The following is a 144,179-nucleotide window of genomic DNA, read 5'->3' on the forward strand; positions in this document are numbered from 1 at the left end:
TTAGCATGCAAAACGGGACTCTGATTGCCCTCTTCCAGCCTCTTCCCACCAGCTCAAGCTACGAGTATACTACAGTTCCAGAGAGCAGACAAACGCCTAGCGAAGCTTGTTAAAATGCTGGTTCCAGGATCCACCCCCGGGGAATCTGGAGTATTGACAAACATCCTAAGTGATAATGATATAAATGGGGAAACACTGCCTTCAAGCAGATGAACCTGTTACCCGAGCGCCCAGGCGGAGGCCGGCTGCTCGGCGCCGAGAGCGGACAGATGCTGCCTCCCGGTGGCCGCGCCGGCGCAGTGCAACCCCAAGCCGCGGCTGCGCAGTGCCGCCCTCTGGCGGCCCCGCTCCTTCTTCCCATCGGCCTCGGCTTGCGGGCCTTTCAAACATGGAGGAGCGGGAGCGGGGGGCGAGGTCGGCTCGCGCCGGGAGCCCCGCGCGCCCGCCCAGCCCGCGGCTGGATGTCAGCTCTGACAGCTTCGACCCGCTGCTGGCCCTGTACGCGCCCCGCCTGCCGCCCATACCCTACCCAAACGCGCCCTGCTTCAACAACCTGGCCGAGTACGAGAGCTTCCTCAGGACCGGGGTCCGGGGCGGCGGGCGCGGGCGGGCGCGGGGCGCGGCCGCGGGCTCAGGGGTGCCCGCCGCCTCTGCCGGGCCCTCGGCTAGAACCCGTCGCCGCCTGGACGCCCCGGCCCCGGACCCCGAGCGCATCCAGCGCCTCCGTCGCCTCATGGTGGCCAAGGAGGAAGGGGACGGGGCCGCCGGGGCACGCCGGCGGGGTCCGGGTCGGAGCAGGAAGGCGCCGCGCAACGTGCTCACGCGAATGCCCTGTGAGTCCGGCGGGCGCGGGCGGGGCGGGGCGGGGGCCGAGGGCCAGGCCCGCTGCCCGGAAGGTGGCGGCCGAGGGGGCGTTTGCAGGGTGCTAGGGGCTTGGTGCGGGTCTGCGCGCCTGAGGGAGAGGGTCTTGATGAAGGTTGCAGAGATCATCCGCGGCCGTGAGGAGGTTCTCCTTGAATAATGTGGGGAAGGGGGGGCGTGGGGAAGGAAGGTCTTCTGGAGTACCGACGGGTGAGGGAGAGCGGTGGGGGCAGAGTGGGAAGGCTGTAGAGGTAACAAGGAGGGGCTCTAACGGGGTCCATGCAAGTGGCTGCAGAGGTGATGCGGGGCCCGCAACGAGGGGCTACGACCACGAGGGTGATGGGCGTCTGGAAAGGTGGTGGGGCCTGGAAAGCGGACATCACCGGGAGGAGCTGCACGCCACAGCCAGAGGGGAGGGGCACAGCCAATTTTAAGGAAAGGAGAGTGGTTAGTGGGACTGGCGATGACGGGATGGAGTGTGAGGCGATCTGTCCCTGCAGTTAGAACAGGGGACATAAATTCATAACGCCTGCACACTAAGTGACACTCCTCCTGGGGTCGTAGCAGAAGGGCTGTGCGGTCTTGAAACACGTATGTTCGCGTTCCCAAGTCACAAGTGCTGGAATGCAGCAGGCACCAGTGCCACTAAAATACAGACACTGTTTCACCGCCACCCTGCCGGGATGGGTGCAGGACTGGGTCTGTCAGGCTCCTGTTACCATATGCGCAAGTTATTTTAAGTTCTGAAGGTGTGAATGGCACAAGGGAATCTCTTGGAGCCTAATAGATCCTTGGAGATCTGTAAACAGCAAGGCTGCTAATGTGTGAGTTAGGTCTTCCACCAGTGGAATGAAAACAAGCCAGGGTTATGTCTTCTGTCATCTGGCAAGCAGTTCTCACATCTGCCAGGGAAGACAATGACCTAGTTAGCCATTCAAAGCATCTGTATCCTGATAGCTAAATTGTAACATTTATAAATCACTGGCTTTGGAGTGGAAGGTTGTGTTAAGCGAGTTGCTTCATTCCTAGAAATGTGTTTGTAAAGAGAGAAACATCCTGAAAAGCTGTGTGCTGTTAGCTGGGTCTTGGTCAGATCATTTCCTGTGACAGTGCTAGAGCATTCTTGGCCAAGCCAGGGTGCATCCCAGCCTGCTTCCCCAACGATAACACAAAGACAGAGTGTGCATGTAGCTAAAATAAGAGTAGCTGCGGACCTTGTTTTGCCACTATCAGATCTTTGAAATGCTCTCCAACTCTCAGATTGTAACATTTATTTCCGTTTTGCCAGTTGTGGCTTTGCTACTGATATTGTCAAAGAAAAGACATACTTCTGTATGGCGAGTGGTTTTGGCTTTACCTACGGAGTACTCTGTTATATTAGTATGACAGAGCATGAAAACCAGCTTTGTTGGCTTTCCACAATTAAATATGTGCCTGCAATCAAGATCTCAGAGTGTGCCGTAGGCACTGAAAATTTTTATCACTCCACTGGAAACGGTTGGGTGTACATGATAGAGATGGGTAGACGTGACAAAGAACTGATGAGCTTCAGAAAGCAAGAAAAGTACAGAAGCATGGGTAAGATTAAGTTTATTCAGACAGAGTTCCTATAAAAGGTTGTCTTCAGGTCTTCAAGTGAATTTAAAGAAGGGCATGGTTAGGGATGACAGTAATTATTTAAAAGTTAGGCTATTGAAGTATAATTTGTATGCGGCAAAATTCACCATTTTAAAGTGAGTTTTGACAAATGTGTAGTCATGAAATCACCATCACAATAAGGATACAGAACAAATCCATCATCCCAAACAGTCCCTTTTTAAGTCAGGAGATAATTTTATTGTTGCTAATTATGGCTACAGTTATTTAGTGGGCGAGTGCTGTGCAGTTTGCGAAGCCCTGTAGATGCTTCGTATCTTACTTTACCCTTAGATACTACTTTTTAAGTGAGGCTTGTTGAGCATCACTGCTTGCCCAAGATTACATAGCTAGTTAGCTTGCAACTCGGTGTGTCCAACTCCAGGGCCTACGTGCCAGGGCCATCATGCTAATCTCAAGTGAGGGAACAGGGGAGTACATTCTCATGTTTCTCTGCTTACTTCTTTTGGTGGGTGGAGAGTACCACATAAGTGAGGCAGACGGTGTGTGTCTAGAACAATGAGAATGGAATCTGGGTCCAGAGAAGGATGTATTAAAACATTTTGAAGACCAAAGGGTTTCTCTCTGACTTTGTTATGATAGATAGTGGGGACCATGGTGTATATTCTTAAGTAAACGGCAATGTTTCTCATAGTTTAATTTCTAGTAGTAAAATGTATTTGGTGGGGGACGGTGTATAGACCACAGATGCAGGGGTTCGACTGCTGGCTTTTTTAGTTTTGAACATGAACACTAGCTCCTCCACTTTCTCGCTGTTTTATGGAGGCAAGTCACTTAAACTCTTTGGGGCCTCAGTTAGCTAATCCATTCAAAGCATTTACCACGGTAGTACATGGGGAAATTCTCAGTGATTGTTAAATGTCCCTGTGATTGTTGTAGGTTGTTGTGGTGGTTATTATTGTTTTAGGCTGTCATAATTAAAAGCTCCAGGGCAGGATGTATGTATAACCTACCCGAATTGGGTGTTGACTCAGCTGTTTACTACATAAGTAACCTTGAAAAACTAATTCAAATGAACATTTCTGAGCCTCGTTTTTCTCATCTAGAAAGTAGGGCAAAATAATAGTACCTGCGTGTTAAAGTTGTGAGGATTAAATAACATACATAAAGTTAACCTTACCCCAGGGCCTGGCTCATAGGGAGTGCTCAGTAATTGGTGATGATGATGGCTAGGGAGGATGGGAGTGAGGGGACCTCGGAGGCTGTTGTAGTGAACCAACCATCCCATAAGACTCTGGGCTGTATTGGTTGTGGGAAAAGAAAGGAAAGGACAGGTCATACTTATTGAGAATCCATTGTCTGAGCCTAGTGTGGCCACAAGTAGGGAGAAGAATAGAGTTTAAAATGACTGGGATTTAGGGGCGCCTGGGTGGCTCAGTTGGTTAAGCGTCCAACTTCGCCTCAAGTCATGATCTCACAGCTTGTGGGTTCGAGCCCCTTGTCGGGCTCTGGGCTGACAGCTCAGAGCCTGGAACCTGCTTCGGATTTTATGTCTCCCTCTGTCTCTCTCTCTGCCTCTCCCTAGCTCTCACTGTCTCTCTCTCAAAAATAAGTAAACATTTAAAAAAAAAAACAAAAACTTAAAAAAAATGACTGGGACTTAGAAGGTTGAGGCCTAAGAATAGTAGCAGTGGAGAGGAGATCTGGAAGAATAACTTCAAAGATAAGGCATATATATCTTTTTGTTGTTGTATTAAATTTTAGAAGCTTGGTTCATATTTGGAGTTTGTTAGAGAGACTGCTGGAAAGAGATTCAGAGTGTGCGTTCCGATTCAGAATTTTTGCCTTGGTAGTTTGCTCTGATAGGTGGTGCTAGTAATGTATTTTTGATCACACAGGAGTGAAGTGCTCCCTGGAATTATACCTTATTAATAAATCTTTGGAAGAAAAATCAAGGGAAGAGTACAGATATGAGAGTTGAAAGACCTGAGTTTGTCATTTGTTTGGCTAGAATAAGAAACTGTTGTTAAGATATGTGCTTGTCTTTTTTCTCTCATGTGGGGGTTCAGGGGTAAAAGTCATACCTCTCTATTTTTTTACAAGTTAGGAAAAGAGTGGTCTTTCCACTGTTTGTGGAAACACATATGGGGACGGGGGAAGCAGTGAATGTGTATAGGCAAAGAAACTAATCCAGGTTTCTAAAATATTGAATTATAGAGACTTATTCTCAAATAAATCTAGAAGTTAACTAGTCTAACCTCATTTTACAAATGAGGAAAGTCAGACTTGTAGAGAAAAAGTTACTCAAACATTCAAGGAATTTTAAAATATTGCTACAGGTAAGGTAGATGATGAGGCCAGACCAAAACTCTCACATTCCTTTCCAGAGCCTCTGTCTCTGCCACATTGCCGTCAACTGTGCCTTCTTGCTGAATCTTCAATCTGACATAAGCTCCTACTTCTCATTGGCTAGGTCACTTTCTTCAGAGTATTTTCTTTTATTAATTTATCACTGCCATGATGTATAAGCTGACCCATGAGTGAGGGATAAAGAGGTCAGGAGGAACCAGCTTAGTTATCCAAACTGAAGGGCAGGACTCTTGTTCTCTTTCATACTACTAGAAACAAAACAGAGATTTTGTGTTTACTATTGATGGCAAGAATCAATCTCCAAAGAATTATGCCTTGCAAACTTGGGAGGGAAAGACAAAGACTATGTGTGAGTGTGAGTGTAAGTGTGTGATTGGACATGTGGTTTTCTTTTGGGAGGTTTTATATATATCGTATAGCCATCATATTGTGAAAGCTAAGTTAACATGAAGTAATAAAAATAAAATTCATCCCTCTTCACAAGCCCTGAGAAAGAGAATCCATCATCATAAAGGCTGCAATTTATAGTTCCAGCATTCTTCCCATGAATCGTCATTCTCTTTTTACGTGATGCTTATCTGCAATGTCCTATGAGCCTAATGCCCAGCAGGTGCCTTTCTGTCAACAGGCTTGGACTGAAACCAGGTCTCTTCCGTCTAGTGTAAAGATGGTGTCCATTGGAACACTAGTGGTTCCAGAGAGCTTGTCCATGGAGTATCTCAGATGGGGGCCAAAAGTCCATTCTCTCGTTAGAGGACTGCACGTGTTTAAGGGCAGATGTGTTACATGGTTTGTTTCCTTTAAACATATGAACAAGATTTTTAGTTTTTTGAAGAGTCAAGCTGGATATGTGGTTCATGAGAATTATCTTTTAAAAAGTTGTCTTAACCAGGCACAGAACTGAGAAGAATTTTGCTGCTGATGTGTACATTTAATGTGGGTCCCCCCCCAAATGTTTTTAAATAATGGTGCATCTTAGAATCAATGACATCATAGAACATGGGATATACAATTAGCGAAACATTCGGGTGACAGCCATATGTATGTTTGATCCTCATCCGGGTGGAATCTGGTCTTACTTCAGTGTGTTGCCCATACTAACCATGCTGCCCATTGGGCCTTCTCATTTCCATAGTGAGGTTGCCACTGCACCATGTTGCCTGGTGTTGCTGGAGATGGTTGGCTGGTCTTGGTTGCTAATTCTGAGAATGAAGGCAGATGTTTACATTATGCTGTCTGCTCTTGTCTTGTTTCAGTGCACGAAGGCAGCCCTCTGGGTGAGCTCCATCGTTGTATCCGGGAGGGGGTGAAGGTGAACGTTCACATTCGCACTTTCAAGGGTCTTCGTGGCGTCTGTACAGGCTTCCTCGTCGCATTTGACAAGTTCTGGAATATGGTAATTAAGCCTTTCTCAAAGGGCTGGAGAGCTCCTAAGGATTAAATCTTTTATATGTCTAAATGACCTGAGTAATTTTATTTAGGAAAACCTATAAAATGACTTCCTAGAGGAACTAGAATTTTTGCATTCTCTTGATCAACAATAAAAAAAGTTCTTTTTACTGCTTCCTTTTCTTTAAGGCATTGGCTTTCAGCCAAGGCAATTAAAAAACATTTTTTTTAATGCTTATTTATTTTTGAGAGAGAGATAGTGTGAGTGGGGGAGGGGCAGAGAGAGGGGTACAGAGACCTGAAGTGGGCTCTGTGCTGACAGCAGAGAGCCTGACACAGGGCTCAAACCCATAAACCATGAGATCATGACCTGAGCCGAAGTCAGATGCCTAACCGACTGAGCCACCGAGGCGCCCCTCAAGCAGGGCAGTTTTGCCCTTATTTCCCTCCTAGGGACATTTGGCACTGTCTGGGTACTTTTTTTAATTGTCACAACCATGGCATGGAGTATTACTGGTATCTAATGGGTAGCATCCAGAGGTGCTGCAGCACATCCTACAATACAAAAAATAGCCCCCCAGCAGCAAACCATTCTCTGGTCCCAAATGTCATTTGTGCTTACGGAATAAGGATTTATTTTATCTGTTTAGTAATTCTATGTCAATTTCCTACTAACCATTCTTTCATTCATTTCAAAATATTTATTGATTTTCCACTTTGGCTGGTACTTTACCACAGTGCTAGGTACAGAAATTTCAGAAAGGAACTTTCACTTTATAGCATTTGGGAAGATAGATAAAGATAGAGGGGAAGCAGACATACTAATAAGCAAGGCACTTTGCATGGTGTTTCCTTATGGAGTACATGCGCCCCCACACTCCTAGAGGCTTACTGTCTGTTTACCAGACATTCGTAGGAGGGAAGAGATAGATTATGGCACAATTATACTATGAGACAAGCAATTAAAATAGGAACCACCAGGCTTTTCATATGGTCTTCTACCTCTAACTTTTCTTTTTCCTGTGTTTTATCTTCCTCCATGCATTCTCCTGGATGAGTATAATAGTTGCTGACTATTTATTAAGTACTTCCTATTTGCTGTACAGTGTACTAAGGATTTATAATATAGTATCTCAGTGAACAAGGTCTGTTACTGTTCCATTTTACAAATGAAGAAATTGAGGCTAGAGATATTGAATGATTGGCCCAGATCACACTGTTAGTAAGTGGAAGTACTAGAACGTTGTCCCAGGTCTTTCTGACTCCTAACACCATCTTTTCAACCACTGTGGAATCAGAAGACCTGGATTTGAATCCTAGCTTTACCACTTGGTAGCTCTGTGACTCTGAGCAAGATGGTTTCTCTGAGGCCACTTTTCTTATCTCTAAAATGTAGGAAAAACTACTTTACTATTATAATTTCACCTTTGAAGGAAAAGTTTTTAAGAGAACATCTTTGATGACCGGCATGATAATAATACCGTCAGCTTATATTTGTAGGGTGAGTCACACTTTTCAAACTGAATTCTCATACCTGAGCTCATTTGGCCCTACATAGCTGTCCTCTGAGGTCCATCTTTCAAAGACAGGAATTCCCCAACAGTTCTGTATGGAACCCTGGTTAATACCTGTTCATTGTTGTCGTAAGACCTAAATCTGATGAGGGAAAAGAAGCAGTAGAATAGTGTTTCTCAAAGTATGATCTAAGGGCATCCTACATCAGAATCATGGAATTTCTGGTTAAAACAGAAAATTCCTTGGCTTCATCCCAGACCTACTAAATCAGAATATCTAGGAAGTGGCCTTGGATTTATATTTTAATAAGCCTCTTAGATACATATGCACACTGAAATTTAAAAACCTCTACCATGCATTTGTAAAGGCCCCTTACCATAGAAGAAACCTATCTTATATGGTGGTAGCAGCTTGGAAATCTTACTCGGAGGGCTCCAGGTATTACCGTTTTCTCCTGCCCAAGAGCTCAGTCACTTGTTAAGTTTAGTTCTGCTAAGTTAGATGTTTATTCTCCTTTTTATTTATTTTTTTAAAACTTATGTTCCACCCGTAGGAGGATTTTTTTTTTAATTTTTTCTTCTTAACGTTTATTTATTGTAGAGAGACAAAGAGAGACAGAGCATGAGCATGGGAGGGGCCACAGAATCTGAAGCAGGCTCCAGGCTCTGAGCTGTCAGCACAGGGCCCAATGCGGGCTTCAAACTCACAAACGGCGAGATCATGACCTGAGCCAAAGTCGGACGCTCAACCGACTGAGCCACCCAGGCACCCCAATGTTTATTCTCCCTTTTAAAATGTTTTTTCTAGAAGCTGTAAAAATAATATTTTTAATTCTGCCTTATCTTTTTTTCCCTTTGGGCTGTTTCTCTAGGCACTTACCGATGTGGATGAGACCTACCGAAAACCTGTTCTAGGCAAAGCGTATGAACGGGATTCTTCATTGACTCTTACTAGGGTAGGCAGTTTACCCTGGCTTCCTGAGTACCCAGCATGCTTTCAATCTTAGACATTGAGATCACTGAGTCCGGTGACCAGGTTTTCTTGGGGAGAGAGCTCAGTTGCTGTCTACTCTGTATGCCCGGACCAGGTTCTTCATTAGTCTCTTCTCACGCATTCAGCTAATCACAAATGAGTCTGTGCTTCTGGCCTGCACGTTATTTGAGCAGCAAGTTACCTCTTATAAGCCTTAAAAGTCTTTCCATTTTATACCAGAAAAAAGCAGGTGCCTTTTCTCTTGACGTATTTATTGATTTACCCGAATTACGGCTAAACACAGAAAAACTCACTGCTTTTTAAAAATTACAAAGTGAGAAGTCCATAAAACCTAATTCATGAATATGGTGTTTTTTCTGTATATTCAAAGAAGGATGTTGACGGCTGAAGAGAAGGCTGATATTTATCATTACTTTCCTTCTAGCTATTTGATCGCCTAAAACTTCAGGATTCCTCCAAAAAGGACGCAGATTCCAAGTCTGCAGTTGAAGATTCCACTCTGTCCAGATACTCCCAGACATCCACTTGGAAGGTAGCTTCGGTGTGGGGACGAGGAGACACTGACCGGGGCTCACGCAGGCGTTCCCGCTCCGTCCCTTCTTCCCTGCAGGCGTCTGCAAGGGAGGAGTCCAGGTCAGAGATGTCAGGGAGGACTACACGGACAGAAGGGTCAAGTGCAGGAGGTACCTTTTCCAGGGCTACCACCCTTTCCAGGGGTCAGCCCCGTAAGAAAAAGCGAAAGCCCAAAGTGGATTACCAGCAGGTATTCACTCGACACATAAATCAGATTTTCATTCGAGGCGAGAATGTCCTGCTGGTTCATCTTGCACAGTGACCAGCTCGGCATCTCTTGAGCTTTGGTTCTTAGAAATAAAATGCATGAACCGCTGCTATGCTGTATCCTAGTATCCCAGTGAAACTCTGAGTTGGAATGATTCCCTCTGGTCCTGCATGTGCAGAGCATAGAGCCAGGCTTGGGCCCTCTGGAAGATGAGCTCCCTCAAGCGGACACAGGCCTTAGGAAGGTGGGGGTTTGCGTTAATATCAAGGCAAAAGCTGTACAGAGGAAATATGCATCCAGTTTGGTGTCATGGTTGACTTTAGACACTCCAACCAAATATCAGATCTTCCATTTGAATTAGGAGTCATGGTATGAATTAAATTCATCCCACAGACACTATAAGGATGGGAATAAAAAAACACCTCAAAAAATGCTCTCATTTCTAAAAGCTAGTGCCCTGAGTACTCATGAATTTGATTCTAAGAGTAGTAACATAAATTGCCCTGTAGCCCTGCACCCACAACTTGTAACTGACCTTTGAATTTTGCTCTACACCATTCTCTCTCTTTATCAAGAAATGTAATTTATTACCTTTGAATATCTGCAAAACTAAGAAAGAAAGCCACTAACTTATGTAAACTTTGGATAGTTGGTATGCTTAGAGCAGCCAACAATGAATACTCTGTTGTTATCCCTCTCCTTAGTATGTAAAGGGATATGGGAATTCATCAGTCTTCCCCACTTACCAGAGGTAGCTTCTGAGAATGGCATGCCACATGGGACTATAAGATGCTCATGAGGTGGCTTCTTGGCCTTTTCTCTCACTTGTGTGGCATGGTGTAGTGCATGTACCCACTGTATTGCCCTTCTGTATGTAGTGTGAACTGTCCTGTGAGCTTTATGGCAGGAGATTGTGACCTACATATCTGGCTTCAAAGAGTTCTGCATGGACTCAGTAATACATATGCATCACATGGTTGGGAGCTTCCTTTCTGGGGAGGGCTGGCCCGTGTAGACTAACTTTCAGAATGGTTTTTCCACGAAGTAGGAGTGATAGTTTTATTTCCTCAAGTCACGCCAACGAGGTTCTCACAAAGTACAGTGGGTGGCATCTATAAGGAACACTTTACTTACTGCCTGGCTTGAGTAATGGGAGCACTGTAGTACTCTCTAATACTTCTACTTGAATCATATTATATGCTTTTTCAATCACCAGTACAGAATAGGCTACATCTTGACGCAGACTGTTAGGCAATATTGATTTTTTGTTTTGTTAGTTTATATTTGGTTTTATTTTATATAACTTACATTCAAAGTGAGAATAAGAAGTAGCTAACTAGTTAAAATGCTTGAAAAAAAATTCCCTGCTGCATTTTTTGTGTAACTTAGATAAGCCCTCTGAGAAGCAGGGTGAATAATGTTTAGGGAGTTAGGGCACCTGGTCCTTCTGCTAGCTGGGCCACTGGGCCAATGAAAGGAGAGCAGACTTAACCCCTCTGTGCCTCAGTTTTTCCCATCAGACACCTACCTCACCGGGGCACTGAGACAGAGAATTTTAGGAAGGCATTTTAAAGTCTCTAAACATGTTTAAGTGCCATGAGTAATTTTTACTAACTATATTTCATAGCTCGATAAGAGTTCTATGTCTTATGAGCAAGGTAGGTGCTACATAAGAAAGTCATCTCTGTGGCTGTTGCAATTTTGAACTTGTCATCAGAAGGCAGTGATATCTTCAGGAACTATTTTCCATATTCCATTCCTTCCTCCTAAAGGACAATGGAAATTCTCAGAAGAATATCCTCAGTAAAAGAAGAGTAACATTTCTTTGCTGCTTCCCCCACAAATGCCAGCCCCAATCCTTTTCTGATCATCAGAAAAAATTCCCCTGAACTTTTCAAGAGGTTTATGTGATAGTACCAAAGGGAGATGCACATCTAAAAATGACACATCCCCAAAGGGGAATCTGTGGAAGATGCTTCGTTTCGTTTACTTGTTTTTATTTTAAGATGCAGTTTAAATATACTCTTTAGAGCCAGATCAGATGCAGTAAGCATTTAGAGAGGTTCCATGTTACAAAGTCAAGCAATTGTCTTTGGAATCTGCTAATCTAAATTATCTTCTAAATAGTATGTCTAATAAAATCTCAGTTCCCCAATTAATAGTTATCTTGTTTAATCATCAGGCACCCCTGCCTCTGCATCTTTACCAGTCTCTCCTGTTAGATGTCCTCATCTGTCTACCCTTCTGTCCTCAGCTAGAAGCTGCAATAGATACCAGGTTTTCCCAGTAAAGTAAAAGTTTGGTATCAAAAGGAATATATCACTTTGCATTCATTCTAGTGCCTGACTAAATCTAACGTGATTTGTTTTAAACACATGCTGAGTTTTCATGTTTGTATATAATTTTCATATATCCAGATAAGGATTGGTTTACTGCTTTTCTGTCCAATATAATAATTCTGCCTCTGAAAATAATTTTAAATCCATGTGATCAGTCTAATGTGCCCATTGGCCCCCATTTATCGGTTCAGTTTTGGACAGTGATTCACATTTAGTAAATGTGCTGTATTGCATAAAGCATGCCAGTGTTTTATAGGGAAGTCATTTTTTTTTAATTACTGCCTTTTCTTTATTATTGTAGAAATATTTCAAAAGGAAAAAAAAATTGGTCCTAAGAATGTGTGTGCTGCTCAAAATATGTCATCATCTAGGACATTATAATAAGTTGCTATGAAAATAACTGAAGTCTTCCTCAGGACAAAGAAAGAAAAAGAGAAAGTAACAGCCAGAATGGTAGAGTTCTGGAGGCCCCCACGAGCTTACCTGAGGGGTCCCTATGTTGCAGAAATGCAGCAAAATCTGGTTTCTAGTATTCTCCAGGGATTTGGGCTTAGGACAGTTGGTAGGAATAGTACTTATTTTTGAACATCCAACTTAGGTTCTTCAAAGTAATCTCTAGACATGGGAATCCGTTCCGAAGACAGTTCATGGGACACACCTCTTCTCCAGAGCACCAGATTTGTTAGATAACAAGGCATCAAGCAATGGAACATGGGTTTCACACCCAGAACGATTTCATGTGCTGTTCTTCATACATAGAGGTGATTCTGTGGTTCTACAACCAGGAGAATGTGCATTTTAGGTTGTTGGTGCTAGTACTTGGGAAGCGTTTATGCTTCATTTCAGAGACTATCTTATGATGGTGGGTCATTTGTGTGATGGTTAGCCAGTGTTAGCAGTGTCTAAGACAGATGGCTTTAGACCATTTGGTACCTTGCTGTCTGTGCATGGTGCATATCAAGTTAGAAAGCCTAGAAACCATTAGCATTAAAGTCTAGGTGCATCAGAATCCTTGGTTTGAGCTGTTACTGGATCAGAAGGGACTTGATTTATCCTTGTGGTAAAAAGTCCAGGAGTACCTTAAGAGGTTGTGAAGACATGAACTATGGGCTCTCTTTACTCCTCAGAAGCCTCACAAAAATCTAGTTATACCACTTTACCCTTGAGAGAAAAACAGAAACCTAACTTGATGCAGAGGAGTTTTTTGGATTTCTTTTTGCACTATCCTCATAGCTGCTGACATGGGCAAAATCATGAAATAGAATTGATTCTGTAAATTTTCTCTAATTTTTGCCTTTAGGAATAATTAAAATTATTCAAAGACAGCTGTCTGTCACTGGTGCTGCCCCAAAACTTTCCCATCTTTTATGTATTTTTTATGAATGAAATAGTCGCTGTGGGAAGTCCAAGGTTCACGTAAGAGTATCATGGCATAAATATAATGGTTTAGCAACTGTTTTAATTTTTCTTTTCCTGTGCCAGATATAGAATACAGTCAATCCCTTTCCAGTAGCTTCTGTTCATCAGCCTATGTTTTCCTGGGCAGTAACTCCCAAAAGGCTTTTCTTAGTGATTATAAAGGAAGAAAATCTTATCTGGGCTTATGTTGCAAAGGTGGGTGGTCTGTCACTACTTTCTGGCAAATTGAGTTGATGGATTTTATATAAGCCTTTGGGATGCCTGTCACAGTTTCCTGGGCTCTGAGGAAGGGTTGCGCCTTTTTTACTTTCAGTGTTTTGAGTATTTTTCAAATGTTTGTAAGTTCTCTTGTGCCCCTCTAATAAAAATGAAAGTTATCTGTCAAGGAATGGCTTTGCATGGTTCAGAGATCTAGGGGAAAAGAAATAAGTACACCTGAGACCTTCAGTTGGTCTTTTATTTATTTAGAATAAAAAGTAGTTTGATAAGCTACCAGAGTTAGTGTTGCTTTAAAAACACTCTCTGAAAAGATGGCAACTGTCCCTCAGGAAAGCTATAAAAGCTATTCCCAATACATTGCAATTGCTTTTGATTTTTACTCCTTTGGAGCAAATGTCTGATGTTATGTCTGATGTTATGTTTTTAGATCTGTGGGGGAAAAATGTCTAAACAATTTTAGGGGGTATTATTTAAATGATTATCTGGCTAATTTGTGTGAGCTAGGTTCTAGGGCAGCTGTCCAGTTCTTTTTCTGTTGTCCTGACACTAACACAGATAGCAAGCGATGTCTTGAAAAGTGATCTGCTTATTTCATACTGACATCTAAAGACATTAGCCTTCTGTTTGGCAACCCTGGGTATACCCCTCTGCACCGTGACTTATTGTGTTTTTTAGGCAAGGCTAAACCTGGTGACCCTCTGTATTTATAGTTTCACTATTCATATATAAGCTGCTAAAAGAAAAACCATAACTTCTCATCTTGTCTTGAAATTACTCTTAATTGTGAAGTTCACCTAAATTCTTCATGTTTATGGAGGATTGCTGCTAGTAACGTCAGTTTGCAGTGTTCTGCTGTAGGTATGTGTCACATGGGAGTCTGGAAACTGTAATAAATATGATTGTGTTAATGTACTGACTGCTTTGTTTCTGCTGATTTTGAGGGGCGGTGGAGGGGAGGAGGCAGGGGAGTCTATTACCAGGTGACGATACTGACCTAGAAAGTGAAATCATCCCAAGCCATCTCAATGTTGTAACCTTGTGCCTTTTCTTCACCAAAGCACACATATCTACATCAACTATCCTTGAGGTAGCTTTGGTCTTCCATGTTTATTAGAAGTTTATGCTTAGAAAAGAAACTTGGCCCACATTGTGAATTGTCTCTTCTAAGCCCCAAGCACTGGTAATTTCCCTGTGAATTTATTCTACCTAATAGCTCACTGGCATTACCCCCTCTCTTCATGATCTGCTGAGATCACCCCTCACTCTGCTCCCTTGGGTTTTACCACATTTGATTAATTGATCCTTACATGGTTCCAGAAATATTTGAATTTGCCACCAGCAGCTTCCCTCTGTGCATGTACAGGAAGTTGAACTGCCCAAAGATTTGTGACATTGATTACTTGAGCTCTGTTTGCTTCAGAACTGAGTCGCCTGTAAGAGAGACAGACAAAAAATCACACGGATGCTTACAGAGGGAAACCTCAAGTTAACTGTTAAGACACGATTCCCCACTTTCAAAGAATATATTGAGCTGGGTTTAGCCAACATGCAAGAAATTTCTAACCACTTCAGTGGTGGAAAAGGTGAACTATGCTCCAGTTCAACCCCTTGCTTATTTGTTTTGTATCTCAGAGACTTCTGATTAAGCAATAATATCATCATTAATCAAAATAAAGGCAGAGGAGTCAGCTGGTCTGTACATTTAAAATGTACAGTGACTGTTACATATTAGCAGGGGGATGGAGGCCAGTGGAATGAGATATATCTATTATCTTTCCCTAAGCTTCCCGGATTCTAGTGGCAAGGACAAAAAAGTTTATTGCCCAACCACATTCTTCTCTGAGCAGAAGTGAAGCACTTTTCAGTCTGTTTAGTTGCCACTAGGTGGCAGTGGGTTAAAGAGAACTGCTTAACCAGAGGCCCTAGAAGGACTTGAGTCTCCGGATCTCCAGTCACTGCTACAATTCATTGTTAAATGCTCCAGTCTGAACAGAGATAATCAAGGAGAAACAAGCTATGATCAACCCAAGTGGCAATATAAACGTTTCTTCCCAATATCGAATGTGCCTAATTTGAAGCCTAGACAACCTGACTGATGGCAACCAGCCAGTGAATGTGCTTGGAGAGGAGTAGCAAACGGAGACATTGCCCAGCGTCTACTGTTTCAGGGACTCTATCACTGTTCTCACGTCATGGGTTTCCTTGTTTCTTCTCAGAGTGTGGTCAACCCCACCCAGACTCTTCCCAGCTGCTGGCTAAGGATTACCCCAGGGAAACTGTCCTGAGGCCCCTATTTCTCAGCACTTGTCTCACTTTTGGAAACAATTCTGTTCTACCCAGTGTTGATGCCTGAGAGCGCGCTTGTAAGAAAGGTTGCAGCTGTCTCGTGATTCCATGACCAGAATTGAGTCTCCATCCCAAGACCAAGCAAATTTGCTCCTGAGTCAAAGGAAAATTTATAATAAACACAGAAAAGTCTGTTGTTACAGGCTGGACTCTGGGGGCAGATGGGGTGGGTGGGCAGTGGTAGTCAGTCAAGGCCTTCCAAAGACCTTCTCCCCTCTACCTCAAGAAATAGTTTCTCAGCAGCCTATAGTGAAGAAGAATACAGAATGTGAAATAATAAATAAGTCCTCCAAATGAATAACTATAGATAAGATTATAATAAAAAGCTTTATCTCATGCCTTTTTGCACTATGGCAACTTGCACCACATTTCACTCAGTCATGCTATGTGAAGGGGCAGAGGACAGGTCAGGCAATAAAGAAATACTGTCATTTTTTAAGCATTTCAGCCCTATACTAAACATACATGCAATACTTTATTCGAATACAACCACCATGAGCGAAAGATTTTATCCCTCTTCCGTATGTGAGGGAACTAAAAGTAACTTGCCAATATCTCTCTGCTAATCAATGGCAAATTTGGGAAATTATCTAGATCTGACTGACTCTCAAGTTTATTATTAGCCAGTTATACCTCAAAAATACTAAATTTCTCAGGCATTGACCAGGAAACTGACCAGAAACCAGAGAGCTGAGTTAAAATGTGGTTTGGTTATCTGCTTCAGGCATCTCTAGTGCCTTCTGATTCATACAGTTCTTTAGCTGGAAGTGGACGTGCGCACAGGGTTTCATGGCTTCCAAAGAAGATAAAGGTGGTGAGCCCCCCAGGGCAGTAGGTCCACTGTGGCTCTGGGAATAGTGGCTGTCAAGTGAGCTCCAGGAAGTATTTCATCGACTAGTACGTTTGGCCCTGGAAGGGTTATTGATCCAATAGTCTTGTTAAAAAACGGATGGAGTGACTTAGTGGTCTTTCCCAGCTCTCCAGTATGCATTAGAACATCTGCTGTCCCTATCCTTCCAATTGTCTCCAACACTTGGGAAGAATGCTTTCTCTGGCCTTGACCGTAAATTCATCTTATTAAAGAAACTCTTGTCAAGGCTAAACTATGGATGTGCTAAAGCTACAGAAAAATAAAGATTACTTAAAGGCTTATAGTCTTTCTCCAGAGACCTGAAAAGGGGCACAAGCAGAAAGGTTTGGCAGGCTGTCTGTCCATCTTTTAGAATTTCCTTTCAACTTGATAATGTGTTAATTTCCAGAATATAGCCAATCCTCGGAGGAGCTTGCTGTCCTAGGCTCTTATTTATACTAGTTACTTCTGAGCCTCAATTTCCTGATCTCTAAGTAGGAATGATACCACCCACCTCATAGCGTTGGTGACAGAAAATGCTTGGCCTGGACAGTAAGCACTTAATGTCATTTACACTGTGATGAGCTTGCTATGTGATGCCCAGCAGCATTCTTCATTTCCCTGTGCTTGCTTTCTATGTCCTGAGACCAGGCCTAGAAAACAAATGCGCAGAGCAGAATGGTGTTGTCATTCTTTTTTCTAGCATACAGGTGTGTGAAATACTATTCTCCCTGAGTTCTCTGTGCTCTCTTATTTGGCTTTCCCTGGGTTAAAACTTCAGAATATCATCAACTTCTCCACTGCTGGGAGAGCTGTGTGCTCCCCCAGGAATGACATTAGGCTCCACGGGACATTCATTAGTTGGGGTTACGAGAGGACCACAGGGCACTGGAATGGTAATTTCCTACATGGGACCCCAGTGACCCAGAGCGAGCTAGCTCAGCTGGTCTGAGCATGTGGCTAATGAGGGAAGGGTCATGGTTTCACTCCTGTGTGGGCCAATTAGTGTCACGTGGAAAAGCACGCTCCTGGGGCATCAGGCAGCAGCCTTACCTGTGTGTGTGGCACTGGTCACCAGGATGGCTCAGTGTGGCCATCATCACTATCAGAAACTCAACCCAAAGCTTACATCCTCTTTCTTTTTATTAGATAGCCCATTGTTTCCAAAATGTGAGTCATTTGGAGAGCACTTTCATGATTTTTGCCTTATCCTAGGCAGACTACTGCTTATTGATTCAATATTTTTCTATAAATTGACTCACTTTTTAGCTTACACTTATCACTACCATCAATGGCAAGTTGGAATATTTGCCCTAAATTGAAAGTACACATTGAAAGAAATATACAACTATTGAAATTAAAATGTTTGTCTTCAGGGGCGCCTGGGTGGCTCAGTCAGTGTCCAACTTAGACTCAGGTCATGATCTCGCGGTTCGTGATTTCGAGCCCCACCTTGGGCTTTATGCTGACAGGTCGGAGCCTGGAGCCTACTTAGGATTCTGTGTCTCTCTCTCTCTCTCTCTCTCTCTCTCTCTCTCTCTCTGCTCCTCCCTGCTCCTCCCTGCTCCTCCCTGCTCACACACTCTCTCTCTCAAAAATAAACATTAAAAAAAAATTTTTTTAAATGTTAGTCTTCATACTATCTGCAAACACCTCCTGAGCCACAAGTGATCAAGAGTGTTAGTAAATGTTGCACTCTATAAGCTTTGTGTGTTTTATAATATACCCACTGTTCTGTAATAAAATGGTCACATCAGCAAAAACAATATTATATAAAGCAATTGCTTCAGTGGAAAGAGTTGTAATCAGTGACTGGGGAGTTTCACACTTGAAGTGATGAAATTATTCTTGCAGGAATTTCAACACCAAGGGTCTTTCTAAATGCCATAAATATATAGCTATAAAACCTCAACTCTGAACAAATCCAGGGTTTAATTTACATCTAGCCTTTGCTCAAAGTCATGGCTTTTGTTCGCACTCTCTACTGGCACTATCATTAACACTGTGCTTCTTACACATCCTTATCATTATCTCCTGTTTTATGATAAACAAAGCCCAAACATGCAAAGCAGATGTGTTGACTGCACAACATCTTTGTTCCCCTCCAGTCATGAGCCAGTTCACACTAATCTGCCTGGTTGGCCAGTCCCTTACAGAGATCAAAGTATAACCAATAGTGGTGTTGGTAATAAAAATGTATTCCCTAATTAATTGAGCATGTTACATCTAATCCAGTTATGAAAATGTGCACTGGAGGACAAATACACATAAAAAGATACACACACACACACACACACACACACACACACACAGGGCTCTTCAAGTTTGAGAGCGGGCCTGGCCACTTCCATTATTTGAGGCTCCCAATACATTTAAAAAAATGAAGAAATGTCAAAGCAAAGTTGTAAACTTTGTGATATATTTTTAAAGTTCTAGTTGAATGATAGACACCTTGATCAATCCTCTTTGCGTATCTGTGAGTGGCTGTGAAGCCTCATTTGGAAATGGAGCCACAAGTGTGTATGTGAGGTCTTGTGAATGTGAAGTCCAGAAGGTCTTCCCTCTCTGCCCCCAATGTCCAGAGATGGGCTCTGACAGAAAAATGGACTTATAAAGGGATATGGATTCAAATATACCATGAGGCAGAGTGTAACATTTTAGCAGTGTGGAAACACCAAGTCGCTCAGGGTATATTTTTGCTCCTGTCTCCCTTACCTTGTGGTCTCTTGCTAAAGCCACTCCTGTTATTCGGTGCTGCTTGGGTTTCACACTTTTATAGCTTCCTCAGAATCCTTGGAAAGCCATTGATTGATAGCAAGAGGGCCAGGCCATCTTATAAGTGCCAGAAGACTTACTTAAATCAGAAAATCAAAATATTAAGAAGCAGGAATGCAGTTATAGTTTTCTTCCGTTGCACATAGAGCAGATGAGTACTTTAACTGCAAGAACTACTTAATGACTGCACACACATGCACATGTACACATACCCACACACGGTACAGGGCAAGGAAATGGCTCCATGTCATTAGCATTTACAGAGTTCTCATCGCATGATTCTTGCTGTAATAGTTAAGACTGTGTAATGGGGAATGTTGTGTGTGTATTTATGGAAAACAGTGCAAAAATAGTATTTACTTAAGAGTATCTGTTAGAATTCTGTTAGTATGACCTTGTTCTAAGATTGATGCATACTTGTGATCTTTGCCCGAAAGCAATTAGTTCATTTGGTATTCTGCGTGAGAAATCTTAGGCCTGTGTACAGACTCCTCCCTGCCCTTGCCAGGTCCAATTATTCCTCAGTAAGTCCTCTTGCCCCTCCTTCTCCCCGGTCCCCAGAGTTCATCTGAGCACATCTGTTGCTCCATGAAAAGTGTTTTGGCAGAAAACTCCCCTCTCCTGTGCTGGGAGTCATCTGTCCTCACTGGCTTGGAATTGTTTTTGCTTACTTTGTTTAAAAATATATCTGTACACACACATTTATATACCCTTATGTATAAATATATGTCATTTCATTTATTTATTTACTTATTTTTTTTAACATTTATTTATCCTTGACAGACAGAAAGAGGCAGAGCACGAGCAGGGGACGGAGAGAGACACACACACACACACACACACACACACACACACACACACACACACAGAATCTGAAGCAGACCCAAGGCTCTGAGCTGTTTGTTAGCACAGAGCCTGACGCGGGGCCTGAACCCAAGAACTGCAAGACCATGACCCGAGCCAAAGTCGGACGGTCTACTGACTGAGCCACCCCGGTGCCCCTATATGTGTCATTTTAATAGAGAGACTAACATTAGGACATCAAACCAAAAGTAATTTAGATTCCAATTCCAAAATGGTTGGGAGAAACTGCTTTAATTAAAACCCTCACATGACAGAGGAAGAGCCTGGAAGGATTCAGCATGTTCCCTTCCAGCTCTCACTTCTACTTCAGTCCTTCCCAAATGTATCCCTCAGTGATCATACCTCAATCATACCAAATCTAGGTTCTTTTGCACTGAATGGGTATTCAAAATTTAATACTAACTCTTCAGGGGCACCTGAGTGGCTCAGTCAGTTAAGCGTCTGACTTCAGCTCAGGTCATGATCTCACAGTTAGTGAGTTCGAGCTCCGCATTGGGCTCTCTGCTGTCAGCACAGAGCCCACTTCAGGTCCTCTGTCTCCCTCTCTCTCTGCCCCTCTTCTGCTTGTTCTCTCTCTCTCTCTCTCAAAAATAAATAAAAATAAATTTAAAAATCCTAACCATTCATATTGAAAAGTATTGGCAAGGACCTAGTAGATCTATTTTAGGTCACAGAGATCTTCTTACCAGAAAGTAACGTACCCAGGAACACATCCTGCACAGGACTGCCCCAATGGTAAGCCATGACATCTTGAGTAATATAACTGATGCCTCAGTTCTTGGGGCAGCTGCAACCTCTGGGCCAGTCGCCTCCAGCCAGAAGCATCAACAGCTTCATCAGGGACCCTCGAGGGTGGCTGAATGGAACAAAGTATAAAGGTATGACCCATTGTCACGTGAACTTTGAACCCCATGAGCCTGAGGATATCCAGATTGTTATGCTCTGTGTTAAGAAGCTGAATACAGAAGCTAAAAAGTTGCTTCATAACTCAAAAGCCAGTGGTGACAAATGCCATTGCCACAAGGTAGCTACTATTGGAGGAGTTTGTGTTCCCGGTACCCCAGATGCCAACACCAGCTACATAATTTGCAGGGCCTAGTGCAAAATGAAAATGCAGGGCTACTTGCTCAAAACTCATTTCAAGATGCCAACAACAGAGCATTAAACCAAGAAAAGGCTCCTTCTAAGTGTGGGGTCCTGTATGACAGCACAGGTTGCACACCCATGAAGCTGGCCCTGCAGGAAGCACAGCACCAGGCCAAACTGGAGCCAGTCACAAGTTCAACAGGGGTGGGGAGAGGGGCAAGGAGGTTCTTGGCAGGCACAGCACTGAATCTGTCTTCACAGATATTGGATTCTTCCCTCTGTGACTGACATGCCCTTTCAGAGGTGTCCAAGCTGGCTGTGCTTAGTAACTACTATAACTATGCATGAGTGGCCTATGAATTAAAGCATTTTTATTATTTTGAAATAATTTTGTTTGAGAAAGCTCCCAAAGACTTGAAATCCAGTCACACAATCTCAAGGAATTTCAGTAGTGCAATTGTCAATGAAAGAAAAAGAACTGTTAGATCCGTTAAATAAGGCCCAAATGTTATAAAATTTGAAATGGCTTCAAAAAATGTTTTACTTTCTTGGTATTACTAATTTGTGTGAACAAAGTTTATCGTTAGTGATGATATCAAGAATTTGAAGAGACCATGATTAAAAAGTCTTGACTGTATTAAAAGTCTTCATCAGGAGTTGCTATTTGAAGCATAAAATCTGATATTAAAAAAGCTATATTTATAAAAAGCAAATGCTAATTTCACATTAAAAATTAAAGAAATTATTTTTTGGAAATTTTACACAAATTCAGTATGTAACATCTTTCCTAAATTTTGAATTTTATTTTCTTATAATTATATAATATTAAAGAAAGACTAATGGAGGTTTTTGCCAAGACCCATATATAGATGCCCCAAGTCCCTTCCAGTTTACTCCAGTGTGTATCTTAAAATATCATCATTTTCTATGTGTATTACAAAGGAAAAATGTTGAAAGCACCAATATAGCCAGCAGCTCTCTCAAGGAGTCAGAAGCAACTCACCTGTTTTCACCTACTAATCGTGGCAGAGGTTATCGGGCTTTGACTTGGGAAGTCAACGCACAACTGAAAGAATTCGACCATGATGACAATTAGTAGTATTTTACAGAGCTGTTGAAATTATTACATGAGATACTGCATGCAAAGTGCTTAGAGAAATGTCCGGAACATGGGAAGTACTCAATGGATGGCAATTCCTATCACCTGGCAACTTGGATAACTAATAAGTTGACACATTCTTCTGAATCTTGTCCACAATGCTTCAGCTCTGTTCTTTACTTTCCATTCCTCCTGTTCCATCCCATTATAACTTAGTGTTTTTCACTGCTCGTCTGGACAATTACACTAGCATTTTAATTTACCTTTCAATTTCCAGTGTCTTCATTTTTGACCTATCTGGTTCGATTAAGATGCTTTAGGTGGCAAGTAACAGAATATCCAACTGAAACTTATTCTTTCATATAGTAAGACACCCAAAATTTCCAGAGTTGGTTCAGAAACTCAACAATATCAGATCTTTCAGGTTTAGGGAGTGTGTGTGTGTGTGTGTGTGTGTGTGTGTGTGTGTGTGTAGTGTTTTGTTGGTTTTGCCTTCCCCCTCATGGTCTCAATATGGCTACTATAGTGCTAAGAATTACCTTCACTAATGATGATATACAAAAGAATGGAAGGAAAGAGTTCTTGTGTGTCTCTTTTTATCAGAGAGGAAGATTCTTCCAGAAATCCTCTTAGAGTTCCTCAGGACACATCCACCATAAACCAATACACAGGCAAAGGGCAATGGAATTACAATAATTGGTTTAGACTTTTCATCACTCATCCCTGGACCTGGGCCTACATTCCCTAAGCATAGTACTAGTTCTATAGCCAAAGAGAACTGGGATTCTGATAGCCAGGAAAGAACAAAGGCTCTTGGGTAAACAACCAACAATGTCAGTCAGTCCTACCTACACACTACTGGTGATTCATCAGGCATTTCTTGTTCCTGAGAACAAGAGTTCTCAGCCTGCTGGGTGAAGTCCCTGTCTCTTCACGTGGAAATAAATGCTTGGTCCCTAATCTAGTAGAGGAGTTCAGATTTCATGAGCAAAATCCTCTTGGAGCATCATACTTTTCCTTCATAGCCCGTTATCACCTTTTGTAATTATATATGAATTTAGGGAAGTGCATGACTAGTGTCTCTAGTCCCTAAATTCCATTAAGACCGTGTCTGTTTTGCTCACCATTATACTCAATACTTAATACAGTTCTTGGACACAGTGGGTATTCATAAATATTTGTTGAGTGAATGTCTATACTTGTCAAAGCGAGCAAGCAGAAATTTCAATAGTTAGATATTTAATCTGGCAAAAGCAGGTTTCTATGTAGCTATCAAAAGAGGTTGAAAGAATTTGGTACCTTAACATCACCAACATTTTGTTAAAGGACTAATTGCCAAGCCCCGTATGCACGTGGGACCATTAGTAATTCTGTAGCTATGCAAATTAAAACAGTGATGTATGATTTATAGCTTTAATAACATTCTGAAGGCTCTTAAATTTTAATCACTTGCAACATCCTTTTTAATATTCAATTACTTTATTAACTAATTAGGTCACTTGCTGAAAAAGCACATAAGGCTGGTGCTATTTTAATATCAGCTGAGCCTCACAAAATACCTTTGAAATGGTGCAAATGGTTTATTTATTTTAAACAGATCATTAAGATGCTATAATTAATAAACCAATTACCAAAAAAGGCCTGATAGTGATAGATGCACAAGTACAATAGCAGTGTCCGATGGATTAGTCATTTTTATACACATATATCAAGGGGAAAAACTTAAATGAAACCCCATTGTAAAAAGTGCTTGCCTAAATAATTAATTTGTGCAATGACTGATAACCCTATCACGGCAAACCTAACTTGAGGCTTGTTCATTACACAAACCTGTAATGTGTACTTTCATTTCATCTAATGACACTCCGGATGGAAAATCCACAGCATGCTAAACTTGGTGTTCCTTATTTAGTTACAAGGGCCTTAATTCACAGATGAAGCTGGACACTTCATGACTTATCAGTGCATTGGTGTGAGCCAAGCTTCCCAGAGGAGAATCAGAAGGAGACACAGGATCGGCAGCATCCCTGCTTATTGATTTCTCAGCACCGTGTTAAGGTCTTCAAAGCAAACAATGTGAACAAAGAAAGCTGAGGCCAAACCCGTGGGGATTTTTCACCCGATATTCTCAAAGGAGATCGCATCATAGCACTAAGCCTGCATGGCTAATACACAGATATGTTGGGACTGTGGCTGGGGGTGCAGCTCTCAGGCTCAGAATAGAATTTTATTTCTGGGATCAGGGTGAAGCAAGAGGAACCAAATTATTTTGCTGGGCTGGGAAAGAACACTGTCAGATCCTAGAGGCCTGGTAATTTTTTTTTTTTTTTTTTTTTTTTGGCTACCAACCAACAATTTAATAATAAACATAATAACCACCATTTACTAAGTGCTGACCATCTAGTGAGTAGACATGTATTGAATGCCTGTATCATCCTCCCGGATATTTCAGGGTATCTCTTTCATCAATACTTATTTACTGAGCACCTTCTAGAAGCAGGCACTGTTCTAGGCACCAGAGATACTGGGACGAACAAGGACAGACAAGTTTCCTGCTCTCATGGTGTTTACATTCTACTGGGGAAGCGAGACAAGACCCATGATTCCCAAGGAAACAAAATAGTAACAACTTCAGACAACGTAGAGTGCCATGAGAAAACTTAAACGGGAGACTGGGAGGGTGACAGCAAGGCGTTTCAGAGGAAAGCAGCATTTGCCAATGGACAGGAGGGTCTTGAACAACCTAAGAGTTTGTTCTTCCTCCAGCGTCACCAGTTGTTTTCTGTTTAGTGTCCTTTCTAAGGTAATGGGGGTGAGTGGGGAAGGCAATAAGGGAGGGGGGCAGTGGGGTGGGGGTAAGAGTGGCAGGTAGGAGAGATGGAAGAAAAACACAAGATGGCATTACTATGTTGCCAGCATTATCATTATCATTCTTTGCAAGGGCAGGCACTTTTCTGTAGCCTGCCTCCAATATGAACTTGTGTGGATCCTGCCGTTGGTTACGTGTGCTGGTAGGTGGTGAAAAACTGCAGAGAGAGCTGTTTCTCGTCCCTGTCTTCTTCCTGCCACTGTCATGCTCTGCAAGTGATTACGGCTCTAGTTTATGTACTACCACTCTGTTTTAGCACCTTCATGATGTGTTGATGGAACTTTAAAATATTCATACATTTCCACATTGTCCCAGGGATGTTAGGTTCTTTGGGAAGAGCAACCTAGCCCAAACAACAAATCTGATGTAGACTACTGCTCAAAACTGTGAGAAAAAATATCATTCTGCCTGGGTCGCTAAGGAAAAACATCAGAAAAGTTCCCCATAATCTCTGTCAATTGTGAACTAAATAGTATTCCATCAAAGTGTGCCCCTCTCCCTTCCAGGGCCCTTGGGACTTTTTATCACACCCATGCGGACCAATGTATATCCAATTCCCAGCACTAACTGAATGATCTCTGAGAGGTATGTTAAAAACATCCTTTTAGAATGAGATAAGAAAAGGTTAATTATAAGCAGACCCCTATATAATGAATAACTACTTTGGTGTATGAAGCTCTTCCCCCCTTCACTGACCCAAAATAGACCCTACTCCTGAGTGTATGCGAAAAGAGCATGCTAGTGATACTTTAGTATTGAAGAGGAGAAGAGCTGTGAGCTTCGTAGTGAACCTCGACAAGAAAAAGCTAGTTCTGTGCATCTTTCATGTCCTGGAAGCAGACTAGACTAGAGGACCTTTTCAAAGTGTTCACAAACGTCTCCATTTCTCACTCTTGTGGCTTTCCCAACAGTTCAACATAAACTATTCTTACCCAAATTTTGTTCTATTTATTCACTAGCATTGTAACAGCATTGTAATCTGTACATTGTCTTTGCAACTGTCTGTTTCTGACACACTGAGTATTAAATAAATCTTTGCTAAGAAAATGAATTACTGTAAACTGTTTTTACAGAAAAATAAATTCTGAGTTATAAATGAAGAGTAAGAAAATCTGGGAATATAGTCCATTTGTGGCCTGGGTCTTCTTTCCTTTTTTTAAATTTGAACTGGAAGAAGATGGTTGGGTTTTGAGATTTCCAAAGGGCTGTAAAAGTGATCCTTTCACATGTGAGGGTGACCTCTTGGACACACTTCTTTTCCTCCAGAGTGGGTTCTTCAGAGTCTCCTATCTTCCTCAGGGATAGAGTAAGAGAGAGCAAATGTGCCTAGCACAACAGACTGCAACCGAACTAATAGTGCTGGCATGGGGCTCTCAATTCTCTCCTCATATATGGTAGTGATCGAATTTTTCTGACTAAACATCCAATTTATAAAACAGTGTTTAGTGTCCAATCCCTTAAAGTATATACTTATAAAATAGATATCTGTTCTGTCAGTGTGCATTGATCATTAGTAAAACTTATTTTCCTATATTTTAGATAAAATCAATGCAAATAGATAGAAAATAGATATCCTTGTCATGCCATGGCAAATCCTCTGGCGTTCTCCCAGGGCGTGTGTAAACCTTCTCTTGATGACCACCACGCTGAGCAATTGAGGTAACTTAAGATAGCCGTGGCTTCTTGCAGAAACATGTCCCAGTTGATGGGGAACAGACCTACTACTAGGAGCATCTTAAGAGCATATTAAAAGTTAGAGTCTTACATATGAATATAAATGGAAAATGCATTAAACAGGGGCACCTGAGTGGCTCAGTTGGTTAAGTGACTGACGTTGGCTCAGGTCATGATCTCGCAGTCCGTGAGATCAAGCCCCACACTGGGCTCTGTGCTGACAGGGAGGAGCCCGCTTGGGATTATCTCTCTCTCTTTCTGTCCCCATCCTCACCCCCCTGTTCATGCTCTATGTCTCTCTCTCAAAATAAATAAATAAACAAAAAAAGGAAGAAAAAGAAAGCGCATTAAACAAAACATTCTGGCCTTTGACCTTCTGTGGATCTTCTCTGGAGATCACGGGTCAAAGCATTCAAAGAGAGGTTCAATCATGTCATATACAAGTGTTTCCCCAAGTTCTGCCCTTCCCATATTACTCTTAGCCTCATCATAGTACTGTAGTATTGTTACTTTAGAAATATTTTCTTTAAATTTTCTCATTTTCACTTAAATTATTATATTCAAAAGATTCTTTATAGCACTACCATAAATGGAATGTCAACTTCACTTGCCATAAATGGAAAGAAATAAAAAATTTATCTGTGTAATTATTTAAAAACCACAATGACATATCACCTCACACCTGTTAGAATGGCTGTCATCAAACAGACAAGAGATGAGCCTGAGCCTGAGCCTCAAGACCTTGAGGTGACAGTGACTGCACCAGCGACTCCAAGCAGGAGGAGGAAATGGGCAAGGGGAAGTCCAAGTGACGTCGATTTTCCTCTGAAATTGTCGCAGAAGGGAAAAGGAAAAAGCCTTCATCTTCTGAGTTCCATTAGATAACCAAGATGTTAAATGGAAAACCAGAGGTTGATCATGTTCAGTCACCACTGTCCAAACTCAGAAGGGACTTCCCTTTGCAAGGGGAAAATAAAAACTAATTTATTTTAATTAAAAACAAAAACAAAAACAAAAAAGACAAGAGGTAAATGTTGGTGGGAATATAAATTGGTACGGTCACTATGGAAAACAGTATGGAGATCCCTCAACAAATTAAAAATAGAATTATCATATGATCCAACAATTCCACTTCTGGGTATGCATCCATAAGAAATGAAGACAAGATATTGAAAAGATATCTTCACTCCCAGGTTCATTGCACCATTCTTCACAATAGCCAAGATTGGGAAACAACTTATGTGTCTGTCAATGGATGAATGGATAAAGAATATGGGGTGTATGTATATCCTATGGAATGTTATTCAACCACGACAGTGAAGGAAATAATTCTACTTGTGACAACATAGATGTAGCTTGAGAACTAAGTGAAATAAGCTAGACAGTGGAAGACAAATGCAGCATGTTATCACCTATATGTGGAATTTTTTAAAAAGTTAAACTGAGAAACAACGAGGAGAAAAGTGGTTGTCAGGAGGTTGGGGTGAGGGAAATAGGGAGAGATTGGTAAAAGAATACAAACTTTCAGTTATAAGATGAGTAAGGTCTGAGGATCTCATGTAAAACATGGTGACTGTAGTTGATGGATAACACTTGTATAATTTAAAGTTGCTAGGAGAGAACATAAATGGTCTCACAAAAAAAAAAAAAAGAAAGAAAGAAAAAAGAAAAAGAAAAAGAAAAAAAGAAAAGAAAGAGAAGATAAGTATGTGTGGGGATGGATGTGTTAATGAGCTAGATGGTGGGGGGGGGAATCTTTCGCAATATATATGAATATATCAAATGACCACAATGTACACTTTAAATATCTTACAATTTTATTTGTCAAATATACTTCAATAAAACTGAAAAATAGCCTTTAAAAATGTCCCCCCCCCAAATTCTACCATATGCTCCCCAAAATCACAAAATCAACCCAAACAAACAAAAAACCCAAAGCACCACACATTGGGAACTATTGCCTTAAGTTATTTAAAAATTAATACAATACTTGCTGGATCTTCCTTTCATGGTTTTCTCTGGCTGTCTTGACACCTGTAATCAAGCAACAGATTATATCATCAGCTCCATCACATACTTTCCTTTTCCATTGAGAGGCCATAAAATTTACGAAGTGCAGCCCTCTCTGCCAGGGCTCCTGGGCTTGGAGTCTAGCTCTCCCATTGATGGACCTGCTGAGTGAAGCAGGGCCTCTGTTTCCCCACCCCACCCCCCATCCATGGATCAGAATCACTGAGAAGTCAATATTATTCTTAGTTTTGTCAAATGCCCATGGTTCTTTTCCCATGTCACAGATATGTTTTGTGTTAAGAAAAATGACCCAATTTGGTGTTGGTGGCAGTAAATATTTGAGAAATTACTTTTATATTTTCTGGAAATATTCAGTTTCAGTTTTTCTCCTGATTCTCTCAACAAAGTTATAGGACTGCCATTTCTCGTTCTGGAATAGGAAGCTAACACACTGGCCTAGTGTAACTGAAGCATGGTGGACAGAAAGAGTCCTGAGTCCTGTACTTTTCTCTTCCTTCCTTCCTTCCTTCCTTGGAAAAAGTGTGCTGCATGATGAAAGACTAACCAATCTGTGTAACACCCAGACAGGCATGACTTCTGACAGCCAGTCCTAGTTCACCAGATGTGTCCCATGCACTGTGATGGGTCATGTCAGCAGGGCCTGTAGCTCCACAAGCTTTCTGTCAAGATTCGAGCACAATTCAAGGCAGCGTGTGGTAAGCGTGCCCTTGGAGCGCAGATGGAAGGGGCCACACTCCACGCCTTCAGCAGGTTGGTTAACAGCATGGAGTTAGAGGGACTGGATGCCTGTTCCTTCCACCCTGCAGAGCCCCATTTTGCTCCTAATGTGTAAAATGGGGCCTACACTGTGGCTTGTTATGCCATTTCAGTAACAGTCGAAATAATGTAGGCTCCTCTGTGGCCCCTTCTTCATTTTCATTTGTCCCAGAGGTGATGCTGGGGGACCTGAGTCTGCGGTTTCCTTGAGTGGGTTCAATTTCCACCTGCCTCTCAAAATGTGGACTTCAAGTGCATCCTGGTGTTTTCATATCCAGCGCCATGCAATTATACTCCAATTAGGTATATTTTATGTTGTACACAACTCTGTATGTATACATCTATGTTGTGTATGATTCTGTACATAACACCATATGCAATTTAAAAGATTTTCAAGAGCAATTCTGACCTTACCCCATATCTGCTATATTCCTGCTTCTACAAACCCCAAGGGAAGCTGTAACTTCACTGGAATACCAGCTCACAGATCATCATGAGACTTCGATGGGAGAATGTACATAAACTTCTTTAGCATAGTGCCTGGCACAGTGCTGATAATGAAAGTTAATATAACCATGATAATTAGGGTACTATTATTGTTTTCCATCTAGGGTGGAAACTATCAGCTGTAAGAGCCTACTCTATGGTTATTATGAATATAATTATCCTAGGAAAGAGAGACAGAGAGAGATCACTTCTCCTGGGGTTACTCTTCACAGAGAAGAATGGGCATTTCAGATAACAGCCCTGGGTCCAGGTGAAGGCCTCCAGGGTCCTGGTGCCAGGACTGGCCTGGCACAGTGTTAGGAGGAAAGAAACAGGAGCCGAGTATGCCAGCACTGGGAAGTGGTTTCCTTTTGTCGCCACATGAAAGAGGACCAAGCATAAAAGTCTGAAAGGGTAGCCCATGGTTAGATGGCCCTGAATACCTGGACTTGATTCAACCAGGAATGGGGAGCCATTGGTGGTATATGAACCAAGGAGAGATGAACAAGACATTTGAAGTGAAGAAGAGGCAAGGAACATGGAAACCAATTAGGAGGCTGTTACAAGACATTTGTGAGAAGTCGTTCTGAGCTCAAACAAAAGTGGTGGCCAAGGAATGGAAAAGACACTAGCTGATTTAGAGCAATGATAATCCTGTATGGTCTCAGAGCAGGTCTCGGATATTTTATTGTTCTTTTTTGCTACAGTTATTTATTCCATCTTTTTGAAAGTTTTTACCATTCAACAACAAATTTAAAAAATCCCTTTCAAGTATAAAACATGGAATTCTGAAGCTATAACTAATGGGAATTTCAATAATGACTTACCATTACTGAAGGATTTTATGAACCACAGCATTGATGGCTGAATCCTAAGAAAGCAACTGTTATGGGAAGCCCATGGAAAAATCCTCAATGTGGGGTCTGGGACCCACCCACACTTGTTTTAGAACAATCAAAATCTACACCCTTGACAGAGAAAAACACCATCACCTAAGACTGCACACCCGAATGAAATGAACTGAAGCTATCATCTGCCCCAAATAGCTTTGAACTGTGGTGAGGTGAAGGAAAAAAAGAAGAATTGAATAATAAAAGGAGACTGTCTTACAAATACGTTATGAGAGATGAATAAATACTACTATTTACATCACTTGAGTTTAAGCCATTTATTGGCTGGTAACTAAGATATGTATAACTATGTGTATACAGGATGCATCATGAGTTTTTAAAGGAATTTTTTTCTTAAGAAAAGTTTGTTTTGTTATTGTACTTGGACTGAAAATGTTACAGTATTGTATCTTCCTGATAGTATCTGCCTGAGTATGGCACTGGAATTCTTTCAAATATCTCCCCGCCTGCTCAGAGTTAGAGAATAATTACTGCATATCCAAATATGACTTCCTACTAGATATACTGTGGTATAGGATATTGTCATATTTACATGACCAATACAACCTGTCCTTCTCTACCAAACCACTTTCCTCTGTCACTGACCAAACCCATCGTTTGAAGCTTATGGTGTTTACTTGGCTTTCCACTTGTTATATGAACATATTAGATGGGTTGGTAGTTGTGGTGGTAATTTTTATATAGATTTGGGGGGAACTGGATCTTACATTCCCATGAATAAGGTGATAGTCTCTGTGTAGGAATTCAGGGTGACATTTTATTTAATAAAGGAGTCACTCCCACAACTGGGAGATAATAGGGTTTTACATATGTTTTTGATGCTATGGGATTAAAAAAAAAACACTGTAATTTGGGGCGCCTGGGTGGCTCGTTAGGTTGAGTGTTCAACTGTTCAACTTGGCTCAGGTTCAAGTGTTCAACTTGGCTCAGGTCATGATCTCACAGTTCGTGGGATCAAGCCCCGTGTTGGACTCTGTGCTGACAGCCCAGAGCCTGCTTGGGATTCTCTCTCTCCCTCTCTCTCTCTCTGCCTCTCTCAAGATAAATAAATAAGTAAACCTAAAAAAAACAAAAACAAAAAACCATAATTCTCAGCTTTTGATAGAACATCACATTTGTGATGTTATAGGGAATGGGTGGGGCTTAATTCACCCCCTCACCTTTTTTAAAAAACTTATTCCCATGGTGTGCATTTTCGTATATTTTCCAGGCTTGAAATTAGAAAACAAAATAATAAAAAAGAATAAACTTCAAGGTCGTATTGGTTTTTTTTCTTCAAAAGGGCCAAGGGGGAGAAAATGGAATCTGATCAAAGGCCTTGTGTCAAGGAAGAAAGCAGAAATCCAAAATGAGCCAAATGGCACTTCCTCAAAAATTAAACATAGAATCACCACATGATCCAGCTATTCCACTTCCAGATATATGCCCCAAAGACTTGAAAGCAGGGATTTGAATAGATATTTGTGCACTCATGTTTATAGCAGCATTATTTATAATGACCAAAAGGTGGAAACAGTGTAAGTGTCCAACAGATGGACGGATAAACCAAACGTGGTGTTGTATATACAAGGGAATATTTTTCAGCCTTAAAAGGAATGAAATTCTGACATATTCTATGACATAGACGAACCATGAGACGTACTAACTGGAATAAGCGAGACACTGTATCATGGCACTTTGTGAGGTATCTAGAGTAATCAAACTCATAGTAAAATGGTTGCTGCCAGGGGCTGAGGGGAGTGGGGAATGGGGGGGCGGTTAGTGTTCCATGGGTACAGAGTTTCAGGTAGGGAAGATGGAAAGTTCTAGAGATGGATAGTGATAATGGCTGCACAAAAATGTGATTTACATTATACCACTGAAAAATACACTTAAAATGTTTAAAATGGTAAATTTTTTATTCTACCACACTTATACACATAAATTTATATTATACACATAAAATAAAATCTGTATATTTTACCACAATTTAAAGAGATGATATAAAATAGAAAAGGTAGTTGAATTTATAAGAATTAAGCTTCCAGGGGTGCCTGGGTGGCTCAGTCAGTTGAGAGTCTGACTTCAGTTTAGGTCATGATCCACGGTTTATGAGCTCGAGCTCTGTGTCGGGCTCCTGCTATTAGTACAGAGCCTGCTTCGGATCTGCTGTCCCCCTCTCTCTCGGCCTTTCCATCTGGTTTTCTTTCTCTCTCTCTCTCTTCAAAAGAAATAAATAAAGTTTAAAAAAATAAAAATTTTGGGGCATCTGGGTGGCTTAGTCGGTTAGGTGTCTGACTTCAGCTCAGGGCACGATCTCGTGGTTTGTGAGTTTGAGCTCTGTGGCAGGCTCTGCGCTGACAGCTCAGGGCCGGGAACCTGCTTCGGATTCTGTGTCTCCCTCTCTCTCTCTGCGCCTCCCCCACTTGAACTCTGTCTCTCAAAAATAAACATTAAAGCAATTTAAAAAAAGAATTAAACTGCCAGCCTTTCTCCTTGCCCATTATTAATATTACCCCAAAACCTATACATGAGCACTTTGATGAGAATAGAGTGATGAGTATGTTTGGCTGTGAAAATGCTCTTCTAGGTATAATCTCTCCTTCACCTGGATAATAACCTCAATCAAGACTTCTATGAATATGTCCCTCAAGAAACCTCAGCCACTAAACTGGGCAAGTGTGGTCCTAATCACACAACTGTTAGGTTGGTGTACCACTTACTTTAGGGTCTCATTGAGACCAGTTATCAAGGCCTGAACTGTCGCCTGCACTGGGGTAAGGGGTTCCCTCAGGAGGACCCAACAGCTCCCAAGTTACATACAGATACATAGAAGTTTTGTTGTAAACATTTTCCAATTCACTGGAAGCCTGTCTTGCACCACTTTGATCCTGATATTAACTGCCTTTCTTACCTGGAGGTGACGCCTTTGTTTTAAAGTGTCTTGGCAAATGTGTGGTTTAGTTGAACAAAACGGAAGGGATTTTTGAAACACAGACGTTGTCAGCCTCAAACCAGGCAATCAGGAGTAAAAAGTTGTACATCAGAAACGTGGCCACCAGTTTGGGAAGAGTGTTAGCCCAAGTGTAGAGCTACAAAGACACAAGCAGCTAACAGTTGATTGTTAACCTCCCAAACTCGATTCAATGTGACAGTGACAGTTGACAGCACATTGCATCCAATCTCATTTGAAGCTGACAAAGATTGTTTCTGCTTTACATCTATTGGTTTATTAATGGTCTACAGCCTCTTAAGCAGATGCATATTCATTAGGTAGCCAGCTGTTAGGAGGTTCCCAGATGTCGAATGTAACTCTGTCTTGGAACGTTTTTTTTTTCCTTATCATGAAACAAAGTAATTGAGGCCTTATTAAAGAACCAGTTAATTACTAAAGCGGTACCTTATGGCACCCCTTTTATCATTCAAATCTGAGAACTCTTGGGACATCTAAAGAATTTGGTGAAGAGAGTATTTAAGAGCCAACCTTTATTATATATTTATATAGAGAGATAGTGTGTGTGTGGAGACATACATACACACGTTTCTCTGTTGGAGGAATTAAAAGCATGTGAAGAGTTCTTAAAAACTGAAAAATTTTCAGCTACAGTATCCTTTCTTTGGTTCATCACGGGCATTAGGTCCAAAAGACAGCACTGATAAAGCCAGTATGTTCATTGAAATTCAGGGCACTTTGATTTTCTTTTATTTAATTTTATCACTTTCCTATGAAAGATAACTTGAAAAATGTTTTTTCAACCACTCAACCATCTCAGCTTAGTGTAACTTATGTCTCAAACTTCATTTGATATTTTTCATTAAAGTTAGTATTTTGGGGGTAGCATCTGGGTTGGCTCAGTCGGTTAAGCGTCTGGCTTCAGCTCAGGTCATGATCTCCCGGTTCATGAATTTGAGGCTGCATTGGGCTCTGTGCTGACAGCTCGGAGCCTGGAGCCTGCTTCAGATTCTGCGTCTCCCTCTCTCTCTGCCCCTCTCCCACTCATGCTCTCTCTCTCTCAAAAACAAATAAACACTGAAAAAAAAAAGTATTTTTTCCATATCAAAAATAATTCAACTATTGGCAAACTAGTTTTCAAGTTGCCACATATTTCTAACTGCCCTTTAAAAAATGAAACCTAAAAAAAATAAACTTGAGAAATATAAAAAAGTAAATAAATAAAAACCTTATTCTAAAGATGTCAATTCAAATATTCCCTTAAGAACACCTTAAATCTAGAAATTCCATTTGTACTTTCATTTGATAGCTGGGCATCTCAATTCTATTTCTCAAACCCAAGAATCACAGGAGCAAATAAAAAATTGCAAAGAGCACACAATCTTTAAAAGGCATTGCTGTGCACTTTTTGAAATGGATTCCTTAAACAAGCAATCCAAGGCCATCCACCTTTCCGGCAGCTTGCTCTTAATATATCTTCTGAGCCCTTGAGGAGCCTTCGCATTATACTCCAAACCTGCTGGAATTTTCTGCTTCCGATGTGGCTAATGTCTTACGCTAAGTTACATCACCATTTCTACAAAACAAACAAAAGGTTCACTCTTCAGATGAGATCAGTTTTTATTTGCTCTGTGGCTCATCTCCTGCTGGCGACCTTTAGAAAATGCAACAAGATTTCATAAACATTCAGTGCTTACTTAAAAAAAAGTATCATTTAACAAGTATCTACTGGCTACTCTGTGTAGAGCGTGACAAGACACCTGGGACAATATGGTCAGAGATCAGGGATATGCAAGAAAAACCTGATAATTTATCTGAATGGCATGTACAATCTTTAAGAGGTCTGAAATATTATAGAGGAGAAATGAGGGATAGTGGAATAAAACTGGATTTGGATTCTGAGGATCTGTGCTAGGAGACATGGTTTCACTAACTATACTTGGCCTTCTGGGAGCTGGTTTCCTCATCTACAACAAGGGGCTAATAACTGTCTTACCTTCTCAGCTTAGGGTAATTGTGAACATCAGGGAGGAAATGAGTGTGAATCCACTCTGTAAACTATAATAGGCAAATGCGTTTTGTTACTTCTTGAAGTATTCGGTTTGTACTTATAAATGGCCCCTTTGTATCTTTCACATATGTGTCAACAATTGATATATTTCAAGTTCGACAGTAAACATTGCCACACAATTTTCCACTCAAGTGTTTTACAGCCCACGGCAAGTTTTTCCAAGTGAGCTCTGTGAAAACAATGGCAGTGAAAGCACATGGGACCTTCAGAATACACCATCCTTGGTGGTCATGATCCCCTGAGGAACTTTCGAGGAAAGTGGAGTAATTACGTACCTCAGCCTTCTAAACCTCAGTGATTACCATGTCCTTGCCGATCTCCTCAGCTTTCCTGTTTCATTGAGCTCCAGCCACACCCACTAAGCTTCCGATGGTTCTTTTTCCACTTGGAGGTTTTCCATGTGGGCTTCATCGTTCTTCTGATCTCTATATAAAAGCTCCCTTCTCAGAGAGGCCTTCCTGAGTTACCCTACCTAAATTAGGCCTCCCGTATTTTTTTTTAAAGTTTATTTATTTACTTTGAGAGTGAGAGAGAGGTCGCTGGGGAGGGACAGAGAGAGGGTGAGAGAAAGAGAATCCAAGCAGGCTCCACACTGCCAGCCTGGAGCCTGATGTGGGGCTCGATCATGAACGGTGAGATCATGACCTGAGCTGAAATCCAGAGTTGGACACTTAACTGACTGAGCCACCCAGGCTCTTCTCTCCTATTTTTGGCATAACAGCCACTTAACTATCTCTTTCAGAACACTTAAACATGCACACACTTCCATAGATTCCTAGCTACGAGGGTTTGGACTTTCTGCATTTTTATGATGACTGTTTTGGTATTGTTCCTCTTGATTTAATTGTTGATAATCGAGAAGTGAAAATATCATGAAAAATAGGAATGCTGGGGCCCAGTCTACTACCTAATGTTTGGGCTGCCTTTTAGAAAATAGGGTTTAATAAAAGGGGTATAAGTCACCAGACACAAAACATCACCTCTTCAACACTTCACTAACAGAAGCTGATTCTGTGCCCATTACACACCAATTTCCAAAATGAAGCTCTTCTGGGGTGAGAGGGAGTCCTGCTTAGGATTTCCTTCCTCTTTCCATGGCAAAAACTCTGACAGACTTACTAACTGAAGTCTGACCTTGCTGATCAGTTACTGAAAATTGACAGTCTCCATTTTGGGGACCCTGCATAACAATCTTTTTAAAGCTACTTTTGACCAGTTTCGGACGAACCTGTTCCATATCTACCAGAGGGAGGTCATTGTTCCATAGGTTGTGAGAATGAGGGGAGTTGATGTACATAGGGTGAAGGTGCCCAGCCCAGAACTTGCTCCTGCCATTCCGGGAATGGATGGAAACCTTGCCAGATTCCTCCAATTTCAGGGATCAAAATTCATCTAGGTTCATAAGGAATACCGTGAATGTGCATGCACTACCTCTATAGCCACATGCTTCCTTGAGATATTTGGTAGAGAACACAGTATATGAAGCTGCCAGGCTGCCTTGCAAACAAGTCATAGGTCTTCAGGTTTGAGCCATTTTGCTCTCTCTTCTCAAGGGACAGAAAGAGACGTTTGAAAGGTTCACAACTCATCACTCAGCACCCAGTCGCTCAGTGTAAGTTCTTTTAAAAAATCAAAATGGGGGGCGCCTGGGTGGCGCAGTCGGTTAAGCGTCCGACTTCAGCCAGGTCACGATCTCACGGTCCGTGAGTTCGAACCCCGCGTCAGGCTCTGGGCTGATGGCTCGGAGCCTGGAGCCTGTTTCCGATTCTGTGTCTCCCTCTCTCTCTGCCCCTCCCCCGTTCATGCTCTGTGTCTGTCTGTCCCATAAATAAATAAAAACGTGAAAAAAAAATTAAAAAAAAAAAATCAAAATGGATAAGAAACTTACTTCTTCATATTATAGAAGCTAGGAAATATGCACTAGGTATCAGAAAATAATCTCGAAAACTGAGCAAACATGATGCCACAAACTTCTAGTATTGGGTATCCAGAGAGTAATTTCATGTGGCAGTCATTTTGCTGGTGACTGAGTGAAAGGCAAAACTAAATGCTTTGTACCTCAAGCAGATCACCTTATAAACAGAATAAATCAAACAGAGTTACCATGAAGTAATCTTATTTGTTCTCAATACTATAGTGGGGAGGGGCTCTTGGGTGGCTCAGTCAGTCTGACTTCAGCTCAGGTCATGATCTCACAGCTCGTGTGTGCATTGGACCCTGCGTTGAGCTCTGGGCTGGCAGCTCACAGCCTGGAAACCTGTTTTGGATTCTGTCTCCATCTCTCTCTGCCCCTCCTCCGCTTGCACTCTCACTCTCAAAAATAAACATTAAAAACATTTTTTTAATAAGTAAAAAAAAAAATAAAATATTATAGCCGTGTGGCCTGTGGACCACTGGGGAGCCCTGAGACCTGTCCGGAGCATCTGCGGGTTCCTACCCTTTCCAACCTGGTATCCCTGAGGCCAGACCTTTTTCATGTACTTCCACCAAAACAACACTGCACAGTAGACTGAATGCAGAAGCGCATAAGAGAATCCAGCAATAAGCTAGGTAATAAAGAGATTTTCAAAAATGTAAAAACACTGCCACTCTTCTCACAAATTTTGATTTTGAATTTTTTTTATAAAATTATATTTTGACAGGTAATGGGGTTTACTATAAAATCTATTAATATTTTTTAAGTTGCTCAGTTTTTATTTCAAGTACAGCATATATCAACAGATATGACCCACATAAACACAAGCTCTTTGGGGTTCTCAATCATCTTTAGGGTGTAAAGGGGGTGCTGAGACCAAACTGTTCATACACAACTCTAAGCACTCTTTTCTCACCATGAAATGGCAGAGTGTGCCTGGGGCACTTACTTAAAGAACACAGCTGCAAGATGTATAGTTAAGAAAACTTAAATGGAAAAGAAATGCAGGGCTTGACAGCCCAGGAAGCAGTTATTTAAAGTAATGACATTTACTTTAAAGAATAACAAACAAAACCCATGTTTGCCCATCAGGACTTTCAAATCCCTCCCAAATCCCTGGGAAGCTAACCATCTGAATTGGCTGCACGCTGATTCCCTTACCCATTGGGGTGAGCAAGGGCAGTGTGAAGGGGTGCAGGAGATACTCATGACGTCTGCAAGGAACAATGCATTATTAGCAAGGCTGCCGTTATTAAGAAGGCACGCAAGAATTAAGGGCATAATGAGTAAGAGTTAAAAAAAACCTTCATGGATAGATTTTTTTTTTTTTTTTTTTTTTTTTTAGTCTTTATATCTGATTGTTTCTCTGGATATAAGAATATCAAGATCTTAGTCAACAAAACTGCAAGAAGTCAATAGAAAAATTGAGATCTTCTACTGCTTCTAAAAGCTGAGAACATTCTAATGAGGGTTATTTGTGCGGCAAATCCGATACCAAGCGCTCACTTTCACAGTTCTCTCCCTCCCATCTGCACTAATGTGGTAAGAAGTCAGTCAATACATTCACAAAATAGCTCACTTACAATCTCCTTGTCTAAGAACAAAGTGGAACTAAACTCAGGCAGAAAAATCGTCAGAAAACAACTTAGCAGAAGTCTCTAAGGCTTTCTTAACTACACACTGCTTTTAGGAATACACCAGAAGATAACTTTTGGGTTTGTTGTGTAAATGGCATGCATGCCAAGCATCTAGCAGTGACTGGCACATAGAAGGTCTTGTCATGTAGGCACATTTACATGAAATAAAAATGGGTGGCGGAGAAATATTTAGTGTACTTGTGTCAGTGCCGGTAGATCTCACTCGTTATTTATCTAATGCTTCCAGATTTAAGTTCATGTCAGAAAAAATGTATCAGGGCCCAGAGAAGTCAGGCAGGTTGATCAAGGTGTCACACAGGTAGTGCATGGTATAAATGGGATTAGATCTGCTTCCAAGTCCATGCTTTCCACAACGCTATGCTGTCTCCCGGGAGAGTTCAAACAACAAAGCCAGTTCATTTCAGAAATCTATTTACCGTAAGGTGTGCTCTGTGCTTAGGACAGTTAGCTTCATTTTACTAACGTGCTTCAAAAATATTTGAGAGAAAAAGCATTACCCCTTCCCTCCAAATAGAACTCTAGACCCCAACTTATTGACGACCCCACAACCAGCAGCATTATGGTTATCATTCAGGCAATTTGTTATAGACACCAGAGGAAACATCCCAAGTACCATACAAGCACGCTGTGTCCATGTGTGGTTCCTGAAGACTGTATTAGAGGTAGAAAAAAATTTTCAAACGGGAAGAAGATGAAATCCGGGTTGGCGGTGGAGATTCACTTGTAAATTTTGTGAACGGTTCCTACCTCCTCCTCTCCAGCAAAAAAAATACATTAAGCGGAAGCTCAAAAAGGTAAAGGGGTATAGGACAGGCAGAGGGAGTCCAACAGACTAAAGAAGAGTAGTTTCTTGTCAAGTCCAAATTACTTGGGGGTATTCAGACTTTTCTTTGAAGTATCATTTAGTGACCCCTTCAGTAACAAATTGTTAAACTGGATGGGCCCCTAGCAAGGCAATTCTCTCATGGGCTCTGAAACAAAACACACTAGTAAGACAGCAAACTGTACGTTGAGGTGCAGCAATACGTGTGACAGGCTCCCTTTGGTCTTCGGAGACATAGGAAGGAGGCATAGTACAGGAAATGCTTTAGAGATAAATCTTATTTTATTAGAAAAGCATCTTTAAACACAAAAGTTTGGAAACAGTATTTATTTGCTCCAAGAATCGTATGTATCTGAAAAGGCGATGCTACACCTCTCTGTTTAATGAGAACATTCATTGAAGATCACGGGTTTTAAGTATGAGTGAAGATCTCCTCCGTGCTGCCACCAGAGCCTGGCTTGACTGCTCTGAACTAACTACACTTGAAAGCTCCTATTCTTTGAAACCAATTTAAACACATTGAATTGTTGAAAGATTAAAAACCACAGTCAGCTAATTACACTCTCTCTCATCTCTTATTCAGCAAATGAATCACTTTTCATTACCACTTAGCTGAAGTACATGAATTTCTGCCTAATTAGAAATGTTGTAGATGGAACATTAGCAAGAATGGAGCGGGTCAGGATATCTTTGCTGCTTCATTTTTAATTCCTAACAGTAGAGTCTGAGAGGAAAGAAGAGAGAAGTCATTAAATAATTTTAAATTATTTATAAAAATTACTTTGCCCAAATTATAATTATTTTTTCCCCAAACGGTCTCAAATGTCTAACAGAATGAAAGAAAAAGCAGTTCAACATTGATTTTAATGAACATTTTAATGTTACGTAGAACAGAACATTATGAATACAATGGAAACAAAGTTTTATCAATAAAAAAAATTTCAACACAAAGTGGGGAGGTAATAATTTGATACCTATATTATAGTATTTATTTTTAAAAATATTCCCAGCTTGAGGGTGAAAACAATTAATTTTGCATTCCAAACTCTAGAATCATGATTTTCATGTGAGCTTAATGCAGAATTACAGCAGGAAAACAAAAACACTTTAATTAACTTCCTTTATTTGCCATTAAATCAATAAAATCTTTGACTGCTACAGGTCTCCTTTAATAATATATATTTAACTCCTCTCTATTGGAACCATATTGCTAATGCCATATTATATACACTCAAATCCAAAACAAAACAAATATTGTATAAAATCTAAAAGCCAACATCGTTGAATTCTAACATTTATATTTAACTTAAGGTTTTAAGAATTTTTACCTTTTCAATTTTTTGAAAAGACACCAAAAAAAATAAAAATAAATATTTTTCTCTTTTGACTGTTCCTGACTGATAAATGGTGGCTACAGGGATAAACACGGAAGGAAGCCTCGCCAAGTTAACCACTGCAAATTGTAAATAATGACTGCTAAAAACAAACAAAAACTCTGGAGGGTTTTTTTTTTTTTTTCTTTTAAAGGAAACCATAGAGCAGTCCTGAAAAAAATATTTTTCCTAGTTCTGCAAAGGATAATTATAGCAGAAGACATGGGAAAAGTCCCACAGCTATCACCAATCGCTTAAAGAGGTTTCGTTACAATAAAAATTTGGATAGTATAATAGTAATAGCAGTGTTGCTGGAACATTAGCAAAAGTATATACATTCCAGTTACCTTTGATTTAGCCATAATCACATATGTATGCCTTTTTTGGACAAAAATATATATTTTTATAAAAAACTGATCATCCAACTTTAATGATTTCATTTATGGACTCAAGAGTGGTAGTAAAAGGAACAGACCCAATTATGACAAGGCGATTCAGGGACAGAAAAATCAAGTTCCTCAGGAAAAGAAAAGTATAAAATTAGAGATTCAAACACATTTATTCAGCCCTATTCCAGACTTCCCACGAATCGATGTTAAAATGGGCTCTTCGATTTATAAAGACTTTCCAGGTCTCACTACCCCATGTGTGGTCTATTCTTACTGGGAAAAATGATTTTGACTGCCTCATCTGAAGTGCCCTTGCCTGTCCATCTGAAATACTAGATACTTCACTTTTATAAAACAGCCTTTTTTTGGTTATGTAGGTTTAAATCTTAATTAATTGATAAAAGAAAGGGGAGTTGATTAGCATTTTCCATCCCAACATCACCTATCTTCACCGCTAAAAATCCTTCATTCAATCTGCTCCTTTACAATCTCTCATTTGCTAAAGTTGGCGAAATTTGCAAAGGCATCTTGCTTGGGTTGCACAGTTCCAGAAGTCATGGCTAAGTTGGGCATGCCCATTCCCATTGTGCCTGTCAGGCCCATCCCAGCAGTTGACATCCCCATGTTCATGTTCATGCCCATCATACTCTGGTTCATCATTGGAGTATTTCCAAGAGGGGCCATTCCCATTGTGCCAGTCATCACACCAGGCATGCTCATAGGCATGGGTCCCCCCATCAAAGGGTTAGTTTGGGGCCGGACAGGAAGTATGTTTGATGGAGAACTGAGGTTCACAGCTCCAAAACTTTGAGTCATCACATTCAGAGGTTGTTGCATATCTACCAGAAGAAAAGAGACAAAAGAACTTCACATTAGATTCATCAAGCAGAAGAATAAAATAATCTTCTTGACCATCAACACTTGTAACTCCTAATAAAATTCTTTTATGGTGATTTTACAAGGTAAGTCAATTAACTTGCACTATTTGCTCTAGAAAAATACTCTGTGGCTGTTAACTCTGGTTTCCCAAAGATGCAGAAACAGTTAAGAGTGGGCTGGGGGAAAACACGAGGCACTTTGATATCATTCTGACAGAATTTAGTGTTGAATCCAACCTGACCTAACAAGTTGTCAGGAGCTGTTGTGTATCAAAAGCCTTAAAAAAGTTTATACCCTTTGACTTACTCTATTTTTAGAACATTACACTAAGGAAGAAAAACACAAGTACAAAGATTTATATAAAATCATGGAGTTATTTACAATAGCAAAAAGCCGGGAACAACAGAAATAACCAACAATAAAGAAATTCAACACTGGTATGACACATAACTATAAATATCTAAAAATCATTTTTTCTTAAAAATATTAAATACAGGAAAATGATAATTTAATGCTGAATGACAGCTGCAAGAAACAAAACAATATACATAGAGTGATCTCGAGTATTAAAAATATGGTTAGAAAAGATAGAAAATACGAATTAATAGCGATTATCCCTGGATTACGGAGGTGAGATGATTTTTGTTTCTGGTCATATTTAGTTATATTTAAAACATTTTCTACAACAAATATTTTTATTTTAGTGATCAGACTCCCAAAACTCACCATAATACATACACAATCATGTTATCATGCCAAGAGCAGGATACAAAGTAATCTGAATATGCCAGGGTGTACATCAATCAAGAACCGGGGGGGGGGGGGGGGGGGGGGGGGGGGGCGGCGGAATCCTAAGCGATACACAGTTGCCTTTAGTACAATCAATGTCATGTATTTTTATTTCATGGCTTACACTAGTCTTGGCACAAGGGTAAAGATTACAAGTGCACAAAGAAGCAAGGTGTCTCATGGTAACTTACTCTGCTGTTGAATCATTGTATTGAGTGATGGCTGCTGGGGTTTGGAAGGCTGCATACCCGGTAGTAAGTTGTCTAGGCTGATGTTCACACTGGGGTCAGACCAAGTAGAGGGCAGGGTTTTGCTGACTGACTTCTGGACCATATCTGTATTCTGATTATAGAGAGGATTAGGCTTCTGCAGCACTGTGCTAACATTTTGCAAAGGCTGGAAAATAAAAAAATGCTCTAAAAATTAAACATTTGCTCAATAAAGGTTATCAAATGGCAATTTAATCACAGTAACTCCAGATATACATGAGACTTAGTAATAAACTCTTGAAACCAAAAGAACCACAAATGTTCTAGGCTAAATTCTTCAAGCTGAATCACTAGCTTCCCCAGAATGTTCCTCTGAATCCCCAATCATGTTTGGGGTGAAAAAAAACCTAACATATTTACACGAACAATTACCCTCCCATCACCCAAAGTCTAGAAGCCACCATCCCAGGGCCATTGTCAACTTCAGGTTAGTACAGCTTTAAGGAAATATACAAGTGGAAATTTATTCTTACAAGATAGAATATAGGACATGATTTCTCATGTTATAAAAAGCAAAACCATCAAAGCAGCAAATTATATTGCACAAATCTTGACTGACATGTTCCTGCTCCATGTACACTTCTATCGCCTAAAGTGAGCAACACTAGCGGAACTTGATATATGTGGACCAGTTCAGGAGAAAGAAGCAGGGATGCCTGGTAGTTACTAAGGATAACTATGAAAAGGGCAGACGAAGGGAAATGAAAAGGAATAGGAAAAATAATTTAAAATGTACCAATGCAAAGAATTACAACACAGTTGCAATTAAGACTGCAAGTAAGTAGACTGGCTTTACACTTAGACCACATGAAAGACTCTCAAAGAATCAACTGGCTTGGGCTTATTTAGTGGTGCACCGTTCAATTTAATGGTACTGGTGTGCCCTTCATGTCCTTTTCTTAATATTAGGTTCAACTTGTTATGCACAACAGTCACCTTTCTGTTTCTTTCTTCTCTTCCTCCATCCCAACACCCAAAGAGGAGAATCTACATATTAAAATGACTAATTAGTATCATAAAAAATATTCAGAATTGCTCGAATCAAAAACAGCAAGCTCCTGGTATAACTCAGGCACATATATTCTAACCCTGTGTTTGTCTGAATTCCAAATTAATACTAGGTAATTTAGATTTAACTGTAAAAAAGTGAATTAAAAAATTCCCATTTAGTGGTTTTCCTGTATGAAAATGAGAGTTGAAAGAAGAGCCTATATAAAGATTACATAATGTAGAACAGGCCCAAAACAGGGAAGAGTATTCGTCATTTTAGAGACTGATTTTCTATATTAGTAACGATTGCCTATAACCATTGAGTGACACCTCTTTAAGGATCAGAGATTTTACTGAGTGAATATAGGCCACGGGTGAAGCAATAGCTCTATTCCTTCTTAAAAACAGTTTTTATTAAACTATTAAATACAAAATTATTTATTAATTCAATAAATTTTTATGAAGTGACTCCTCTGTGTAAGGCATCGCGCTTCGCTTTGCATGGCCTACAAGATGGGTGAGAGGCCTTGCCCTCTAGAACCTGAATGACTATAGTAGGGGAAAAAAATGTAAGGTAAATGCAATGTGCCAAAACAACCTATGTATGGCTTATTTTCCTATTTCATGTTAGTTTATCATTACATCAGTTACGGAATCTCAAAGATGAGGAATCTGCAAGGGACACAGACAACTTACCTGTGATCTTGACATGGGCAACCCCAGGCCTACAGTATTAGTGCTCATCATGGAGAAATTCATACTCTGGGAAGATGTCATGGTTGCCTGGGACGAGCCCATAAGATCAAACAGGTCTGAAGAATTTGAGGCAGCTGGAGGCGGACCTAAAGCTGATTGTGAGCCACTGACAAGTTCCACAGCTGGCTGTGAGGCATTGCCAAAGAGCTCACCGCTGGAGGCAACAGGACCTGATGGGGCTTGATTGAAGGCACTCCAGTCACCAAAGTCTCCATTCCCACTTGTTGCTGTAACTGAGAAAGAAAGGACAACAGGGGTAAGAAACTTTCTGAAATGCACAGAACAAATAGAACAGTCTACGAACTGAAACAAATTAGAGCCGATCTGTGTCCACCCAGATTAACATCTGCATATACCATCTCCATCTGGACATTATTTTTTCTCATGAATATTCCACAAATGTTAACAAGGTGGCAAAGGAAAAAAAAATCCACATATAAAGTAAAATTCGCCTCATAGCAGGTCTGGGGTGATACGTAGAAATTACAATCAAAAGTTTCTTCAACCTGAGTTTGCGTATTAAATATGCTGCCAGCTCAACAAATATGAAAAGGAAAAAGAAAACTTACCTGGTAAAAGTTTTTTTGGGGAGATCGAGAATCCTCATGTGAAGAGACACTCAACAAAATTAGAGAATTCAACTCATTTCACCCATTCATTACTTGGAAAGGTTCAAAGAGAAATCAAACTATGACTTACATGGTCTCAAGTAAATAAAAACCCAAATTCATGACATTAAATTTATAAAAAAAAGAAAAAAAAAAAGCACAGAGAAAAGGACTCAGTAAAATTAAGAGTAGGGTTAGTAAATTTCTGCAAGAAGTTCTCACTCTTTTGGCCATGCTTCCATTGACAACACAAGGGCTATAGATAGCCACGGTATAACCCTAGCACAGTGCTTGCTTCCAGTGGGACCATTCTCTCTCTCTCTCTCTTTCATCTACCTACCTATCTAATCTAATCTATCCATTTATTTAAACATTTTTTAAGTTTATTTATTTTGAGATAGAGCAAGCAGGGGAGGGGCAGAGAGAGAGGGAGAGAAAGAATCCCAAGCAGGTTCCATGCTATCAGAGTGGAGCCTGATGCGGGACTCAAACTCACCAACTGTGAGATCATGACCTGAGCTGAAACCAAAAGTCAGACGCTTAACCAGCTAAGCCATCCAGGCGCCCCTCAATTTATTTATTTAAATAAAAAGCAGGGTATAGTCTTAAGAGAGGAACTCAATGCTAATATTTAAAACAAAGGGAAGGGGCGTCTCGGTGGCTTAGGTGATTGGGAGTCTGACTTTGGCTCAGGTCATGATCTCACGATTCCTAAGTTCAAGCCCTGTGTTGGGCTCTGTGCTGACACCTCAGAGCCTGGAGCCTGTTTCGGATTCTGTGTCTCCCCCTCTCCCCTGCTCATGTTCTGTCTCTGTCTCTCAAAAATAAATAAACATTAAAAAAATTAAAAAAAAAAAAAAAGGGAAAAACCCTCAATACGACAAAGATAATTACAACAAGTTTAAGATTTAATGCATTCAATAATGTAAAAGTTGTTAAGAGGTTAATTGACGGATGGACTACAATGCTTAACAGCATGGATTTTGTACCTTACTAGCTAAGTGACCCTGGGCAAGTTACATAACCCTCTCTGTGTCTCACTTTGTAAAAAAAATCTAAGTTGTAAAGATTAAATCATATACAGTAAGTGCCACTTATAATTTGTTATTGTTACTATGGATTAATTGTGAAAACACAGGGGAGGACCAAAGGTACCGCCATCTCTTTCGTTTAGGTATGCCAGAAAAAAGTGTAAGTCACGCTTCTATAAATTCTGCAATACATCTACTATTTGGAACACAATAAATATAAAGGCAATTGATACTTAAAAATGTTCTTTTTTAAGTAGACTATGCATGATTCTAAGTAAATTAACCTTTCCTTAAGAAAGGGACAAGTAAATAAGAATTAATGGAAGTTGAAAAAGCAAAGGTGAAGACAGAGCTACACATAAACTGTCATCTGAAAGAGAACAGTATATACTGCCAAGTGAAAAACACCGTCACTCTGTACTCCATGTTCACTTACAACTTGGAAATACATTTTGTCTAGCCTAAAGGTAACCAGCCATTGCAATACTGTCTCTCACTATGCTAAATATCTAAAGAGAACAATAACATTAAGTCTTTAAAATTATTTTCTTCTATTACCATATTAAAATGTAAGCCCCTTCAAAAGAAAATAAGTCACTTAGAAAATCCACACTCTACCAACAATTTAATACAAGAACTGGGCTAATCTTCATTACCTCAGGGTTTTACTATAAAACATGTCTTTGATCTTCTTTACAAAAAAGAGACTGAATTAAGAGTTTTACAATTAGTTCTATATATTAAACAATTTAAACTAATTTAAGAAAGACTGCTGGATAAAGGTACTTTATGCTGACTTTCTATTTGCTTGATCTATAAAACAGAGTAAGAATGGAAACTGGGGCAAAATGTGTTGCCCCATCCGAAAACTTTATCTGAGATGATTAATCATAGGAAGAAGAGATTTCTAGTAGGGCATATATTGTTCAGAAATGATTAATCATTGTTGCAACAGTTTCAGCCCCTTGCGTAATGGTGATCAGGTTATATTAATCACATGCATACAGATGAAGAGATGTATCACTTAGCAACATTAACATATTCGAATTATTTGCATAGTAGGCAAGTTTATATACATAAAAACTTTTGAGAATTACACAGACAGTCTGTAAAATTAGGGCAATGTTTATCTTCCACTTGACTTGCCTAAAGTAAGTTATTAACCCTTAGAGGGCATAACCATGCTTTTGAAATGAAGTTAATTACTCCACAATTCTGGTTTCTGGGAAATACTCAGAATTTACACAAGTAGGCTATCAAAACCCCAGATGATTAAAACCTATGCATCTTTCTTCCTAAATCCTCACAAACCTCAATCAGGCATCAGTAAATATAAATTTTAATTCCATTAATCGAATGGTTACTGTACCTGAAATGAGTAAGGCTCATTCAGTTAAATTACATTTTTCTCCCTGCCTCACTTCATGTTTAAAAGTTATAACTAAATTTCCATACTCTCTCTCAAACTTCAGACTGATAAGATTTTATACAAAAAACCTTACAGCCAACTCCTTTATAACTTAAAGAAGAAAGGACACTTAATGAACTTAGTCCCTTTCTATACACTTTTATAGACATTACTCTGTCCTTATAAAGAACCATGTCAAGTGATGTTCCTGATTCTAAAGTTGGGAGGCTCAGAAGCTTTTCCAAAGTTAAACAGCTACCATAGTATATGGCAGGGACAGTAAGGTAAAAAATAGTAACGAAGAAAGGGAAAAAAAAGACAAGCGCTTCATTTCAATCCCTGATGTTTAAACCTACGTTGTTAATTACAGGTATACAACATAAAGATTTGATATCTGAATATACTGCAAAATGACCACTACGATAAGTCTAGGGCATTTTAAAAATTTCTAATCTGACATGAAGAGAAGTTTTGCCTGAGGTTCAATTGCTCACTATTTAAGGATGTGTCAAAATGAAGTTTATTTTTTTACAAAAATCCTCTTAATATATTTAAATCACAAAGAAATAAATTTTACTAAGATAGTCTGCCTAATCCCATCCTTGGGATCATAACATATAAGCTAAACATAAACCATAATATTCATCCCACTGAGATTATTTACACTTATTCACACTCCCCACCCAAACTGCCCTGCACCCCAAAACTAAACAAGAGTCACTTATGAATAAGGGCAATTTTATTTAGGTGTGCCTGCCTGAGTTGTTTACAACCACATTAATCCATTTGGCACATTAAGACATTGACCCAGTAAAATACTTTTGTGAATAAATCCTTTAGGATTTAGGAATGATAAATACTACAAGGAGTAAAATACCAAAATGAAGCTGATCTGGTGGGGAAGGGAATTATTTGGTTTTGATAACTCCTAGATTTCTGACCAAATTGTATCATACCTTGGGAGGGGAAACTGCCTGATGCAGCAGCTGAGCCAAAATCAGCAAATCCTCCAAATAAATCAGCTGATCCTCCTAGAAATTAAGCATGAAGAAAAGTTAAACTGATAAAACCACAGAACCACTGACAGCAATTTCAGGAAGCCATTTTAGCACCACACTTAAAAACTACCCAATATTAGAGGCTCCAGAGCCATTAGAAAAGCTAGTTTGTAGATCTAGGTTTTCATGTCACCATGTTCCTTTTAAACTACCACAAACTCTTACATTTCTCAGTTCTTTATCTTGTAAGTAATTGACACCACATTTGTGATTAAAGTTATCCCTCACTTACATTGCCTGAACATAGTGTGGACCTGTGGTTTATCCAGTCAATTATGCTCTTTGTAAGAATCTTCAGTGGATGCTAAAACCTGGGTAAAATGTTGCTAGGGAATAAGATACATAATCGCTAAACATCATCCCACAGACTACTCGGTAAATACAAAGGAATGAAACTACTTTTACACTGGACAAACTGAATGGATATCATCCTAAACAACTGATTAAATTTAATGTCATTAGTAATCAGATAAAATAGTATTCATGGGCTCTGTAATGCAAGGAACTCAAAAGGAGATCATCACCTGTGTTAAGAATTCCCACCAAAAATATTTAACCTGAATCTAATCATAAGGAATGAATCAGACAAATTACAAAGTGAGTGACATTTTGCAAAACAACTCTCCAGATTCTTCAGAAAATGTCAACATCATAAAAGACAAAAAAGGCTGGGACTACTAGAGATTAAAGGAGTCTAAGGAAACATGACAAGTACATGAAATGCATGATCCCTGATTGGATTATGGATTTTTAAAAAAGTGCTATCCTGAAGTGACATAATTGAGACATCAGGAAAATTTGAATATGGTCTGTATACTAGACAATACTGTTTAAATGTTAAACTTCCCAAGTATGATAACTGTATTGTAATTATTATAAAGAAGAATGTCCTTGTTGTAAGAAGTTATATGCTGAAGTATCCTGGGGGCAGAATGTCCTGGTATTTCCAATTTTCTCTCAAATGGTACACAATAAACAAATGGTATACAGCAAATTAAAAACAAAAGATCTAGAGAGAGATAAAGAAAATGTGGCAAATTTTCTGTAGGTTTGAAATGAGATCCAAAGGCTGCAAATCAATCTCTGTGTGCATAACATCACATTCTGATAAAAATTTTTATTTGTGGGGTGCCTGGGTGGCTCAAGTCAGTTGAGCGTCTGACTTCGACTCAGGTCATGATCTCGCAGTCCCTGAGTTCGAGCCCCGCGTCTGGCTCTGTGCTGACCACTCAGAGCCCGGAGCATGCTTCGGATTCTGTGTCTCCCTCTCTCTCTCTGCCCCTCCCCGACTCACACTCTGTCTCTCTCTCTCTCTCTCAAAACTGAATAAATGTTAAAAAAATTAAAAAAAATTTTTTTAATTTGTAAACACTATGTGGTTACAAATATTTACTTTCACTAACAAATTGAACGGTAATATTACACTCAATTTTAATATTCCATTTCTGTCAATTCAGTTATCAATGGAATAGCAACAGCCAAAGGATCTAAAACCTTAAATACCTGTCCTTATTTTTCTTTGTCCTTAAAGATTTCACCTCTTAAGAGTCACAACCTTAGAAGTTTAGAGCGGCAGTTCAATTATGGTGCTTTTAGTGTTATGCGAACATTATATAGGTTACATCACAGCTGCTTAGCCTGCAGTGCTTAGAAACTAGCCAGGTGGGACTGGAACATCTGGGCTGCACTCAAATACCACCGGGGACAGCTTCCAACATCTGGTGCCATTTCTGAATTGTCTTATCGCTGCAAGACATTCTGCCCCATCTGCTACACTCAACTGGGTTAATTAAACTAGAACCATCTCCCCTTCTTAATAAATGGCCAGCAGTAATACAAGGAACAAATCAGTTTCTTATACATGTGTACCTGGTATTTCTTTTTAATGCACATTTACTGTAGGCAACTATCAGCAGGCATAAACATTTCTCATTTTTTTACCTCATTACAGATGCACATATTCACATATATCCTTACTCACCATGAACTAACTCCTACCAAGGCCAAGTTTCTCCGCTCTTACCAACACTACAGCTCATCTAGCTACTTTTGCTTTATTCAAAGGATAATAATACAGTGATTTGTTTTTCTCTTCTTTGAAGATACATACATCATGATAAAATGAGGGGAGGGGCATAAAAAATCCATGAGCTATATTTTTAAGCTATATAAACAAGGACATATATTAATAAAAGCTAGCAGGGAAATGAATGTTGCAAACGGCTGCTGCTTTATATTCATAAATTTGTCTTCTGTATTGTTCCTTCATGTTAAAAATATTGATCAAAGTATACTGTTAGGTAACAGAATGACAGTTAATCATTTATGGTAACATTAAGGGATTTGAAAATTGGAGATTATTTTAATTTGCTTCATCTGACAGTGAATAAACATCAATATGTAATTTATTATGGTAAAACAGCTAGGGATTTTCAAATCTTTTCCAGTCTGGGCTACAAAGAAAATGCATGATGCAGAAAAAGGCATCTGAATACTACAGGATCCTAACTTCAGACTGGGTAAGATGTTTTATTTTTGTCATATCCTAATTTGATATATCAGATAATTACCTACTTTGGTTATTCCACTGTCCTACATTCTAACATCTAAACTGAAATTATACTGTACTTATAATTTATCTATAGCAAATATTCTACCTCTTCATACTATAGGGAGTCTGATTTCAACATAACCAATTTACAAACACTGCAAGTAAAGAATGGAAACACACATAAATATTTTACAAAAGGAAGTCACCTTTTCTTGAAAAGGGCTTAAAATTTTCTCTAATCTTTTGAAGTGCCACAAATTATGGTTCTACATAGGTTTTACACAATGTGACCTTCAACTCTGAAAACTATCTCAACAATTCAAAATCTCTTTATTTCTTTTAGGAAAAGTTTCTCTCTCTAGGGAGGACTGTCCCTACCTAGATGTATGATGTTATTCATATCAATATCTTAAATTCAACACAAATTTTCTATACTGAACCATTTTCCCAGATAATTTCTATCTAAGGGAATTTAAATAAAAGAGTGCACCAAAAACTGCTGCATGTGGAAGACTGCTAAATTTCACAACAAGAGCTATTCTTCAAGATTCCCACATGAGAGCTGTCATTATAAATGAACCATTTCCATCTGCCTTTTCAGGACAGCAAGGAGGTTATTTACAATCACCAGCTGGGAACATGTATTTTCCAAAGCAATACTGTGAACAGGAAAAATATAGCTGAACTAGACAGCGCTTAAGCTACAAATGGAAATTTTCTTCAACAAAGAACTTAATCCAGATTACAATATAAAAAACAAACTTCTGCAAGAAGAATTCTAGTTAAGTACAAAATTAAAATGACAAAATGCAAAAAATTATAAATCTATGACAAAGATTAATACATATACGTAAGAAGTTTAAACATAAAACAATAAGGATAAATACTCCTACTCAAAGACATGGACAAAGGAATATGAATACACAGGTTACAACTGGTCTATAAAAACATGGGAAGTTTTCAAACTCACCAAACAAATGCAAAATTAAATGAAATGTTATTTTCTCCTTACCAAACTGGATGGTTCTGAAAGATATGATTCCACTACTATAATAGAGAAAAATTTGGACAAAAACCCCCCAAAACCTAACACTCCCCAAATAAGAAACTGATTGGTTAAATAAATTACAGTATATCCATACAGGATTAAGATATAAGGCAGTTAAAAATCTGTAAAGGAATACCAACGATCATAGGGAAACAGTCATGAGATTTCAGGTGAAAAGCAGTTCACAGGGGAAAAAGAAAAACAACAACAAAAAAAAACCCTTATCCAAAAGCCTGAAAACATTTTGCCACATAATAAATGTTTAAACAAATATATTGACTGAATACATAGAAAGTATATTTAAAAAAAAGAGTATTCATCCAAATTATTAACAGTTTATGTATCCAAGTCATGGCGAATCACTTGTTTTCTATCAAATTTCTAAAATGAGCATGCATTACTTTCAATTAGTGAAGAGAATGTTAAACCTTTTTATTTTTAGTAAGCTTGGCTTAAACTACAGATAACTCCCATGGAAATTCTAATACATAAATTGGTGTACTGAATCTATAACAACATGGTTCATATTCAAGTGAATATCCTCAACTAATTTTTGTGATTACTAGGTACAAGGCAACAGGTTCAAATACAAATGTAATAAAAATTTTAAATTTGACATATTTCAATCTTTAAAAAAACTTTAAAACTAAAAAAAAAAGAATTCAAAACATACTGCAAGTCAGGTAATGTCTTTCTATTTGCACTGAGTATGGTGTATGTTCTCTTCAACCTTATTTATTAACTTACAGAATAGTACGTTAATCAAGACTTAAATTCCTTAATTAGAAAGGAACAAAGGAGACGATGCAGACTTTTAAAGAGAGGAGATATACTAAAAAATGAAATGGGATGTTTTTGGCATTCTAGTTGGTTTATTTTCTAAACACTTTGAATTATTCATTTTGAAAAATGTTTACTTAGAAATGTACTATATGTAAAAGTCACCAAAATATCCTTTCAGTGCAGATTTTATAAGAACATCACCATAGTGGGATATGTATCAAGACAGTCTCTCAAATCAATCTTGGCGAATGGGTTTCACATGTGTATTTTAAAACTTGGTAGATATTCTACAATCATTTTACCACACATGCTTTTGAAGATGTTAACAAAAAGGATGTAGTAACACATAAAAAAAAGAAAACCTGAGCATATTCTCAAAGGAGGTATTTATCTGGTGAGAGGTACAGATGCCACCATATCTGCTTAGGTTTACAGTTCATGCCCATATTACTTGCATGATAGTAATATCGTAAGTATAGGCACATCTGGTAAACGACACCCAAATGGCATGCCGAATAGCAATGCTAATATGGTTGATTCTTAGACTTTTTCGTGTGTAGGTACTAAAGATTTAATATCCAATATTTTTTCCACTGCTGAATTCAATTTAAAATATATGATTAAAGGGGCACTTGGGTGGTTAAGTAGGTGGCTCAGTGTCCAATTTTTGATATAGGGCTCAGGTCATGATCTCATGGTTCATGAGATTGAGCCCTGCATCAGGCCCTGTGCTGATGGTGCACAGCCTACTTGGGATTCTCTTTCTCCCTCTCTCCCTGCCCCTCCCCCACCTGCACACGCACGTATGCAAGCTCTCTCTCTCAAAATAAATAAACTTAAAAACAAAACAAAAATAAAATATATTACTAAAGTATTTAAATAGAGATTTGGAGTAACAAAATTTATGTGCTGATTTGGGGGGGGTCTACACAAACTGGTTAAACATACTATTTCAAATAACTTTAAAAAAATAATTCTGATGTCAACCCACATTCAGCTTGTTTTTAGAGAATGCTATGATAAAACAAACATTTAAGGCAAGAAGCCTTCCAGATTTCATTCAAGTTTTGTCTCAATTATTGTATTAATATTAATCGCTACTTCTATTTAATTAGTCAACCTACTGTTTGCACTGGAGAAGAAAAACCACTCAACAGTTTCTTGCCAAGCAAAGGAAGCATGTTGGTATTTAATAATTCTCTCTGTTCAAAGCAATCTTGGTATCACGGAGGAAAAAAGTTACATCACTTATCTGACCTTCCTAGTTAATTTTTCTCTGATTGCTCCATTAAAACTTTCCACAAATGCATGAAAAGGGGTCCTTAATATTTCATGCCAGGGAGTCCAAAATAGTTGATATTCTGTGACACTATGTCTGAATTATAGGACCACATGCTAACTAACAGTTAATACTACAGTTAAAATTTTAAACATACAGAAAGATAGCACATAAATTGTTAAACCACTGATGTAGTTGTTTGTAACCTTTGGCATGACAGTTCAATAGAGTTTACAGTATAATTTTAGAAAGAGTTAGAGTTATAGAAAAAAGGGAATAGGAACTGAAGAAGCTCAGAAACTTGGTTGAACCAGATGCCCCATGAAGTTCACTCTGAGTGCAAGAATTTTACAATAATGAACAAGGAGAAGATAACAGAAGATTTTCTATTAATTACATGTCTTTAACTATCAATGAAAAGTAATTTCCATCACAGACCTCCACTCAAACACTAATGTAAATTTCAAAACAATTCATTTTTGAAAAATCACTACACATATCAAGGAACAATAGATTTACTTTGCATTGCTTATACACCAATCTTGCCATTTACGTTTTAATGTGAAATAAACTTTAAACAGATTGGGAAAGATGGTCTTTGAACAAAAATTGTATTTCTTAAGCTGTTTTGACTTGCAGCATAGGACTTTGTTAGAACTACATAATCATTAAATGCAACCTAAAATATCAACTTTCTTGAAAACAATATGTAGGTAATAACTCAAAATCTGGCATTTACTGAAAATCTAATTGAAGAAATCACTAATCCCAACTATAAGAAAATCTTGGTAAAGAAAGTATTCTTTTGCTACAGCCCCCTTAAAATATGTCAGGTAGGTAGTTACCTACTTTCATAGAATGCCCCTTTCCTCCAAAGCTCTCAGCATGTTTATCACTAGATAACTATGTGTGACTCTTTGATTAATGATTACTTCCTCCACCTGACCTTCCCACGAGGGCAAGAACTTTGTTTCACTAAACATTATACCTCAAGCGCTGAGACCAGTGTCTGGTTCAATAAATACTTATTGCATAACTGAACGAAAGTTGAAATGAACTACCATAGCTGATGTTGAGAGCCAGAATTAAGATTTAAGGAAAGAGTAAAATGGGCAGAGCACAGTACATTTTGCTTATAGAGAAAGCAAAGGACCCCAAATACTCAGCACTAAGAAATTAAGGAGACAGATGTTACTGAATCATTGGTCAAATATTTAAGCACACTTCTCTATTGTAGGCAATAAACAATTTTCCCCAAACAATGCTCAAAGCTCACTAATCTCACATTAAAAATAAATCCAATGCAAAAAATTTTATTTTTCATTCTATCATTTATGTGGCATTTTGAAAAATTATTCTGAAATCGAGACTACTAAGAAGAAAGAAGCCAATGTGGAAGCTTACCTGTTGACTGGCTGGTGCCATCAAACAGATCAACAAGGTCACCAGATGACTTACTGCTAGGCACTGAAGTCTGAAAACACACACAGAACTTACTAAGTTCAGAAAATAATTTATACTATTTATCCTAAATCTGCTCTATTCATCTCTAATTCTGTAATACCTGTAATATCTTAATAAAGGTACATTTAGATTTCTGAAGAAAGAGATGTGACCTTGAATCCTTATGGAGAGATAGTTATTTTTAAGTAATTCTATCCACAGCAACGTAAAATCCCTAACCTCTACACTGTTTTCCCAAACTCACTTCTTTTCTTAACTGCATTTCACTATGGAAAATATACCTTCCAGATCCCACTGAAATCTTAATGCTATATATCAGAATCATTTAAGAAGCATTAGAAAATACTTATGCCCCAGCCCATCAGAACATATTGAGTCATAACTGCCCAGGGTGGGATCTTGGCCTATACAAGTCTGACAAAGCTCGCTTGAGAATTCTAAGGCATAAGAACCACTAGGCATGAGATCCACTAGATTAGAGACCAAGATCCTATCCAGCTTTAAAATTCTATGATTTTAGATTCGATGATTCTTTGATTACTGTTTGTATACCACACAAGTCATTCTATGTTGTTTAATATACCTTCACATCTAATTGCTTCACATTTAGTTCCCAAACTAAAATGTGGGGCTGGAGTTTATAATACTATTTTTCCTCTTCCCTATAGTCCTAAGCACCTTGATGTGTATGTCCTGTGTGTTCAATACGTATATGACAAATTAGAACAGAAACGCCAGGCAATAGGGAAACACTGTAAGTTTCTAGGTGTGTTAATTTGAGCCCTGAAGTACTATATGCTGGTTCAAAAAGGTTTTGAGATTAAAAGAGATCCAAGCAATTGAATAATTTTCCAAAAACTCTGGCCTCCTTGATGTTTTTTTTGTATTAAAAAAAAAATCACAAAGCTTACACTATAAATATAAAATATTTATGGCAGAGTGACATGTATTTAGTCTATACTACAAACTAATATTTAAAATCCTTTAAGATACAAAAGTCTTAATTTATCATTAAAAAAGTTATACAGTTTGGATGATTTTCCCCATGTAGGCTTACATGAATTTTCCTTATAACAGCCATTATGTATCAGGCTTTAATTATAACGATCTACCACATCCTGAATATGGCCATGAGTAAGCGAACTGTCTCCACAGCAGGGGAAAGGACCACAAAACACTAAAAGAGCCATTTCCTCTTTTTAACTACAACTAAAGTTGAGTTCTAATTCTGAGATTTTCATCAAAACTAAAAAGATGGGTGAAATTATACAAACAAGGTATTTGGCAAAAGTTGAGTTAACTACAATTTGCAGGATACATTAGAAAAATGTCTTCCCTAGTTTTTATCTGCTTCTGATGCAAAGCCAGGTAAACACTAGTGGGGGGGAGACAGACAAAACACTAGCTTGTGGCCAGGTATCTACTAAGTAGATTTCATTTTCTGTGGGTGAATAAAAAATAAATGAAGAAGGTAGAAGAAGGCAGTGCTGCCACTGATCAGTAGTGACCACCAGGCAAATAAGCCTCTCTTTATAGGCAACGACTGTATTAAATGGGACTGTCTCCTCTGTATATCTACTTGGTCCTCTTTTGTCATTTCTTACATCTTCTAAAATACTCCCATTTTCTTTAGTGAATCTTACTGTATTTGGCAACCAGTGATGTTCTTAGAAAGGAACAAATGCGCTACATTCTGATTCACCACCCTTCCCAAATGAACCAAAAGTGTCATTTCTACTTTCACAGAAAGTGCACAATCATTCAGCAATTGGACAGGTTTTTTTCCCCAAAGAGATTTCTTTTTATTAATGACTCTGAGTAATACAGGCCAAATGATCTATAATTAATATGACTGCCTACAAACGCCCAACCCTACTAACTCAGTAATTCTAAAAGTAATTCATAAGAATAAAACTGTGTTCAATGTGTAAACTCATGCCATTCCCACCTTCAGTGAAGACTGAGGTGTATGAGTTGAAGTATTCTGATCTGGACTTGCTTTGTCCCCTGTGTAATGTGCTGCTGCTCCAAGATCAATGGTTTTAGAAGGATTTGCTGTGCGCTTGTGTCTGGTTGTGGTGGTCTCTGTGGCCTGTGTGATATGGATATGCTTTGTCGTCACAGTCTCCTCTTCATCTTTGAATTCACCTTTGGGAGATCTGCCTCTTCTTGCTTTCTTTTCCTCATCACTGTCGCTAAAAGATATTAAAAATGAAACAAAATAATAAGATGAGGGATTATTTTAAAATGGAGCCCTCAGTGATTTGAGCTAAAGAATTTCAAATGCAGTGACTCCAAAATTCCATACTTTGACTATTTGACAGAGATCAATAGAATATTATCTAAGCTATCTGAATAATGTTATATATGTGTTGGGGAGGGGAAATGGGAACCCACTCAATTCCCTAGGTAAGTCTAAAACACTGCTAAAAAAACATATTTACATAAATGTGTACAAATAAAAAAAGCCTGAAATTATTCAAATGTTTATGCATTATAGATTTAAAGCTTAATTAAAAAATAAAATGGCAGGATTATTACCATATCCGAATCAACTGAGGAGACTGTGAGCTTAAACATCTGCATTTGACAACCACTTTCTTGAAATGGATTGTGTGCAAACTACCGTCCCACTTAAATAACAATTCTGTCACTGACTCTTATATACTAATACAAATACATAATAAATTATTACAATTCCAATGGATACCTTTTCAACCACTATCCTAACTATATTCAAATGACTAAATTCTCATCTGTAAATGTAAAAAAAAAAAAAAAAGGAGGTATTGCACAGTACAACAGTGCTCTATTTTACTATAGCATGAGGAAACAAACTTTTACATAACTATGAAAACTGCTTTAGAGGAAAAAAGTATATTTAAAATGCTTTGAAATAATTCCTTTTTAGGCATATTCAAAATGATTTTTTTATCTTAATAGGGCAAAAGAAAAACATACACAATATGAAAAAAAACTGGGTATTTTCATATGCCATGAATTACAAACATCAGCATTAATCTATTCTTCAGTAATAAAGCAATTGGGTTTTTTTTCCTAGTGCAAGCAGGACAGAGGAATTACCTAAAATATGTTCCATTATCTACATTACTTAATTTTGGAGTAGATGGTTTAATTTATGAATATTTTGAAATGAAACACTTAAAATTCTCCTTAAAACTATACTAATTTAACCCACACAAATCTAAAGCAATTACTACTTAAATATAAACCAATTTGGAACCCGTATAAATCAAGGATCAAGAACAGCTTCCCACAGAGTACAAACGTTAACTGTATTTTTATTTATAAGCATTTTCAGGAATCTACAAGTTCTGATTAAGTGTTCAAAAGCCCCTGTCCCTTACCAATTTCTCGCAGCAACAAATGACCTACAGACTGCCACTAAAATTTCTTACCTTTCTGATGTCCAATTTGATTTCAGTGGAAGGTATATGTTAAAAATATAAAACTGACTAGTACCCAATGAAATGGAAACTTAATATCTGATCAATGTTCATGAATTCCTGAATTTAATAATGAACTAGTAAGTCTGACATTCTGGTAACATGCCAGAGAGGTCACATGCAACTTTGACTCAAAATCTACTCTTCCCTCACAAATACTCAAAGATGTAAAGTCCCTGGTGTGCTCCTCAGTTACTATGATAAATAATACACACTATATTTTTACTCTTTTAAACCCAAATACTCTATATGAAAGATTTAGGGACTCTAGCAGATCTTGTCTTAGAGGCAACATAAAAAATAAAAAAAAAAAAAAGAAAATCAAGGGAGAAGAAAGGAAAAAAAAAAAAAAAAAAAGAAAGACAAAGCAAAGAAAGAAAAACTGAGGACAGAAGGGCAAAGGAGAGAAAGTAACAACATAAGAATACACAGTCAGATCTCTAACCAGCCTACCTACCTGATCTCCACATCTCTTTAGGAAATAGCAACTGAATATATGGCCACTATGTTTTCTAAACCAAGCTAAAAATGTAAATACAGAGGCCACAAGAACATTAATGAGAGAAAAAAGTAGAATATCCACAGAATACTTAAATAGACACAGCTTTCCAAGTTTAGTATTTACTATTATATGCATACTCTTCAGTATAACAGAGCCAGAAATGTAGTTGTAAAATGGATATACTTAAAGTACTAAAAGTAAATTCTGGCTCTTCAAAGATCATATTCCAGAAACAGTCTTGAAAAAGACAGGCATTTCAGAGATTTAATATATAAACATACCAAAGACACTACGTATTTCAAAACTGTTTCAAAATTATGCTTTTATACTTACTTCTTTTTAATGACCCCTAAATCTGAATTGGTAAGATTTTTTTTTTTTTAAAGGGAAAAAAAAGATGGTATTTAGTTATAGGTAATCACTTGAACAAACAGTTCCATCACAAACTTACGTAAGGCAAGTTCCATAGTCTGATTAGGCTTCAGGTTTTACTTCTAAAAAATAAAGGTAAAGTTCTTGATCTAGCCTATCTAACAGAAATACTGTAAGGCACAAATGACAAAGAACTAGTAAAAATTGCTTTACAAATGAAATGCTATATATATTACCTTTTTCACTTTTATAAAGTGAAACGGAGCCCTCATTTCCCTCAAAAACAAAAAACAAAAAGTGAATGTTGAAAAGTTCCAAATATTGTTCTACATAAAACTAAATACAAATACCCTAATACAGATCTGACTCAAAAACATTTTAGCTTAAAAAATCATTTAGATTTTTTTCCTGTATACACTGGCATGGAGTCCTAATAAAATGTCACAGAGTTATATTTCAAACACTTGAACTTTTGTTTAAACTTAATATGCTTCACTATCCCTCAGCAATAACTTAGATGGCTGGGTCATCTGATGCCCAAATGCAAAATAAGCTGTGAAAGCTCTCACTGGGGAAAAAAAATTTCAATAAATAGCCTGAAGAAAAACATACAGAAAATGTGATCAACTTTAGAAATAAATGGACACAGACAACAATACAGACAGTGTATTGATACTAATTACAAACAATGTTTGACCTAGCATCTGAAAAATAGTTGCACAGTGCTCTCACATTAGCAGCAAATGTAAAACTGAAACAATGCAGAGAAGATTATCATGGTCCCGATGCAGGAATGGCATGCAAATTCACGAATCATTCCGTGTTTCTACACAGGGCATTTTTAGGGCAGTGAAACTAGGCCTGTACGGTTCAATAACGGCGGATATAATGCATTTCTGAACTACACACCACAGTGAAGCCTAATGCAAACAATAGATTTTAGTTATTAACAGTATATCAATATTGGTTTTCAACTGTTATGATAAATGTACCACACTAATACAAGATGTTAATAACAAGAGAAATTGTGTGTGTGCATGTGCGTGTGCAACATGGGAGGTTAACATGGCAACCCTGTTACTTTGTGTACAATTTTTCTGTGAACCTAAAACTGCTCTAAAAACTAAAAATCTTTTAAGAGAAAAAAAAACAACAACAACAACTAAACTTCAGATAAACAAAAACCCAGCTACATAAGTTTAGCACCCTTTCCAAGAGACCCAGGAGACAAAGTGTTACTACCTGCATCTTTCTGGAGAGTCTTCTCTATCTTTCCTCCGGAACTTGCTGATGGTGTCATCAATTGTGCTTCCAATTTTATCACTCAGTTCACCTAATTTATCACTGAATGGAAAAGCACTCTTGTTTTTATCCCACTCTTCATCCCATTTTGATTTGGGTTCAGGATCATATCTTTCACCTATATAAAGCATTAAAAGGAAAGGCAACTCTAAGGGCATTAAATTCAAAAGGTGTCTATAGTCCTTATTTCTGAAGCTTTTCCTCATAATAAAATAGTTTTCAAAGGAAAACAGAAAGCTCCCACAGTGCTGAATCAACACAATTACAGCAAGGCACAGCATGTAGTGCCAGTCATTAAGTGGCAGGAATGCAGATTCAAAAGCTTTTGTTTATGAAAACTTACACAACCTTAATGCACAGCACAGCACATCAGGAAGTTCTTAAAAGAGTAGAGGAAAACACAAAAACCAACACAGGCTATATAAGCCAAAGAGAAATGGAAATCTTTTTGTTTTTACAAAAGTCACATAAGACATTATATTTCATTCCTGTCTCTTAATGGTTCTTCAATTATCAGAAAAAGTATTGAACAGCAATAGTCTCTTGAAAAATACCAACTCTAAGAGACACCAACACCACTCTGAATGCTACATGTCCCATATGCTGTAAATATGCTGAAAATAACTGTCGATCTTTAATGTCATACTAGAAAAATAACTCAATGGATTTCATAGCATATGAAAGCATCTTTTAATTACTGTAAAGAGAAAAGGATATTCTAACTATCTGAAAATACACAGACAAGAATCATGAAATATGCTCACGCAGTTCAGAACAGCGATGATCTATTCAAACACCAAGTCCAAACATATGCTGGGACTGGCAAAACCTGGGGAGACTCTGTGTGAATTTGAGAATAAAAAGAATAGATCATGGCAGTAAACAAAGACCCCAAAATGTCAAGATTTGTTTTAGTCCTTGACCATAGGGACCTAACACATGGAGAAAAACTGTAAGCACCAAATAGAACCTCTCCATTTCTGTGCCCAAACACAACTAAAAAGACAAGAGTAGAAGGTACAGAGAAATCACATGAGGTCAAAAAGAAGAAAACAATGAAAATTAAGACAGGCTGGAGAGAAAGGAGAAAGTGCAATGAAAAGTAACAAAATAATCAAAAAGTGCCTGAGCCTTTGTGTTGACCTTTGGTGAACAAATTCTGGTGGCAAAAAGCCCTTTGGAGACTGAACAAAACCATTTTGCAGAAATGCCTGCAAAAACTACAAAGCCAAAATTTTCTGTAAGAAGATTTCAAAATATGTCTACTAGACTTGAAAGTGACCACCAACTTAAAGAGAACATGACAAAATTTTAACCAGATGGCTTTATAAAAATGAGTGGTTTTCCAATAATGTGAATGTACATTTCAATAAAAGCATGATAAGACTCTGAAAAGACAAATTTATAGTAAAAAGTACAGTAGACGAAACTAAACTGATTAGTGTGATGGACATCCTGCTGAATGAATACCAAAAATACTGGTTTACTGGCAAGGCACCATCTAAGGTCAGAATGAAAAGACATAAAATAGTTAACGTTGGTCAGTTAAGTCTTTGAATAATATATATAACATTAAAACTAATTTTACAAGAATGTGATGCAAATACACAGGATGTTCAACTCTCTAATGCAGATGCTGCAATTAGTTCACAGTGACTGAGTCTGAGAACTTATTCAATTTTCTAAATTTATCTAATTACATATTGTGCTGGTAAAAAGAGGGTTACAAGCAATCGGAATGAGAAAATGAGCTGCAAATAGCAATTCCTTTTCAAAAACACATTAAATTGCTCTAGCTACTTTAAAAAAGCTAAAGAATAAAATAACTACGTAGGCAAATAATCCAAAAACTTCTTACTCCCCTAAACAAATAAAAACTCCAAAACATATTTAACATTGTTTAAGAGAAACATTTTTGCTTAATTCAAGAACTGACTTTTATGTGATGCTTAGACATAAAAGAAAGAAATTTTCCTGTTAAAAGCATCCTTTAATAGTTAATGAAGTACATACAGTATTTTTTCTTTGAGAGCAAGGAAGCAAAGAAGCAAAAAGGTGAAGATATTATTTTGTAATAATCACAAGGTAAGAAATAGAAAATCTTTACACGGTTCCAGTGCAGGAGTTCTGAGATCCCAGTATAATCCAAATATAAACAACCTCAGATATGGGTTGGGGGAACTGGGGAGCCCCCATATGTAGCTAAGTACACATAACACTAGCCTGTCTGTGTATACACAAAATGACCAGGGGACGGTCAGAGCTTAGAGAAGACAGAATGAGTCCAAAGGGACATGTCTGCAAAGGAGAGTTATTTTCTGTTCCTGTTTCAAGTACCTAATGATCTGTTTTAGGGAAACTATATTATTACATTAAAAATACACATGAGCGACAATGTTCTTATATGTGTTAGAAACAAAAAAGTGATAGGCCTAGGTGAAAAACTGACAGTTTTACCGGTCACCTTTTTTCTACGTCAAATTAATTATGGGAAGAGACTGAGGCAGGACTAACTTATAGGAAGCTTACCTATTTTTGGCCCAAAATAGAGCTAATTTAGTTTCGGATTGGGAAGATGAAGCTCTCTATCAAACTTTATATTTTTATGTTCTAAATGGTGAGGTAGAGAAATCTTTTTTTTTCTTTTAAATATTAATTCCAAGACGGAAGGGCATATACGTTTTATTCTCTGTCAACTCAAAGTTCGTAGTCACTTAATTAACAATTAATGGTTCAAATCATATAAACAGAAAAGATGATTCCTAATACCCATATAATAGGAGCCAAAATGAGTACTTCATATACTTTAGCATTCTATTTCTAGAAAAAAAAATGGTACTTTGTTCTTTCGTATTTCAGTGATTCTTAAAATACACCCAGGAAGCTAGACTGATGCTTAGGTGTCAGTCTGTCTTTGATACTCACTGTATCTGAATCCTCCAACACTGTCTGAGGAAACCCCAACATATTTGTCTTTGTTCTTCTTTGCTTTCTTTCGCTCCTCACGAAGCCTGTCGTCATCCTGGGCAAATTCAACCAATTCTTTCACCTTCTGGCGAATATTTATACCTTGATCCTTGCCATGCTCATCTGTGAGGATGGTAAGGGAGAAACAAAACCTTAAGAATTCAGTCAATCAAGCCCTTTAACACAAAAAACAGACATGAAAATTTCAATATAAAAAACCAACTTTAATATTTAAAATTAAAAAAAAAAAGACAAATAATGCTACTAAATTTTGTCATTTTCTCATCAGCAAATTCTAAGTCTTTAGATTCAATTCTGGCTTGTAAGAGCAAATAAAGATGAATTAACAAGGACCACAGATATTGGTGCCATGCAAGATCAATGAAAAATCTACTAAAAAGCATTACTAATGATGACTATACGAAAAAGACTTATATCCATAAATGTTTTCTTTTCCTATAGTATTTTAACAACAACAACAAAAAAATCCACTTTACCATTTTAATGACTACAATGCACCCAAATGCTTTGGTGTCCCCAATACAAGTTTGGAAACACTAATTACCAGGATTTAGTGTAGCTGAAAAACTGAATTTTTAAAGTGCTTTCAACTGGGGTACACTACAAAATGAAATGTGGTTTATTCTGTATCCTCGTTCACATTCAAAACACACTCTGGCCCTGCTGCCTTTGCACAGTAAATATTATTTGGTGGGAGGAAAAAAAAAAACCCAGCTTCAAACAGATGTGTGTGTTTTGGAGCTCTAACCTTTTCTTCCCATATGATTAAAGCTATTCCTTTATGGACACCACAGGGGACCAGTCTCCAGTGCATATTTTAATATAAACCCGAACACTCATGTTGTGTTGGTTCTGTTGTTATTAGCCAGTCTTTTCTGCAAGTTCTTGTCTTCACTAATTAATACTCTAGGGCCCCACGTCTTGGATTCTGCACTCGTCACACAACCAGCAATAGTCACATTCTAATTAGAGCGGAGAAGCTTCTAAGCTGGTTCAGGTGACTGACAACTCCAACTACTGTTTTAATTTGCTTATAAGGTTTTTCTATTGCTCACCTACAAAGTGGTAATTTTCCAGGGATCGCAAATCATAAATGTGTTCTCTGGCACTCGTAACCACACGCTCTGATCCATTCCTTATGAGGTAAGCTAGAAGCAGCAATGACTGTAAAAATACAAGGCACCAAATGATTTAACAAAATAAATTCTGGTAGAGCTTTGGTAAGTGGTTAAAAAAATAATTCCAACATTAGCAAATAAATAATCTTTGTGGGGGTAGGGGAGAGGCAGAGAGAGTCTCTTTACCTTATACTGGACTTTAAATACATAGTATAACTTATATTATCAATTTGAAATTCCTCTTATAACCAAGCATAGTAAGTAATTATAAACTGTCCATTGGACACCATGTGTCAAAAGATTAAAAAAAATAGTTCTGATGTTAAAAAATACCTGAATGTATGATACAAAAGAACGTTAAGCTTTTAGAAAGCTGGCTTGGTTTTCACTTTTAATTTGGGCAGTATGGAACTGTAAATTGTTAGAAACATCGGTTTAAACAGAGCAATTATTTGGTAATTATATGATCCCATAGTGTTTTCTGCATATGAAATTAAATTTGGAAGGATGTGACTTTTGTTTCAAAACCTTGCAGCTAACAAGTAAGAGAGAAAAAAAAAACATTTAAGGGATTTCTTTTTGAGGTGATGAAAACATTCTGGTATTAAGTAGTGGTGACTGACGTACATCTTTGTGAATATACTAAAAACCACTGAATTAATGCATTTTGAACTTACCTTTGCTTGGAACAAACCTCACATAAAGAAATACTGACTATTTCATCACAAATATTATATAAGCTGAGGGACTGACAGTGAATGTTTTCAGAAACAACATCAAAACCACAGAAATAAATACAGGACTGCTCTTCAATCCTGAAAGCTAAAATGATGCTTTCAAAGTTCCAGATATAAATACTATATGCCATTCTGAAAGCATAGAAAAACTTACTCCGATAGCAAAAAAATACGGTGGGTTTGGAAAACAGGACTACCTTGTTTTAGAATTCTACGTTATATGATGAAATCAGAACTAAATAAAAAGAATCTGGTAAAAAAGTACATATTTGGGAATTTAAAATGTTAGAATTTTAGTATGTTTTAGAATCTCTAACTATGTTTTAAAGTAACATTTTTGGTGCGGCGGTGTTAATACTATTATAAATTAAGCAAATTTTTATGTAGAGATGAGAAAACATATTAGACTGGTTTTCGTTTTAATCGCTCATACACTAAATATGCATCCAACTGCAGATTCATTACTTTGATATGCACAAATATATTTTAAGCAAGAAAAATTTTAATAATATTAAAATATTTAGAAGTATTATTTATATTAATTTTAAACATTTTAGATTCAGAATAGCTGTTTATGGTGACGAGAAAACAGAACGCAAGTAGCAAATCTACTTCTTCTATCTGTGTAAGAATATTCTATTCTGGGATTTAATGTTCTTCATAACCACTTATGTATGTATACGTTAAGCATTTGTTTCCAACATGTCAAATAATAAAAACTGATGCCCATACCTTATAAACTCTTCTCCAATTTTTTTTGTTGTCTTTTAACATTCGTGACCAAAGCATGTTCATAAGTTCGGGAAATTGTTCATACATAAATGTAGCCCTGAAAAAAGAATAATTTTCCTCAAGACTCTGTAATACATTAATTTTGACAGTAGATGGCATGCTTGTTCTAAGTTACTGTGCTTTGCCAAAAAGCTTAAAAAATATAAGCTTAATTCAAAACATTTAGATATGCTTCCATAAAAATATTTTTCTCATGGTCTGTGTAATATCTAGCACGTGTGTAAGCCCCACTAATTAATATCATCTTTTACAAGCCCTTTATTTACCAGCATACTGGTCGAGATGCTCATCAAAAAAAATTTTCCTAACTTTATTTCAAGTTATTTTATACACATTTGTCAAAATTCTATGATAAGCTACGTAAGTCTCTAAACTTCACTGAAAAATAGTTTTACTTTTTTGAACTAATTTTTAAGGGGAAATGGACTGTGTGTAGAACTTCCTCCACTAATATCTGAATGATTATGCAGAATTTCTGTCTGGCAGCTAAACTGTTTAAAACTGAAAGCAAATTTCATATTTCTATGTAAAGATAGTTGGATTCTTTCTGCACTGCTGAGTCAAATTATCACTTACTTGGCAATCTCTCCCATGAGTTGCCCAGAAGGTCCCCAAGGATCGTCATTCGTTGCTTCTCGAACCTTAGACTCGATCTCTGAATAATTCATAACCACATTGGTGCTGCAGAGGAAAAAAAACGCACGCACACACACAAAGATTAGCATCAAAACTGAGAAACACATGAAAACTTAATAATGACACTACTGGGTGTCCTAATGAGATACCTCTACAGGGTGGGAAAGAAAACATCTTTTGTGCATAAGCTACTTCGAGAGTACTATATAGCACATTTAAGTTATATTTAAGAAAACTTTACTATTTCATTAGCCTTCCAGAAAACAGATGAGAGACTGATTACATTAGATCTGGCCTAAGTCCAGCAAAAAAATGGCTTTGGGTCAAATTAAAAAGGAAATTGAACACACTAGAGTCTATTATAAAACTAAGTTGTCTGTTTCCTAACCAGATCTAGTTTACATGCACTCTTGTTTCCTTACAGAATTTCTGTAAATTAATCAGCAAAATTACAGAAGAGCTACACACTATTTATATTGCATTTTCAAGAAGCAGTGACAAGCAAAGGTAACATTAAAAATGTTTAGAATCACTATGAACATTTAAACTGTAATCCCTTGGTCTCTTTTCACTTATTACATCATATAGGTTTTCCGTGTCACTAGTCACCATAACCTTCACTCTTGATGGCTACATAATATTCCATCAGGAGTCTGTATAACATTTAACTTTCACTTAAGACTTCAACAGTGATGAAGAACATGGGTTCTAGGAATCAGAAAGATCTGACTTCAGTTACTTTGTGACTTTTAGCAAAATTATTCTAATTATCTTAATTTTAGTTTCCTCAAATGCAAAATGGGAGTAAGAAAGAATACTACCTAAAAGGGTGGCATCTCAAATGAAATCTATTAGTAGCATAGTGCCTGACACACAGAAATTGCTCAATACAGGCCAGCGGTCATTATTATTAAGAAAGATAATAAACACCTATTAGGAGTAATAAAAATATTACTTAATATTTTTGAAAAGAGTCCCTTAAGATAAAAGATAGCAAAATGTTTGGTTATTAAAATAGAATTTACATACTCATATGGATTTAAGAATTCAATGACATTCTGAGAAAGAAATACTGTGAAAAAGTGACAAACTATAGTAGTATCCATTTGACATCTAAAACTCCAATTATTACTGAGCAATTATTGTAACAGATGCCTATGAATACGATCATTCAAATCTTTCACTTAAAATCAAGCCTTAGAAATACAGAAAAATTAGAATTTGGTAACTATGACTTCCATACATCTCACTCTTGCTGTATGGTTTTTCAGTTATCAGAAAGTTCTATTTTTTAAAGGAAGGAAGGTATGGATATAATTTGTATTCAAATCTGTTTCTTCTCAAATATAAAGAAATACAAATTTCAAATTCATTGCAAACCTTTCTCTTTCTTTACTTAAAAAAAAAAGACTAATAAATGGTTTGGGGTAAAATTTGAAAGGGACCATTACACATATATAACTTGCCAAATCACAGAATAAATTTGGCTTCTAGATTTACATTCAGAATACTGTTCTACTGAGGAAGGACAGTGAAATCCTATCACTTTCTTTCAAATCTTGGCGAAAGCTGCCTCCTAAAGTATCAACTAGTTTGATAACATAAGTATAAATTGTTTCCCTGGGACATAGTTTCCAATGCCTCCTTTACCAACTGAGACGATTAATGAATGAATTTTCCTAAAAACCCAGTAATGATCCTCTTGACAATAATTTTATGTATAGATACAAAGGAGTAACATTTTTCCAATTTTTTTCAACAATGGAAACAAAATAAAATCAAGGCAGTCAATGACAGATTTGCAATTTAAGATGCCACAAAATGATGGATTTCAAAATGCTTTTGTTTATCCTACTGGCTGAGGAATGCGTAGCTTAGGCAGTTGTAAGTGTCAACATGCAGCAGCTGTGGGAATGAACAATAGCAATTAGGATTATAATTCACCCAAGCATTTCATTAGCAAGAATGCACTTAAAATCTGTTTGCATTGTTTAATTTCAAGAGAACAAGATGAAAGGAGTTAATCTCTAGTCCATGCACATGAAATATTTTTACTAGAGCCTTCATAAATGCTGTAGCTTTCAGAACACTACTTTCCTTGTTCAAGCTACAAAAGCCCATGGGTCAAATGAGAAAGGTCCTGTTTCTCTAACCCTTCACAAGATTCTTAGCTGAAGGCCTGTGTGTTTGAGTGCTGTGTGTTTACAGGAAGAGGTGGCAGACAGCCAATAATTTAAGAATCTCCTTATTTCCTTGGTTGAAAAACAATGGGAACTATATAAAATGACAACTTACCATTAAAACACACTTACAATATAGTTACAAAGTACACAAAGTACATCCACAAAATATGGCAACAATAACAAAAAATAATAAAGTTAGAACACTTCCATGAAGAGAATGGCTCTATTTTAAAGCCATTTTTCCAGTGAAACTGTTGCTTTCAGAAACTGCAAAGAACTCTGAAGATGAGATCCGCTGGCTATAAAGAATTCCAAAATAAAGTATTTTTAAGCTGCATCTAATTCAGAAACAAATGTAAACTAAAACAAAACAACACACTACTGTATAGTTTGGCCTTACTCCAGGTCATTTAAAAATAACTATTTCTAAAAAGGTAGAAATGGCATTTTGATCCTTCCTTTCCCATGTTTTCAGTTGCCCTCAATCCACACCCTACCCATAATTCCAGTGACCTTTTTTAAAAAGGAAAATAACCTCTTCCCAACCCCCACCAAAAAAAAAAAAAAAGTTAAAAAGAAATTACATCCAGATGTGAAAGGAAAAAATAGCTAGTTTAATTCTTAAAACTTCCTATGATTGACAAAAATGTTTTAAGAATGGATAATTCAGACACTAGAGGGGGCTCTCTCAACAGTTTTTTAAAGCACCAAATTCAGACAAAGGTCTAGGATGTGTTCTGCAAATAAAATTCTTGCAAGGAAATTACCATGAAATAACCAAAAAGTGAAGAATATTAAGAATCTGCTCATGTTCTGAAGATTTTACCTTAAAGCAGTATTGAACCACACTCATTATTGTTTGTTATCAGTAAGACTTCACTGCATCTACAGTCCTTTTCATGGTTTCACATTTGCCACTCACAACACCCTAACAGGCAGGACAGGACTAAGGGAGATCCAGTGAGAGTACTTAACCCTTGACAACCCAGCACCACTCACTCATTGGATCTTTAATGCCAAAGACTAAAAGTTACTGCCCTCAACTTCTGTACACATACTTCTGTGACTGTATTCACATGGCCAATGTTCAATTATTCAAGGGCTAACTATTCAATTTGTAAATTATTAGTGTTCATTTGGCTCTGTTCTTTATTCCTCATTTTCTGTTTATTGCACTGCTCACTACTGATAGAATACCAAATTATTTTGGTATTAGTAACAGTTTGGGAACAGGTTTTAGAGGCAAGATTGGTTGAAAGTGAGCTAACGTGGGATTTTTACTTATAGATGGCCAATGCTTCTTCTAATCTGCATTAAGAATAATCAGTAAAATAACTGACAAGAAAACATTTGAATAGTTCTTATTGATATATTTTCCTGTCAAAAGTTCAGGAATATGCTTTGTTAAAACAAAACTATATACCAAGAGAAAAGGTAAAGCTTAGGTACAATTCAGTTCTAACTACCAGCAAAGGAATAAGGAAACTGAAACAGACTGATGCAGTAGAAAGTATTTTTTCCCAGCTTGTCCTTTTAATTTTACCTCCTTTAAAAAAAAAAGTCATATTTTTCATGTTTTCTTCTTTTTGTCTTAAACTTACTATATAAAGCCTTCATTCACTCTGAGATCAGGAAAATATTTAGCAGTATTTTCTCTTAGACCTTTAAATTTGTATTTTATTCTATGCATGCACACATACATCCACACTTAGAGAGAGTCTCACTAACAGGAAAACAGGCAGCAAGAGACAGAGACACAACATTCAAAGTAATGGTTTTAAATAACAGTATTTCTTTCTTTATACTTTCCTGTATTTTCCAAATTTCCTCCCATGAACTTTAACCAAGGAAAAACTTTTAAGTGCCATTAAAAATAGAAATCAAGTACAGTATCATCATTAGCAACCTTTTAACTTTCATCAGCAAATAAGCATCATGGTAGCCCACATATGTATTATTTGTACTTCCAACATCTTGTTTTTATCAGGCTAATAAGTGCAGCAAACTAGTAACTAATGTATATGTATACATACTAAAATATGTATACCAAGTGCTATATGTGTAAAACTACAGGGATCAATTTAAGTACCTAATATTAAAATTAACATGTTTTTGGGGTGCCTGGGTGGCTCAGTCGGTTAAGCGTCCGACTTCGGCTCAGGTCATGATCTTGCAGTTCGTGAGTTCGAGCCCCGCGTTGGGCTCTGTGCTGACAGCTCAGAGTCTGGAGCCTGCTTCAGATTCTGTGTCTCCCTCTCTCTCTCTGACCCTCCCCCGTTCATGCCCTGTCTCTCTCTGTCTCAAAAATAAATAAAACGTAAACAAAAAAAAAAAAAAAAAAAAATTAACATGTTTTTAAGAAACTCTTTTAGGAAAGAATAATTCTTGAACATTAAAACTTACACTAAAAACTCACCTCTTAATCTTAATGCCACAAAGATTTCAGAAGATACTTTTATGACACAGGTAAAACTATTATGCTCCCATTAATAAAGTATCTATCTTTAAATAACTTTTTAAAAATAATAAAACACCCATAAAATAAACACTGAAAAAGAAAGTTTTCTCAGGTAAATTCCTTCTTTTAATGCTTGTTCTTTTTTTTTTTTTTTTTTTTAAGCTTCTGGCCAAAACATTAGGAAAATAGTTTTAAGAATACTTGCTCTAAAAGTGTGATATAGACCATTTGATATTCAGTTTTCATCAGGGGACCGCCTTTACCACATTACCCTTATTTGCAAGCTAAACATTTTATAGGTTCAATACTCATTTTAAAACCAAGTACATGGTAATTACAATCCTGTGAACAGAATCATATTTATGATCAACAACCAAGAAGTCTACCACTTCTAAATTCAACAAATACATAACTTTCATTGTCAGCAGAAAATCTGAGGCTGTACAGAAATGGTGTGGGGAGGTGGAAAAACTGATTCATCTACTTGGCTGGATATTTGCTACCCATGGAAAAAAAAAAGTATTTTCTTGACCTGAAAGTAAAATACAAAGCAATGAAAAATGTCTTTTTAAAATTTTTTTTAAGATTTATTTATTTTTGAGAGAGGGAGAGAGCCATAGCGTGAGCAGGAGAAGGGCATAGAGACAGGGAGGGCGACACAGACTCAGAAGCAGGCTGTAGGCTCCAGGCTCTGAGCTGTTAGCACAGAGCCCAATACGGGGCTCGAATTGATGAACCGTGAGATCATGACCTGAGCCGAAGTCAGACGCTTAAATGACTGAGCCACCCAGGTGTCCCGAAAAATGTCTTAACAAAAGGACTGGTTCAGTAGAATTAATATTGCTAAAGCAAATATTATCATATTTGATTATAAAGTATCTTAGTTATAAAATACCTACAGTGCTAATATAAGGAATACATTACAGTGTTCCCTCCACACCAGAAGAAAACTAATATAATAAATATTGGAAAGTAGAGAAAAAAACAAATACAACAAACCTACTGCTGGCCACTTTCTCTCTAGTGCTGCCATGCTGTCATTAGCAGCAGTGGCCCCTTCTACCAAACAGAAAGAAAATGAGTGAGTAGAGAGGAAAAGTATATTTAATATAATATATTTAATAGCAATATAATAGCAGTATTATAGCAATATTTAATAGAAATATAATAATATTTAATAGCAACCCCTTGGTAGAGAAATTAAATAAGCTCACTTGTATCATCACAAGACTAGTAAGCAGCTGATGTTTAAACTGCTGGGTTTCTAATTCTAAAGCCCATATTATACCACAATGCCCTAAAATCAGAGAATTAGTAATATCATCCGACCTAAAAGAAAAAGCTTCTTAGTTAATAAATTAAGATGACATCACAAACTGTGCTACTAAAAGAAATGCTGAATTAATCTTTAAAGAATATATTCCCAGTTATGGAAATTATATTTTCTTTGGTTTTACTAAATATTAAATAATGAACTATCCAAGTGGAAAGGAGGAAACCAATGTATTCCTCCCCCTCTTAAACACAAATACTCTTAAAAGCAAGGTAAAACAAAAAAATTTTGAATAGGGAAAAACTGAAATTGAAGACCTCTAAAATCTCAGGCTCTCTTATCCATTCTTCTGTAGTAACAAGACTTCAGAAGAATAACCTGGTTATTTAAAAAACATATACCCTATTTCAATCTATTTATATCATAAATATGTGGGATGCTCATGTGCATATTATTTATGACTTCACCTATTTACACAGAGGACTATGCCGGATTATGTACCTTCTGTTTTCCTCTTTACTTTTCAAGAGGGAACATTAAAATACTAAATGCTGAAACATGAGACTTTCTGCTTTTTAAAATAACCATCAATAATTTGCACTGAAATACTATACTTCATGCTTTAGCTATCACAGTAAAAAAAAATTAACACCAAATAAATATTAAAGAACAGTTTACTGCCAGGTTTTACTGAGGGAGGAGGGGACTCCCATAGTTCTTTTTAAAGCTTCTACTTTTAGAATATTCTGGATACTCAAAGATCAAGTTAGATACTATAACCGGATACCCAAAACATTTTGAAAACAGTACAGACAGAAAAACTGCTGAAGTCCAAACACAAGCTGCCTGCTTACGACATGAAAACCACAGAAAACGTATTAACGTTCAAAAACACCACTTCAGTTGTTCATTCCCCACATATGACAAGAGAAAAGCACCTCTAGCTGATGTAACTCTAACTGAAATTCTAATTGTTTTCAGATGTAAGAAAATTAAGGTGTATCTAGTCTTTTCTAAGGCAAAAGCTATTCTTCCACCATACTACTAGCAAATTCTTTGATCCATTCTGATTGATGTTGGCCTTCAATTCCAGTAATAGTTTAGTCCATGGGGATGGAGAATTGGGAGTCCAAAATTTAACCACCCCTGATGTTTTCCTATTACTGAACACTGTTGATTAATATGGCTTGATATTCTTGTAATCTTAACTCAAAACTTTAGGCTGTGTTTGTACTATTTACAGATATAGTAGAAAGATAAAAAGATATAAAAAGTATATTTTCAGTTTTTTTGCAGAGGACAATGGGGAACAAATTAAACACTGAACATATTCTGCACGTAGAAATGACTAAGAATAAACCTCTAACATTCATGAACGATTAACAGAAAACCTTTATCTTAAAAATTATGAAGACAAAAATGGTTGTACAGACTCCTGACAATCTCCCAGATTCAATCATTTAAAGTATCCTGTACTTATTATACTTGCCCAACACATGGTAAAAATAGAGTCATCAAGTTTTCTTTCTTAGGTAGGAAACTTATGCATGGCAGAACACTTTTCATAATTTTTTTTTTTTTTGTTAGTGATTCTGTATGATTTGATTGTGTCATTAATCCAAGGTACTACCAAACCCAATGTGCTCTTCTCTAAATACCCTTTGTAAAGCTACTATTTTCTGTTAATAATAATTTTCTCAGGCTCTGCCACATTCACTACCAGTACTGGAGGTTGGCTTTCTTGATTTGTTGATCACAAAGAAATTAAGTTACAACAGCCCCAGAGCTGTAACATAACAAAGCCAAGCTGCCCAGTGGATGCCAATGAAAGGCTTGGCTAAGTGACTTGTCCCCACAGCTGCAAATCAGATTTGGATCATAATAAAATTGTACATTATTTCCTGTTAACAAATCTAGATCTGTTTTACAAAGTCAAAACTGAACAAAAATCTACATTTTATTTATTTATTTATTTATTTATTTATTTATTTATTTATTTAATTTTTTTTTAACATTTATTTATTTTTGAGACAGAGAGAGACAGAGCATGAACGGGGGGGAGGGTCAGAGAGAGGGAGACACAGAATCTGAAACAGGCTCCAGGCTCTGAGCTGTGAGCACAGAGCCCGACGCAGGGCTCGAACTCACGAACTGTGAGATCGTGACCTGAGCCGAAGTCGGACGCTTAACTGACTGAGCCACCCAGGCACCCCAAAAATCTACTACATTTTAGAAAGGAGGATGGTTACACAGTAGGAAATGTAATACAAAAAAATATTTAAGAACTTTTATCAGTAACTGACATTAACCGATTTATCACATATTTTCTAATCTCTAAATATACCCATTACAGATTATTAGTACTCCAAATGATATCATTATCTAAAGATTTCAAGCTTAAAACCTAGCATTCCAAATCCATATAATTTCAAATTGTGCGTTAAATAAATAGTTGGTCCCTTGCTTAAGGAAGAGTTTACCTAACATTCCAGGAAAATTTCCAGTACTGACTCAGTATCAGTTTACATGAGCCCAAACTAACAACTTACATCTAAAATATCTGAGATTTCTAACAACTGATATGTTTACCACTTAAGTATAATAAAGCTGTTCTAAAATGCAACTAGCAGAAGTAATGTCTTATGAACTTTTTTCCAAAAAACAAAAAAAAACCCACAGAAAATCATTATTTTGCGGTTTATGTAGAATTCAGGGTTAGGAAAGGTTACATAAAATCAGTAAGCCTTAAAGAAGTCAATACTCCAAGTTTAGTTTCTCATGCCAAACTATGTGCCAGATTAGAATCTATACATAAATTGATCACTAAAAGATACAAACTTATGGAAGCAATGACTAAAATACTTTTCTATATAAAAGTTTATATGTTAAATGTTTATAGTCCAACATAAAGTCTTCAGGGAAAGATTAGAAGCCACACATAATTATTCCAACAACTCAAAAAATTAAGGAATTGATTGATCCAAAACAAAAAATACTTAAACCAGGATGGTAGCTGGATTTCTGCCCCTCGAAATCTGTCATTGAATTCTTTTTTCCAAAAGTTACCGACCTCTTGATCACTATTAAGTGTGACTTAAACTGGCAATTTTTCAAGGAAAGAGTTTTAGTAATTTATGTAACAGATGTGCAAAAAAAATTACATGAATGAGATAAGCCAAGAAAAACATCCTGATGTCCACAACTAAATTATGACCTGTGGGAGGAAGAAACTATAAAATTATTTCCCCTTCCTTACAACTTCAGTGGTTAGCAATACGAAATAAAATAACCTGTTTGATAGCAACCCATTTCCAAACATTTAAAATGGGCCTGGGCTCTAGGAACTGTTCCAAACACAAGCCCACCCTAAAGGAAAATACTGCAAATTTATGTATTTTCATAATCTCCTTCATCTTTTATGGCTATTTTGTAGGAAAGCAAGTAATATGTACATTAATTGACCAATAATTAGAGATTAATATGGCCTGAATTTTGTTGCGGACTCCTGGACAAATCAACCACTCTGTGTCTCAAGTTTCCTCATCTGAAAGACAGTTCCTATGTATAACAGAGATTAAATGAAATGGTTAAGGGTACCATTTAGCACACATGGTCATTTTTCTGCCAATATTTATTTTTAGTTTGAAGACATTCTTTATATGGTCCCTTAGAGTAAACTAATTCTTATTACTTACATCTCATTCATTGTTGCAGAACTTTACAGTCATGGTAACTAGCAGCCTATCTGACCCAAAGCATAGATATTGAAATGAAGATCTTGAAAATGTTAAGTATATAGGCAAGGCAAAAAAATTATTATTAAGAAGTGGCCAAAGACCTGGAAATGAGTATTACTAAGAAATTAGTAACACTAATAATACTAATAATATAATATTACAGTAGTAATACTATTAATGCAAGCCCTGGCAGAGAACAACTATTTTATGCTTAACAGAGTTTTTATTTTGAAGTTTATTCTTACTAATCTTGAGCTACAGTTTTATTTTACATAAAGTAGCAATTTCTTTTTTAGTGGTAACCTGACATCATCTGATCAAATAAATAAAAAGTCCTTTTGGATTCACTAAACTCATTCACATCTACTGATGGAGTTGCACATCCCAAAGCAAAACTAAAGCAAAAACAAAGACTTTTAAGCTATTATAAGAAGGGAAATTATCTAGCATTATCAGAAACTGCAGAATTCTGAGCTTTCAAAATGCCCAAAATAAGGTCATATAATTCATTCCATGAGGTGGCTGTCTGAAGAAAGCATTTTAGAAGGGCCACAATACCTGGTTTCTATATCCTGCTTCCTTTGCAAGAGCACAAATCATTAAATGAAGAAATGTCTAGATGTTCATGGATCTTGATGGTTTATGTAGAAACCCTTCTACTCTCCCTCTAGCATAGGTGCTGCTGCTACCATGAGCTGGGTAGCAGATGACAAGCTTAAAAAAAGCTGTCCCAACCACTGGCCAGTCCCATGATGCTAAAGAGTTATTTTTTTTCCAGAGAAATTTTCTGGTGCCAATTAAGATTTGGGGAAGGGATGTTCTATGGCTGGCAAAAGAAGGTATTTGTTATGTGGTTCAGGAAAGTAAGATAAGTTGTTTCTAAAACGTGGCAGCAATGGTACATGGGACAATATAGCAATCAAACAGGCAGAGGCTACACACTAGAAAATTCTTTCCCTTTCACTGCCATAGAAAAACAGCTCCCACAACACAAATCTGATGAACAGTAACTACTATCAACTATATAAAAACACATGTACATGTGGACAAAATCTAGAAGGAAAAAAAAACGTGAAAAACTGTATGTGGACGGGGACACATTAGTTTACAATTTTATTTATACGATGAAAAAAAATCGATCACTTTTAAAGAAAAGAAAAACAGCACTTGTGTATAAAACTTCTCTTCACTTGTTAGGGCAGTGTCCCATGGCTGAGCTGATTTACTTCTGCTGAGGATCAGTTTCCACTCTCTTGGCTCAGCAGCCTCTTTATGTTATATCAGTGCCCTATCCGCACAGATAAAAGCTTTCTGAAGACCCGCTTTGGATAAAGCACCAGAGGTAAAGGGTGTCAAGTTGCCTTCTTCTCTTGGCTAGCTGCAAAACAGTGTTGGAGACTATTCCGTAGGAATGCTAGCCCCAACCCAATTCTATTTTCTACTTTCAGCTGATTTTTTCTTTATCCTCTATCTCTGTAATTTTTAAGATTTCCATTTTTACTTTCTTCTAAAACAGTACTCTAGAATTTTGTGAAACATGGTAAGATTTTGGAGATGTTATGTAAAACTAAGGCAATTTTATTACCACAGCACTTCTCAGAGACTATATTCTAACATGCTTTGAGAATCTCAAAGAGGGGATCATATTAAACATGGCTAAAATTTTGGTGATAACATTCCTTCTCCCTGGAGCATTTTCTAAGTGTTCCAAAAAACCCACTTTGGGGTTTTTACACTATTTTTTAAAACTTCCCTTAATATTAGACTCACAAAAATGTCTATACCTTTCATCTTACCACTCTTGTTTTTAGTATCTGTTATTTCTTATTCTTTTTTAATGGATAGCTTTTCCTTTTAACCTTTTATGTTTTTAAATTCTTATCTGATGGCTGGTTTTAGGCCTTTTATCTTGCTTTACATCTCACTTATTTTTAACCTATTAAAAAAAAACCTTGATTGATCTTTACTGTTGATTTCAGTTTCCTATCTTGTTTATTTTAAGTTTCATCAGTATTACTTTTGGGCCCCCTTTTTCCACTGAGTTTTTAAAAACTTTTAAACTTTATTCCAACCTCTTCAAAGTTCTCTATTTTTAGCTTTAAGTTCTCAATCCTCATTTAATAACGTCTTTCCTTTTTTCTTGCATGTTTTACTTATTTTACATTTTATAACACATCACTGAATGAACAGAAACAGCACAAAGAGCTCAAGAAAAGAGAGGAATTGGCTCTTCTCACAGTCCCTAACTCTCACACTTACTGCTGTTTTTCTTGCCCTCCCGATGCAGGGGTAACATTTTTCACAAGGATCAATGAAACACGTATATGAGATACTCAAAATGAGATTAGCTTTATTAAGTCCCAAGAGGTGATAAAATTCTTCTTCTTCTAGATTAGAGATGCTTTTTAACAATTAAAATTATTAGTTTTCATGTATTTGAGAAGGAGCAACATTCAGGCGGCTTCACGATTTCTCAGGGTGAAACATGATCTGCAGGGTACATGGTAAGGCCAGGCAGGCTGCATGCAGGTGCTGGGTGTTTGGAGTCATCTTTGGGAGCCTTTTCCCTCAGAGACTACATCTCTAGTCTAGGCTCCAACATTTAACAATGTCTCCATTTGGGGTGTGTTCTCCACTTATCCTTCAAACCGTGACTAGATTCAGCTTCCTAATATATTTACCGTTGGCCATGTGGTCCACCACAAATTCATCACCACCTTCCCCAAGTATTTTCCTCTTTGTGTTATCAGTGGACAGTACCATCCAGAGTTACGGCTTCAACATCATAATTCATTACTTCCCTCCCCTCCTATTCAGCATTAAAAGTCCATTTTCCTGGACTTTTCTACCTACGGTGGTTCCTAAGTGTCTCTAATATGTCCATCTACTTCTCCCTACCCATGTTGCCACTACCTCAGCACAGGGTCACGACCATTTCCCACCCAGATTATTGCCAACAATCTTATAACTAGTGTCTCTGCTTTTCCTCTATCTCCCACCAGACCAGAGCCAAAGTGAACTCTTGCTGAAATACAAATCCTATGTAACTGAGCCCCCATTTTTTAAATCCAACAAAGGCTTCCGTTGGAAGCCTTCAAGATGAAGTCCAAATTCCTTAACATGACAAAAAGTCTTTCATGTGGGATATCAATTTATTCTTTCAGTCCCATCACCATCATTCTCACCTCAAGGCCTTTGCATGAATTGTTTCCTGTCTGTAAGTCCTCTACCCGCGCCCCCCAGCCCTGTCACCAGCCTCACTTCACCTTATCATCAGGGTTTAGTTTAAATGCCACTTCCTCCAAGAAACCTTCCTTTAACTCTGGGGATCTGCCTATATGCTCTTCATAGCACCCTGCTCTTTATCTTGAACTAAAACTAAAACTAGTGTACTATAACAGGCACATTTGTTTTCTTGTCTCCCCCTCTGGACTGAAAACATCCAGAGGACACAAGTTGTCTCTATCTTTATTTTTAATTTTTAGTTTATTTATTTTGAGAGAGAGAGAGCATGAGCAGCAGAGGGGCAGAGAGAGAGAGAGAGGGTGAGAGAGAAGGGGAGAGAGAGAGAGAGAGAGAGGGAGGGAGAGAGGGAGGGAGGGAAAGAAAGAAAGAAAGAAAGAAAGAAAGAAAGAAAGAAAGAAACAAACAAACAAACAAACAAACAAACAGACAGTATCCCAAGCAGTCTTGTGTTGTCAACACAGAGCCTGACGCGGAGCTCGATCTCACAAACTGTGAGATCATAATCTGAGCCGAAATCAAGAGTCAGACACTTAAACTGACTAAGCCAGCCAGGCACCCCTGTCTCTCACTTTAAAGATCCCCAGTGCCTGTGACAGACTTGGTGATAACAGATGTTCCATAATATTTATTAAGTAATTGAGCAAATAGGTTAAATAGCTTCTTCCCTTTGACTCAAAAAGTTCTGGTGTTCAGGACCTACCTGATCTGGCTTCAATCTACCTGCCTAGCCTTTCTTCCCACTGCTTCTGTTTTATTTCCTTTATGGGATAACAACTGAAATTTAAACATGCCCTTTCTTACCTCAGTAACTGTTCACTCCCAGAATTATCTCCTTTCAGTAAAACTCAAACCTAGTTTTTTTTTTCAACGTTTTTTTTTTTATTTATTTTTGGGACAGAGAGAGACAGAGCATGAACGGGGGAGGGGCAGAGAGAGAGAGGGAGACACAGAATCGGAAGCAGGCTCCGGGCTCCGAGCCATCAGCCCAGAGCCCGACGCGGGGCTCGAACTCACGGACCGCGAGATCGTGACCTGGATGAAGTCGGTCGCTTAACCGACTGCGCCACCCAGGCGCCCCAAACCTAGTTTTTAACAAAGATGCAAAAGTCAAGTCCTCCTGATTCCTGCCAACCCATAACCTCCCCTTCCTATGGTAAAATAAACATTACATTTGTAACTTTTATGAATTATATTGTACCCTATGTAATAGCTATGTATGAACATATCTTAATTCCCCCTTAAAACACTGTAAGTTTTTAAAAAACAAGTATAGTTGATCTTCCTTATTTGAGGATTCTGTATTTGTGAATGTGCTCACTAAAATGAGCACTACTAAAATTTTAGCATTACTAAAATTTTGTAAGACTAAAATCAATATTCACAGCACTTTCATGGTCATTTGTGAATATGTGCAGAGCAGTGAAAGATTTGACTCATCTGTTGGGCACATTCTCAGGTGAGGCCAAAAGGCGATGTTCTGCCTTTAGTTCTCATGCCATAAACAAGTGTCTGTTCCCTGGTTTATGCAATGCCATTATTTTTCACATCTTGGTGCTTTTTGTTGGTGATTTCGCTGTTTAATGATCTCTAAGCCTGGTGCTGAAGTGCTGTCTAGAGTTTCTATGTGTAAGTATGCTGTAATGTGCCTTACAGAAAAAATACCTGTCAGATAAGCTTTGTAACGTGTTGTTGGGCCCTGAGCTCAGTGTCACTGAAAACAGTATGTATATTGAGACATCTTCATACAGAAACAGACACAAAACATGGTTATGCACTGACTGGATGATGAAATGTGACTAGAGGCCCAGAGGAATCTAACCTGGGAACAATGGTTCGGCATTTGCTAATTCAGTTTTTGTGGTGACTCTGGTAGAACCTATGCACGTCAAATAACAAGAACTGACTATAGCATATACTATGCATTTTTATTCCCCTCTTAGTACCTAACCATGAATGTCTCATATAAAATGGGTATTTATTAACTGACCAGTGAATACACAAATGAAATCTATAATCTCTTGGTAAGAGAGAGGATGATGGAAGACAAAGACAAAAACAAACAAAGAAACAAACAAACAAACGGAGGTTAAGATACGAATAGAGGGGGCTAAAATAAACAATCTCTGACCAACAAATATACAAAGAGAATGACGTGAGAAATATCACTTTCTCAAAAAATTTTTAAAAAGGCCATCATGGTGGGGCACCTGGCTGTCTCAGTCAGTAGAGCTTGCGACTGGATCTCAAGAGTCGTGAGTTCAAGCCACATGTTGGGTGTGGAGCCTACTTAAAAAAAAAAGAAAAGAAAAGAAATGAGGCTATCCTGGAATAAAGTTTCAATCTCAGGTCTTCTGAAGGCATGGCCATAAAGACTTGTTAATTTGCTATATCCCCTAAAGTTAACTTAGTAACCCCTAGCAAAGACTTAAAATGTTAAGACATGTTGGCAGAATTCTATGTCCACAGAAACATGTGTAGAGCTAAAACATTGAAATCAAAGGCTAAAAAAATACTTCAAAAACTTTAAATCTCTTACTTATGCTCAGTGTCAACTATTGATTTAGGAGTCATCAAGGGTGACTACAGATGCTGTACTTCTCATATAAACAGCCCTCATTTTGCATGGCGCCCTGTTAACTGAAACTGGTACACACTGGAACCATGTCTTTGCTTTGCACAATCTGTTACTAAAGAAGAGCTGTGTAAAAGAGTTAGGCCTTACCTAACTCTATGGCCCAGGCAAGGTCCTAAGCCCTTTACAATTCATCTGATCTATCAACTTTATGAGGCAGTTAACATCACCATTCCCATTCACAGATAAGGAAACCGAGGCACAAAGAGGTTAAGTATCTTGCTTAATACAACTATTAAGTGGTATGCTTAGGATTTCAACACAGGTAGTATGAATCCAGAGATAAATGTGGTATGCTTAGGATTTCAACCTAGGTAGTCTGAATCCACAAATGAAGTTCAGAGATTCTGATCCTAACCTCTTATGATAAAATCACAATTTTAACCACTGCCTCTTTCTACTTGTCCCCCTCTGATCCATTATCCAACTCGGCACCAAGAGTAGCTACATAAGTGGAATCATTTCATGTTCTTGCTTATCAAAATTCCTCACCAGCTTTTTATTATACTTAAAATAAATCCAAATTCCATGCAATGGCCAAACATTCCCTGAGACTACCTTCTTCCATGTTCTTGCCACACTGTTCTCTTTCTCACCAGCTCTTTCTCCACTTTGCTTGCTCCACAACATCTTCTCTCTGGGATACTTTCCTTTACTCTCTGTGCTATACTTTAAAATCTTTTAAGTCTTAACATAAATGCCATGTCCTCAGAAAGGTCTCCTTCTCCAATCCTACTTAAAACAGTCCCTCCCATTCATCATTCTACTTCAGTCCCTTTCCTTCATAACACTTAAAAAATGTGATTATTTTATTTGTTTTTATTTGTCTCTCCCCACCAAAACTTGTTTATAACTACACTTCGAGTATCTTAAAGAGTTCCAAATAATCAATAAATATTCATGAAAAAAATAAACTAGGTCATCCTGTGGCTTCCTGCAATCCTTAGTACAACACCTCATCCTGTCATTTGGCCATCTCACATGAGAAGCATGCCTATAATTTCAGTCTTTTTATCAGAGATTATATAAACATTAAGAATACATTTTAGGGGCGCCTGGGTGGCGCAGTCGGTTAAGCGTCCGACTTCAGCCAGGTCACGATCTCGCGGTCCGTGAGTTCGAGCCCCGCGTCAGGCTCTGGGCTGATGGCTCAGAGCCTGGAGCCTGTTTCCGATTCTGTGTCTCCCTCTCTCTCTGCCCCTCCCCCGTTCATGCTCTGTCTCTCTCTGTCCCAAAAATAAATAAACGATGAAAAAAAAAATTAAAAAAAAAAAAAAAAGAATACATTTTAATTCATTCACTAAAAGAGGATTACCATCATATATTTAAAAAAAAAAACAAAACACCTCTATCTGGAAAAATGTTATCAGTATAAAAGGAGTGTGGGTATGTTATTTTCAAATTACTCCTCATAAATTCCAACATGGCCAAAGGGATACTACCTATGTTGAAATCAAACACCAATGTTGCATCTCCATTAATTTTCTCAAACTCTTCTACTCTCAATGTGCCAATTACTTGTATTTGTTTTAATTATTTAAACTTGTGTAATTTTGCTGCTTCTTCACACACACAATGTTTTTTGTAATTGTTGGAAAAATGCCACTCTCAACTATAGCCATTTTTTTCCAATTTAAGTCAAAAGGATTTCATATTCCAAATGAGTTATGTATTTGGTTTGCAGATAAAGTAAGCATAAGTCTATACTTACGATATACATCCTAAGATTATCTACAGAAAATTAATCCTCAATACTTATTTCTACAAATGTCACACACACATTTTACACTTGTTTGCTAAATTAAGTGCCAACATCCAGCATTCTAATTAGAATAGTGCTGCCATAATTGAGACTTAAATTACTCAGTAATCAGCATCTAGCATAAACAATTCAAAATCCAAACAAGTTATCACAGGAGAGAAGTATATGAATTACAGGTAGATGGCTGTAACAGGGAATACCACTGGAAGAATACATTCTACGGGAGCATTTTATTGACATAATCAGATTATCTACAATATATACACTTGTAAAGCACATGCTGCGATTTTTGTCTTTTCATACTTCATTGATTTATGGAAAGCAAATTACATTGCTGTAAGTGGGAAAAGCATGGAGAGAACAGCAATTCCGTTAAAGTTTCAATTTGAAAATAAAACCTTGATTATCCAAAAGAAAATCACCACCACACTTCAAAAAACCTCTTTGTCCCATGTGCCAACTCTTTGTACTATAGGTGTTTCTACATACTAAGAAATTCTAGCAACATCTTAATTACAACAAAAATCTCTATATATAATCTACGATATAATCTTCATTCTAAAAATCTGCCTCACCACTAAAAGTAATCAAAACCAAGGGTCCTTGGAGAAATGGCTCATTCCATGGATGAGGGAGTAAAAGTACAGAAAAAGGTTCACACATCTTGTGCCAGAAAGTGAGAAAATGCTTAAAAAAAGAAAAGTGCCAAAAGGACATAAGCCAACTTTACAAGGCTCCTGTTGACCAAATCTGTGACAATTTGAGTACTGAAATAAATAAGGACAGTAGGGATTACAAGGCACTGAATAAAATGAAAATCCACAAAGCAGGGATATACAGAGGGGGGAAAATGAGAGCTCTTCCTTACAGTAAACTGGTAATTATATATTGAAGGATGGATCGTGGGGGAAGGTGGTTGAAGAGGGAGGAGTCATCATTTTTAACTATCACATCAAGGAAGAAGAATCAGTAGATGCTAAATTGGGGGGGAGGGGGGAGGGGGGACGGAGTTTGATGAGGAGAGATATTAAAGTATCTTCCCACAGACTATTTATTAGTTGCAACGAGAAAAACAACTACATAATGGAGAAACCAGACAACGCCTTTAACTGAGTGCTCAAAATTAAAAGAGCATACACACTTTGTTTTCCTCCTGAAAAGGACATGTTATTACTTAATGTAATATCCCAGCTCAGAATACATACCTGAGGAAACACCAGCTAACCTTAAATTGAGGAATATTCTATAAAATAACTGGCCTATTATGTTCAAAAATACCAACATCATGAAAGGCAAAGAAAGATTAAAGAACTCTTCATTAAAGGAGACTTAAAGAGTCATGACAATTAAATACATGATTCTGGACAGAACTGTGCACTGGAATGAGACAACTGACACAATTAGAATATGGACTACAAAGAGATAAAATTACTGTTTCAATGTTAACTTTTCTGAATCTAATATCCATACTATGGCCACGTGAGAGAATCATCTTTGTTCTTAGGAAATGCACACTGAACTCTGGAGGCAAAGGGGGCATGTAACCTACTTTTAAAGGGATCAGGAAAGTGTGTGTGTGAGTGAGTGTGTGTGCATGCGCATGCAGAGTGGAAGAGGAAGAGCGAATGTCGAGCAAATATGGCAAAATCTTAAAAACTGGTGAATGTGGGTAAAGGATATACAGGTGTTTTCCTTACTATTGTTAAAATTTAAATTTCAGAATAAAAGTTTATTTAAAAATCTGCCTAATTGCACAATATTGTGAATATACTAAATGTCACTGAATTCAGCATTTTAAAATGGTTAATGTTGTGTGACTCTTACCTCAATCATTTTTTTTTTTTTTTAATTTATCTCTCTAGGTAACATACATAACTTGGAACGAAGTCAAACTTCATGAAAATCATTGGTTGGGCTTATTTCCTTTTCATTTTGAGCTATCATTTTCTTGATTCTACAATTTGGAGATCATATATTTCAGTCTTGAACTAGGCAAGAACTAGCTTTCTCAAGCCCAATCACTCTTCCATTAAAGCATCAAAGAGTTTAGATACAGAGTGTCCATTATGCTTTTAGATACAAAATGCATTAAGTTTAATTGTTAAAGTTTATCAGAGTTAAAACACATAATGAAATTGAGGCTTACCAGATCTTTATAATTAATGTCATTTTATATTTAAGTTATAGTGAAGGAACAATTAGTAATGTAACTTACACAAATTTTATCCTTTAGGTAAACCAAACACCACATCTCCTGTGTCAAACCATGTTAGCATGTCAAGCAGTCTTAAGTATTGATATGAGTAAAAAATCCTCACAGTGAAACATTTTACTCAACTAATAAATAGGACAAAAACACCCTCAATGAAACTCTCAGGACTGTTCTAATTCCAAACTTTCCATGTATCACAGTAACCTATTACCATATTTAATGGCAAGTTAATAAAAGCTAGCAAAATGTTATATTTAGATACAATAGTGATAGAATATTCATGACTCTAAATAACTAGGACGCCCATTCCCACTTGCTAGAAAAACTTTTAGTCAAATATTTAGCATAAAATGTTTATTGGAAAGTTGTGGAAATACCAGTGATTACAAATTCAATTGTATATCCTGTGGTACACATTATCAATTCAGGTACAAGTTCCTCAAGTGCAATTTCTAATGAATTTTAAAAATCTAAGCTTCCAAGGTAATAAAATTTAAAAGCCTAATCTCTCAAGGTCCTCTTTTTTTTTTTTTTTTAAAGTATGGAATATTATTCCTATTCAACAACCAAAACCACTCCTACTCTATTTAAAGAAGCTTTAGACTTGCATTGTTTTGTGTTAATGGTGAAACAAATCTTTCCCTATTGATGACAGTTGTTTAAGGCCTCTTACACAAGTTAGTTAGTAAATCAAAAATTTTTTTTATAAAGGAAGGACAATGTGATCTTTTTCTTGTCAGGAGCTATCATATGGTTTCACAAACAGATCAAATATCTAAGGTATTTAAAAATAAGTATAGTGTTAAGAATTTTATTTGTGTTCTAGCTTTTTACAGGTATGGATAGAATAGCCACTAAAATACTTTTAATAGTAAAATTTTACTGTTAAAGGGGTTTAAAAGTTTATTAAAAAATTTCTGCCAACTTCTAAATTTCTATTAACTGGAACTAATCTAAGGAATTGTTACTCTACTTAATTCTAATAGAACAGTCTTTGTTCATCTCTATCTTTTAATTTTGGGTTATCACTTTTTAAAGCTGTCTCACAATGACAAAACTAAATAAACAAAATGAAAGCAATAAACAAGAATGTATTGAGAACTCACTGTAACATTTCCACAATACATTAACGCATTTAATTCTCTTAACAGTCCTGGAAAGTTGACCTTATCCTGTTTTATACAGCAGAAGTGGACAAAATCTCTTAATTTATCAGGTCTCCCCTTCAATACCCCTTCCACCACTCATTGAAAAATAAAATTGAGGGGCACCTGCGTGACTCAGTCAGTTAAGTGTCCACCTTCACTTCGTATCATGATCTCATGGTTCGTGGGTTTGGGCTCTGAGTCGGGCTCTGTGCTGACAACTCGGAGCCTGGAGCCTGCTTCGGATTCTAGGTCTCCCTCTCTCTCTCTGCTCCTCCCCTGCTCATTCTCTCTCAAAAATAAATAAACATTAAAAGAATTTTTTAAATAAATAAAGTTGAAATCCAAAGCAATCTGCTCAACTTGGACACACTCAAGACCATTTATTTTTTCAAATATGTGGCACCCTACTTCTGCTTAAAATACCCTATTAAGATAATTTTATTAAACATATTGCCTAACTCCTTCAGGAAAAAAATCTAAAAGGAAGTACTGAAATAAGTTAACCTTAAAAAAAGAAAAAGCATAAAACTCTTCTGAGAGAATGATAAATTGATGAGATATTCTGCACTGGGACAACATGTGAAAATTACATCTTTGTAGACACAAATGCCTGATATTTACAGTGTGATTACATGACTAACATTTTTTTTTTCTATCTGATTAAGTTCGGAAACACTGCCAAATATCAAACACTAACCAAAAGTATGTAACTAAAAAATCCTATCAACAATGCTAAAACGAGAAATCCTGCACCTACCTCAACAATGATAGGTTTATAAAACTACCTCCATATGATGTCAAATACTTTGATATTTCATTTAAATTAATAGTTTTTCATTTTCATCCTTGATTGATTAAACATGGATTTATCCAAATGTACTTCCAAATCCTGAAAACTAGATTCAACTTTTCTGATATAAAGGAAATTACTTCTAGAACCTATCAAAATTTTGAGACCTTTATAATTTATTCCCCCTCAAGCTCTAAAAAAACCCAAGTAACTATACTTCAAATTATTTAATTTGGACTATTTGATTGGAATAGAAAGGGGACTTCCTTTTGCAATGGGACATCTTCTCAGAGTATTCACTGATGTCACCCTATGTTCACAACCATCTGGGTGCAGGTTCTTATCAGTGAATCTACATCATTATTTCACCTGTTTCAGATTTTGCACTTCATGTTTGATACCTTATTCAGCCATCTTCCTTTCAGGTAAATATGCTTTAAAAAAAAAAAACCGGGGGCAGGGGGCGCCTGGGTGGCTCAGTTGGTTAAGCGTCTGACTTCGGCTCAGGTCATGATCTTCCTAGTAGGTTGGAGCCCTGCCTAGGGTTCTGTGCCGACAACTCAGAGCCTGGAGCCTGCTTCAGATTCTGTGTCTCCCTCTCTCTGCTCCTCCCCTGCTCACTCTCTCTCTCTCTCTCTCTCTCTCAAAAATAAACACTTAAAAAAAAGTGTCTCAGGATGTATCTCTTTCATGAATTTTTGCTCAGTCCTGTTCTTTTTATTCTCTGAATTTCAAAAATATTTACATCCTGTACCCTAAATTCAGATATCATACCATCTTGTATTACTCTCTATTTCTTGTTCATGTGCTTTTCATGTGTTTTTCAAGTGCATCTGCTTGACAGAATCATAAATGCCACTGGAACCATAAGGTCTGTCTCTCATAGTACCCTACAGGGCTCATGGTAGATGTTAAATGAGCACTCATTGAAGGACCTTTATGAGGTATGGCCAAGATTAGTAAGGATATCAGTAATATATTTTCAGTTACTGCATAACATTTTAATACTTAACAATCTATGCCAAAAATACAGTACTTGGATAAGTATATAATGGACTAAGAAAAATTGTTTCTAAATGCTCAGTCTGAAGAAAAACTGAGAAAAGTTGGGCATAAATTACAGATTAATATGACACAGCACTAAGGGCACAGCAAAGACCACAATCAAAAAACTATCTGAAACTTTAATAGGTTGTGGAAGCTGGTTACAGAGGACTACTAATTCTGAAGCACATAATGTTTATAAATGTCACATTAAAAAAAATTATATATATATATGTATATATATATATACATATAATTTTTTTTTTTTTTTTTTTTTTTTGAGACAGAGAAAGCACAAGCAGGGGAGGAGCAGAGAGAGTGGGGGAAAGAGGATCCAAAGCAGGCTCAGTCAGTGAGCCCGATGCAGGGATGAAACTCACGAACTGCGAGGTCACGACCTATGTCAAAGTTGGATGTTCAACCAACTGAGCCACCCAGGCGCCCCATAAATGTCACAAATTTTAGGATTAAGTAGTGAATACCTTCATTACAATAGCTAAAGATTTTCTTTTGCACCTACATAAACATCTGTTTGCTTTCCTTCTGTTGAGGGGCATCTAACATATAGACATTATTCAGAGTACATCAAGAGTCCAGAAAATTTTTCTTTTATGACAGGTACATATGGGAAGAAAAAAAGAATAAACACTCAATGAATTTGGTGCAGAAATTTTAAATATTATGAATATTTCTCCAAGTAATTTTTAATTAGTATAAAGTATACACTGGCAACTCACCTTTATTATAGTAAAATATTTTTTTGATAATTATGTCTTGTAAAAGTTAGCAAAAACTGTTAAATATATGTTCTGAAAGTAAACATCTATATTTAAATCTAGACTCTATTTTCTATATGTGTTACTTTCAGCAAGTTCCTGGACTTCTCTGTGGCCTATTTGCTCATCAATAAATTGAAGATGATAACAATGTTGTCATAATTCTTATTGGCACATGGGAGATACTATATAACTATTAGCTTTTATTAGAAATACACGGACTTAGAAGATTTCTTCAGTAGTATAAATCAGCTTATCAAACTTAACATAGTCAAAGATATTTATTGAGCACCTACTATATAACATACACTGTTCTAAGAGTTAGTAATACAGCAGTAAACAAGACGAAGTCCCTGGCTTCAAGGAGTTCACATCCTAGAGGCAGCAGCAGAATACATGTAAATAAAAGAAGCAGAGGTGGAAATGAGTGACTTAGGTGGATGCATGCTATTTTAAACAGAAAGTGAACAGAGAATCAGAGAGTAATGGAAGATGGGGTCAGAGGGGGCAGCAGAGAGCCAGATCGAGTACAGGCTGAGAGGCAGGGAGATGAAAAGTGACTTGAAAAGCTGAGACAGATCTGATTTAGTATTTTTCAACAATCAATCATTGCTGTGTGGAGAGCAGACTGCAGCGTTAAAATTTTTATTTGGCTTCATGAGAAATGAGCCACACTTCAAAAGCCCATTCAGTACCAAACTTCTAAATATAAGGCAAACACATCAAACTAAGGATGTTACTTAACCATTGTGGTTTAGCTGCAAATAAAAACAGGTTTAACCAACAACCCTAAGCTGAAGAACAAATATGAGAAAAATCAATAGAAAAAAATCCTCAGTATATTTATTTGCATTGTTCTTTAATGATCTTCTAAAAATACATGAAAACAAAAGTCAAAAAAACCCAGGAAACTGAATTTTCAATGCATATATTTTTGCTATTTTAAAAATTTAAGGCTATCTGAATGAGAATTTTTGAGTGAAACATTTCAAAAGCATGCATACACATTTACCACATAATGGTGAATGGTGAATTTATGTGGAAATTGAAAAAAATTATTGATATTTGAATTATGTAGAACTTAAATACTTTCCTAAGAATTTTGAAACTAAACAAATTTGCATGTCAAAAGACATTCTAAAACAATTGACAAACTCACTTAAATACAAAACATGCCTATTGTTACGCATTAACAAAATTACTCCAACTAATAATTCATTAGCTAAATTTATCCACAAATCATAATTAGCTATAAATTTGTTCCAACATGGGAATACATTATGTTCTTTTACCTGTGTTTAATTTTCAGGCTAAAGAACTCTGGTAAGCCAAAAGAATTTCTTGCCAACTTGGGAGAATGGGCTGAATAATCGGAAAGCCCTTTCTGCAATGTGTGTTCCCTGTATGTATTGCTCATCTATTGTCAGAGATGGCAAATTTGATTACTTAGAGGGTTCTTTTTCTTGATACTGTTCAGTTTCTTTAAGAATTAGGGGATGTCTGGGTGGTTCAGTCAGTTAAGTGTCCAACTCTTGGTCTCGGTTCAGGTTATGATCTCGAGGTTCAAGAGATCAAGCCCCACATCGGGCTCCATGCTAACAGCATGAAGCCTGCTTGGGATTCTCTCCCTCTCTCTTGGTCTCTTCCCCCTCAATCCCTACCCCTGACCCCTGCATGCATGCTCTCTCTCAAAAAAATAAACTTAAAAAAAGAATTAACTGTCAAGTTCAAAAAATAAATCTTTTTACATTTTAGGAGAATGTTTTACATTAGTACTATCTTTAATATCTTTAGAAACTACAAAACAAACTGAACAAAGATTAGCAGATAGAAATTGCAATATGTCGGGGCGCCTGGGTGGCGCAGTCGGTTAAGCGTCCGACTTCAGTCAGGTCACGATCTCGCGGTCCGTGAGTTCGAGCCCCGCGTCAGGCTCTGGGCTGATGGCTCAGAGCCTGGAGCCTGTTTCCGATTCTGTGTCTCCCTCTCTCTCTGCCCCTCCCCCCGTTCATGCTCTGTCTCTCTCTGTCCCAAAAATAAATAAACGTTGAAAAAAAAAAAGAAATTGCAATATGTCTCCCCAAAGACTTTATTCCTCAACATATCTTTTTAAAGAATTACTTCTACTTCTGTAACATGTTTTCAATATTAAAGTAAAAGCATTTATGACTTGGTGAAAACAACACATGGCGTACACATTAGAGATATTTATATGAGTTTTCCTATATGTAGGTTAAGATGTCCATTCAGGTGAAGAGTTTTATGAAAGAGTGCTCACTGAAAATAATGATGCATGGATTAAGACACAGTCCTTACATACTTGTAAATAATCTAATCTAACAACAATATTTTCTTTATTCTTTTAAACACTATATTCCTTTGTTTTTTTCTATGTTATAAATGATTTTCTGCATTACATAATAACAATTGGTATTTCAAAGTTTATGTCAGGTAATATGCTAAGTGTTTCACATGAACTTAATCCTCACAAGAACCCTGTAAAATAAGTATCATCTCCATTTTCCAGACAGAAAAATTTAAGAGATATTGTTCCAATGCCCAAGACCACTGTTTCTTCATAGTAGACCTCAGATTTCAATTCAGTTCTGATCTCTGAACCAAACTGCTTCCTAGATCCATTAAATATCACCTGGAGGTATAGTAGAAGAATGTGTTTTGCTAGCAAATTACTATAAAAACATATAGATAAACATATGTAATTAGACCAAACAAGGAAAGCTCATGAAGTGACACCTTAAAAAAGCATAAAAGAGGGGCACCTGGGTGGCTCAGTCAGTTAAGCATCCGACTTCGGTTCAGGTCATGATCTCACAACTCGAGGGTTTGAGCCCCACATCAGGCTCTGTGCTGACAGCTCAGAGCCCGGAGTTTACTTTGGATTCTGTGTCTCCCCCTCTCTCTGCCCCTCCCCTGCTTGCACACGCTCTCTATCTCTCTCTCAAAAAACAAACAATAAAAAAAGGCATAAAAGAATAAACAGTTTAAATACATTGTCCAAGAATGTTAAGTAATGTCAGTTGAGGTTAAAAGGAGTTAACTTTTTGTACATAAGAGCTATTACAAATACTAAAAAAGTACTTTTTCACAGCTAGATATATCTTAATATGAAAGATAAAACAATACAATTTCTTCAAGATTAAAATGTTATTTAAACTGCCTATACTCTTGGGTCACTTGGGTAGCTTAGTCGGTTAAACATCTGACTTCAGCTCAGGTCATGATCTCACAGTCTGTGGGTTCGAGCCCCGCGTCAGGCTCTGTGCTGACAGCTTAGAGCCTGGAGCCTGCTTCGGATTCTATGTCTTTGTCTCTCTCTGACCCTCCCCTGTTTGCGCACGCTCTTTCTCCCTCTCTCAAAAATAAATAAACGTTAAAAAAAAATTAAGAAAAAAAAAAAGCTGCCTTTACTCTTTATTTTTTCTTAAAAGAATTATTAAGTAAACACTAGAAATAAGTAAGAGGGGCACCTGGGTGGCTCGGCTGAGCATCTAACTCTTGATTTCAGCTCAGGTCATGATCTCATGGTTCCTGGGATCAAGCCCCATGTCGGGGTCTGTGCTGACAGCACGGAGCCTCCTTGGGATTCTCTCTCTCCCTCTCTCGGCCCCTCCCCTGATGGCACTTTCTCTCTCTCTAAATAAATAAACATTAAAAACTAATTTGTTTAAAAAAAATGAAATAAAATAATTTAAAAGCACACAAAAAGGTTCAACTGTGGAGCCATACTGTAAAAACCAGAAGTATTAACTAAATAAGTGGTACTTAAAGTTAAATTAAAAAAAAACACACACACACACAAGTACTTTCAGTGGATATATCAGTAAACAAACGAAAAACTACTTGTAAACTAACACTACAGGGCACAGAAAAACATAAGAGACAACTAAGTGATTTTTAAAAGCATTTTGACAGTAGTACTAAATTGGCTAATTTAAACTACAGAAATATTGGCAGAAGATAAATTAAACTCTTCTGTCTTTGGAATTAAATTCTTAATATCTTCTTATATCCACTTACCATAAGAGAGGGCGGATAATTAATTATTTCACTAATAACAATGATCTATTATTGGTTCCCAAAAAAGTTGATAGGGGAAGACTAAAAAGCTGACAATCATGTCTGCTTTCAAATTCTAAGAAGCAAACGGAACAGAGATTTACTGGGAAGACAGGGAAAATAAGGGGGAAACCATCTGGTGACTAAAAAGCAAAACTGACAGTAAGTTCAAAATATAGTGTAATTGTAATGGCAAGTTTCTTGAAGGCAGGGTACCTGTATTGTACTTTTCAAGTTCAGAAAATACAGTACTACTCCAAAAAAAAAAAATGTATTATCTGTTGAAATAACTGAATGAAATATTTTCTGAAAAAGTAAAAGGTTCTCCTTCTGGAGTCTAGACTAGGCAAGAGTAGTTTCTATAGCTCTACAAACATTTAGGGGATAAAACCGCATGTTAACACCAACAAAAATCAACTTATAAGGGAAAACGCAAGCTATGCTTAAGAAAGTAAGAAAGGACTACCAATAGCAGTTGCCCACCAATAGTAGCTGGCCAGCACTATTTGAATCACTATCATAAAAAGAGTAAGGGCCACCGATGAAATAGATTTACCACTAGTACTACTCTGTGCAATGGAAGAGAAGGATTAACTGGGCTTGAATAAGTAGCCATTTTGATCTACCACTATCTGTCACGTTGACTACATTCCCAAAGTTTGGAGAAAAAACAGAACAGAACTGTAGCAACTTTTAATTTATACCATGTGTGGGATAACAAAATATCAAAGAATCCAACTTTATTACAAGAAGGCAGGTCACATGATGATAATGGTCAAGCTAGTCCTAGTTGGTGGGAGTGGTGCCACTTATCCCTTCCTGCCACAGCTGCCTTTCGTGCAACTTGAGTACAAGTGGGAGGAAACTGGTACTCTAAGCTCTGGCTGGCCTATGACTTTATCTGCTTTTCCTCAGTTCCACAGTATTCTGCACACCAAGCCATTTAATACTACCAGGAGGTCAACAATTGTGGAAAGTATCTCCTCACCCTCCATGTCTTCAAGCTCTCAAAAGCCAATATCTGAAATACATCGTTATACTTCAGAACTGCCACCATACTTGATCTAACTGCAGCTCTAGGGAACACATTTTGAAAGAAAACATTTTTCTTTCTCAAGTAAACCTCGCTGGGTAGGGATATATGCTAAATAAAAGTCCTAGTTTTCCTGAGTCATTGGTTGCATTTATTTACTGCATAAAGCATTTAAATATAACAATTATTGATTACCACTTTAAAAAAAAATCCTTTTTCAGCCAAAACTGTCGCTGGAGAATGACTTTCCAAAATCTGTGTGCCATTATGAAATACCAGTTCCATATCTCCCCCCTGCCCACGCAATGGAAATTCATGTCTCCAAATAGCCAGTAAAGTTGAAAACAGACTTTGTCTACCCTCATCCTCTCATTTTACTGATAAGGAATCTATCATTTGGATATTTATGTGATTCTCTGCAAAATTATACATATGGCTAGCTTAAAAGGAAGTATCAGAATCTGAACCCAGGTCTCTAAAACCCCTAACTTGTGCCCTTCCTAATACATAAGACCTCATTCTATTAATCCAAACTCTCCGAGCAGTCCTTAATCACTTCGTTTCTTCATTTCCAAGTTCCCTCAATACCTTATTCCTCTAATAATCAAAGCAGCCATTCTACAGATTGGTTTCTCCTCCATTATGGCATTTTAAGGTGAAGAATCTAACTGGACACTGTGCCACAGGTACTGGTTCTGTAAGATGCTTACATTTTGAGGGAAGAATTTTTTTCTCTCCTGCCAATGAAAGATGAAAATTAAATTCTAAGTATTCAGTAAAATAACTTCACATTCTAATCTTAATATCATGTGTCAGACACCCACAAAAACTTTAACAAGTCCTTGGTGGCAGAATTCTTACACGTTCCTGAACTTGGTTCAAGTCTCCATTTTAAAATGGGTAGTAAAAAGGAAGACAGAAGTTCTTTTTCAACAACAGTTCTTCCATTAGATGACTTGATAACTACTTATGTACCAAATTTCACCTGAACACTTGAAGATTGGTAACATGAGTGATAAAGACAAACAATAGCAAACGTACAACATCAGCAGGAACGTTGCCTTGATTTCTGTCTCCTGAAAAACGTATATAGCTTCTGCAAATTTGTGAGTACCACAAACTTAGTTCTCTAAGACAACAAGGTTTCTCTTAGATCTCTTTTGCTGCTCTCTGGCTTAGAAATAAAGAGTTTTGTAGAGACTTTTGGACTTTCAAAACTATTTAAGCTAGTATCCAAGTCTTTACACTTGGATAAACAACCAGTGATCCAATAAGGCATGCACAGTGTCCACTGGAAAAAAATTAAAAATATAAAAAACTAATGAACCTGTATCTGGAAAAGAACCATGATTTTATCTTTAGGAAGCAAAGGGCATATAAATAGCAAAACAAACCCAAAATAAATGTCTGAGGACTTAATGATCAAATGAACAGCTGATAAAGGAAAATTATTAAAGCAAACCATTTCTCAAACGTAGAGTTTCTCTTTTAATGTTTATCTCCCTCTCAATGCAGAACATCTGCTACAGTCATCCAAAGTATACTGATCTAAATATACTGTGGCAAGAGCTTTATATGTAAAGTCCTTAGTCCTTAAGCTTTACAACGTTGTAAGGTAGGTATCTATCATTATTTTCATACTGCACCTAAGAAAACTGGGGCACCTAAAGTTACTTAACTTGCCAAGGTTACAGAGCTTGAACCCAGCTCTGAAGCCTCTAAAACCCATGTCCCTTTGGTGCTCTACTGCCTTCTTGGTAGCACAGCAAACTGGAAAATATGGTCAAATTCTAAGTTCCATCTGATGATTATCCAAGCCACTATAAATTGTGTTTTTTGGTTTTTGGTGTGGTTTTTTTTTTTTTTTTTGGTGTCAAGAAAAACTCAAAAGTTTGCCATCAACACTTCCTGATTTTAGGTTGGGTCGGTATCACCAATGTTTCTGTCACCACACGTATTGCACAATCACTAGAAGCCAAAGGAAGAGGACTGACTGGTTAAATTCTTAAACTTTATTTCCTGCTGGCCTAGAAGTCCTTAATGTTACGTCTGTTAAGTGTGAAGGTTTTTCTGGTGTGAGACACTAAAGTTATAACCTAACTCTTATAGGAAATCATCTATGCATTAGTCATTTTACCTGTCAGGGAAGCTAAAAGCAGATCAACGGGATATAAACCCGGGTTGTTTCCTTCTTCAGGGTAAATTTCTTAATGACTTGTTAACTAAGCCCAATGGAACGAGTGACCCTCCAAAAATGAAATGTAGTGGAAAAGGAAACAAGAGGAAAAGAAGAATCACAGTAAGTAATGTGGTGATCTACTTTCACTAGTGTTAGAAAAGCAAAGGATGAATCTCCTCTTGAGTAACTTCAGCCTGACCACAATGGCCACTTGTTACACCTACCACCCACTCCAACACTTCAGGTTCATTAGGAATTAAAAGAAACCTAGTAAGCAACCCGACCAGGCCTAAGTCTCCGCACCACACCCTGAGAACACAGAGGGTCAGTGCATTGCGTCCCCCACCTCCAAGCCTTCCCCGCTGCCCCGGAGGCAAAACCCACAGTCTGGGGCCAAGACAGTCCTCCAACCAGGGCAGTGACCCAGCTCTGGACAACCCCCCCCCCCTCCCCTGACCAAAGGGTCTGTGCCTAGAGGGATGGGGGTGGGGGCAAGGTGAGGAAGGCCTGCACAGGAGAGGAGGGGGCTAACAGGATGTTTTGAAACGAGGAAGGGTCCCTTCTCACCCTCGCGGGTCGGGACCTGCTCCGGGTCGGAGAGAGAGCCGGTCGCCGCCATGATGGGACTGGCCAAGCCGGGGGGCGTGACGCGGGCAGCCCCGGGCGCAGGGCCAGCTCCCCTTCCCCCTTCCTCCCCTCCTCTGCGTGGGCCTTGGCCACAACTGACCCCCGATACTCACGCTTTGTCCACCAGCTCCCGCACCTTCCACATGTTCAACATCGTGCCCCGCGCGGGCCGAGCCGCCGGCTCCCTCCCCTGCTCCCCACAGACCCCGGAACACTTCCGCGCCGGGGCAGATCCTGGCCGGGGTCACCGCCGCCGCCCGCCGCCTCGAACTCCCCCAGTTAGGTCCTCCTCTTGCCACAGCCGCGGCGCCGCCGGTGACACGTCGAGACGCGGGGGCAGAGGCGCTGCGTGGAGCGGAAGTGCCCGACTTTCCGCCCTCTGCGCGCGGGGCACGCCGGGACTTGTAGTTCTCCCCCGGCCTAGCGGACAGGTTAAGCTGAGAGAGTTAGTGTAATAAACTTGGTAGTATTTCTGTTAGACTCTCCGGTCCTACGCACCCTTCCCCATGCCTCTGACCTTCAAAACCAGAAACTCTGGGGTGGGACCAGGAATCTGTGCTTTACGGAGTCCTCCGTGCTCAAGTGTCAGAAGCACTGGTATAGGATCAAGCAGCCCTCAGACACATTTTCCAAATAGTAAGTATTGTTTCTCCCTAGAAACAGTCCTGAATATGTAACAAATACCACAGCGTGCTATGATTTTGAGTCTTCGAATACCTCATTGAAAGGATTTTCTTGTGAAATAAGTCTTGTTAAAATAGTACCTGAGGGGCACCTGGGTGGCTCAGTCAGTTGAGCATCTGACTTTGGCTCAGGTCAGGGCCTCACTGTTGGTGGGTTCGAGCCCCACATCAGGCTCTGTGCTGACAGCTCAGAGCCTGGACCCTGCTTTGGATTCTGTCTCCCTCTTTCTGCCCCTCCCCTGCTCGCTCTCTCTCTCTCTCTCTCTCTCTCTGTCTCTCTCTCTCAAAAATAAAAGATTAAAAAAATTACTTGAGATAGGAAAGACCCCCCGCTAATATCCTCAAAGGGGGAAAACTGAGAGCTTTTCCCCCAAGGTCAGGAACGCCACAGGGATGTCCACTCTCGCCACTGTTATTCAACATGGTATTGGAAGTCCTAGCCTCAGCAATCAGACAACACAAAGAAATAAAAGGCCAAAGACATGAAAAGACACTTCTCCAAAGAAGACATCCGGATGGCTAACAGACACATGAAAAAATGCTCAGCATCACTCATCATCAGGGAAATACAAATCAAACCACGAGAGACTCTTAAAGATAGAGAACAAACTGAGGGTTGATGGTGAGAGGTGAGTGAGGGATGGACTGGATGGGTGATGGGCATTAAGGAGGGCACTTGTTGTGATGAGCACTTGGTGTTGTATGAGTGATGAATCACTGTATTCTGCTCCTGAAACCAGTATTGCAGTGTATGGTAACTAAGTAGAATTTAAATTAAAAATTAGAAAGAAAAAAAAAAAACCTATTGCACTCTAATTCTGTGATACAGTGGTTTTATATTTAGACAGCTACCTAATATCCTCCTTAGATACTTTATCTTCAAGCTCAGAAACTTAGTTCACACTCTATGGGAAACTAGAAAGACAACACTGTAACACATGCAAGAACTTGGCAGGTTTATATTCTTAAGCATAAGTACAAATACACACTGCACTCAGTGTTTTATTGCAATGGTTGCTATGACTTCATTTTCTTGCTTATTCATTTTTAACAATGGTCATGTTAGAAGTGCAAAAGAAACATTAAAATTCATTTGGCCCAACTGCTTGAATTTTACAGTGCTTTTCATTCTACACGAATGTATTGAGCAAAAATCTTCTGTGTGCCAGGAGTAGGGAATACAGCTGGGAACAAGACCAACAAGGCCTCAGCTCTCTTGGATCTTACAGGTCTTTGGAGCAAATATAATAATCAAGGAAACATTTAAGATAATTGCAGATAGAAAATTGTTGAAGAAAACAGAAGACAATGTTGAAGAGAATGGTGTTAGAGGAAAGTAACAATACAGAATATTTAGGGCCTCTTTGAGGACTCTATAATTAAGCTAAAACTTGAATGATGAAAAGGAGCTGGACATTAAAAAAAGAAAGAAAGAAAGAAAGATCTGCCAGAAAAAATACCTGGTGGAGGGAACAGATGAAGACTGATTCACAAGGGAGAAGTGAAATTGATTGCTGCTAGTTGCGAAGCTTGTTAACAATGGTTCTAAATCAAGAACCCTGAACCTCTGGCCCCTAGTTCCTCAGGTCAAGTCACCTCTTCACATTGCATCCACTTAATTATTGGAAGCAGCTTTGAAAGGGTTTCAATACAGCTCTTGGGATTAAGGTCTGAGAGAAGCAAGTTGAAAGAATTGCCAGATAGAAAAAGCAGAAATCGGGACAAAGCTATCTCAAAGCTTTGTCAAGATAGGAATGCTTAGGCAGACATAAAGTGAATTGGATTGGTGGGTGGGAAGAGGCAGGGAAAGAGGAGCAGAGATAGGTAGACAAATGGTGCTTTCAGATGAGAAGTTTGTTTTCTGTTGAAAAGGCTGTCTGGTCCAAGATTCAAAGGATGGAATGTGGCCAGAGAAGATAAGAAAGAGAAACTACCTTGCATAAATAAGAGCTCAGCAAGTTAAGTTTCAACCAAGCAGGTCCAGGGTACATCAGAAGAATGGGCCTGGCATAAAAACAACCACCTTCCCTGCCCTGGGCCTGTGTGCACATTCATAACAATTCGTAGTCAGCCATCCCAGAATTACCTAGAGAGTACAATGTCATTGTCTACTTTGCTTGTTTCAACACCAAGTTTGGAAGTGTCTAGACTTACTCCAGAGTTATCACACCAGGGGCATCTAGAATGTAACACCAAAAAACTTGCCTGTCTACCTTTGATTCTAATGGACTCAGAAGAAACAGACAAGAAGACTGTGTTCAAAAGTGGTCTCCAAAGACTAATCATTTGCATGTCAACAAAGTGTTCCATTTTTACCTTTTATCTTGCAAGTTTGTGAGCAGTTTCCATAGTAACTTCTTTGTGGCAATTTAAATGTGTCCATTGTCGAAAAATAAATGAGAAAACGTCCTACTCACCCCTTTTCAGGAAAACATACATTTTTCACTAAATGAGCTGACACTTTTAGTAAGGCCAAACCAACACAAGGTTTGAAAGCAAATGTTCTCAGATATGTGAGGTGCTGTTGTAGGCCCTGACTGCTTATCTTCTGTGGGTGGCTCCCTGGTGTTTCCTTCTGAAGATTTAATTCATGGTACATAGGTGTGGCAGCTATGGGAAGGCACAGCCTAAGTCTCTCTCCAAGAGAACCAGTTGCAAGGAGTGTGGATGGCTGACAGCTTGCAGCAGCCGCTCCTCAGGAATCAACCACAGCACTGACACCAAAGCCCTGCTCTCACTGGGCTACTCTCAGGCGGGGATTGAGTATGTTGGAGCCAGGCCATTTCTCCCCAGTGCAAGACTTCTCTACCGGGCAAGCATTGCCCTGGACTTCCCATCAGCCTCGCCCAGATTACCTCCAAGTTTCCAGTTTCGTTGCAATCAGGCAGTCTTCCTACCCAATCTTCCTTCCTCCTCTTTTGCCCTTAACAGGTGTCAGAACTTCCTTGTGGGCTGAGGCTGTCTCCACCTACTGTTGTTTCCTCTCCCCTTTCTTCTTCATAGATGTTTCCCCCAGTAAATCTCTTACACTTCTAATTCCATTTTGGCTTCTGCTTCCTGTAGTAACCAAATTGACACAACAGGCAAACAGTTGTACCTTGGTTTCAGTATTTGGCCCACTGAGTCCTGTTTTTTTTAAATTTTTTTTTTCAACGTTTTTATTTATTTTTGGGACAGAGAGAGAGACAGAGCATGAACGGGGGAGGGGCAGAGAGAGAGGGAGACACAGAATCGGAAACAGGCTCCAGGCTCCGAGCCATCAGCCCAGAGCCTGACGCGGGGCTCGAACTCACGGACCGCGAGATCGTGACCTGGCTGAAGCCGGACGCTTAACCGACTGCACCACCCAGGCGCCCCCTGAGTCCTGTTTTTGATCACACCTGACTATTCCTCTCTAGAAGTTGAGATAGTTGGTTTCTAATCATATTGTGAGAGTTGCCACGAGAGCCATGCATATTATATATTGCACAAAACAAGGGCTGCCATTTACGTGGACCACCATGAACTGCCAGATAATTAACCACAGAGAAGAAATATAAAGAGCAGTTAAAGAGAGAGATTCTGGACTCAGACAAACCTAGGCTCAAACACTGCATCTGCTTGCTATTCAGTGGCTTGGTCATTTTGGATACATTAATTAAACCAGTATAAGACAGTGATTATGAACTGGACTCTGGAGCCGGATTGCCTGGGTTTGAATCTTAATTTTGCTACTTATTTAGCTGTGTGACCTTGGGGAAATTATTTCACACCTCTGTGACTCAGTTTTCCCATCATAATGGGGAGTAGTAGAAACCTACCTTAAAGGCTTTTTTAGACAATCAAATAAGGTAATGTTTAAAAAGAATCTGTAACATACATAACACACTCAGTAAATGTTAGCAGTGCTGCTGCTACTACTATTATTACTACTACTACTAGTAGTAATTGTATTAATCTGTAAAATGTATTCAATAGTCAACAGGTATTTAGTAAGTTCCTACTATGTTCTAGGTACTGTGCTAGGTGGTGGATATATAACTGTAGATAAAACCAACAGAGTATGCAGCAAATAGATGTGCTAGACATAGTAAACTTAAAGCAGACTGCTGAAGAACAAATGAAATCATATATGTGACTCACTTCACACTGGGTCCTACATGTAATAAAGTGCTCACTAGATTCTACCTTACTGTTATTATCAAGCCACTTATCTTATGTGGATCTCAGTTTTTTTCCTTATAAACTGATAGGCTGTTCTATCAGAGTATCCTAAACCTAGCCATACATCAGAAATTCCTGGACATCTTTAAAAATTTAAGGTTTTTTAGTCCTGCCCCATGAGTTCCTGATTCACTAGTATATTATTTTCTATACTTTCTGTCACTTGTGACAGAAACTCGAAGGTATCTTAAGCAGAGCAAGGGAGTTTTTTGACACAGGAGACTGGGGAATTCAGAGATAAAATTTGCCTCAGGAATTTAGCATATACTGTCAGAACTCTCTCTGATTCTCATTTTCCTCTATTGCAGATAGGTTTCTCTTAGTTGGCAGGAACTCGGGCTACTACTTTGTGGAGAATGAGTTCTATTTTTTTCAGTTAGGCAACCAAAGAGGAAGAGACACGTTTGTCTTTTATCCAGTGAGTCTAAGAACACAGGGAAGGACTCTGACTAGCCCAGTTTGGATTATGTACCAATTGTGGGACCAATCATCTCTAGAGAGGTGTTTATTACGGAATCGGTGGCCCTAGGAGAACCGCATGGAGTGGGGAAAAAGAGAGTGCTCTGAAGCACCCTGAAGAAAGCCATGCCTTGGCAGAGAAAGCAAGAGTTGTTTACAACTGTAGATCTAAAGTAGGGTGTATGAATCTGTATTAAAAAAAAAAAAAAACTCTTAAATGATTTTTCTAGGGTTTGGGATGCCCTGAATTAGATGACGTCCTTTGTAACTCTGACACCTTTTCTTCCCTCTCTTTTTTTAGGGTCTAAATTACACAAAATTGAGTTGGGGACAGAAAAAGAAAAGAATACCATGGGCGATAATAGGAAAAAGAAGCAATGAAGAAGGAAGGAGTTAAGAGGATCGCTGCATTGTGCAGCAGGTAAGCTGGTGGCAGGGCACCCTCTTGCTAACTCTGTTCTGCTGACAGTTGGGCTCTTTTCGGCTGAAATTCCGTCTCCTTTCAGGGCTGTCAGCAGGGCTCAGGTGGGCCTACTCAGAAAGCCTGGTAGGTGCTCCAAAGGGCTAATACATTCGCAGTCCTTCTGCAAGAACATGCAGGCACTGGCAGGAGGTGAGATGTAGGTACAAGTGCTTTGGAATCATCTCCCTGCCTCCTGGGATGCTCTGTCTCCTGTCTCTGGACCATAGGCAAACTCAGAGTGGATGTGCTGCTCCTAGTGTCTAGGTCTCTGAAAACTCTATTCACAACAAGCCAAGGTACAGTCATTGAAGCAATGAGGCAGCTTGTGACTGTGGGAACTGATCCTGCATTGTCAAGTCACATTCAGGGGTGAATGGTGCAGATGTCAGAAAGGATGTGCTGGCGGGTTTCTGAGGCAGGGTTTTTCTGGGTAAGGTCAAGTGTCTTGGGAAAGTCCACAGGTGTCCAGAGTTCACACAGAGGCTCTGCTAGTCCTTGGACTTCATCAGTTCATCAAAAGAATTGTGCTCTAGGGGAAGAGCTCACTGCAGTGGACATCAAAGGAGTCTGATGGAGAGACCACTGCTTTTCAATAAGCAAAATGAATGTGACTAAAGACTGGAGGGTTGGGCGAGGGGGAGGTCTGTCAGTACAAGGCATGTTTTCTTGGTGAGAAAGAGTCAGCATTCAACATTTGTTGGGCACCTGCAATGTGCAATGGGATTAAATAGATAACTAAACCCTGTTCTTACCCACAGAACTTAAAGTCTAATATGGAAGATAGACATATAAACAAAGAAAAACCACAGCAAGATATTTAAGGAGGCAGTGTAACATGGGGGAGAGGTCAGAGCCCTGGCTGTGGTATCAGCAGGACCTTGGTTCATACCATGTAGCTCTGGGACTTTGGCTAAATTACTGGACCTCTTGGGTCTTGGATCCCTTGTTGGGAAAACAGGATTGATAAGAGTCCCTGACTCATAGCATTGCTGTGAAGAATGAATGAGATGACACACTAAATTGCTTGACATATAACAAGACCCATTAAATAACATCTGTTATCGTCCACAGATCATGGGTGACATGGCATAGGGTGTTAGAACAGGTTCATTAAATGTTTCAAGAAGTATATATTTGTACAGTTACTCCATTGCCAAGAATTGTAGTGTGAAAAACAGATACCATTCCTGTTCTCGTGAAGTTTGCAGTCTGAGGGAGGAGATGGGTGTAGAGCAAATAAGACTTCACAAATCTATCATTTCAAACAATGATGAAAGCTGTAAGAAGAAAAGAATGGGGTGCTATGGGAGAATGTGGCAATGATACTTTATTCATATTTCGTTCTCGGGAGAGGCCTCTCTGGGACAGTGACATTTAAGGTGAAGGTAGAAAGATGATTCTGAGTTAATGAGGTAGAGAGAGGAAGAGTATTCCAGACAGAAAGAACACTCTGTGCTAAGGCCCAAGGTAGGACGCAGTTTGGTATGTTCCGGGACATGGAAGAAGGCCCAGTGAGGCTGGAGGGAGATGGGGAGAATGATCAAAGATGAGAGGGGGAGGTGAACAAGGATGAGCTTATTTGCCTGCCCAGTGCACTCTCCAGCCTGCTCTGCCTTGCCCTCTGCCTCCTAACCTCCCTCTCTGGACTCCATCACCTACATTCTCATGCTTCTGGCTTCTGGTTGGGCTCTGCCAGTGTTGTGAGGGCAGAGCAGAAAATGATGGAGAGCTAGGTCCTGATACTATTTTTTTCCCTTTCCTTCCTGCTTCAGCGATACGATTCTGGCAGGAGCCCAGTCCCTCTGTGGGCACTGCGGGTGTCATGGGGTGACTTGTATGTCCAGATAGGACCTGGTCTTTCAGATTTTTATTTGAAGTGCAATAGGAAGCTACAAACATGGTATAGTTACTCTCTTGTCACATCATCCTCTTACAGCTATGACCTGTTTCTCATCTCTTCTTAACAGGAAGGCTGTTGTCTTCACAAACAGGCTCTTCTTTGTTACCTCTCAAGCCACGGTTGACCAATTCTTCCTTCTCAAAACTTCCTGCTCTCTTAGCTTTCACGACCCCACAGACTTCTTGTCTTTCCTACATTTTGGGTTCATTAGAAACATTTTGTTCCTCTCCCCAGCTTGTGGATGTTGCGGGGCTCTCTAGAACTTACCTTTCTCCTTTTCTATTGCCAATGCCAGCCATAATCATCTCTTACGAACTAAATGTTTCCTAATTTGTCCCCCCATCATCTTTTCAAATCATAAATTGGACCATGTTACCACTTGCACAAAATACTTCAATGGCTTTTCATGACAGTTAGAATCCAAACTTAAGCTATCAGGGGCCGATCCCTGGTCCAAACAGTTGTTATCCTGGAGGAAGATGGATGTGGTCACCCTCATGTGGGCTATGACCCAAGGCCAGTTCTGAGGAAAAAGGGAGGTGGTGGTGGCCATGGGCCCTGCAGGTATCCCTAAAATCTGTCATTGGCAGTGTTGCAGTATTTTTTCTTTTAACATTTAAAAATATAGGTATATTCCAGCCAGTGCTTCCTAAGGGTAGGTCTTCATGGTAGTGAGTGGATTATTGTAGCATCTTGGACTTTCAGTTTAGATCTGGAAGTGACTAAGGTTTGGTTCACAATTTGTTTATAAATCCTTTCCTTGTGCTGAGGTTACTTCTACTCTTATTGTTGATATGTTTATTTGATTAGTTTCAGAACATACCCTTTTCTTTTTCTTCTTTATAACGTGAAATATCTATTCTGGTGACGCCTTGTTATAGAAAAGGAGTGCCATGAGTTTTCTTTTGTTTTGTTTGCAAGTGGTTTCCAAGTGTGGAAGCTGCCTTTCCTGTGTGTGTGTTAGCAGTTTTCTTGAATTACCACGTGAGTTTTATGGTTTCTAGTGGGTGGTATCTAAACAATTCTTTTTTTATTTTATTTTATTTTATTTTATTTTATTTTATTTTATTTTATTTTATTTTATTTTTTTTATTTATTTATTTATTTATTTATTTATTTGAGAGAGAGAGACAGAGTGCAAACAGGGAAGGGGCAGAGACAGAGGGAGACACAGAATCTGAAGCAGGGTCGAGGCTCTGAAGTGTCAACCTAGAGCCCAATGAGGGGCTTGAACTCACAAGCCCTGAGATCCTGACCTGAGCTGAAGTTGGAAGCTTAACCACCTGAGCCACCCAGGTACCCCTCTAAACACAGTTCTTGTTGGGAAGGTATAACATTAGAATTTCCCCATCTTTGATGATTCACTCCGAAGAGTGGTGGGTCACTGACCTGGCCTGGGAAGCCTAAAATCTGACAGACCCAAACACCAATTGGGAGGGAAAGGAGTGGAAAAAAGATAGCAAGTATTATTACCTTTTTAAAATACAGATTCATTCTCTTTCTTCAATTTTTTTGAAATGTTTTTATTAGGTTGTTTAAATTAGAAAAGTAAAATATGTTCATACATCCTCATGTATCTATTCCTTGACCCAGCAATTCAATTCCTAGGTAATTATCCAAGGGAAATGGAAATTATGTCAAAATTCTTGTGCAAGAGTGTTCATAGCAGCTTTATTCACAATAGCCAAAATCTAGAAACAATCCAAGTGTCCATCAATAGGATATGGACAAGCAGGTTGTGATGTGTCATTTGAATGGAATATGATTTAGTGATAGAAGGGAATGATCTATGAATATATACAACAGCCTGGATGAACCTCACAGACATAACAGCATAAAGGCACAGGCAGGCACAAAAAGTTATGGCTCCATTTATATAAAATTCTAGAACAGGCAAAATTAATCGAAAGTGAAATAAATGAGAGCTGTTGTTGCTTGAGGTGGAAGGGGGGGGGTGGGAACAGGAGAATTAAAGACAAAAGTTATAAACCCTCATTTCAACAAGTGAAGCAATCCAAAAATACATAAGGAAAAGTTAATCCTTTACCATTTATTTTCACCCCACTATGGTAATCCTGTTAAAAGCCTGATATGTACTTTTTCACACTCTTCCCTTGCTTACGATATAAACAATTACATGTGAATATATGCAGGTTTTGCCTTAGGATCATGCTATACACAGTGCTTGCTTTTTAAAATATCTGCTTAATAATACATTATGGATATCCTTCCAGCTCAATAAATACAGATCTAACTCATTCTTTTAAATATTGGTATAATTCCTTAATGTGAATGCACCAAAATTTATTGAACCATTTTCCTAGTGATGGGTAGGTAGGTTGTTTCTATTTTTTGTTTTTGCCATTGTAAACAATGTTACAATAAAATATATCTTTGTACTTCTATCTTTACATATGGTGTTTAGAAGAGAGTCTCAAAAGTGGGAACAGGGGGGCACCTGGGTGGCTCAGTCAGTTGAGCCTCTGACTCTTGATTTCAGCTCAGGTTGTGATCTCAAGGTTCCATGAATTCGAGCCCTGAATCACATTCTGAGCTGACAGTGTGGACCCTCTCTCTCCCTCTTTCTCTGCCCCTCTCCTCTGTGCAATCTCTCTCTCAAAATAAAATAAATATACTTTAAAAAAAAGTGGGAGTAGGGAAAGATAAGTGTTTTTTTTTTATTTAATTGGATATTGGCAGATTGTATACCAAAGAGATTATAGCAGTTCTCACTGTCACTGAGCAACATATTGAAAAGCCTATTTTGTCACATCCTCATAGCACGAGATTCTGCTGCTCCTTTGAATGTTTGCCCATTAGACTGATAAAAACATGTTGCCTTAATTTCAAAGTAGTTCTAACTGAGATAAACCTATACTTTCATACCTTGTATAAAAGTCTCTTTTAACATTTCCCCCATTTTTCAGTCCTGTTTTTCTAGGTCAGTATGGCTCACATCCCTCAAAACTGCACTTTCAAGTATATTGGAAGATAGAAGGCAGGCATGGCCAAGAGTGCTATTCCCATTGTTTGTTTCTTTTCCAACTCAAAACACTCAGCCTAATAGGAAGAATTCTCTATTCTGTCATCCCCTGTCACAGCAGCCTGCTTATTTTTGTCTTGGTATCAACAAGAATCTGTGATTGTCTATTTACTTACTTGTATTAGGCAGGGCCACAGAACTTAGAACAGAAAACAGAACTCAACTTGAAAAGGTTTAATTGAAAAGAATGAAGCAGACAGACCATTTATGGAGTCAAGATCAGGGTTAAGTGTATTAATAAGGATGTCAAAGCACTTGGAACTTGCAGTGGTGAGGAGCCATTACCATCAGTTTCAATTATTTATTGCTGTGTAGCAAATTGCCACACAATTTAGTGTCTTAAAAAAACAATCACCATTTGTTTTCTCATAGTTCTTCAATTCGCACAGGGCTTGGTGGAAATGGCTTATCCACTCTGCACTTGGTGGAGTTCTCTGGGGCAACTCAAGTGGTGCTGGGTGAGGATCCAGGATGGGTTCACTTACGTAGCTGGTACCTGTGCTAGAGTGACTGGAATGGTATGGGGTGAGCTAGGCTTGGCTCTCTTTCCATGGGGTCTCTCATTTCATAATTAGCCTGAACTGTTAATAGGTGGCTAGATCCCAAGAAAGTCAAAATGGAAGCTACCAGGCCTTTTAAGAACTTGACCAAACATCCCATTTGCTACATTCTGCTGGTCAAAGCAAGTTGTGAGGCAAATGCAGCTTGAGGGGAAGGTGAGATAGATACTACCTTTTAAGGGGAGGAGAGCATGTGCATATAGAGTTGAGATGAATCACTAGTAGCTGTCTTTGCAGATAATCTACTACATATGCTTCAGTACAAAAAAACGAAGGGAAAAAATAGAATTTCTAATGAGATCTGGCACTGTGGAGGAAGATCTGTCCTACAGGAGATACAGTAATTGAAAGATACTGCCAGAACCATGGGGCTGAGGCAGGGGGAGAAGTACAGAAGAAATACCCTGATCTCTTTCCTACTAGTACATGGCAGCCTGGTTAAGGTAATTCAGAGGTCAACCCCACCTCTCCAGAAAGCAAAGAAGGCTGGAAAAGGCCACTGAATGGACTGGGAATGGATTGGACCATTGAAGAAGAACCAGAATATTTTTTTATTATCTGTTTCTTACATCAGAATTTAAAGTTCATCAAGGGAGGGGGACATCCATCCTGATCACGGCTGATTCCCTGAGGCTAGCAAGAGTCTGGCACTTCCCAGGTACTCAATAGAATGTGTTAAATTGACTTGAGTTCAGTTATCTGAGGAAGAGTCATAAACTTGATCTTCATTCTTTCTGATATTGAAGAAGAAACATCTGAAAGATGGCAAGATGGAGGTTAAATGACAAATGAGATCACCTTGATCTTAAGGCCACAGTTTTACTTTGGGGCTAGTCATGGTATGAAGCATGAATGCAAATTCCCTAGAGACTGACATGGACTGCTACTAGAATATGTTTGGAGTCATAACACCCAGTCTGATCTCCCTGGTGACTTTATGAACATTGTTCTTTTCTCACTTGGCTCCCTGATGATGGGCTTAGGTGCCCTGAATTAAGTGATTTATTTGTTTCCTTTAATGTAGTACCACAAGAAGCCAGAAGTTACGCTTTTTAAAAAAATTGGCATATAACTCACATGGTATGTATCCACTCTTATGAGGTGTGAATTCAGTGATTTTTCATAAATTCACAAGGTATGCAAACAAGCCACTATCTAATTTCAGAACATTATCATCAGTCCCTCCTCCCACCCCAAATCCACAGCCATTAGCACTCACTTACCTTCTGTCACCATCTCCTTCTAGCTCCTAACAACCACTAATGTACTTTCCTCTCTATAAATTTGCCTATTGTGGACATTTAATATACATAGAATCATACAATATGTGGCTTTCTGTGTCTGCTTCTTAAGCTACACATGATGTTTTCAAGGTTCGTCCATTTGTAGTATATATTAGTATTTCATTCCTCCTTTAAGGCTATTATTCCATTATATGGATATACCATATTTTATTTATGCATCAGTTGATGTACATTCTTTCCACATTTTGTCTACTTTGAGTCATGTTGCTATGAACATTTGTGTACAAACTTCTGTGTGGATATGTTTTCAATTCTCTTGAATATATAGCTAGGAGTGGAATTATGAGGTCATATGGTAATTCTATGTTTAACTTTTAGAGGAACTGCCAGAATGTCTTCCAAAGTGGTTGCACCATTTTACATTCCCAGCAGAAATGTATGAGGGGTTCAAATTTCTTCATATCCTTGTTAGCATTTGATTACAGCCATTCCAATAGGTATGTAATAGTATCTCATTGTGGCTTTGATTTGTGTTTCCCTGATGGCTAATGATGCTGAACATCTTTTTGAGTGCTTGTACGTCATTCATGTATCTTCTTTGGGAATTGTCTATTCAAGTCATACTTTAATTGAATTGTCTTTTTATTGTTGAATTGTAACAGTTCTTTATATATTTCATTTATGTCTCTTATCAGGTAAATGATTTGCAATTATTTTCTCCTGTTCTGTGATTTGTCTTTTCATTTTTTTGATAGTGCCCTTTGACGCACAAAAATTTTTTGTTTTGATGAAATCCAATTTATCATTTTTTTCTTTGGTTACATGTGATTTTCATGTTATATCTAAGTTAATAACAATGACTAGAATTATTGCTGGCTCCTGGTTTACATGAAGAACTTTTGTCTCCTTCCATTCGAGCACTTTTGTTTCAGAGATCATTCCAGTGTCTCAAACTTGTATTCTTGATTAAAACAACACTGAACCTACCAAAGGAGGTAGCAGAGGGAGGGTGAGGGTGTAATTCCCAGTTTAAGAGTTCAAGTCTGAAGGCCCGAGATCCAGGAAGGAGTGCTGATGTCCAAGGGCCCGGTAAAACAGATATCATGGCTCACAGGGAGGAAGAGTAAATCTGCTCTTTTTCCACCTTTTTATTCTATTTGAGCCCTCAGTGGATTGGATGATGCCCACCCACATTGGGGAGGGCCATCTGCTTACCCATTCACCAGTTCAAATGCTAATCTCTTTTGGAAACATCCTCACAGACACACTCAGAAATAGTGTTTTACCAGCTGTGGTGGGCCTCCTTTAGCCCAGTCAGGTTGACACATAAAATTAATTATCATAGGGATTAAATGAGTTTAAAAAGATGCCTATAGAGGATCTCCGGGGTGGTTCAGTCGTTTAAGTGTCTGACTTTGGCTCAGGTCATGATCTCACAGTTTGTGGGTTTGAGCCCCGCGTCGGACTCTGTGCTGACAGTTCAGAGCCCGGAACCTGCTTCGGATTCTCTGTCTCCCTCTCTCTCTGCCCCTCTCCTGCTCATGATTTGTCTTTCTCTGTCTCTGAAAAATAAATAAACATTAAAAAATTAAAAAGAAAAAGATGGCTATGGAAATGTACAGGAGGAATAACTGTGAAATACTTTACAGATACAAAGAGGGCAAATGTCAGTGCTTTGGCAAGAGTTGGACTAGGTTGTCAGGAAACAAGCTTTGCTTTATGATTAATTAGCTGGGTGACTTTGCCCAATCACTTAAACTCAACAAGTCTCAATTTCCTGGTCTATTGAATGTAGGTAGTCAAGCCAAATCTAACAACCTTTCTGCATAATTGTGAGATTGAAACAATGTAGTAGGTATAAAAGTGCTTTGGAGAACTTAACTTGTTATTCTGGGCATTGGGAACAATTCACAGAGAATTGCTTGCTTTCATTCTAAAATGACTTTGAATTGTTTATAGTACCCATTTCTCCCTTTGCTTGGGTCAGCTCCAAGTAATGTTTACCATAATGAAACATTAACATGAGATTTCTCACCGCTTAGCTGGGTGAGGGCCAGGCCCTGGTACTTGGCTCAAAGAAAGTAGTTACACAATGTTTAATAACAGCCAGGCCCTCAGGGAACTCTTAGTGAATGCTTTTGGTGCTAGGGTAAAATGTGACCAAAGACTATCAACCACAGTCTTTTATTGGTCACTTAGAATGTAGAGGAAGTGTGTTAAAAAAGACAACCTTATTGATATTGTGGTGGAGCTGGAAGACCTAAGCCTGTGTACCCTCACCCACTCACTGCCCATCTCTCCCAGGCATTTATGCCCAGGGGAACCCAATTTGATTGGAGGGCTCAGTGAACCAAACAAACAAAACATAGTAATCTAAAGCAGTGACTCCCTTGCTGAGAAAGATGTATTTGTAAATTATGAAGTGTTTAGAGATGATGCTGTATATCCCTATGGGTTGGTTTATACTTAACTGCTTCTGACAATTAATGCCAATATTTGGAAGATACAAGTAGATACAATAGTTATTGACAGGCCAAGATAGAATAAAGATCTTTAACTGTCACCTATTGTGTCAGAGAGACACCAAAGAGGACAGGACACTTGGAGTACCAACAACTCCCCCCTCTACTACCCACCTCTGGACAAATTTCTGAGTGTTATTCTAGACTTAGTAATTCAGACTTTGAGATATTTCACCTGTGGTGAACACATCACCTGGTTGAGGAAGAGGGATGACCCTGGGGGCAAGAACAGCCCTTGTGAGGATGAGTGAAATTTTCCAGAGTAGAGAGGAAGACGGTACTCTCATCTGAGAATACGGGGATCCAGAAACAAGGTGAGGATCTGGGAGCTTCCAGAAAGAAAGCTCTCTTTATGAAGGATTTAACCTCTTAGGTGCTTTCCCCTTTAACCACAAAAAGTCATACTTAGTATATATAGTTTTACACTATTTTCTTCATACTCTTTAATTCCCTTTTGCTTCTTTTAACCCTTCAGTGAAGTTTGATACACAGCTAATTATCAACTGTGCCTTAATTTTCTTATTGTTCAATGAAGATAATACCTACCTCATAGGTGAGGATTAAAAGAATTAGTACATGTCAATTAATGTGCTAGTTAATGTAAATTAAATTAGGACTCCTGGCAGTGCCTAACACATAAAAGTGCTCAGTATATGTTAACTGTTGTGACTATTATTACCACACCTTGTCTTCCTCTTTCCCTTCTCAAGGCCCTTCAAACATCAAGGGAGGCCAGGGCCACTTTCATTTTTTGAGGCCACTGGTGTATTAAAAAATAAGGAAATTACAAAATGTGTTTGCAAAATATTGTGGTATGCTTTAAACACTTACATACAACAAATTAATGCTTTGCAACACACACACAAATGTGAGCAATAAAACTGTTCTCTTCACAGGGTAATTGCACAGTACATGTATTGCACATTCTGGACACTGTAGCTCAGAGGTTAGGACACAAGCCTAAATCTGCAAGGCGAGCATCAGTATCTTCCAGTCCTGCCAGCCTATCTTTCTATCTTTATAGATGACCTCATTTGGAAATAACTTTAAAGACAAATTTTAGTCCTTTCATGAATGGGAGACCAAATCAAAAGGCCCTTTCGCACCCCTCTATCCCCAGTCCTTTGGGCTTTAGGTGGATTCATAAAGGGAAGTAAGGGCCCCTCTCTCCAGACCTCCCCCCATCACCTTTGTGGAGAGAGAAGTGGCCAGAGAACAAGTAGCTTGAAAGAGCAGTGTCAAGAGGGTGATTCCAAAAAGGACAAATCACTAATGCCCACCTCAGCTCTTTTCCTGATATTCAGAGGGAGTTAAAAATCTGGGGAGAGAGAGAAGGGGACATTCATAGCTTGAGTAATGCCTGGTTGTAGCCAGGCAAGCCAGGGAAGACAGGCTTCAGCTTCATGGGCTAAACCTTTTTTTTTTTTTTTTCAGTTTTTATTTTAATTCCAGTTAGTTAACATACAGTGTAATATTAGTTTCAGGTATACAATACAACAATTTAACACTTCTGTACAACAGCCGGTGCTCATCACAGCAAGCACCTTCCTTAATTCCCATGACCGATTTAACCCATCCCCCATCCCCTCCCCTCTGATAACCATCAGTTTGTTCTCTATGGTTAAGAGTCTGTTTCTGGTGAACCTTTCATTTTTATCTGTCTTGATGGAAATCTTTCTGAAATGGAGTCTACTTCCCCACATTACTAAGAAGAGTGTAATAAAAATTAAAAAAATGGAAATAAAACCTCTCCAAATGAGAAAGGTGGGTGCCATTTTGTTTGAGATACTGTGCATGTGAGTCATGTCTGAGGAGTATCATTTTGCCATGGAGGAATACCTGAAACTCACAGCAGAAGATCAGTAGTGCAGGAGTATTTTCCACATGATCTCTGTTTCCTTCATATTCTCCCTGTTGTTGTCATAGTTCAAACTATGTCACCATGGGCATAAAGGAGAGATTTTATATTCATTACTGTAGAAGTGAAGAAATGTGACTACAAACATTTCTGTTAGATAAGGACTATTTTAAATACCTTTAAAAAAAAAATAAATAGCACTAATAGAGGACAAAGCAAGGTAAACTGTTAAAACAGCTTTCCTTAAGAACAAAGAAAGAAAATTCTATGGACTCAAGTGGCTGTCCCTCTCTCATTTTGTTTGGACCGGAGAGGCAGAGTAGGGTAAGTGGTAAAGGAAAAGTGCAACCAGTTGTAGCCCACAGTCATGGGTGCTGGTTTGTCTCAGGTCCTCACCAGCTTGTGGTTTCAGGCATCTTTGAGTCTTAAGTTCTCTATTTGTGAAATAACCCAATTTCCCCCCTGCTCCAGATATGTTATAAAGAGGAAAAACAGTCGAGATTTGTGATTTTACATACAGACAGATAATGTTTCTTTTGTGGAGTCTAGCTAACATTTTACAAAGGGTAGCTGCAATTGTTCATTAATCACATTTTACTTCCAATTACTTCCTTTAGTACATTAGTGTTACCTATTTTCATCCCAGTTGGTTTGCTCTTGCCCAGTAGGATGCCTGGTATGACCACTTATCCATTCATTCATTTATTTCTTTTCATTATGGAAAACTTCAAACATACCCCAAAATAAAGAGCATGATATAATAAAGCCCAGTGTACCTACCACTCAGATATAATCATTAGTTCATTGCCACTCTTGTTTCATTTATACTCTCTTAGCCTCCTTCTCCACTGTATTATTTTGAAATAAATCCCTGATTTCATATCACCCATTTGTAAGTATTTCAATATGTATCTTTAAAAGACAAAGATTGTTTTAAAAAACCATACCCACAATACTATTATCACACCTAAAAATAATAATAATTCCTTAATATTGTAAAAATATTCAGAATCAGTCAATGTTCAAATTTCCCAATCATCTCATAAATTCATCTTTAAAAAATTGTCATTAAAAAGTTGTTAGGATCCATATGAGGTGCATAGACAGCTTTGGTTCATAATTTCTTAAGTCTCTGGTAACCTGTAGGTAACCCCCTTCCCTCTTTCTTTCTTTTTTTTAATGTTTATTTTTAAGAGAGAAAGAGAGAGAGAGACAGAGACAGACTGCAAGCAGGGGAGGGACAGAGAGGGAAGAAGACACGGAATCTGAAGCAGGCTCTAGGCTCTGAGCTGTCAGCCCAGAGCCTGAAGCTGGGCTCAAACTCACAAATTGTGAGATTATGACCTGAGCCGAAGTTGGACGCTTGTTGGACGGAGCCCCTCTTTTTTTTTTTTAAGTTTATTTCTTTATTTTGAGAGAGAGAGCAGAAGAAGGGCAGAAAGAGAGAGAGAGAGAGAGAGAAAGAGAAAGAGAATCCTAAGCTGGCTCTGCACTGTTAACATGGAGCCCCACCTGCAGCTCAATCCCACAAACCATGAGATCATGACTTGAGCTGAAATCAAGAGTTGGTGGCTTAACTGACTGAGCCACCCAGGTGCTCCCCAATTTCTTTTGTTTTTGCAGTGTATTTTTTGCAGAAACACATCCGTCAATTGTCTGGAAAGTTTGGAGTTTTCCAAATTCTGGTTTTTGCTGATTGCATTTTTATTGTGTTGTATGACATGTTTCTCTTCTCCCTGTGTTCTCTGTAAACTGATATTTAGTTCTGGAGACTTGATGTGATTTGGATTCTAGTTTTTGGCAAGAATATTTAATGAGTGATATTATGGGCTAACCTGTCTCCCCCAAATCCCTGTGTGGAAGTCATAATCCCCAGTACCTCAGAATGTGACTGTATTTGGATACAGGGTCTCTAAAGAGGTAATTTATTTAAAATGAGGCTATTAGGGCCAACAGGCACATGAAAAGATGCTCAACGTCGCTTTTCATCAGGGAAATACAAATCAAAACCACACTCAGATACCACCTCACGCCAGTCAGAGTGGCCAAAATGAACAAATCAGGAGACTATAGATGCTGGTGAGGATGTGGAGAAACAGGAACCCTCTTGCATTGGTGGGAATGCAAACTGGTGCAGTCACTCTGGAATACAGTGTGGAGGTTCCTCAAAAAATTAAAAATAGATCTACTCTATGACCCAGCAATAACACTGCTACGAATTTACCCAAGGGATACAGGAGTGCTGATGCCTAGGGGCTCTTGTACCCAATGTTTATAGCAGCACTTTCAACAATAGCCAAATTATGGAAAGAGCCTAAATGTCCATCAACTGATGAATGGATAAAGAAATTGTGGTTTATATACACAATGGAATACTACGTGGCAATGAGAAAGAATGAAATATGGCCTTTTGTAGCAACGTGGATGGAACTGGAGAGTGTGATGCTAAGTGAAATAAGTCATACAGGGAAAAAACAGGTACCATATGTTTTCACTCCTATGTGGATCCTGAGAAACTTAACAGAAGACCATGGGGGAGGGGAAGGGAAAAAAAAAAAGTTAGGGAGAGAGCCAAAACATAAGAGACTCTTAAAAACTGAGAACAAACTGAGGGTTGATGGGGGGTGGGAGGGAGGGGAGGGGGGGTGATGGGTATTGAGGAGGGCACCTGTTGGGATGAGCACTGGGTATTGTATGGAAACCAATTTGACAATAAATTTCATTAAAAAATGTACACATTAAAAAATAATAAGGAAAAATAAAATAAAATAAAGCTATTAGGGTGGGCCCTAACCTATGACTGCTGTCCTTGTAAAAGGAAGAAATTTGGACACAGTTACAGAGGGAAGGCGATGTGAAGATATAAGAAGATGGCTATCTACAGGCCAAGATGAGAGAGGGGCTTTAGAAGAAACCAAACCTGCTGACACTGTGATTTCACCCTTCTAGCCTCTAGATCTGTTAGAAAATACATTTCTGTTTTTAAGCCAGCCAGTTTGTGGTACTTTATTGTGACAGCCCTAGAAAACTAATATAGGTGGTGTTGGGAATTTCCATTGAGAGGCATATAGTGAGAGGTTGTCTTCTTCCATGGTAATACTAGCTGCCATTGATGATTACTGCCTAGATCCATTATTTCATTTAGGGTTGGCAAAGATGGTCATGGTCTAATTCTATCATTCTTTCTCCATTTAACTGGAATTCTTTTCTAAAGAGAAATTTTTCTCTCATCAACTATTTGGAAACTCTGAGAACAAGGATAAATGCTTGATACGCTCTATTCACCAGTGATGAGAAGAATAAGTTCATTCCCTAGCATCTTTCAAAAATAAGAAGCTTTAAAAAAATTGTTTTTACTAATATTTATTTATTTTTGAGAGAGACGGAGACAGAGTGCAAGTGGGGGAGAAGCATAGAAGGGAGACCCATAATCTGAAGCAGGCTCCAAGCTGTCAGCACAGAGCCTGATGCAGGGCTTGAACCCTCCAACCACAAGATCATGACCTGAGCCAGGGTTGGATGCTCAACATACTGAGCCACCCAGGCGCCCCCCACCTTTTCTTTTTTTAATTTTTAAAAATGAACTCCTGGAGTTTAATACATTTGACTTATTTTAATCAGTTACTATTGTTACCATTCATTTTGATGTTCAAATTATCCCAACTTTGGCCAGGGGGAGTTTTTTCACTATGGTTTCTGAGTCATTTTGACTTCATGCTAGACTTTTTTTGTTGTTGCTTCCTTGTTTTTTATTATGACAAGTTATGCAGGGTATCTTTTATATTTCCCATCCCAACCTGGATTTGGCCATTTTTTTAAGGAGATGATATTTAGAGGCCACAATCTGAAGATTGGAAGTACTCATTACTATTGGATTTATTGTTTCTAAGACTTTTCAATGGAAAGAGCTTGGAAATACTTTTTGTTTAAAGAAGAAAGACATTATGAGTTCATAATAATTCAAAGTTTATTATTACAGCATATTACTTAACTTCTTTGGTTTATAGATTTGATTTTCTTTTCTCTTATTCTGAAAATCTTGGTTCCTATCAACAGTTATGTGTTTGCTTTATTCTACCATGAGTATAATAGTTTCAGGATAATCATAGCAATATTATTGCTAACAATATGATTTTTAAAAATAGTTTAAGGAAGTATTTGTAGTTCTTTTTCTCCACCAGGGATATATGGTCAAATTACTATGTTTTAAGTCACGTGAAATAATTTTTCAATATACGGTTAGCTTTTGTTTTATATGTTTCTGTTTCTTTGGGAGTGCTTTTATTTTTGTTTTTGTTAGTTAATCATTTGGTATTTATATGGTTGAAAGTCAAATCTACAAAACAAATTATATTTGGAAGTCTAGTTTGTCATCTATCACCTCTACCCTGTTTTGTCCCTCCTAAATAGGTAACAATGTGTTTTAAATGTATATAAGCATTATACATAGACATAGTGTCTGTGTAAGTATGTATGTATTTGAACAGGAGTTTACTAAAAGAAGTTTTCTCTGCTTTGCTTTCTTACTCATTGTTATACTTTGGAGATCACTTCACAGCATTTTCACAGCTTAGGGAACTCCACTGCAGGCACGTACTATTATTTATGCAGCCAGCTCCCTACTGGTGAACTTTTGAGTTGTTTCCATTTTTTTGCTATTCCAAATAATGCCAGTTTACACTTGGCAAAATATGCATACAATTTTTCATACTTCATAAGTGTTATTTTGGGATAGATACTTGGAAGTGGGATTTCTGGGTTAAAGAGAAAATGAAAACTTTCAATATATTGCTAATTCACCTCTATAGAGGTTGTATCATTTTGCCTTCCCATTATCAAGGAATGAAAGAATCTGTTTCCCCCAAGTATCTGTACAGAATATGTCATTAATCTTTTAGATTTTTTGCCAAATAGGTGGCAAAAGATATGAAGAGGTGAGAAATGTATCTCAGCAATTAAAAAAATTTTTTTTAATGTTCATTTATTTTTGAGAGACAGAGAGAGACAGAGCACGAACAGGGAAGGGGCAGAGAGTGAGGGAGACACAGAATCTAAAGCAGGCTCCAGGCTCTGAGCTGTCAGCACAGAGCCTGACGTGGGGCTCGAACTCACAAACTATGAGATCATGACCTGAGCCCAAGTCAGACGCTCAACCAACTGAGCCACCCAGGTGCCCCTCAGCATTGTTTTAATTCACATTTCTCTCACTATAAGGAAGATGGAGCATCTTTTTTGTATGTTTGAATCATTTGCATTTCTTTTTTTTATGAAGGGAGGATTCTTTCTGGCTCTTCCCTTTCCATAATCTCCAGTACTTTCCAGGTTCCTGGTGCTTGCCTGTTCAGTCATCAGGCCTTTGGGTACAACACTCAGTGCTGGACTCCTGCAGCTTCCCCTATGTCGGGGCCACATGGTGGGAGGACAGTGAGAGACAAAAGAAGCAACAGGTGTTCTCTCCACCTCCCTGGGACCACTGCCTCTCTGATCAGAGAGGAAGGCACTTCTCCTCACAAGGTTAGGCATCTGTAGTCCCTGGCTGCTGTTACTGTCAAACTGTTTTTTCGTTGCCACCATGGGATGACCTGGGGGCTGGTGCATGAGAGGCCAGAGAACAGAACAATTCCAAACAATTTTAACAGTCTCCTTTAGCCTTAGGAATTCCCCTTTGTCTCCTGAGGCCAGAGCTGGAGGGCTTCTTCTGGACCTTTTTCTGTGCCCAGTGCCCAGCTCCAGATATCAAAATACCTTGAAATCAGGTTGGGACACCAGAAAAGAAGAAAAGGAAATTAACTGCTAGCTTGGTGGTGCTTTAAATTCTAGTCTTCTTCAATTTGCCTTCTGCTGTTTAAATTAAGACAGCTACCCTGGTGTCTAGCCATGTGTAGTGGGAGGGAGAGATAGAGTGGAATGTGCTTACTGCATCGCACCTGGAACTGGAACCCCTGCCTCAGGGATTCTGCACTTATTTTCTTCTCTGCTTGAAATGCTGTTCAACTAGATCTTTAATTGACCAACTCCTACTCATATTTCAGGTTTTACCACAAATGTCACCTGCTCAGAGAAGCCTGTCCTGACCACTCTGTCTCACGTAGCCTCTTCCAATCCCTGACACCCTTTGCCATGTTAATCTATTATGTCGTCTTCATAACATTTATTATGACCTGAAATTATCTTCTTTATATGTTTACCTGCTTCTTGCCTGTTTATTTCCCTACTCTGTGAATGCTTGACCTATCTTGCTAATTTCTCACCTGCCTTTAAGACACTGACATGTAGAAAGTACTCAGTAAATAGGTGTTGAATAAGGAATGCAAAGGAATTAAGCAGCATTCGGCTAAAATAATATCTGTTGGCTGATGGTCTGAGGGAGGTAATATAATTAGGCTAAGACCACGGACATGGGGCAGTGGCCATGTGGTGTAGGAGTGGCAATCAGGATTGTGAACCTCATCCTGGCTCTGCTCTGGACTTGCTCTGCGATTCTGGAAAAGCTGCTTCATCCCTTTAGGCCTTAATTTTCTCATTTGAGAAATATTAGAATGAGATTTGTTGAATACGAAAGTCCTTCCAATTTCAGTATTTAAGGATTCTCAAACATTTACATCAAGGGCACGCCTTTAAAAGTTACATGATCCAAGAAGATCAGTTATACTGGAAGAACCCATCTCTCTGGATTGCAAAAGTGAATGAGATAATTAAGGGGAAAAAGGTCTCCTTAGGTTCTGACACCAAAATGACCTGCTTTCTTCTGGCGGTATATATCTTTATTTTAACAATGACTTTTTTCTTCTCCCATTTCATGTATAATATCTACTCTGAGTATAAGGCCCTAGTCCTGTACGACAGCATCATTTTGACTTTGGGAATTTTGGGGTGTTTCATTATCCAGATTGCTACCCCCCCCCCCACTCCCACAGCAAAGAAAGAGGGGCTTTCCTGAAAATTTTGGCATTATCAGCCTTTCTCCTCCCCATGTATTTCCCCAGCACTGACCCACTAGTTAAGTCTGGAGAATCATGTTAAGTCTAGCAGAATCATGCCTCTCCTTCCTACTGTAATAAGTGTGGACACAGAAATCCTAATTTTGGGGCCTGTAGCATACATTCTGGGTCCCTCCAGTTTGGCTTAAGTATTTTGGTTTTCTTCAAACTCCTTGGGAAATTGGTTTTGGGAGACCTCAGGCCAAACCCAAACTTGCTGAGGCCTTAGAAGTCTGTACCAGGAATGTGGTTGTATGTAAATGAAATGCTTTGCTATTTATATTTCTCTATAGTGTTGGTATGTGAATAATATTGAAGTTATTTGCCACAGTGTAATGAATAGCTTTTTCAGAGAAGTCAGGAGAGAGGGCCTATGTTCTTCTCCTGGTCTATAGTTTCCCTCACGTTTTCATCTATTTACTAGGCCTTAATATTCATTCAGCTATAAAACATTTGCTATGTTCTAGATACTGTCTCACCATGTGATGAATCTACATGCAAGGAGAGCTCTTATTTTCCTTCACAAATATTTTGACCTTTGACTGCTATTCAGTTCTTCCATCACTGCATCTCTGAATTTCTGATGATACAGTATCTGTGGTTTCTTTAACATAAAGCTAATGAAATTGTCATTCAGAGTATTTTTAAATGACCAATATAATTATCAGATAGTCTAGCTGCTAGGATCTGGGGTATAATTCAATTTTGCTATCATGAAGTTTTTTTTTTTTTTTAATGTTTTTATTTATTTTTGAAGGTGAGAGAGACAAAGCATGAGCAGGGGAAGAGCAGAGAATGAGGGAGACATAGAATTGGAAGCAGGCTCCAGGCTCTAAGCTGTCAGCACAGAGCCTGACGCGGGGCTCGAACTCACGAACTGTGAGATCATGACCTGAGCCAAAGTTGGACGCTTAACCGACTGAGCCACCCAGGCGCCCCCTTTTTTTTTTTTTTTTTTTATCATAAAGTTTTTAAGTAAGAAAGCTTAAGGACCATATGCACTATTTGGAGAGAGTTATCTTTCATTATTTGTGTGAGCCTACATTGGAGTCTTATTCAGAGATTCAAAAATGAAGTGCATAATCATCACACTTTGAGTTCAGAGATGTTCATTAACATGTTATTTATCATACAAAACATTGGATATGATCTTATTATCCACTGCTAGAGAATTGATTAAATCATAGAAGAGAATTAAGTACAGCATTACAATTGTTTTAGAATTATAATATTGGAATGTATTTATTTACATTATATCATTTTTTAAGTTTATTTATTTTTGAGCAAGTGTGCCTGTGGTTGTGTGAGCACTTGGAAAACAACTCAGTGTGTGCATGCACTTGAGAGCAGAGGAGGGGCAGAGAGAGAGGGAGAGAGAGAGAATCCCTTTGCTAATAGCATGGAGCCCAAGCTCCACGTGGGGTCAAACCCATGAACCATGAGATCATGAGCTGAGCCAAAATCAAGAGTCGGATGCTTAACCCACTGAGCCACCCAGACACCTCTACAATGTATTATTAAATAAAGGAATTAGCTTACAGTAGCAGATGACCTGATTTCATTTTTTAAATTGTAATAAATATGTTAAAAATATTTTTAAAATGTTAAAAATGTAAAAAACTATGTTAAAATTATTTACATGTAAATATAGCAATTATAAATAAATATATTTACCAATATAGCATATATACATGTGTATATACACAGATGTATACACACACACACACACACACACACACACACACACTCACACATACACACACATATCTACTAAGCTGAAGGAAAATACCAAATTTTCCGTAACTGATAATATAATCTCTCAATTATGGATGATTTATTGTATAGCATAGTGGTTAATCTATTGGACCCTGGAGCTGGTCTGCATGGATAAAAATCCTGGATCTATGAGGCCATGTGACCTTTGGCAAGTTACATAACTTCTACATTATGTCTCAATTTCCTCCCTATAAAATGGGGATGATAAAGACTGTACCTGTCTCATGGAATTGTTTTGAGTAATAAGATTCAGAATAGTGCCTGGTACACAGTAAGCTCTATATAAGTGTCATTACAATTTTCATTTTTATCCATATTATTAACCATGATTATGTAGTCTTCTATGCTTAGAAAACAATTTACTAAATGTTATTTTTAACCACAAATGTATTGCATTATTGATGTAATCTTTCCAGAAATGTTTCCCCCTTGTATCATAAGTGTGTCAAGTTAGTAGGAAATGACAATGAAAATAATGTGCATTAGATTTCTAGGATAAATTATTTAAAAGCTATAAATAAATTCACCTTTTTTCTGTCCATTTATTCTCAAATATAGGCAGATAATGAAGAGTTTCTCCTCCAGCAATGGTTGTCAAACTTTGGCACGCATCAGAACCACCTGGAAGTCTTGTTCAAACCCAGATTGCTCTACTCCACCCCCAGAGTTTCTGATTCAGCAAGTCTGAGATGGAGCCTGAGAATTTGCATTTCTCAGGTCTCAAGTAATGCTGATTCTGCTGATTCTCAGGACCACCCTGAGAACCACTGACCTACAGCACCTCTTGCCATGATCAAGTGGAAAAACCTATGACTTGAGAATCAGCACTCTGGGGCTTTCAGTTACTACTAGTTGTATGACTTTCCTCCTTTCCTCTTTTCCTTTCTTCCTTCCATAAACATTCACAGAGCACCTACCATGGGCCAGGCACTGTGATAGAAGCTGGGGATAAAAAAAACCCAAAAACAAAAAACCAAAACGAAAACGTTCTGCTGTCAGTGAGTTTACAGTCTAGGGAGAATCTTAGGCAAGTTACTTAATCTAACTTAATCTAACTATTCCATAGATAAGCAACCCAAAATGTAGAGCAGTCACAAGTTTGCCTGGGCTGGAAAGTAGCTCCGAGGGACTTGAACTCAGTTCCTTGTTTCCCGTTTCAGAGTCTTTCATCTATATACCATTTGGAACTAAATTTTCTCCAAAGTCCCTTCATGCTCTTTTCATAAGTGATTTTGTGATAAATATTGGTTGAATTAAAAGGTGATCACTTTTTACCTATTGTTCCAAAGCTGTGGGTAATACTTTTAGATAAGCATTGGAAAATCACTGAACGTTGTTGACAATGCAAGTCAGAAAATATTTATTGAGTATCTGATACATAATAGAGAATATATTAAGTGTTGGAGATTAAAACTATGTGTATAATATGAATATATGAAATATACCTAAATATATTTTATAGGTAATAGGATATATATTATATATAATAAGAAATGCATTGATGTATAAAAGGATATGTATATGTGTGTGTATATATATGTGTGTGTATCTAATATATACACACATCTCCTATTTTTTAAGGAACTTAAAGTCTAGTAGGACAAATAAGCAGGAAATATAATAACTACAATACTGTGTGGTAAGGACAGTGACAGAGGAATGCCTTTGGTACTAGGGGACAACAGAGTGAAGACACAAACTCAGCCTGGGGAAAGGATTGGGGAAGGTTTTCTAGGGACCCTATGTCTCAGCTGATTTTTGTGAGATGAATGATCAAAAGGAGTGGGAAGCAAGTGATCCTACCAGAGGGACCCATATGAACCAGGCTCCAACGTGTCAAACAGCAGAGTGTGTTCAGAGTCTGAGTGTTCTCTAATAGACCTGAAATATGATGTGTGGCTGTCCATAAATCTGGAAATGTGGGCAGGAACTTTGTGAGCCACACTTGGACATGTCCTGTATGTGGTAGGAAGACTACATATCACAGAGGTTCAATGCTTGGGCTTTTAAGTCAGACCTTGTGTCCTTGATCCCAGTTCTTATATGTATTAGCTAGTGATCATGGGCAATGTAATTCTTCTGAGCTTTAATTCTCACAGCTATGAAATGGGGATAATAATGCCTACTTGTATGGTTTGTTCTGAGGATGAAATATGGGGTAATGCATGTATAACTCTTGTTGTACTGTTTATTGCAAAATATGCTCCCAGTAAGTGGAACTATATGACAATAATGATGATGACAACTATCATTAGAAGGGTTTATCATAAATAGCTGCCTAGTTGTGCATCATATTGTCATTATACTGAAAAGTAAAGATCTGATGATGACTCCCAGGGAGTTTACTGTCTTAGAGACGGTACTAACTTGAACAAAGAAAGCATGAACAAGTTGTGTAAGCAACTTTGCATTTCTATGCTTATCAATGAAGGTTTACTATTATTTACCCAAAGTGGGAGGGCAGAGAAATTACCCTGGTTTGACATCAAGCAGGCTGTCATTAATAATTATTTAACTTGGGGCACCTGGGTGGCTTAGTCAGTTGAGCATCCATCTTCAGCTCAGGTCATGATCTCATGGTTCGTGAGTTCAAGCCCCACATTGGGTTTGCTGCTGTCAGACTGTCAGATCCTCTGTCTCCCTCTCTCTACCCCTCCCCTGCTTGTGCTCTCTCAAAAATAAATAAGCATTAAAAATTATTATTTAGTTTATGCTCTGTTTTATTCATTGTGGTAAACTCAGAGACAAAGAATGAATAGGTAAATTTTCCATTCACTTCTGAGGAAGGGCAGACAGACTTGAATTTTAGGTTCCCTGATCCAAAGGTGCATTGACAACTTTCTTCATTTTCCAGCCAGGAGGGCTGTGATGAAGTTCTGTCCTGGGGATTGGCAGGGATAGGGATTATAAACTTCTGTGTAGGGTGTCTGAATTCTAGGCTGCCTCTTGCTCAAAGCCCTTCAAAAATGGCAGGCCCTTGGCCAGCAGGTGGTTGTGTGGATGCTGTGCTCTTGGGAAGCTGTGCTCTTGGGAAGAGTGTCTCAGCCTCTGTGGCCTGAGGACCTAGGGAGAGGAAGGATGAAGGAAGAGGCAGAGAAGCAAGTGCCAACAAATGGACAGAACAGCTGTCAGCCATGTGTGATATTAGAGGGCTTAGTGTGATGACAGTGACCGATGGGGACTGAACTAGAGCTCTTATCTCCATTTCTCCCCATATTCTGACACAAACCAAGGCAGAGAGAGGAAGCCACAAAAATGACAGATACCAGTCTTTTCACTGACCTGATTGCATGGTGCAGGAAGGTGGATTCTGTGTAGTTTAGAAAAATAAAAACATATGACATTGCTCAAAAATGGAGTATTGAGTCACAATTTCTACTCATTAAAATAACTTTAATACAGACTTCAATTCATTGCAAGTATTGGCAAGCATCAACTCAGATGCCAAAGAAAACTGGCATAAGAGTAGCCTTCTCCACCCTACCACCCCAACAAAAACATCTCATTGTGGGGGCTATTGATTTTCTCCGTTCTATCCTTCTCCACTTTCTGTCCCTAGTGCCCACAGTACCTACGTGCTGGGAGGAACATGTATGGGAGCATTGGGTGGGTGCTTCTGGAGACAGCTGACCCTGGTTCATTGTATTTCCTGTTGGTGGTCTGGATATTTTAACAGGCACTGTATCTTTTTCTGTTAACGGCTTTAGACCGTTATCAGCTCTGCTGCTGCTGCCCTCACACATACAGTCTTGGCAAGACACTGCCAGACCACCCTCTCCACTGCCCCCATCTGCCCACCACACCCCTTTCTCCTGTAAACCTCAAAGAACTCCAAGGAAGGAGCAAGTTGCCTCCTGCTGCTCTGCCCTCCACCAGTTTGACCGGTTTTTCTTGCTACTGCACACAGCCCAGTCTTTCTGCTTCTGAGGCCTTGGTGACCCACGGAGACCTACATGGTTAGCAGCCATAGGACAAAAAACTCAGGTTTGGCAGGCAAACAGTAAAATTGGTCTTTTCAAGTGATTCTGAGAACCTGAAGAGTGACTTTGTTGTAAAGCCTGTGATTTTCCTTTCTGCTTCCAATGAGTTGGATGTTTGAACTATACTTAGTATTCAGAACTCAAAGTCCTCTTTGTGCTCATTGCTTGAGAACATATTACAAAGTGAACCCTTTCTCTCAGTAAGGGGCAGAAGGTTTTTGAAGAGCTCTGCCTCTGTCCTTCAGATTGTAATCATATTTGACATACCAACTGGCCATCATCACACCAGGTCCTTAGTACATTTCCGAGCAAGGAAGAGGGGGAAACTATTCTCCTACTCTTAAAAAGAAATGTTGCAAAAATGACTAATTTAATTCAAGCTTTACCTGGATAGAAACTGATTACTATAGAAAATGAGGCAAGAAACTCACACGGACTGTAACACCAAGTATGTGCTGGGGACCCAGCACACATCCTCTTGTTTGATCCTCTAGCAAGGTAGCTTGGCAGGCTGTCTGGCAGCCTCTCATTGATTACCATGGCCTCAGCTCCAGGAGAGACACACCAGAAGCTACAGGGCCTGTTGAGTTGCCCAGTGTCACATATGCCAACTTCTATTGGTTCAAGCAAATGATAAAGCCAAACCAGATGCAAGAAGTGGGGACAGAGACTCCACCTTTTGGTGGGAATTGCTGCTGATGGGTGTGCAGTATAAGGGATGGGCAGAATTACTGAGGCCATCTTTGCAATCAACTGTCACACTGGACCTGGGGGAAGAAAAGGAGTAATGACAGCTGATGTGAGCCTAACCCCAAAGATCTAATGTCAAATGAAACAACATTCACAAAATGTTTTGATCCCCTTGGCAGAAAAGTGCAGTGTACAGTGAGAGGACAGGGGCAAGTATCCATGAAACATAAACAGAGGTAGTTTCTATTATCACATGACCCACAAAATCGATTAGATAGACTTAATCAGATTTGGAGTGTAGGTTTGCAATGATTAGACAAAATATAGGCAATATTTATTTGGCATGCATGTGATTCACGGTGAGGAGCTCGGGAGAAGTCATTCTCTAGTGCAGTTGATGCTAAACTGAGGCCTGCAGGCTGCTGGCTGGGAGAGACATGCCAAGGGATGGAGATGGTGTGGGCAGAGAAAGTAAACTGGTTTCAATGGGAGCCCTAAATTGAAGGTCAAAAGGGTGGATGTATAGCAAGTGTTGATTTGCAACTGAGATTCTTCTCACATAAGCAACTCTGAGAAGCATGCTTCCGGGTAAGTAACCGCCTTCATTTATTTATCTAACAATGGTTAATGATTCTTTAAACCACACCTAGTAGACATGCTAGTTATTAGGGTCTATTGTTATTTCTCTATCTCTAAAAGCTTTCTGTTACTGACCGTTAGTGTGATAAGCAGGGCTTCATATCTCAATGAGTTTTACTTCTTAGAATGACCTTGGTGTCCCTGTTTTCTGGTGATGGATTCAGAAAGAAGTTAAGGAAACACTGTAACTGGTAGGGGAGTAGTGGAAATTTTTCTGAAGTTAACATATTGTACCTAGAGTAGAATGGCAATAACATCAGTTTGGGATGTAGAAGATCTGGCTTTAATTTTAGCTCTTTCACCAGCTATGTAATTGTAGAGGCTTCTCTTTCTTTTAACCCCCACAATAGGTAGTATCTATAATTTCTCTTGAACCTAACCACTATGCAGTGCATCTTTCCTGCCATGATCTAGTCCTTTATCAACTGTCTTTTGGACTTGAGGTGCCTTGGTGGCTCAGTCAGTTGAGCATCCCACTCTTGATTTCGATTCAGGTCATGATTCCAGGATTGTGGGATCGAGCCTCACCTTGTGCTGAGTGTGGAGCCCGAACAATCTCTCTCTTTCTCCCCTTCCCGCTCCCTCTCCCTCTCCCCCACCCCACTTGTGTGTGCGCACGCTCTCTTTCTCTCTCAAATAAAAAATAAAAAATAAAAAAGCAATGCTTTTGTAGAGTTTGTATCTGAACATCTCACTCTTCCATGGCTCTCTATTGTCTCTCTAAGCACCTGAGTTTGGAAAACAGCCCATTTTATGTTCTTTGCAGGTTTACTTCTTGCCACTGTTTTCCTTCTGTAGTAGATTGATTTTAAGAAATGGCCTAAATTCTCCCTCCCTATATCCATATGCTTTGCAAAAAGACTGCAGCTTCTCCTATCAAGAGGTGGAGTCTGGTTCCTTACCTCTTGACTCTGGGCTGTCCTTGTGAATTGCTTTGGCTTACTGAATGCACTGGAAGTGGCACTGAGTCAATTCTGAGTCTGGGCAGCAGAGGCTTAGAGTGCTTCTGCTCTTTTTTATGGAATCCTGCCACTGTTGTGTGGACAAAGCCAGCTAGCCTGCTGGGAAATGAGAGACTACTTGGAGGAGAGCCCAGTTGTGATAGCCAGGGCTATCAGAAACCAGGCTACAGCCAGCTAATGCCCACACATGCGAGAGAGAGCTATCTGCCCTATTCTCAGCTGACTGCTCATATGTGCATGAGCCCAGCTGAGGCTAGCAGAACCACTCAGCTGACCAACAGACTCATGAGCAGTAATAATGCTCTTTATTTTAAACCACTGAGTTTTGGGATGGTTTGTTACACAGCGATGACTAATTGATACACCCTTAATTCTGTCTCTCTGCACTATGGCTCCAGTCAGGATAAATTTCTTCCAGTTTTCTATATATGCCATCTTCATCTTTACTTTTGGTCTTTGCACAGGCTGGTTCTTGCCCTTCAGCATCACCCTTTACTTGGCTAAAGTCTATCCATTTTTCATGAATGCTAGACAGCTAGCAAGATTGCCCTTAACCTCATCAAGAGTAGGTTAGCTGTAGCTGCCGTGTTCTCCCACAGTGTTCTGCCCTTACCCCCTTCATAGCAGTAGTCATACTGTATTGTAATTACCTGTCTTCTCATCTGACTTCCTAGTCTCCTTTAAGTTCCTGAGGGCAGGCCTGCATCTTGTTTGAAGGAATATTGTCTAAGATTAACATAATGTCTAGTATATAGTAGGGACAAAATAGAACTCTGTCTATGAATAAATGAAGTTATTCTACTTTCCCAAGTTTGAGTTTCATCCTTTATAAAATATGAGGGGTGGAAAGAATCAGGGACAAAAATAGGTTTTGTTTTGTATGTTGACTCTGACCCCTTGGTTGTGAACATCTGCAGTTCTATACTGAGGCGATTATGAGGCTATGACCAGGGTTATAGGGGAGAACTTCATAATTAATTAGCTATGTCTGCCATGGTCAGGAAATAGGAAGTGACAGCAAGTCTTCCAAAGACGTGCCAATCTAGGGAAAGATGATTTATTTCTCTGATTCAGCTACTGTGAATTTGAATCTTGCTCAGCCCAGTCATATCTGCATTGTATATTGTGTTAACAAAGGGAAAACCAAATGTTAAACTGGCTTGGTGCTAAAATTAATGTCACTTGCTATGGTAGAGACTAAGTGCTCACCAATCCATTTTCTCTTTTGCCTGGGCACATACTAGACTCTGTTTCTCCAGCACTTTGCATTAAATCTGGGGCATCTGACTGGTTCTCACAAATGTGATATAAGCTGAAATGATGTAAGTTGCCTCTGGGCTGAGCTGGTTAAGCACAGAGAAGCCTTCTTTGTGCTCTCTCCTTCTTTCTTCTTGACCCATTCCAAAGAGGGAATCCACTGGAAGGATCTGGGTACCCGAGGGACTGCATCTCACATTGGACTGTGATGAGAATGAGAAATAAGCCTTTATCTCTCAAATCACTGAGATTTTGTGGGGAGAGGTGTTATCCTCATACATCTGCCTGCCTTTTTTTCCCCTCTTTGATTGTTTTTTTTAAGCGTGCAGGCATGGAAGAGTTAGGTGCCAAACGTTAATGGCATCAATGCAAGCCAATAAAAATTACATTTGATAATTCAGGTACTTCAGGTAACCCAAAGTAATGACTTTATAAATTGAGATACTTTAGAAGTCTGGACTGTTCTGGTCTGCATTTATTACTGCTCTTTCTACCTTAGGTCCTTTTCCCATATAAAGTGACCCACTACAGGGACATGATAAAAGCCCCACATGGAGCACCCCTCTCCACTTCCTCCCCCTTTTTTTTTGATATCAGTTACCCAACAGACCCTGCAGGTGAAAAAGTTTATTGCTCTTAAAGCTCAAAAGGTAATTGATTTCTCCCCTCAAACCTCCTGCCTTCCACGATGTAATTGCAAAAGTTTCCACACTCATGACAGAAACAGAAAACATAGATTTAAGATATTCATGCCTTTCTATCTGCAGCAATGTGGGGCCATGAATATGCATACGCAGCCAGACAGCATTACCTTCTTGTTCAGGGAGACAAGACGCATCTACAAAAAGTGGGAGAAGGTGACCTTTCCTATATATCTGCCCTACAGTCTTGGGCATCTTACCTTCTAAGTTCCTGGATATCAAGCCCTTATTCTTCCCACAGTAATTATGGTCTCCAGAGCTGCCTGCTTTTCTTGCAGTAAAATGTTTTCTCTCTAAGATACCATCAAAACTTCCTCATCCTGTGGCCCAGGTCTCACTCGACTCTCTAATCAGCTCAATTCTTGTGAACCAGTGTGTTACTGAGTACTTAGAAAGGGAAGTGGCTTTTCTCTAATGTAATAAATGATTTCTCTCTGTAGTAGTCCATGGGATGATGTTGCCTAAACTGGAAATTTCACACTGGACATTTCAGGCCAGTAAGGACAAAAGGAAGGTCTACTGCATACCAGTACAGGGAGGTTCTTGGGCAAGCATGGCCTCCTGGCACTCCTCAGGTCACCCTTTGAAGGTAGCGTTGTTATTTGCCAGTATGCAATGCTGTTCCAGTGAGCATACTGTGATGGCAGAGACCCGAGCAATGAGCTAGTGGGAGCTTTGATGTTATGGACAGCAGGAGTTTAATGTGTGCCAGGGCACATGTCAGAGGGCTAAGTAAAGGTCAATGGGTGGTATAGATTTCTGGTAAAAACAGGGCAGGAGGAGGGCACTGGGACTGGGTGGGGGTAGAGAGAGGTTTTAGAATGCAACAGGCAATAAGGAAATGCAGCAACTTGGAGGTTTTTGGTTTTTTTTTTTTTTTAATCCCCTTTATGACTCATTCTTTCTTTTCTCTTTTCTTTTCTTTCATTTTTGTGGGTGCTATAGAGTGGGCCTGAAGGCTTGAATTTGCCTGTACCTTTGATTTATAGTGGAAGCCCAAACTAACACCATCACTACCACCACCACTAATAAATATAAGGTCATATTTATTGAGCCCTTACCATGTGCCAGTGGTTCATTTATTGCTCCCTACAACTCTTTGCAGTCTCAGTATCATTATCCCACATTTTTTTAAGGAAGGGAAGAGGCAGAGGGAGATGGAAAGAGAGAATCTTAAGCTGACTCACAGTCCAGAGTGGAGCCAAATGCAGGGCTCAAACTCATGAGCTTGAGATGATGACCTGAGCCAAAATCAAGAGTTGGACACTTAACTGAGCCACCCAGGTGTCCCAATTATCCAACGTTTATAGATGAGGAAACTGTAGTTAAAAAATAACTTGTGTAAGGTTACAAAGCTAGTAAAATGTCAGAGACTGCACCCTGTTCTTAACCATAACACCTGACTCAGCATCCTTGAGAGGTAAAGAAGCCAGAAACTTTTGTAGGACCTAGACCTCCTGTTATCAGCCCTACCTATCTCATGAAAGGTAGTTCAATGTTAAGATGTTCAGTCAGGAGTCAGTCTTGCCAGCAAGGATTCCACCAGCATCTTTGGCTGGCCACATTCTCTCTGGGCAAGTCTTTGCAACCAGTGTCCTTTGGCTGATTTGAGAAAGCAGGCTGCCAGCTTGCATAAGGTGAAGCCTCATCAGTGCTAGAGGAAGAGAAGCATCAAGGTGAAAGCCCTAGAGAATTTGGGGTTGTCATATCCCTTGTCAGTCAGGCAGGGTCACCCAGTGGAAGATTCCCCAGCCATTAAATGGCCCTAGAGGAAGCGAACATGCTGTCCTTGAGAGAACCAAAAGACGTGCAGACATAACTGTACATTTGTGAGCAGAAAATCCATCATGACAACAGGCTGCATTTGAGTCACCAAATGGATGCGGCCACCTGGCTGGATCTTGACTGCCACAGCACGTCCGGAGAAGTCAGCCGTGGCTCCAGCCCTGGCCGCCAGTGTGAGGGAAGTGGTTCAGTAATCAGATCTTTCAAAATCAATTTAGCTCATGCTCCAAAGTCCTGGCTGTAACTGACAACTTCCTCCATGGTTTCCTTAACTATCAGATAAAAATGTTAAACTGTTTTAAACCCTTTTGAGGCCAGGATTCACCTTCAAGTGGAATTTTAAGAGGCACCTGCAAAGAGATTTGACTTAATTTCAGGTCTTTCCTTTCCACTACTATGAATAATTAGCTAAGCAGTCCCAGTACCCAGAGTTTATGTATAGTGATCCATAGTGGGAAATATTAAAGAAGCCTGTGCCTAGTGGTGGTGGCGTAAAAAGATTTCTATCCACCTTCTGTGTTCTATGAAATGGGGATAACGATAATGTATTCTGCTGGGTAGATGCAGGCCAATTAGTCCAAGTTTGTAAAGCTCAGGCAGGGTCTTATTACAGCTTTACTGCTCCTGGAGAGTAGGCAGGACCTTCCTGTGACTTTGCATGTGAAGCTAATTGCCCTGGAAATGTCGGGAATTTGATCTTCCATCAAATCCCCAGCCCTTCAGATCCCTTGACAATCTTTGGCTATTTGCATCTCAAGGTTAAGGGAAGCTATTGCTTTCTGGATGGATGCTAATCAGTTGTGAAAACTTTTGATCTCCTCTTGAAAACTAAAACTCTGTTGCAATTGCCTTATTCGGAGTCTGGTGAGAATGGAGGAGAAGTGAGATAGGGTGGCTTTATTGCAATGAGCGATGTGTTTAGCAGTTTTGAGTTTTAATTCTATTTTCCTTGGGCTCTGTGGGGTCCTGGAAAATCACTTAATATTTCTGAGTATTTTTCCCCCCAAATGTGATCTGAATTTTGTCGTATTTCCCCAGGGAGAAATTGGAGAAATGATGTTTATGAAACTCTAGATTATCATAGTACGTAGATTTAAAAGAAAGAAACTTTGCAAATAGTTTTCTGGAGGAAAAATATATGCTTATCCATACCCGCATGAGTACTGTTTTCCTACGATGCCATTTTAGCCAGACTGCGTGCTTTTCAGACATAAAAGTTACCCAAAGCTTCTCAACAGTGGTGCTATTGGCATTTTGGACCACATCATTCTTTGTTGTGGGGGGATTGTCCTGGGTATTATAGAGTGTTCAGCAATATCCCTGGCCTCTACCTACTAGTTGCCAGTAGCACCCTGTTAAATTGATTAAACAAGGAGGCCATTAGACTGAGGTGTTTCTAAAACCTTAGCAGCCTACATAAGCAAACCAAAACCTAAGCCTATAAATGCCTCAAGGTTAAGAAATCAAAACCTGAGGACAACCAACCATAAATAGCCAACTAGGTTTTCCCAAATAAGGTAACAGCTCAAGCTACAGCCAATCAATCCTTGCATTTCTTGCATGTATTCTCCATAAAAGTCTTGCCACTAGAGCTTGTTGGAGGAATGCTTCTAGTCACTTATAGTTGGGTGCTACAGATTTGAATCAATTTTTGCTCGAACAAACTCTTAATAATTTTAATATGTCTCAGTTTATCTTTTAACAACCCCCAAGTCATGACAATCAAAAATTCCTCTAGACATTGCCACGTGTCCCCTGGGATAGGATTCCTGAATTTAGCAAATAAAAATACAGGATGCCTAGTTAAATTTGAATTTCAGAGAAACAATGAATAAATTTTAGAATGTATAAGTTTAACTGGGTGTACTATATTTAATCTGGCACCTATCTGGGGGACAGACTCTCCCCCTACTTAAGAACCACTATTCTAGATAAAGATTTGCATTTATCATTGAACTCACATTATTCTCATACTTCTCTCATTCCTGCTCCTCTTTTCTTTCTTTTTCCTCTTTCTCTCTATATCTGGCCTTCAAGATAAAGGGTAAAATAAATTACATTGTAGGCCTCACCATAAACTGTTGTTAGCCTAGGCATGAGAGAAAGTAGAAACAAATTTTTATAATACTATGATAAAATGAGAGTCAGTCACAAAAAAAAAAGAAAAATAACGAAAGAAAGAAAGAAAGAAAGAAAGAAAGAAAGAAAGAACGAAAGAATTTTGGCAAGCCAAAATCATGCCTCTCCAAGCAGAATCCTTGCATGACTGGCACAGGACCCAATCAGATAGGCCTTTGAGGAAAGGAAATTCTGTGTGCTGCCAAGATCTCCATGGACCCTTTGAAAGTGAAACCCAGAAGTTAACGGGAGTTTTTCCTTCTGCCATTTAGTCACCAAATACTTTTTGAGCAGTGGCAAAATCAACCAGGTGCTATATGGCATACAAATAAGAAAAGGCACAGTTTGTGCCTGGTAGAGAAGAAGCAGGTTGTCATTCCATACAGAGATACTTGCTGATAACAGGTGGTGTGCTCCCAAGGCCTAATTAAAATGCAGATGATACTCCCGAGGAGAAACCCATAACCACAGGCAGTGTGCGAGTTAGGGAAGCCTTTGCAGAGCAGGTAAGATGGAAGGATGGGTGGAGTTGGGGTGGGAGTAAGGGAACAAAGGTGGTTGGAGACATATGACTGCACCTTGAGGATCAATGATTTGATGCTCAGAGCACACCAAAAATATAGTGTTCCTTTAAATTGATAGTCAGATATTTGTTCAATATTAGTGTAGAGGAGCATGCATGGAGGAAGTAGAGAGAAGAAGGCTAGCTTTTGTCCGTCTTTATTCTTTTCTTTATTGTCCCCAAGGATTTGTTATTGCTCGACTCTGCAAAATACAAGTTAATCAGACTACTGGTTAGAGACCATCTGTTGCTACTGAGACTGCTCTTTGAGGGGACCCTAGCTCCCCACTTCCACCACAATGTATTTGATATTTCATTCAAGTCCATAGGATGTCTTGCTGAGATGAGTTCTCCACTTTCTTACATTTGCCACTCTTTTTCAGTGCCCCTTAATAGATTCTTGATTGCCCTACTAGTCCCCTTCTTAATCCAGCTGTAAGCCTATCAGGATATTATTGACACAAATGTGTGATCAAACCATTTGCATGTATTAGTCACTCTGTAAAAGGGTCTTCTTCACCAAATGCTCCATGAAAAGGCTTTCCCTGGTGGTAGCAGAAGAGATAGGACACAATGGTGCCAGGGAAGAAGCATTCAGCTGGGAAGCAGAAGGCTAGTTTTGAGTTCTGGCTTTGCAAGTAACTTGCTGCGTGTTTTTGTGTATGTCACACCCCCACCCTGGGTCTTCATTTCTTTCTCTAAAAAACAGAAGTTTGAACTAGAACCAGGGTGGCAAAACAAGTTTTATCTTAAGCACCAATTCTGATTGATTGGTAGCAGCCCCCTGGGATGTTGCATAGAGAAGCTTTTTATTTTTTAAGATTTTATTTTTAAGTAATCTCTACACCCAATGTGGGGCTCCAGTTCGCAACCCCAGGATCAAGAGTCACATGCTTAAGGAGTCAGCGAGGCACCCATAGAGAAAGCTTTTTAGGCTACATCTGAGCTCTGGAAGAAAGAGTGATCAATTAGCAAGGTCTACCATGAGTGCAAAAAGGGGATGGTGGTGATGATAGTATGGGTGCCTCATTTTTAGTATTCCTTGGTTGAATAGGCTCTGAAAAATTCCAAGCAGAGTTCTCAGACGATGTGAATATTGGTTAAACATTCAGAGAGAGTATCTATATTTGGAGTTAGAATTCTGTGGATTTCCCCAAAATGATAGTTGGGTTGCTCAGTGCAGAATAGCTCTACAGTTGACCTATGGAATAACATGATTTGAATAGGATTTGAACTCTGTGGGTTCAGTTTTATACAAATTTTTTCTTGGACAAATATAGTACAGTGCTGTAAATGTATTTTCTCTTCCTTATTTTCTTAATAACATTTTCTTTTCTCTAGCTTACTTTAAGAGTGCAGTATATAATATATATAAAACATATAACATAAAATATGTGAATCAACTGTTTATGTTATTGGTAAGGCTGTAGGTCAACAGTAGGCTATTAGCAGTTAAGTGTCTGGGGAGTCCAAAGTTATTTGTGGATTTTTTACTGTATGGGGGGTTGTTACCTCTAACCCCCATGTTGTTCAAGGGTCAACTGTAATTCTTTGCTTCATTTGAGATGGCTTAGCATCTGACCTGCCACCAACAGAATCTGCATATCTCTGGTTTTTCTAGAAGTGGAGAATCCTTATACTAATAGAACCATACTTAAATGACTTAGTCCTTCAGCACACGTTACAATTTTTTTTTATTATAAAATAAGTTGATATGACCCTAACCAAAACAAAAGCCAAGCACTATAGAACAGCAAGAAAACAAGAGAATGACAATTCCATATATAAAAAAAGAGCAAAGAATATCAACAGGCAACCCAAAGGAGAAAGATAAACCTGTTAAACATATGAAACATAAATCATTTTTAATATGCTAAGCAATGCAAAATGAAACAGGGTACTGTTTCCCTCTATCATATTGGTAAGTAATATCCAGTGTTGACAAAGAAGCAATATAGAAAAGGAAGTAAACTACCACAACCATTTTGGAGGACAATTTGGACTTATCTATAAATACTTTAAGTGCACATATCCTTTGACCTAGCAATTTCGCTTCTAGGAATTTATCTTACAAAAGAACGCTGGTACAAAAATAGAAATACTCAAGGGCATTTATTGTAGCAATTTTGTTTTATTTTTTTAAGTTAATTAATTAATTAATTAACTTAGTAATCGCTACACTCAAGGTGGGGCTTGAACTCACAACTCCCAGATCAGAAGCTGCATGGTCTTCTGAGCCAGCAAGGCTCCCCAATAGCAATTTTAAACAGCAAACACATAGAATCAACTTAAATACATATAATCAATAAAGGAATAAAGAAATAAAGCATGATATACTGTATTATATGTGTTAGATTATACTGGGTCTGCTTGGTTCAGCTAAGAATTGTTTCCCAGAGTTCCCTTCCCTGTATGATCCTATGTTAAAGCTGCCCAAAAGAGGAGCTTTGTGAGATTGGGAAGGTTTAAGTTAAGAGGGGCCATTACTCACTACCACCACCAAATCCTACTGCCAAACTAACACACACACACACACACACACACACACACACACACACAATTTCTGTCAGTTTATATTCATGGATAAAACCCTGGAAAGCCCCACATGAAATTGTTAATGGTGGTTAATTTGGAATTGGGATTTGACAGTGATGATGAGTATGGTAAGTAGATTTTGCCTTTTAAACTTCTTTGTTGTTTATCCTTGTTATAAAGAGCAAATACAGAGGTGACTGGGTGACTCAGTCGGTTAAGCATCCACTTTGGCTCAGGTCATGATCTCACAGAGTTTGAGCCCCACATCAGGTTCTGTGCTGACAGCTCAGAGCCTAGAGCCTGCTTCGGATTCTGCGTCTCCCTCTTTCTCTGCCTTTCCCTGCTCATGCTCTGATTCTCTCTCAAAAATAAATAAATATTAAAAAATTTTTTTTTTCAAAGAGCAAATACAAAGGTATATTTGAGAAAAAAGAAAAACACTTAAAAATAGTGTATTACAATTTTGGAAAATGCAAATAGAGCAAAGGAAATATGTATAAAATACATGATATCTGTACTTCAATAATAAAATATAATTTTTTAAACATTTTAGTTTATTTAAATTTCTAGTCTTTACTCATGCTTTTAAAACTGCTTTGTGAGGGGCGCCTGGGTGGCTCAGTCAGTTAAGCGTCCGACCTTAGCTCTGGTCACGATCTCGCGGTCCGTGAGTTCGAGACCCGCGTCAGGCTCTGGGCTGATGGCTCAGAGCCTGGAGCCTGCTTCCGATTCTGTGTCTCCCTCTCTCTCTCTGTCCCTCCCCCGTTCATGATCTGTCTCTCTCTGTCCCAAAAATAAATAAACGTTAAAAAAAAATGTTTAAAACTGCTTTGTGAAATATAAAAACCATAAAATAAACTGCATGTATGTAAAGTGTTCAATTTGATGAGTGTAGATGCATGTCTATACTTGTGAACCATCACCAAAATCAGTGTAATGAACACATACCTCTCAAAAGTTTCTTTATGTTTCAGTATAATTCCTTCTTCTTGGGGCACCTGGGAGGCTCAGTTGGTTAAGCGACCAACTCTTCATTTCGACTCAGTCATGGTTCCTGAGTTCAGGCCCCACCTCAAACTCTGTGCTGTCAGCGTGCAGTCTGCTTGAGATTCTCTCTCTCCCTCTCTCAAAATAAATAAATAAACTTTAAAAAAGTTCAAAAAAATTCCTTCTTCTCTCCCCAACCATATTCTCCAACAGCTATTTATCTGTTTTTTTCTACTGTAAATTATTTTTGCATTTCTAGAATTACATATAAATGGAATCAAACATGTATATAGTGTTTTTTGTCTGATTTATTTCATTCATAGTAATTATTTTGAAGTTTATCCCTGTTGTGTGTATTAATAATCTGTTCATTTCTACTGTTGAGTTGTATTCCATTGTATGGATTTCTGATTTCTTTATCCATTGACATATTGATGGATATTTGAGTTTTTCCAATTTGGGGCTATTACAGTTAAAGCCATTATGAACATTCACATACAAGTCTTTGTATGTATATATGCTTTCTTTTTCTTTGGGTATATACCTAGGAGAGGGATGCCTGAATGGTATGGCAGATGTATTTTTGACTTTTTTGTTTTTTTTTTTACATTTATTTCTTTTTTGAGAGACAGAGCACAAGTTGGGGAGGGGCAGAGAGAGAAGGAGACACAGAATCCGAAGCAGGCTCCAGGCTCTGAGCTGTCAGCACAGAGCCCGACACGGGGCTCGAACTCACAAACCGTGAGATCATGAGCTGAGCCAAAGTCGGATGCTTAACTGTCTGAGCCACCCAAGCACCCTGTGTATTTTTGACTTTTAAGAAACTGCCAAACTGTTCAAAGTGGTTCTGTCATTATGCATTTTCACTAGCAGTGTATGAAAGTTTCAGTTATGTGTTCATCAACCCTTGGTATAGTCCGTTTTTTTATTTAACCGTTTTAAGAATTGTAACGTATCTCATTGTCATTTAATTTGCATTCCCCTAATTACTAATAATGATCAGCACATTTTTGTGTGCCTGTTTGCCATCTGTGTGTGTGTGTGTGTGTGTGTGTGTGTGTGTGTGTGTATGTATGTATTTTTTTGGTGAAATGATTGTTCAAATATTTTATTTAGGCTCTAATTGGTTTTTCTTATTAATAATCACCGAGTTGTAAGTATTCTTTATATATGTTTACAATCCTTCTCAAGGTATCTATTTTGCTGATCTTCTCTCCTAGTATGGGGCTTGCTTGCCTTCATTTTCTTAATAGTGGTTTTTATATAGCAAAAAAATTTCATTTTGATGATGTCCAACTTATTAAATTCATGTTTTGATTTAAGACTACTCCAAAGTCTGTATGATTTCCTCTAGAAGTTTTATTGTTTGGATTCTTACATTTGGCTCTTTGATTCATTTTGAGTTATTTTTGTGTGTAGTATAATGTAAGGGTGTGGTTAATTTTGGTGTACCATTTGTTGAAAAGATTATCCTTTCTCTCATTGGACTGACTTGACATCTTTGTTATAAAGGAGTTGAACTTGTATGTGTGGATCTGTTTCTGGGCCCTCTATTTTGTTCTACTGATCTATAAGTATGTCTTTTCATCAATATCATATTTATTGTTTGTAATAACTTTATAGTAATTCCTGAAATCAGGTAGTGTGAGCTCCCTTACTTTGTTCCTTAAAAAATTATTTGGCCTATCTGCATTTTAACACAAATTTTAAAATCAGTTTGTCAATTTCTAGAATTGAATAGAAATTTAAATAATAAATTTCTTTTGCTTGGATTTTGGACTGAGATTGCACTGAAACTGTAGATGAATTTGGGAAGAGTTGACATCTTAATATTGACAGTGCATTTCATTTTGATCTGTTTTTCACATATGGAATAGT

The 144,179-nt window shown here is 38.5% G+C and overlaps 2 protein-coding genes and 1 non-coding gene across 5 annotated transcripts; 2 read left to right on the plus strand and 1 right to left on the minus strand.

Annotated features, from left to right (window-relative positions):
• Nucleotides 1-350: 350 nt before the first annotated feature.
• LSM11 (LSM11, U7 small nuclear RNA associated) lies at nt 351-88,859 on the plus strand. 2 transcript variants are annotated; one of them, XM_086703996.1, is made up of 6 exons: nt 352-833; nt 6,084-6,223; nt 8,603-8,686; nt 9,149-9,256; nt 52,626-52,697; nt 88,371-88,859. In XM_086703996.1, the coding sequence occupies exons 1-6, from the start codon at nt 389-391 to the stop codon at nt 88,458-88,460; spliced, it is 939 nt and encodes a 312-aa protein (XP_086560122.1). In that variant the 5' UTR covers nt 352-388; the 3' UTR covers nt 88,461-88,859. The 2 variants fall into 2 exon arrangements, with proteins under 2 accessions (XP_025779342.1, XP_086560122.1); XM_025923557.2 differs by lacking the exons at nt 52,626-52,697; nt 88,371-88,859 and having other exon boundaries at nt 351-833; nt 9,149-14,394.
• On the minus strand, nt 41,486-100,731 carry CLINT1 (clathrin interactor 1). Of its 2 annotated transcripts, none has more exons than XM_025923556.2 (12): nt 100,508-100,731; nt 69,158-69,262; nt 68,522-68,618; nt 66,990-67,098; nt 65,872-66,036; nt 62,887-63,064; nt 59,252-59,498; nt 57,244-57,313; nt 50,077-50,151; nt 46,014-46,306; nt 44,250-44,454; nt 41,486-43,229 (listed from the first exon to the last, which is right to left on the minus strand). In XM_025923556.2, exons 1-12 carry the CDS (start codon nt 100,546-100,548, stop codon nt 42,883-42,885), a joined length of 1,932 nt encoding a protein of 643 aa, XP_025779341.1. In that variant the 5' UTR covers nt 100,549-100,731; the 3' UTR covers nt 41,486-42,882. The 2 variants fall into 2 exon arrangements, with proteins under 2 accessions (XP_025779341.1, XP_086559954.1); XM_086703828.1 differs by having other exon boundaries at nt 44,250-44,400; nt 100,508-100,730.
• LOC112861842 (U6 spliceosomal RNA) lies at nt 62,367-62,472 on the plus strand. The gene has a single exon (XR_003223728.1). It is a non-coding gene; the product is annotated as a U6 spliceosomal RNA (small nuclear RNA).
• Nucleotides 100,732-144,179: the final 43,448 nt, after the last annotated feature.

This window comes from Puma concolor, chromosome A1, assembly GCF_028749965.1.
Source record: "Puma concolor isolate L17-30 chromosome A1, mPumCon1.1.hap2, whole genome shotgun sequence".
NCBI classification, from domain to species: domain Eukaryota; kingdom Metazoa; phylum Chordata; class Mammalia; order Carnivora; family Felidae; genus Puma; species Puma concolor.

Excerpts from the sequence above, each read along its gene's own strand:
- LSM11 (XM_025923557.2), top strand. The coding sequence starts at position 389 with ATGGAGGAGCGGGAGCGGGGGGCGAGGTCGGCTCGCGCCGGGAGCCCC. Across the intron at positions 834-6,083 it reads CGTGCTCACGCGAATGCCCT|TGCACGAAGGCAGCCCTCTG; the intron begins GTGAGTCCGGCG and ends GTCTTGTTTCAG. Across the intron at positions 6,224-8,602 it reads TTGACAAGTTCTGGAATATG|GCACTTACCGATGTGGATGA; the intron begins GTAATTAAGCCT and ends CTGTTTCTCTAG.
- CLINT1 (XM_025923556.2), bottom strand. The coding sequence starts at position 100,548 with ATGTTGAACATGTGGAAGGTGCGGGAGCTGGTGGACAAAGC. Across the intron at positions 67,099-68,521 it reads ATTGGAGAAGAGTTTATAAG|TCATTGCTGCTTCTAGCTTA; the intron begins GTATGGGCATCA and ends GTATTTTTACAG. Across the intron at positions 57,314-59,251 it reads CACCTCAGTCTTCACTGAAG|ACTTCAGTGCCTAGCAGTAA; the intron begins GTGGGAATGGCA and ends GTGTGTTTTCAG.